At 36.6% G+C, this 120,283-nt stretch overlaps 13 protein-coding genes and 1 pseudogene across 14 annotated transcripts; 6 read left to right on the forward strand and 8 right to left on the reverse strand.

Annotated features, from left to right (window-relative positions):
- Positions 1-6,803: 6,803 nt before the first annotated feature.
- LOC133866687 (bidirectional sugar transporter SWEET1-like) lies at positions 6,804-11,284 on the forward strand. Of its 2 annotated transcripts, XM_062303298.1 has the most exons (6): positions 6,804-7,007; positions 7,126-7,162; positions 8,016-8,111; positions 10,303-10,582; positions 10,736-10,855; positions 10,969-11,284. In XM_062303298.1, exons 1-6 carry the CDS (start codon positions 6,971-6,973, stop codon positions 11,146-11,148), a joined length of 750 nt encoding a protein of 249 aa, XP_062159282.1. In that variant the 5' UTR covers positions 6,804-6,970; the 3' UTR covers positions 11,149-11,284. The 2 variants fall into 2 exon arrangements, with proteins under 2 accessions (XP_062159282.1, XP_062159283.1); XM_062303299.1 differs by lacking the exon at positions 8,016-8,111.
- A 410-nt stretch (positions 11,285-11,694) lies between these two features.
- Positions 11,695-14,313, reverse strand: LOC133867137 (pentatricopeptide repeat-containing protein At1g08070, chloroplastic-like). Its single transcript, XM_062303827.1, has one exon. It carries the CDS (start codon positions 14,300-14,302, stop codon positions 12,452-12,454), a length of 1,851 nt encoding a protein of 616 aa, XP_062159811.1. The 5' UTR covers positions 14,303-14,313; the 3' UTR covers positions 11,695-12,451.
- Positions 14,314-14,588: 275 nt separating this feature from the next.
- Positions 14,589-16,481, forward strand: LOC133866685 (pentatricopeptide repeat-containing protein At3g21470). Its single transcript, XM_062303296.1, has one exon. The coding sequence runs from the start codon at positions 14,638-14,640 to the stop codon at positions 16,261-16,263; it is 1,626 nt and encodes a 541-aa protein (XP_062159280.1). The 5' UTR covers positions 14,589-14,637; the 3' UTR covers positions 16,264-16,481.
- A 186-nt stretch (positions 16,482-16,667) lies between these two features.
- Positions 16,668-18,860, reverse strand: LOC133866686 (psbP domain-containing protein 4, chloroplastic). The gene is made up of 5 exons (XM_062303297.1): positions 18,336-18,860; positions 17,612-17,715; positions 17,373-17,484; positions 16,937-17,164; positions 16,668-16,856 (listed from the first exon to the last, which is right to left on the reverse strand). Exons 1-5 carry the CDS (start codon positions 18,655-18,657, stop codon positions 16,792-16,794), a joined length of 831 nt encoding a protein of 276 aa, XP_062159281.1. The 5' UTR covers positions 18,658-18,860; the 3' UTR covers positions 16,668-16,791.
- Positions 18,861-19,325: 465 nt separating this feature from the next.
- On the reverse strand, positions 19,326-24,703 carry LOC133865205 (probable beta-1,4-xylosyltransferase IRX10). Its single transcript, XM_062301569.1, has 8 exons — positions 24,259-24,703; positions 23,984-24,130; positions 23,834-23,898; positions 23,047-23,116; positions 21,086-21,304; positions 20,048-20,191; positions 19,838-19,973; positions 19,326-19,760 (listed from the first exon to the last, which is right to left on the reverse strand). The coding sequence occupies exons 1-8, from the start codon at positions 24,619-24,621 to the stop codon at positions 19,531-19,533; spliced, it is 1,374 nt and encodes a 457-aa protein (XP_062157553.1). The 5' UTR covers positions 24,622-24,703; the 3' UTR covers positions 19,326-19,530.
- A 3,041-nt stretch (positions 24,704-27,744) lies between these two features.
- Positions 27,745-29,380, reverse strand: LOC133867199 (peroxidase 43-like). The gene is made up of 4 exons (XM_062303910.1): positions 29,114-29,380; positions 28,842-29,024; positions 28,567-28,732; positions 27,745-28,468 (listed from the first exon to the last, which is right to left on the reverse strand). Exons 1-4 carry the CDS (start codon positions 29,342-29,344, stop codon positions 28,050-28,052), a joined length of 999 nt encoding a protein of 332 aa, XP_062159894.1. The 5' UTR covers positions 29,345-29,380; the 3' UTR covers positions 27,745-28,049.
- Positions 29,381-33,721: 4,341 nt separating this feature from the next.
- Positions 33,722-34,396, forward strand: LOC133866055 (uncharacterized). The gene has a single exon (XM_062302621.1). It carries the CDS (start codon positions 33,722-33,724, stop codon positions 34,394-34,396), a length of 675 nt encoding a protein of 224 aa, XP_062158605.1.
- Positions 34,397-35,176: 780 nt separating this feature from the next.
- LOC133867395 (peroxidase 43-like) lies at positions 35,177-36,654 on the reverse strand. Its single transcript, XM_062304137.1, has 4 exons — positions 36,457-36,654; positions 36,179-36,361; positions 35,876-36,041; positions 35,177-35,759 (listed from the first exon to the last, which is right to left on the reverse strand). Exons 1-4 carry the CDS (start codon positions 36,652-36,654, stop codon positions 35,341-35,343), a joined length of 966 nt encoding a protein of 321 aa, XP_062160121.1. The 3' UTR covers positions 35,177-35,340.
- Positions 36,655-47,170: 10,516 nt separating this feature from the next.
- On the forward strand, positions 47,171-57,086 carry LOC133865717 (putative transcription elongation factor SPT5 homolog 1). Its single transcript, XM_062302161.1, has 22 exons — positions 47,171-47,669; positions 50,250-50,488; positions 50,627-50,773; positions 50,903-51,061; positions 51,141-51,224; positions 51,373-51,443; positions 51,549-51,906; positions 52,036-52,191; positions 52,303-52,400; positions 52,530-52,578; positions 52,656-52,808; positions 52,886-53,029; positions 53,254-53,347; positions 53,454-53,612; positions 53,693-53,741; positions 53,819-53,913; positions 54,132-54,210; positions 54,646-54,700; positions 54,796-54,913; positions 55,017-55,160; positions 56,354-56,454; positions 56,757-57,086. The coding sequence occupies exons 1-22, from the start codon at positions 47,342-47,344 to the stop codon at positions 57,000-57,002; spliced, it is 3,126 nt and encodes a 1,041-aa protein (XP_062158145.1). The 5' UTR covers positions 47,171-47,341; the 3' UTR covers positions 57,003-57,086.
- A 7,264-nt stretch (positions 57,087-64,350) lies between these two features.
- Positions 64,351-71,477, forward strand: LOC133867245 (putative transcription elongation factor SPT5 homolog 1; annotated as a pseudogene).
- A 4,597-nt stretch (positions 71,478-76,074) lies between these two features.
- LOC133866869 (alcohol dehydrogenase-like) lies at positions 76,075-79,543 on the reverse strand. Its single transcript, XM_062303524.1, has 10 exons — positions 79,384-79,543; positions 79,085-79,221; positions 78,138-78,184; positions 77,701-78,026; positions 77,535-77,617; positions 77,361-77,436; positions 77,148-77,209; positions 76,963-77,058; positions 76,683-76,844; positions 76,075-76,418 (listed from the first exon to the last, which is right to left on the reverse strand). The coding sequence occupies exons 1-10, from the start codon at positions 79,418-79,420 to the stop codon at positions 76,299-76,301; spliced, it is 1,146 nt and encodes a 381-aa protein (XP_062159508.1). The 5' UTR covers positions 79,421-79,543; the 3' UTR covers positions 76,075-76,298.
- Positions 79,544-91,974: 12,431 nt separating this feature from the next.
- Positions 91,975-98,419, forward strand: LOC133867316 (auxin efflux carrier component 6). The gene is made up of 7 exons (XM_062304044.1): positions 91,975-92,454; positions 92,857-93,485; positions 95,043-95,244; positions 95,578-95,663; positions 95,983-96,140; positions 96,323-96,399; positions 97,745-98,419. The coding sequence occupies exons 1-7, from the start codon at positions 92,027-92,029 to the stop codon at positions 97,809-97,811; spliced, it is 1,647 nt and encodes a 548-aa protein (XP_062160028.1). The 5' UTR covers positions 91,975-92,026; the 3' UTR covers positions 97,812-98,419.
- A 9,315-nt stretch (positions 98,420-107,734) lies between these two features.
- LOC133866056 (uncharacterized) lies at positions 107,735-108,802 on the reverse strand. The gene has a single exon (XM_062302622.1). It carries the CDS (start codon positions 108,800-108,802, stop codon positions 107,735-107,737), a length of 1,068 nt encoding a protein of 355 aa, XP_062158606.1.
- A 15-nt stretch (positions 108,803-108,817) lies between these two features.
- Positions 108,818-109,597, reverse strand: LOC133866058 (uncharacterized). Its single transcript, XM_062302623.1, has one exon. The coding sequence runs from the start codon at positions 109,595-109,597 to the stop codon at positions 108,818-108,820; it is 780 nt and encodes a 259-aa protein (XP_062158607.1).
- Between the last annotated feature and the right edge of the window lie 10,686 nt (positions 109,598-120,283).

The raw sequence follows: 120,283 nt of genomic DNA on the forward strand, positions 1-120,283 counted from the left end.
ACACTGATTGAATGATTCAAGATAAATTTTTTTTTCAATATTTAATATTAAACAAAGCTAGTGTCAATACAATATCAGGTTCATCAAACCTAATTGAAGGCTTTGGAAGAGTGAATATCATATATATTGTCAAAAAAAAAAATATTAACGATGCTTCATATTCTTCTAAATTTAGAAGAAATTTAATTAGTTTTTAAGGATATTCGTCTGAGTGATTATCAGGTTGAAATCACTAATGAAGGCATTAACGAATATATTTATATTATTACTTAAATATTTTCAGGCTAGAAGCTCACATTGAAAAAACTGTTTGTTTTTTTCTTTCAGGTTGTTATACAATAATAAGAACAATTAAATCACATATTGTGATACACCAGAAGTGTTATAATCCAAAGATGTTTATGCTTTGGCATGATCGTCTTGGACATTGGGAACAATTATGATGAATCGAATAATTAAGAACTCTCATGGACAACCCTTAAAAAATCAAAAGATTCTTTTACCAAGTAATTATCTTTGTGCTGCATGTTTTCAAGTTAAACTTCTTATCAAACCATCCCCGTCTAAGGTAATTGTTGAATCTTCATCATTTTTACAAAAAAATTAAGGGGTTATATGTGGGCCGATTTAACCTCTATGTAGGCCATTTAGATATTTTATGGTTTTAATAAATATATCAACTAGATGATCACATGTTTACATGCTTTTTTACTCGTAGTATTGCATTTTCTAGACTTCTTGCCTAAATAATTAGATTACAAACACAATTTTCTAATTATCCAATTCAATTTATTCGGATGGATAATGCGAGTGAATTTTCATTTCAAACATTTTTATGACTATTGCATGTCAATTCGATATAATTAATGTTGAACATCATGTTGCTCATACTCATAATGGTTTAGCTTAATTGTTTATTAAACGACTTCTGTTAATTGCTCTACATTTATTTATGAAAACAAAATTTCTTGTTTCAGCTTGGAGACATGCAATATTACATGCATGATGCATCATTAGTTGAGATCAACCACCAAATATTTTTTATTTTCGTATTTTTTGTTATGCTATATATGTTCCAATTGCTCCACCTTAATGCACTAAGATGGGACCTCAACGTAGACTTTCGGTTTATGTTGGATTTGATTCTCCTTTTATTATTAGATATATTGAGCCCTTAACTGGTGATATTTTTAAAACATATTTTATAGATTGTCATTTTGACTAAGAGTAGTTTTCTTCATGTGGCATGTGTCATGTGCATGCAACATGCACCTGATCAACCTCATTTTATTAAGATGCTGCATGGATATTAAATTCGAGTTAATTCAGTCCCAGGAGTTATAGAGGACTTACCATGCATACTTTAACATATTAATATTGAACTCATGTGAACCCAATCAAAATCCTACACGTAAATAATGGTTTAATTTGGTGCCTGGTATTGTAGAAATTACTATATTACCGCTTTAAACTTTATACTCTTAGATAAGTTTTGGATGACGACTTACCCTAGATCAGTTTTCTCAGGCACATGGGCAATCTAAAATCTAGCATCACAAGCCTGCATTATGTTTTATTGCCTTCTATTTTAAAAGGTAATTTTTTTTTAGAAAATCTAAAAGATCTTAATCTACTTGTAAAAGATTTGCTCATCATTAAGTAATAACCCAAACATGCATATAACAATGCTTGCAAAGAACTTTGTTAGTGCTGCATCTTCCTTTCAAAGTACAATAAGTTGTTGAAACTAAAGTTATATTACAAACATTTTAAAGCGTTTTTCTTCTTCTTCTTCCATTTTTTTTTTTTTTTTTTTATCATTAAATGCATTGATTTTGAACAAAATTTCTGACTTCATTGGCTTGAAAAAACTGAGTACAAAGACTATGAATTTCAGAGTGCAAGACTCTGACAATACAATACATTGGATATTCTTAGGAACTGGGACGCCCCCCCACCCCAATTTCTTAGGAAAAAAAAATTATAAGGCTGGAAAAAAAATTCTGAAAATATATAAGGTAAAAACTAAAAATTAAGTTTATTGGCCCTACTCTTTGCCCCTGCCCATAATTAAAAACTTCTGACTGAATTCCTGCTTAAGAATACAATCTACCCAAACTCAATTCCAGACATTGTTTGACTGCTACCTTTGCAAGCCCATGTGCTGCATGCCTGCATTGTTGGCCTTCCTTTTCGTGTGACAGACTTTCCAACTGCTACAATTGGAAAGTACCCTTTTATATCCTCCACTATTTGTCCATAATGTTGCAACTGGGTTTAAAACTGTTTAAAGCCTTTACCGCTTGCAGGGAATCTCCCTCTAGAATGATACGTTGTAAGCTCCACTCTTGATTGAGATATGTTAGCTGCACAATAATTTTGCACAACAATACAAATGTGTTTAGCATTTTCAATATTTTTTTTTTTTAAAAAAAATGTTAACACATCAGCATTGTTATGTAAAAGTTGTGCAATTAACATATCTCATATCATACTCTCTACTCACGTACGGGTGGAGGGAGGGGTGCTAGAGTGCTGCTGGCGGGGGCCATGACTCCTCAAAAATCTGAAAATTCCTCCATTTTTCCTTCAAAAAATGAAAAATACCATTCATGGCCCTTTAAAAAAAAATTAAAAAAAAATAAAAATTGGTCTCCCAAAAATTCAGAAGAAAAAGAAAATTGCAATCCTCTAAGGGTCCATATGAGTTTGCGATTTTAAAATGTATGGTTTTCAAAAGTAATTTTTTAAAAACGCAGTTAAGGGTTTGGCAAATCGAAACTTGGCCTATAAAATCGCAAGTTAACCTTTTAAAATATTGCGTTTTTTAAAAAAAATACTCAATTGCCTGCGATTTGAATAAGCACTTTTTTGCGTTTTCAAATCGCAATTTTTTAAAAACGCAGTTTTCAAGCGATTTATTTTCTACGATTTAGTTTAAAATCACTTTTTTTTTTTTTTACGAAATTGCAATCTCAAACGCACCCTAAAAATATTAAAAAACACCTCGGGTGCTCTAAAAATATATATATACATATAAGGATATAACATAATATCTGTATTTTTTTTTTTTCTAAAATACAGAAGTTTTCTTCAAGTGTGTGATACTTCTCAAAAATTCCACCAACCTCACGCTTGTTTTTTTTTTTTTTTTTTTTTTTTTTTACCCAAATTTACACAAAGCCCTCAAGCAATTGAATTACAGCATAACAATGAAACCATTTTTCACCTCCGTAATTATCTCTTAATCCAATAAATTCAATAATCCCTCTCATTTAACGCTCACAGTACTGTCACCCAATACGTACCCACGCTCACAGTTTATCTATTATTTTTCTCAAGATTCAAGACAATGGATATTGCGCATTTCTTGTTCGGAAATGCGCAATATCCATTGTCTTGAATCTTGAGAAAAGACAGAGAACCCAGATGAGGAAAGCGTCTCAAGACTCAAAGAACTGGATAAGTCTTCCTTACTTTTGGGTAGACGTGTGTGGGTAAAGAGATAGAACAGAAGCAGATATGAAGGGGCAAGTTTCTTTGCAAGTTTCAAGTTTCTTTGCAAATGGCAATGGGGATGAGCGGTGAAACACCAGAGAAGCAAGTGGGTTTATATAGGAAAATAATCACAAAGTAACTACTTAGCCTTTTGGCTGTAAATCTTGATTCTTGAATTTGGTCTTATCGGTACGTAAGCTTGAGTAAAGAAATCCGTCAGCTTCTTATACCCCGTCTGTCTCGCTCTCTGTCTCTTTCTCTGAACCGTGTGCGGTGTGCCAACTGCCTCCTGACATGAACGTGGGTACGTATTGGGTGACACTGTGAGCGTTAAATGAGAGGGATTATTAGTCAAAATGATAATCTGCAAAACATGTTTTAAAAAGATCACCAGTTAAGGGCTTAATATATCTAATAATAAAAAGAGAATCAAATCCAACATAAACTGAATGTTTACGTTGAGATCCCATCTTAGTGCATTAAGGTGGAGCAATTGGAACATATATAGCATAACAAAAAATATGAAAATAAAAAATATTTGGTAGTTGATCTCAACTAATGATGCATCATGCATATAATATTGCATGTCTTCAAGTAAAAACAAGAAATTTTGTTTTCATAAATAAATGTAGAGCAATTAACAGAAGTCGTTTAATAAACAATTAAGCTAAACCATTATGAGTATGAGCAACATGACGTTCAACATTAATTATATCCAATTGACATGCAATGGTCATAAAAATGTTTGAAATGAAAATTCACTCACATTATCCATCTGAATAAATTGAATTGGATATTCAAAAAATTGTGTTCGTAATCTAATTATTTGGGCAAGAAGTCTAGAAATGCAATACTGCGAGTAAAAAAGCATATAAACATGTGATCATCTAGTTGATATATCTATTAAAACCATAAAATATCTAAATGGCCTACATGGAGGGTAAATCGGTCCACATATAACCCCTTAAATTCTTTGTAAAAATGATGAAGATTCAACAATTACCTTTGAAGGGGATGGTTTGATAATAAGTTTACATTGAAAACATGAAGCACAAGGATAATTACTTAGTAAAAGAATCTTCTGATTTTTTAAGGGATGTCCATAAGAATTCTTAATTATTCGATTCATCATAATTGTTCCCAATGTCCAAGACGAACATTCCAAAGCATAAACATCTTTGGATTATAACACTTCTGGTGCATCACAATATGTGATTTAATTGTTCTTATTATTGTATAACAACCCGAAAGAAAAAGCAGGCAATTTTTTCAATGTGAGCTTCTAACCTGAAAATATTTAAGTAATAATATAAAGATATTCGTCAATGCCTTCATTAGTGATTTTAACATGATAACCACTCAGACGAATATCCTTAAAAACTAATTAAATTTCTTCTAAATTTAGAAGAATATTAAGCATCGTTAATATTTTTTTTTTTTGACAATATATATGATATTCACTCTTCTAGAGTCTTCAATTAGGTTTGATGAACCTGATATTGTATTGACACTAGTTTTGTTTAATATTAAATATTGAAAAATTTTCTTATCTTGAATCATTCAATCAGTGTGATTCATGCCTCCATATATAAACAAAATATATATTAAATTTCATTACTCAAAAAGAAATGAACAAAATACAAATAAAGTTAACAATGTAAACATGATGTGATTAAGACATAATGAAAACATATTAATTGTTGTAGGCATATTAATCACCAATCAAAAGATTAATTTTTCTCATTAGAGTCTACAAATAAATTAGAAATATCAAGATAAGTGATACCTTCTCCATGAACCCGCTCCCCCTCCCCCCCCCCCCCCACCCCCCGGGGCCCATGTGAAGCAGATAATATGATCATTTCTATTTCACTTGAAATTGAAATGAATGATTTCATTATCTAGATAGAATATCACATCATCTAACAATATATATGTGAATATATTGTCACATCATTTAAATTTTATAAATAACGCGATATCATATACATAGTTAAATGTTATAAAACTTTATTTATACCATAGAATAATTCTCCTTAATTTCACTTGTTGGTGTGGAGTATGATATTAACCCATTATTATGAGGGAAATTAGGGATGTGTATGGTTGAGACGAGGGGTTATTTATGGGAATTAAAGAAAACCTCTTTAGAAAAACTGTTTGTGAAAGGATGCGTTCCATTGTTGTGATGAGGGGTTATTTATGGGTATGGGTGACAATTTGTACGTGTTAGTGTGTTGAGTTAAGGTCGGGTTAAGATATGTGTATAAAATTATATAAGTTAATTATAATTCGACACGTATTTTTAATTAAATTGGTCAAATCCTTTAATTCTAACTCTCTAATTTTGTATTGGGTTCATATCGAATTCGCGTGTAATGTCAAAATTGCATACAATTATGTTCTGTGTCAAAGCATAATATATAAGACTATATAAGTTAATAAAAAACCGACCAATTTAATCAAACGAGTCAAACTCTTTAACTCTAACCATTTAATTTCGTGTTGGGTTGGTATTGAATTCGCATGTTGTGGAAAAAATTATCAATCCTGTTTATGGGGATCAAATAATGCGTTTAATCATTAAAAATATATGTACATGCAGATTGCAGAGGACCGTGATTAGAACTAAGAGTGTCGAATTCATGCCATTATTCTTCCTGTCGCTGTTTGTGAACATATTGTTCTTGTGCGGCACTTCCTGGCTATCTTTGGTCTACTCGGTCGTGACCCTTTTGTTGCTGCCAGATGGTAGATTGTACACGAACAAAAAGTAGGATATTTCCGTGAATCTTTTATGGTTTTCTTGGTGATTTTAACGCTTTAATGCTCTAAGCACTGTCTGAATCTAAAATGCTCTTTTCCTAGTGAAAAGTGTAGAACAAAACCTTAGCAGAGTACTGTACTCAGTGATCACCGTGGGACGTTGTCATGGTGATCATAAAATTAGTACTAATTCTAATTCATAAAAACTAATCTTAAAATAATCCTAATCCTTATTAAATAAACCCAAATTAACAGTCTCCCTGATCAACTGCTACGTACCTTAATATCAGTGTCTCATGGTAAAGAAGCATCTGATCAGGGTGCTGATCGAGTCAAAAGGAAATCAAACCCACAGACAAAGAAATTAAACAAATCCCACTGATTAGAAAAAAAGGCAAATGTGCGCATTACACAAGGAAATTCGATCATTAGAGCAAGAGACAAATCACAAAAGGCAAACGTGCGCACTAACCTTATTATTTTGATACCATCTAGTGTTTCTTTCTCTGTATAAACCCACTCGCTTCTGTTGCACCGCTCATCCCATTGCCATTTGCAAAGAAACGCCTTCATATCTGCTTCTACTCTCTCTATCTCTTTGCCCACAAACATCTACCCAAAACTAAGGAAGACATATCCGATCCAGCGGCCGCTGTACTATATCTCTGTCTTGTTTCAACATTTTGTAGAAAATAGACTGAAGACAATGGATATTAACACGCATTTCTTCTTCGGAATCTTTGGTGGGTTTTCAGTTTCTTCCAAAATGGTTTCTTCTTTTGCCTTCATTTTATCTGTTGAAGTTCTTTCTCTTGGCTTTTGGACTAATGGTTCATCTGTTTCTTTATCTTTGGCTACAAGGAAACGTTACTGCTATGCTCCTCTTCTTGGCCCCAATGTATGTATAATGTATCGATATTTTCCACTTTTTGACTGTATATATCATTTCTCCCCCAGAAGGGTATTGATATGCAGTTATGCACATATCACTGGAGCCCCCAAGTTATTTATATTTAGTATATTGCTATGCGGCGTAGTTAGATGATGTAACAGTGAAAATCAACTTTTTGATTGATAAATATTTATAAAAAAGAAAAATTAAGGATTGATGTACGTTGTCACATCATTTCATTTAAATTGTATGACAGTCGTGTAACATTCTACTTAAAACATCTCTAGTAGGCTTTTCAAAATAGCTCATAATAGTTATATTAAGCTATTATAAGCCATTTTACTCTTCCGGCATATACTTTGAAATGGAGTATTTTTATTCATTTTGTTAATGTGAAAGTTCAATGTAGCGCACTTTAGTCATTTTTTTATTCCTTTTTCTCATCTCTCTCTCTCTCTCTCTCCCCCTCTCCCTCAACTTTCATAATAAAAAATACATTGAAAAATAATATTTAAAGAAAGTAAAGAATGTGATAGATAATTTGTTAGAATTTGTATTAAAAAATTAGTAGCTAATCTGTTTTCTTTTCTTTTTTTTAAAAAAAAATATATATATGTATGTATTTTGAGTATCTAAAATAATTAACCAATACTACTGTTGGAGATGCTCTCGTAAATAACATTACTCTAATATTTAACTAATGCTAAAAATTATATTTTTATCTTATATTTATTTCATAATATTGACGTGACACTATATTTTCAATTATCTACTCAATCTGACATACAATTTAGAACAATAAATTGTTTTTATTATTATTAAACGAATTGTGAAAAAATTGTGGCACTTATCATCGTAGGATTACTTTTAAGAGGATCGTAAGGCACAAGTCGACAGAAGAGTTTTCTGGCATTCCATACCTGATGTCCTTGCTCAGTTGCCTCCTTTTCGGATGGTAACCTTCTCCTTTCTTCAATATTAAACAAGAAGAAGAATAATGTTTGATGTTGCTAATTCAAATGGCTCGATCGGCTAAGAACACAAATAATTTTCATAATTTTCCAAACTAAAGGGAATATCTGGAAAACAAACATTTTAACCAAATTAATTAAACTCGGCTAGAAGCTCGTCCACCCACAAACAACACCTTATGTTCTCGACCATACCCGAACCTAACATTTTCTTAAGGGCCAACCATTGTTGACTTATGGTTATGCCAGTCACTCTTAATCACTTGCTCCTTTATTCATTTTACATGATTATCTTTCTGTCTGACGTTGTCATTGTTGTTACTGCTGAAATTAATATTATGCTTATTGTCGATTGTGTTCATATGCCCACGTTTCTTTGTGGGATCTTGGGTTTTAGTATTATATATGTAGGCATACAGTGCCCTAGCAGCCAAAAATCACAAATAGTTGAGATTTTCAAGCGCCACTCCCTCTAATGATCTTTTTAAATTTTTTTTTTTTTTTTAAATCAATCATTGAACCTACACGTGGATCCTCCAGATTAAATGGTTTATTTAAAAAAAAAAATGTACAAAATATGTAGAACCATCATGTTTCGACCATCTAACAGTTTCATATGGGCCGCAATGGGGATCCTTACCACTCCTGATCCCAAAATGAAGAAAAAGTGGATGATCCTATAAAAGAAAAATGGATGAACTCCCCAACAAAAGACCAAAAACAAATCGAAACAGTACCAAAATATATACAAAAAGTAAAAAATTAGACAAATAAATAATTCGGTCATTTCAAGAAGCTTAATCCACGTTAAGTTCATGCTATCCGAGGCTACTCTTATATATTGATGTTTGGAGGGTAGCAATTAGAGGGAAAGACATTTCTAGCCCCACATCTTTTGCTTTAGAAAAAAGAAATTTGTTGAGACAGTTTCCGGGTCAGTGACACGTCAGCTCTTGGTTGGTTTCTCCTTTGGCTACTCAACAACATGCAAAACAGTAAAGGGACACCAGGGGCTTTCGGCGGAACCTCTTCCGATGATTAAGTCAGTATTCAGTGTCTTTTTGGGGGGAGATTAAGAAGAAGAGGAAGAACATTTCAAAAGAGAGGGAGAGAGAGACCCATACTTACCTGACTGGGAGTTGTATTTATATACATCCATTGCTCAGCACCGCCTATATCTGTTATTCTTCATTCTTCGTTAAGGAAAGTTTTTCCACCTGCTATCATTACTCTGCACTCGCATGAGCGCCTCTGTGCCTGATGTCGTCATTCTTCTATGTGCGCCCGGACTCTCGGCTATAGCAGGGCTATCCGGGTTGTCTATTCATAGGGGCAGCATTTCGGCGCCCCTATTGTATATCCCTAGGGTCTTGCTATGAAGTAAGGGCGGCACCTCTAGTGTCCTGCTGTAATCTAATCATTTCTTGCTATGAAGTAGGGGCGGCACCTCTAGTGCATGTCCTGCTGTTGTCTAATCATGTAGGATAGGCGCCGATATTCTTCTGACAAGAATCATTTGTGTCGCCTTTCTCTTAAATGCTTAAGTCGAAATGGACCGGGGGATGTCTAACTTTGTCTACTAGTCTTGGGCCTTCCAAAGGATTTTGGCCTTTCTAATTTGGGCCTTAGTGTTTCTTTCTTGAGGGGCTATTCTCGGACGTAGATCTATCGAAGATAGGCCGACCTCGAGAAATGGGCCAGTATTTCACTATTTAATGTGGGCCAAACCTATTGGAAATATCAACAACAAAATTAAAATTGTATGTTGGTTAGTTAATACTTTTATATGTTGTGCACGAAACTTTATTTGGTCTTTTAGATTCTTCTGAATTTTTCCTCTCAAATTGTCTGCAAGGTAACAAATTATGAATTCTTATAATCTTTTGATTTTAAGTGGTAGAGAAATATAATAACAAATGTATGAACACAACAAGATCTTTCAAATTTCTCCTAATTTATACCGTACCAAAAAAAAAAGTTATGAAAATATCCCACTAAAGTTATTTTCTTTTTTCTTTTTGGAAATTTATACCCAAAAGAAGTTGTGTTCCCGCTAATTTTTTTCCCCTTTTGGAACTTCAATTCCTAACATAGTTTAGTTCAAATTGTATATAATAAATAATTTTTGTTGTCTAATTACTGAATTTTCACTTGAAAAAAATGTTACAATAACAGGTATGGCCTTCCATTTGTATCCCCTCACAATTTTTTATTATCAACAATCAGTCTCACCGGTGCAGCAATCGAGTTCATATACGTGGTGATCTTCATCCTATATGCCCCCAAGAAAGAGAAGGCTAAGATTTTGGGGATCCTGACAATTGTGCTCACTATGTTATCAGCCGTGGCCTTAGTGTCCCTCTTTGCCCTGCGTGGCAACACCAGGAAACTCTTCTGTGGCTTTCTTGCTACCATATTCTCCGTCATCATGTCTGCCTCCCCTCTGTCAATTATGGTAAGTTATTTCATGCTTTTGGACCATTGCTTTTTGTAAGGGCCATTTTCTAAGCAGGGTATATATTTAATTGAGAAAAATTGGATGTACCTCTATATATTGAGATGATAAATATCATATATCTAATTGGGTTCCAAATTAATGTACATGCAGATGATCGTGATTAGAACTAAGAGTGTGGAATTCATGCCATTTTTCCTGTCGCTGTCTGTGTTCTTGTGCGGCACTTCCTGGTTTATCTATGGTCTACTCGGTCGTGACCCTTTTGTTTCTGTAAGTGTATGAGATGAAATTGATGGCTAAAGTTCCAATATCTGTTCCAAAGCGCGCAAGTGGCTGGTGCATGTCCTAATTTGATGGGAATGTGTTGTGTTGTGCTGTTGCAGGTGTCCAATGGCTTCGGCTGCGGTCTGGGGGCCATGCAACTGATGTTGTACTTCATCTACCGGGTCCGTGACAACAGGAAACCAACTCCTGAAGAATCTGTGGAGATGGGCCTTCCTAAACCTCATCACCAAGAGAAGAAATCCACCGCAAATGGATCAGCTCTGCAAGGGCACGACTAAAATCTCCTGTTCATATCATTTTCAATAATTCTGTAATTCTTGAACCATTTGTATCAAATTCCCCTTCTGTAAGTTGTAACAACGCCATGTAAGATGGTAGATTGATTACGAACAAAAAGTGGGATATTTCAGTGAATCTTGTTGATTCTATTCTAGCGGAAGATACATACTTAAATGCTCCAAGCACGGTATGAATTTCAAGTTTACTATTTTAAAATGAGAGGGGCGCCCAAAGTGGGGACAAAGATCCTCTTCAATTCAGGATTTAAAATTGATGTATCTAACCATGTATAAAATACCACATTATTTAAATGTTTTAAAATAACGTGCAACATTGGCTTCATGTATACCATTAAGTATACCAACATTAAATCTTGATCACTTTCTATTTCATGTGTCACCAAATTGCATAGAATAAATTTATGGCCCAGTTGAAACAAGCCCACAAAAAAAAAACAAAACAAAACAAAACAAAACAAAAACAAAAACAAAAAAGCTCAAACAAAAACAAAAACCAGTCTCGAGAAGCATTAAATCAAGTAAGAGAAGCAGGCAAAAACATTACAAAGAGTTTTCACAAGTTAACTATAGACTGTCACTACAAGAGAGCTATTCAAAGAAAATAAGCCCAAACATTATTTCGTGAATAGAAAGATGTCCCATTGCGAGCGTTAGAGAGGCTGATCATTTAGGTATAAGCACAATTTTATACCTAGATTATAAATTACAATAACATTCGAATTTTTAATGTTTTGTTTCCCTTCGTATATCCACTCTACAGGTTTAATTGAAGGCTATGCATTTCCTGCTAGAGAATTAACCCGCCTCTCTGCTTCATTCTTGGTATTCATGAGTGGCCACCATGCAGCCACAACTTTAAGCTTCATCTTACTTGGAAGATACAGAAGTCAGTCACAATAGCCGTTTTTCTCCCTGGAGATAGTTATCCCCTTGTTAAATGTCCACCAGCTCCCCTTTAGCTATTCCAACCTCAATTTTACAAGTTCATGCCTGCCCACAGATTTCTCTTGCTTAATTCGGGCTTTTTCAATTCAACCTCCAAAATTTCTTGTACCTAAACCTCAAATACCTTCTGATTTTGTGGGCCATAAAAGATGGGTTTATCTTGGAAGAAATTAGGAACCAGATTTTGATGTGAAATTTGCTTTGATACGAAGGCAAAAAACTGAATTTTTACCCAGACATGTTGCCTGGTTTTAATTCTCAACTTCCTCATAGCGCATACCATCTAAACCATCCACAGGGGAGCGACTGTTCTTAGTGCAATGAACCATGCGATTTCTTATGAACCATCACATACTGCTTTCAAGTGTCCATTTAAACAATTTAAAACCCTATAGATTTCCTTTCTTTGCTCATGACTTGTATCCTTGGCTAGAAACTCATGGACCTTATCCCCAACTTGGATTGAGCTACAACCAGGAACTTTTTCCATGCCTTGCTGTCTCATTGCTACCCGAGAGATCAAAGCATCTTTCCACTGTCCAATTGATGCGCTCAAATTCGAAATTAGCATTAGATAGCTAGGATTTGAAGGTTCCAGCTCCATAATCTTTCTGGTTACAGACTCTAACATATCCCTGTTCCCATGAATCTTACAAGAACCTAGTAGAGTGGCCCAAATGACAGCATTTGGCTCCAAATGCATGCCTTCAATGAATCTTACTGCTTCTTCCAACTGCCCTGCTCGACCCAGAAGATCAACCATGCAACCATAATGCTCAATTCGGGGTACAATGTCAAACTCCTGAACCATCTGGTCAAATACCCTTCTACCTTCTTCCACCAACCCTCCATGAGTGCAAGCTGACAGAACAGCAATGAAAATGACATCATCTGGCTTAATTCTTTCTTCATGCATCCTATCGAAGAGAGCTAGTGCTTCTTTACACTGACCATTAACAGCTAGACCTGAAATCATTGTTGTCCATGTAATAACACATCTTTTAGCCATCTTATCAAAAACTGCTTTTGCGTTTCCCACATCTCCACATTTTGCAAAGACGTCTATCAGAGCATTGCCTAAAGAAATAGACAATTCAAACTGGTTTCTCTTAATATAAGAATCAATCCATTTCCCATGTTCAAGAGACCCCAAGTGAGAACAGGCAGACAGTATACTGACCAACGTTGTCTGATCAGGCCTGCACTTACCATCAATTAACATCTGATGAAACACATTAAGAGCTTGATCAAAATCATGATTATGTACATAACCAGCAATCATAGCATTCCAAGAGACAGTATTCTTAATTGGCATCTGATGAAAAATGTTCCTTGCAGATTCAAGATCACCAATCATAGTGTACCCAGATATCATAGCCGTCCAAGAAACTACAGTTCTTTCTGACATCTGATCAAAAATACACTGTGCAGATTCAACATCACCCAACCGTACATAGCCGGAAATCATCAAATTCCAAGAAACCTCATTTTTTTCAGGCATCCTATCAAATACCGAATGTGCCAATTCCATACTTCCAGCCTTAGAAAGCCCCGAAACAACAGAATTCCACGTCACAATGTTCCTCTCAGGCATCGAATCAAAAAATCGAATAGCAGATTCTATCTCCCCATGAGCCAAGTACGCACCAATCATTGAATTCCATGAAACAACATCTCTGTCAGGCATTTCCTCAAACACCCGACGAGCCAAATCCAAATTCCGACCACATTTTGCATAGAAATCCAAAAGGGTATTCTGAACAAACACACTTGAACCAAATCCTAGCTTCACAATATCTCCATGAACCACTCTACCATCTTCTAGAGCTTCAAACGGTTCGAAACACCTCAAAAGAAAGGTAAAGGTGAAACTATTCGGTGCAATTGTGAACGCCTTCATTTGATGGTAAACACGCAATGCGCCTTTATGGGCCTTTCGAATAAAGCATTTGATCATATTATTATAGGAAATCACATTTGGGTGCTGAGAATTTCGAAATATACGAACAGCGTAGTCAAGGGAAACAAGTTCCGAGGCAAGAGTAATAAGCTTAGGTAGTACCAAATCGCTGCCACGAAGGCCATTCATGAGAACCTGAAGGTGGGTTTGCTTCAGTTCTCTCATAGTTTTACAGTTTTGCAAGAGTCTCAGCATTCGCAGGTCCATTGCTTTCTGGTTATTGGCCATTCAAAAAGACCGTTATTCTAGTTACTTCATAGTGTTTAGATATTTAAATATTCGGTCTTAGCTCCTTTTTTTTTTCTTTTCTTTTTCTTTTTTTCTTTTTTCTTTTTTAATTCAATTGGATTTCATTGTCCACTAAAATCTTCAGATTTTAACAATAGTTCTAAACTTTTTAAAATCTTCACCATTATTTTTAAATTAAATAGTTCAATTTTATTATATCTGTATTTATTAGTTTTAAAAGATCAATTTTTTTTAATTAATTGTATTTCAGTCATTGTTAAACATTGATAAACAGTTGGAAATTGGAAGTGCAAAGCAAATGAGACTGAATTGAAATGACAATATCTTCGTCCCAAAATCCACAAGTAAATGCACACAACCCAGTCTACCCTCAATCAAAAACCCAAATAAGCAAACATCAAAATCTCTCAAATTTGTGTTACCTCATTAGGAATCACATCTCTCAAGGATCTCCAAAAGAAGCCCTTCTTCTCTACACCCAAGTTCGCCGTAAAGGACTTCACTGTTTGGCTGTAGTAGGCCCTTTAGTTTTCAAGGCTTGTGCTTCTCTTTCCTTCATTAATTTCGGAAAAGCAGTGCACGCTGAGTCGATTAAGGGCGGGGTGGATTGTGAGGTAATGATTGGGACCTCATTGGTTGATATGTATGCTAAGTGTGGCAATGTCGTTGATTCGCGTAAAGTGTTTGATTATATGCATGAGAGAAATGTTGTGACATGGAATGCGATGATCGGGGGGTACTTGAGAAATAAAGATACAAGATCCGCGTCCATTTTGTTTGAAAAGATGTCGGTTCGAAATGAGGTGACTTGGATTGAAATGATTGATGGGTATGCAAAGGGTGGAGATACCCTTACTGCCAGGCAATTGTTCAACGGGGTTCCTCCAGAGTTGAGGAATGTGGTCACTTGGACTGTGATGGTTGATGGGTACACCGACAATGGGGAGATGGAGGCTGCAAGGGAGTTTTTCGAAGAGATGCCACAGCGGAATTTCTTTGCTTGGTCATCGATGATTTCTGGGTACTGCAAGAAGGGTGATGTCAAGGAGGCCAAGGCCATTTTTGACCGAATTCCAGTCCGGAACTTGGTGAATTGGAATTCATTGATATCCGGGTATGCCCAGAATGGGTTTTGTGAGGAAGCTCTGGAAGCATTTCGTGAAATGCCAGCTGAAGGATTTGAGCCTGATGAAGTCTCTATTGTGAGTGTCCTATCTGCTTGTGCTCAGTTGGGGCTGTTGGATGCAGGTAAAGAAATCCACTGTATTATACATCGTAAGGGGATAAATGTCAATGTGTTCGTTTTAAATGGATTGGTCGACATGTATGCAAAATGTGGGGATTTAGCCGTTGCGAGGTTGGTATTTGAAAGGATTGCTGACAAGAGCACTACCTGTTGGAATGCTATGATCTCAGGTTATGCTAATCATGGACAATGCAAAGAGGCTCTTGAGTTTTTTGGCAGAATGGAAAATTCAAACAAAATGCCTGATGATATAACCTTTCTTTCTGTTCTCTCAGCATGTGCACATGGAGGGTATGTGGGTGAAGGTATAGAAATATTCTCCAAGATGGAGAAGTATGGCTTGCAAGCAAGCATCAAGCACTATGGGTGTCTAGTTGACCTTTTGGGGCGAGTGGGGAGACTGAAAGAGGCCTATGATTTGATCAAGAGAATGCCAATGAAACCCAATGACACGGTTTGGACAGCTATGCTGGGAGCTTGTCGGGTTCATCTGGACAAGGAGATGACAGAAGAGATCATGAAAGAGAGCACACGAAATTTGAACACGGTGAATGCTAACGACTCACTTTACGTTCTTGTGTCACATATTTATGCTGCTTCAGATAGCTGGGAGAAGGCTGAAAGGATGAGGACGTTCATGGTTAACCAAGGGTTACAAAAGATCCCAGGCTGCAGTTCCGTAATGTCTAGATAAAGCGTTGTGTCTACACTAGATTGTAACCCTATAAGTGAACTTGCACCCACAGGAATGGGGAAATGACCTGTTGAGCATGTTTGCTTCTAACTCGTAGGTCCTCCTGCCATCACTGGAAGAAGAAACTTTGGTCATTTACACGTGCTACTTTCGGTCTCATCGGGGAAATCTCCCCCCGCGAACCAAGTAGAGGTTTTCAGTAGCTGTCTATTAAGTTTAATGATCATCAAAAAGTTCAATTGCAAAGGAGGGGAACCTTGAAGATTCGGTCATATTCAGAACTGGAAGGGTGTCCTTCAAAACATACTTTTATACTCCAAAACACTGCCAGGTTTACTGCAAGAGAGATTTTTATGGAAATTCCATATGCACCAAAGATATACAATATCAAGTTGAACTCGGAGTTTCCGTCAAAACACTTAGCTCTTTGTTGATTTTGAACTTTTTCTTTTTCCTATATTGTTGTAAACTACACTGCAGAAACTTGAACAATGGTTTTATGCCATCTCATCTCATGAAATATTTCAATTATACAACACGAAAGGACTCGGCTATCCTTTTCAGATCGTTGTAGTGCCTTTTCCACTGAAGACCTACAAAAGTAAAAGAACATATGAATACTTTGCTTTAGGTTATTGTGAAGCATGTCAATGTAGGATCAAAATATCCATACCACTTGCAGTTACATTAAACAAGTAGAGGCGATTTCCAGCTGCAGTTGCTGTGATAAGAGCATGAGGTGGCTCTAATTCATACTGGTAATATGTTCTCCCCGAGTGTTCTGCTACATTCATACTTATAACCTTCCCTTCTACATTTTCTCCAATCACTTCTGGTCCAAATGCATTAATCACTTTTTCTGGAGGTCCAATTCGTTCAATTGTAGCTTGATCACCAAGATCTATACATATTTTACAAAAACATGACAAAGATGTGAATATCAAACTTCTTTTACCGAAAGAGAATAAGGAAAATTGTTTACAAAGAGCTAAGATCATGTGAAGATCGGCACAGCTAGTCAGAGTTCATAGAGCACACAAGCATCAAAGGGCACTCTTCCAACTTCAGAATGCCTACTAGAAAAACAAGAAAATTTTAAGTGAACTAACCATCTGCAAATCTAAGAACCGGTGCAACAATTACAAATAGGCGTCCTTCCTTAGAGCTACCGAATCTCAAATCAATTTCTGTGCCACCTAGATCTGCTATTGATACTGGAACCTGGTAGACAGATGCAATGACAAATTTAGAAAACTAAGAAAAAGTAAAAACAAGAAATGAGAGGGAGACTTGTTTGAATTACAACTTCAATATGCAGTTCAAACATGTTTGGGTTGTATATTATCACCTCTTGCCAGTCCTGAGGGACAGAAAATGCGTAGGGGATGATAGGACTCCATCCAACACCATGCCCTCCAGACTTCTCATCTGGCCTGCGGTATGTCCTCCAACCTGTCTGAGCATATGTTTTCCTAGTGAACTCGACCATACCAATAAACAAAACCAAAAAAGAAAAAAAGACAAAAGCATGTGAAATTTTGAGTGCCAGGAGAGGCATTCTATACAGCGTTCCCTACACGATTTTGGGCTCTATGCGAAAGCCACAGAAAATGAAATCTATGTGGGGAGTATGTGATTGCATGACCCAAGACAGAATAGAGGTTTAAGGTACCATATATTAATGTCTAATCGATCAGGTTCTACTGGGTAATTGTTTGGTTTTACTTTTCTTTTCTTTTCTTTTCTTTTTTTAAAAAAAAAAAAAAAAAAAAAAATCTTGTGCATTTTTCTGATAAGCATTGATAGCAATAATCTGTGGCTATATCAAGATACCCCCAGAAAATGGAAATACAAACTCATTATTATTATTATTACAGCTCTCTTCCATTTTTTTTTTGCCATGGATGTAAGATAACTATAAAGGAGCAATTATTTTCACTCCTCAGAAAATTTCCCACTACTGCATGTTGGTATCATTTACCATAATGCAGAAATTAGACAATTATTAAAAAGACAGGCAATTAGAAAGCAAGTGAAGGGAACAATATTATGAAAAATTACGAAAAACCAACCTTGTTCATCTGGTTCAGACAGACCAGGTATCCTCCCAGCTAGAAGACCTTGTTTGACCACAGCCAACCCCTCTCTAGGAGAACCCAAAACTGCTGACGAGATTAAAGAAACCCCAGAAACCAGAACTGATCTTCTCTTCATCAACCCAGAGCATTTCTCAATCTCTCCACCAACCAATCCATTCTCTCCTGAATCGGCAGTAACTTTTGCTCTAGAAATCCCACTTTCCAGTGAAGACTGAGCAAGCAAATGATTAGAAGGAATTATCTGCTGCTGGTATCTCCAAGAAAAGCTACAACTAGTAAATAAAGCTGTTCCCATATTCTTCAAACCTTAGTGGAAGACGGGTGAAACTTTGGTCTGGTTTTTGTCTCCGGAAAATTCAACTACTTGTAAAACTGGAACTAGGTGGGAAGACCTTGTACAAATTAGAGGTTCTCACGGTGTCTGGGGTTGGTTGTGTGGACGTGGTATCCAAACTATTCACAACCCGGATTCTCTTCTGAAAAGATCATCATTTTCAGCCTGACGCGTGGCAGATTTCTGGGAGATGTCCTTCTGGTGTTTTATGTCAGCTCTTGGACAATGGGACCCTCTGACGTCTATTGGAAGTATAGCGGTCTGAGCCTTTTCATTATTTTATTTGTTACTTTTTTATAAAAAAAAAAAAAAAAAAAAAAAAGACTACTTCCTTTTTTGCTCTTGAGAGGTGGGTTTTATTTTTATTTTTATTTTTTTCCTGAGCCTTGAGAGGTGGGTTTTACCAGATTACTGATGTGCTTCTGAGAGATTTTTCCCGTTTTATCAATTTGCGGGGTTTGGGAGATATTTTTGCTCTTTATTAAAAATGCCCAAACCCCGAAAACAACCCACAAATTAAAACTAGTCTAATATAGCCACAACATACTCTTGAGGAGCCTTGCCAGGCTTATGAGTAACCATGTGCGGGCACAAGAAGCAGCAGAGCAGACCAATGGTACAGTGAAAGAAACATTAAAGAATTGAACAGCATTAATCATTGAAGGAGAAAAGGGAAACGGGCCATACTATCAGAGGAGGAATTGCTCTAACCTGAGAAAATCATGGGCACTTGGAGAAAGGCATAAAACTAACGACTACAACAAATAAAATATGAGGTATAACTTTGTGAAAAGAAATGATACATGCAAGCAAAGGGATCATCTCCAACCATGATCAAGGCAAAAGCATGGGAGGTTTCCAGTTGGAGAATTCAATCAAGTTTCGATTTACAATAGATCCATTGTGCAGCCAGAACGTCTCGGCTGACTGGTGAAATTCCCTAACTTTCCTCTGAAGTTCCCACATAATTCCATGCAATGCTGAACATGACTCTACTTCAGGGGCATAAACCAATAGGCATCTCAGTTGTCTACCACGGGAAATCATCCTTTCTATATCTTCATCTGAAAAGAAAACCCAGAACTTTAGCTATTATATATTAAAGGGTAAGCAAAGCAAGATACAGAGTGTTGAATTTGACCTGGTATAGATTCTAGGTAGTCCAAAAGTTGGGGACCAATTTGAGTGGATGGCCATTTTATTGATATCTGGGTGTAGTCAATGACATTCTGGAAAGGCAATTCTACTTGATCCGATAATATCACTGGGACACACTCCTGTTTAGCGTAACAAACACATTATTTAAACTGACCCACTGTAAGTGTGTGTACAAACAGAGAGAGAGAGAGACCACAAAGTAGGACTCGTAAGATCGAAGAGACCAAGATGACTCCCCACGAGGAGCAAGGCAGAACTTGGCATTTCGAAGGTGTTCGAAATAGTCTATCCTTCCCAATTTGTCAGGGCCACTGAACTTCAGATCTGGAGATTCCAACTGTTTACAGAATCAATATGCATACTTTCTATATATCTTAAAAATATAATGCAAAAATTAAAAGTAGTCATAATTTAGCATTTCAAAGAAAACACTCCGCATGCCCGATACGACAGTTTTAAGGTTACATATCAAGCAAATGAATCCAATACCAGAGAGTAATTCTGCTCGACAAAGGAATGAATATATTAACAAGATGAGACAAAAAGAGAACAAAAAGGATATATTGCCCAACCAAAAAATATGTAAAGCTCATTATGCATTCTAAGCAATTAAATTACACATTGTAGTCGATGCCAATAACAAAAACTGGAAATCTTAAATCTAAACACTGACATATCCGAGGACCACTTATACTGCAGTAGGTATAACCTCTGTGCCTATATAAAATGTTCTTTTGCTTCTTTACTTTATCCTCTCTCTTTTTCTTTTTCTTTTTTTTTTTTTTTTTTTGGGGGGGGGGGGGGGGGGGGGGCTGTTGCTTAAGCCCCGAATCCTAGCAAAAGGTGGGATTTGACCCACTCCCATGCATCTTCTACAACCACAAGAGGCTAAATGAATAGAATATTTTGTCTTTTTTATAACACAATGTAGCGCCCACATAATACTAGCGGATCATATTAATTAATCAAATACTTATATAAGCCTTTTTGTGCTTCCAACTATTAAAGAGCAATGATTATTAGGAAATGCTACAAACAGGTTTTCCCCTGCCTTCTTTTGCAAAATCTTTTCATGAAGCAAATAACCAAAGATGCAGAACTCTATAACGTATGTCTAAGTGACTTCGTAATCCAGCTAAACTCCACAACCAAATCTAGATTACCAGCATAAAATTGAACGAACCAGGTGGCTTTATTTAGAGCGATCAAGAACTCAAAGATGATGACATACCTTGTCTGGAAATTGCTTGGAAAGCTCTATCAACTTAAGACGGCCAACCTTTCCTTGTGCACGACCTAAATAGTTTGCCAAATACTTCCTCTTTGATAGAGGCAAAGGCTGGACGAGGGTAGCCCCAGTTTTAGTCATTCTATCATCAACATTGCCAGGAATTATGATATCTTTCCACGTATTAAAAGAACTTGTGTCTTTCTTATCAGTCCGATCCCCCTGCACTAACGCATTAATAAACATTCTTCAAGTCAAACAAAAAGGTTTTACAAGGTTGTAATATAATAGAATTGGACCCAATACCCCATAAAGAGAACTCATTCCAAAAACCACCAAATCTGGTAGCAGAAATAAACATAGTACATATAAAATTTTTTAGGACATCTCAAGGAACATAATAATGATTTCCAAACATTATATAATGATGCAGGTCCAAATCCAGTAATAGGAAAACAAAAGGACCGTGTATCTAACAGCTAATGTCATTAATAAGAAATTTCAGAGGGTTGTTGCCACTGCAGATTAAGCAAATCATTAACTCTGCAGCCTACTTGAAATAAAATATATAAAAAAAAAAAAAAAAAAAAAAAAAAAAAAAAAAAACTTCTAAGGAATGAATGCTTCTGCCAGATGTAATACACACCATAACACGAGTGCTAACTTTTGATAAAATTATTGTCGCTTAGGACTGCCTGAAACCTCCCAAGGCATCCAAGAGGCAGGTTCATAATTTCTGGACATGGGCCAGCCAATGTCTTCCGTACCAGTGTACCACCTACTGACTAGTTAAAAGTGAAATTCCACTCAAAATTGAGTTCAAATTTGACACTTTAGGGTACTTTCAGAGAAAATGTTGACAATTATACCCATCATGGAAGCTTACCATACAACGGGAAAAAAAAAATAGAGAGGGAGAGAGAGAGAGAGAGAGAGAGAGAGAGAGAGAGAAAGATCATAAACATTTCATGCCAGGACTTCAATCTGCTGTTTTAAACAGCCTAATAGAGCAGAACTTTGACATTATATTACAAAACTAGCCACCAAAGTTACACTCCCTGATATGAGATTGATGAATGTTGCATATGCATATTAATTGAACTAAATTACTCCATAAGTTCCTCAAAAAACTCCATAGGCTCTTCTGCCATACTAATAGTATTGATACAATTATAAGGATGGCTCAAAAGCCAATCCCAGACTAGTTTAAAGGGCCTCCCAACCAGCTTGCCACCTCCAGCACTAACAGGGTTCTAGTACAAATCATCTATTCTAAATCCTAAGCTAATTCATGTCTGAAAAATTTAGAGAAAATATCCCAAGACATTTGCTGTAAGATAATTATGAAAATTATAATTCAGTTAAAATGCCATAAAAATTCTATAGAAGCCATTTAACAATAGCTACTATCACAGCACAAAGAATAGTTTCTTTTTCCCCTGGTGAAAATTATATAGTCTATCAGTTTAGTACAAACAGAAGTCCAGAGCAAACTCAAATTTGAAAAATATAGAGATAATAACCGAAAGACATTTGCTAACAAAAAAAAAATCCTGAAAGTTTAAATTTCAGTTATGGCAAAAAAGAAAAAGATCCATAACGTAACAAGATTTTAAGCATAAACTCTTATTGACACTAACATTGATTCTAGACCAAGAACATATGGAATAATTCTAGCACAAATTTTGATCTTACTATCCATCTTATACATTTCCCTTTTTCTGAGTTGTTTGTGATTTTAAGGATCATAACATATACATTTTGTGTGCTTCTATACAAGAGCACTAAATGCTTTGCAACCACATATTGTCATCGAAAAAGTTAGATTTGCAGGCATATGGGTTGATTTAAAAGCCCAAAACTAAATCAATACTAAAAGCTCAGTACTACTTAGGTATTTTTTAACTGTTCAAAAGTACTAAATGCATATGTTAAATGAATCTCATATGGAAGTAAGTGGGTACCTCAGGAGTCAAAATAATGGAACGATTAATGTATTTTGCCCAAGATCTAAATAAGTGAGCTCCAATACCACTGCGATTTAGTGAAAGCAAGCTCATTAACATTAGTGACAAAAAAAAATTACCGCATATGTAAAAATCAAATAGAGAAAAAGGAATCATAAGTCACTATGGAAAAATAAATAAGCAAAATATCATGCACTTATGCTAATAGAGTTCATTCAGTCAGAAGGCAAATTACAACAATAATCCACCTATTATGTGAGGTTTTTGCAGACAAGTCTTCCTCTACCAAAATCTACCATTTGCGCTGGTTCCATAAAATTTTCCACTCAGCAGACCCCAGAGATAAGAACCGGCAAAGGGGAAGAAAGCCTTTAGAATATAGCCCATGCAAGACTTATTTCAGATATCAAATTGAGAAGTACCTAATTTTCCAGCACTCAGTTCTTTTTCTCTCATACTTTGTATGTACTAAAAGCTAAAGTATATTTTCAATAGTACAAATGAAACATATGTGCAAGGTCAAAATTTTATCTCTTCCACATAATAATTGTTTTATAGATTCAGTTTCATTATCCACCCAGCTTTCTGGCTAAGAAAATGGAAACAAGAAACAAAACAAAGCAATTACAGAATAGAAAATGCAACAAACGGGTTGAAATAAATACTTCAATTGGTAATTCTATTGACTGTTTTTCCAGTCAACCATATTATCAATCAATATAGGCTTACAACGACATAACCTTTTTCACAAAGAAAGATAAAACTCGGAACCAAACAATCTTACCTCGGAAAAACAAATATGTGGTCACGGCCTCCAGAACGCCTGAAATACGGCATTTGACTTATGACCTGAAAACAGAACCGACCATAACATAGGTATGCTTATAGAAAATATAGAAGCAAGCAAACAATCAATGAAAATGTCAGATTCTACCTTAACATAGGTCTGGTTAATCTCTTCATCGTTAAGACCACCCATCATCCGAACACATTTGACGTACGCCGGCACAAAGAACAGGTCCGCTTCCTCTTTCTTTCTCGTCCGGTACCTCGACTTCAGAAGCAGCTTGTGTATTTTAACCTACATAATTAACATTTCCAAAAGAAATCACTCATCTGAGTTTCAATTCTTTGAATTTAATTTTCTCATTGTAAATGTCTCAGCAACTAAACCAAACCTAGAAGCCAATTAGCACCTCGACTAATTACCTGAGTGCCCCACTGGCCCTTCGAGCAAGCCTCGGCCGTGATCCGACCGTCCCGGCCGTACATAAGCAGCTTGAGACCGTCGATCTCGTCCTCATCGTAGACGTAGATTTTGAGCGAGAGGTGGGACCCGTAGCCTCGCTCGGGCCAGGAGAGGAACCCATCGGGGGTGAGGCCGACGTGGCTCTGCGGTGTCGAGATGGGATTGGCGGAGAGGTAAGGACAGGGGGGGGAGGAGCGGTCGAGGAGGCGGGTGAGGAAGAAGGTGGTTAAGACAAGGAGGAGGGATCCGATCTGGTGGGTGCGGGTGCAGAGAGGGGCCTGGTGGGACGCCAATGGTCTGCCTTTGTGGCCTATGCTTCCCATCTCTGTGGCGTCTCTTAACTTGGCGAGGAACTGTATGCGCTCTATGAAGATGATGAGTGGAGCTGAGTGACAACTGACAAGGAACGACGTCGTTTCGACAATTCAAAAAGGAATGAGGATTTTTCAGATTATTTAACAAAAGTTCTTAAAATATTAATTATTATTTTTAAATCTAAGCAGCCACCGACCGTTCGACGCGCCCCTAAATCAGTCTTTTTCCCACACGAAACAGGCAGTATTTGCCATTATATCAATTTGAATCAATTCCTTCGTTGAACCAAAAAATGTCTAATTTATTAACGATTTGTTTGTTTCGTCGTAAAATAATTTATGTGGTAAAATATTTTTGACAAAATCATTTTTAAAAGAAACAATTTTCTCGAAAATATTTTTCGGCGTTTGGTTCGCACGAAAAAATTACAAAATGAGAAAATACAACTGTAGTCGGAATCCAGCAACGTCCGGTCGCTGTTGCCGGATTCCCGCGAGCATGTTTGGCCGGATCCGGCCAAAATTGCTGGATTCAGACCGGACTCCTCTGGATCATGTCAGATCCGACCGGATCATGGTCATTTTGGCCAAATCTGGTCGGATCCATCCAGGTCCGGCCAGATGTTGCTAGATTCCGACAACCAATCATTGCCAGATTTCGGCAATCGAATATCAAACGTACTTGAAAGGACGAAGAGTTTAATTTCAGAAAGCGATTTGCGGTTTTTAAAACAGTAAATCGTTTTTCAAAAATTAAAGAAAGTTTTACGGGCAAATCGAAAATGATTTTCGTTGACCATTATTTTCGCTCCTACCAAATACCCTAAAATGCCGAAATTATTTTTCAGAAATCATTTTACGCCAAAACAAACATAAGTAAATTCGTTTTTTCCGTCAAATACTCTATCAGCCAGGTGTGTTTATATTCAAAAATAAAATATAGAAGTAGAATTATATTCTATATTTTTAGTGTTTTTTATTTGATCTAATTAATGTAATTATAATAAATGTTATATTATCAACAGGCCAAATCGGTGATTGAACCGGTTGGAGCGATAAACCTCACAGTGTCTTCAAATAATGGTAATGATTGTGATATAAAAAGGAGCACGCAAAACATACGAATTAAATTCAATTGGACCGATGAGAATGTAAAATGTCATATATTTTTTCTTTAATGTTTAGTCTTTTATCTTTATTTGGTACTTAAATGTATTCATTATTTTTTTTTTTTTTATTTATGATGCATTAAAAGCGTTAAATGCAAAACAAAGATAATTAGATGATTTTGGACAGTTTCAACATCACATCGTAATCTGAGCATAACTCTCTCTTCCGAGCTCCGATTGAGATGATTCAAGATGCTATGAAACACCAAGAAAATGATCTACAACTTTCATGTTTTGCGTTTTGAGAGACACTTCATCAAGGTCGAAATCGGGCTTGAATTTGAAGTTCTAATAAGCGGTCTATGTGTGGAAGTTTTCAAATCTTGTGCACGAAAGTTCAGCTGAAAATACCACATTCCTAGTTATATTACGACTTTATTTCATTTTTAATATTTTCCTTAATTAGTCAGATTTAGATATTGTTATTTTATGATAAGCTTTAGAATATCTTTAGAAGATAAGAGATAAGCTTTATAATATCTTTAGAAGATAAGGGATAATCTTTAGTATATTTTTATGAGATTTTGTAGGCTTCTAATATGGGATGAATGTGTATAAAGTGGGAGAGTCATCAGACTAGAAGATAATAATCCTCTTCTCTCTTCTCTAACTTCTCCTTTTAGTTTTAATTATGGCTCTGCACGGCTAAACTTTCATAATTGGTCGAAGGAAACAAAAGCCTCAGAATCAATAAAACTGTGAGATCTAATTTGTTTTTATTGTTTAATTTATGCTTTGAGTATCGGATATTCTTCTGTGTCTATTTTCATGATTGTCTCGTTTAATTACTAGGAGGCCTACTAGTTTATTATTCGTTGCAATTTACTGCTTGGTTAGATATCAAATCCGTAATTGTTTGATCCCTCTAATTTGCGAAGCAACTAAGATTTAATGATTTCATGTGTCAGAAATTATTAAATCTTAGGAAGAACGCCCGACGAAATTAAATGCAACCGCTTGTGCTTGTGTTGTTTCGCTTCATCGATCATTCTAATTTTTAAAGCTGCTACTAGATTAAATATTTAGCGCTTGTCTTGGGTTGTTTAGTAGTTAAGGTTAATTAGAGCACTTGTCTTCTAATTAACTGCGACTAAGGAGAGATAGGAAAATAGTTTCAACGGTGAATATTCAAAATATGAATTGATATATACTTGCATCGATGATCAGTTGTAAAATTCCGATGGTGAATGTTGACTTAGACCAATGTTTATTTTTTGATTTATACTTTAATTTGAATTGTTCTTTAGTTATTCTTCTTAAAATTATTTTTGTTATACTTAAACCCTCCATTCTTATTCACGTAGCATAAAATTAGGCAAAATATTCTCTATGAAATCGACCGTTACTTACACTACTACGTATATTTTTAAAAGTAAAAATTTTATTTTTGGTTGCCTATAACGTCGCACCATGAACCAACTACATTAGTGAAGTCATTAATTGTCAAAATAGCCGTGGCGGGGAAAACATGTTCCCGACCCGTACTTGAATCATTTTACTTCTCTTTTTTATCATTAATTCCTCCTTGGCTAGTTTTTAATTGTAGCAGCCTCTTAATCTTCCACCAGAAAGCAAAATGCAATTGACATGGTCACGGACACCCACGGGGCCAAATTAAAAATTTTGGGTGGGAATATATATATATATATATAAAGAATTTTTGGAAAGTAAAAGGTAAATAATTTATGGGTTTTTAAAAATTTTGTATGGATGAAGCCCATACTTATCAGAATAAGATTTTTTTTTTCATTTTAAGTGAAATAAACTTGAATCATTTTTATTGTTAACAATATTTAAAGGTATAGATAATGATAAACAGTAAATATGTACGTTGTCATATTATTTAAAAAATATCAATAATGAAACATTGTATTCACCGTTAGATATTATCATCTAATTGATTTCTTTTACTTGCCTAAGAGAAATGATAGTTCTTCAAAAAAAAAAAAAAAACGAGCACACCTCATAAAGAGTACTATTTTATAAAAAAACAATCATGATATAGGTAATGCTGAGAATTAGAATAATATATATACTGGGCTTTTCATTATACAACAAATGGCCTGTGCTTGGCTTTTCATGTTTAAGCATACAAGCCACCTTAATTACTATTATCCATTTTAACAGCCATACAGAACATCATTTTATATACTAGCTAGTAATTAAGAACATCGATCATTCAATTTAAGTCAGATTTTGGTAGAGCCAAGGTGAAAAACTAATGGGAAATATTGGCGTCAAGACAGGATAAAAAGGAGAGATTAAAACTTAATTAACAGTGCTGCAAACTCGCCTAATCTCTCCATTTGATCCTGTTTTCACCCCAATATTACCCATTTTCACCATTGCTTCAGCAAAGTCTGCCTTGAAAGATTGTCGAGATCTAACACTTGCGTGGTTAATGTAGGACTCGATGACTTTCTTGGTACTATTGTCGTCATTGAGCCTTGCATCAGACGCTATGACCGCAAACCCGTCCCTGATGTTCCGGAGAATTTGATCATCAAACTCGGATTTAGTGACAGGATCAAGAGGTATCCGGTCATTTAAGTTTCCAGGTGGACACATGGCTTTTAGTTTTCGTAGAAATCGAGGGTTGATGGCTGGGTCGGAGCTACTGTTTTTGCTGAAATTGTACAGTCGGTTCTGTAGAAAGAAACATGCAGTAGTTCCGATGGTATGCGCACCTGCTCGATCGTTTTGTTAGATTCAGAGTGTTATTTTATAAGTCAAAAAAAAAAAAATTTATCACTAAATTATGTGATGACAATTGTAATATATATACCAGAACCGAGAAGGACAAGATCTTCATGTGAAAGTCCCTTCTGCGTGAACTTAGATTTCAGAAGCTGAATTGAGTCATCAGCCTCAGGCATGTTGGCGGCAAGAGACATATTTGAAATCCTACCGTCTCTCCGGCCGGTTGGCACCTCATAAAATGGCACCTTTAGCTGCATATATATAGGAAATATTATTCAAATGTCATTAAAAAAATAGAAATTTATGAAACTGTGCATGCACCGAGTCTGATCAGGTTGAAAGAACAAAGAGTTATTTTACCGAGGATACCGCATCTCTGGCGGCCAAAGCCACGATATCTGCGCAAGAAACCACACCTTTGCAAACTCTTTCTAAGTTTTCTTTGGCTTTCGCTATCACTTCAAAACCCTCAAGGCCTACGTGACCAGGTGCATTTCTTTCAGCGTTAGCGCCATTGTCGATCAGAATTGACCCATCACAGCCCTGTTTTAGAAAGAAAAAATGAAAAAGAAGAAAAAAACTTGGGAGTTTTGCTGTACGTGCGCGCGTCTGAGAGAGAGAGAGAGAGGGACCTCAACAAAACAGTCATGGAAATGGAGCCTAAGCAAAATTGATGCATTCCGGGGATTAACGTGAATGGCATCTTGAACAACGGAGCGGACAATTGATTCAGCTTCTGGGCATGTCTGGGAGTAGAAGCCAACTTGAAGCTGCGCTTGCGACATACCTATAAGATGATAAGACATAATAAGAACCAAAACCAACGCCATCGTTCGAGCACTCAATTCCAAAGATCGATGCATGGGAGTGCCGTGATTCGTGACTCGTGAGCAATCAGAAAAGAAAGATCAGGAGGAGGAAGAAAAGTGAAGGGATGGAGGACTAAAATGTGATGATGCTGATTACATAGCTGTTTTCTATGCGCGTGTAATTTAGTTTCCTTACCTTTTTTTTTCTCACAGAAATAATGTTAAACGGAAAAATGTAAAAAAGAATGGAATAAACATCTTATCCATTTTATGTCGGAATTTAAAGCTATATATTTAATAGTATATATGATATTAATATTGGCACATCTTTTAAAAATTTAAATAATATAAAATTATATTATTTTAGCTATAAAATAAATAATATCTATTTTATTTGAAATCAAAATATTTAAAAAAAATATAATTTTTTTTTTTTTGGACACGTACACATAAAAGACCATATACACAAAATAGAGATGTTGCCATCAACACTTCCATACATAGGTCAGAGGATGAGATCAAAGCGTCACTGCTGCAGTGTCCTTCTCGGTCGCATCAGGATCCATGGTTTGGTTGGTGGAAAAGTTGAACAGAGCCCACGGGAGGGGAACCTCGACAAAATTCATTAGTCATACAGCTAGCCATTCTTGTCTTTATTATTTTTCTTGATCTGAAGTTGAACAGTACTTTAAGAGGATAGGCCTGCCAATTAATAGAAATAGTACTTGACCTTTTGGTTTATTGCAATCTATGAAAGGGTGAAATTAAAATTAAAAAATAAAAAAAAAAAAAAAACTTCTTGGGATGTAAAAAATAAATTTTAAAGGGTCTATATTTAAAAACCAAAAAACAAAAAGGCACCGATGAATCATTTGTAACTTAATAATAACTACTTTCATAACAAATTAATAATAATAATTCTACAAAAGGGTACTTAATTAGTGGCATAATTGCCTCCAAATATCGCAAAAGCTTAGTAGCTTCTTGAATGTTTATTTTTCAAATAATATAAGTTCCTTAACCTCCAATAAAGTACATGGGTTGGTGACAACTTTTCAACCATTCTTGACAAAGAGATTCTCTTGATATTGTGTGGCACATAACATTGAATGAGAAATCTTCATTTTATTCATTATATATATTTGAAAAAAACAAAAACGAGGCCTAGAAATAACACACAGTTCAAAATTTTCTAAACGAAATTAAAAGTGCTCACAACTCTCAATCCAATAGCATCTCCAATTCCAGGAAATCGACAAATATCTCTCACAGCCACATTTGTATAGGTCGGTTAGTATGGATAACCCTATACTCAAACCTTTAGTAGGCGTTGATCATCATGAGGTCAATTTGTACCACAAACTTATTTCAAGGTCTTATGCTATGTGAAATTGGAAAGAATAATTAATTAGGAGGCGTCTTGAAATTTTATTACTGTTTGTTTTTAATTTTCTTGTTTGAGATCAACTCATCCACATCCACCCCCTATGGTTTTTGGCTTTTTGGCTTTTGCTTTTTGTGCATATGGATTTCATAGCGGCTCCTATGTTTCCACTATTATATATTTCTTGAAGCAAAAGAAAAACCAAATTAGACTAATGGTCCCCAATTTCTTCATTGTGTATGCACGAGTAATTTGAGAATTGTGGCTAAAATCCTTAACATTCCTGCTGGTTATTAGCATTAACTAAGGGTGTGTTTGCTGATTTCTTTTTTTTCTTTTAATTTTTTTTTTTTTTTTTTATGAAAAGTACACATAATCTCTTTAAACTACTACATTATTGTCAATTAGGGGTATACAACCTGTTGTAGTAACAGTTATTAGCTCATAACCTCAACCGGCCACCGGTTGCTGTTTTTACCAACCGCCGGTTATCCGATTATTTTAACCCAGTTATTAACCGGATAACTGGTTTTTATATATTAGTAAATGTTTTCTTCTTTTTTTTTTTAATCCAATACTTAGTCACGAAGACTTTGATTTTTTTTTTATTTATTTATTTTTTTTTTTTTTTGCATTGAGTGCTTTGTTTTTCCCTTGTTTGATGGATTTTCCCGATGGATGAGCTAGAAATGGAATAGTCCCAGAAAATGAGATTCCAGCCCATTTGAAACAATTTTTTTTTTCTCGCACTGCCGCTCGTCGACGAGACCAATTTTTTTTGGGACTGTTCCATTTTTTATATCTCTCACACTAAGCCTATAGTATTTTTCTGAAGGCTGAAGCTAGTTAACAACAACAAAAAAAAAAAAAAAAAAAAACTTGTCTGAGTCTCTGTTTGCGATGGTTTCCCTATATATCAACGTGGTTTCAGTACATAGCCCACAAGCTCGAGTACTCCGTCTCTCTTAGCTAGCTGGAAGGTCCTTCACTTCGTTTTCCCTGTCTACTCGTTTCCCTAGCTCAGGCACCGTCAGAAGCAACCCCAGCGAGAGATTTAATAACCTATTCTTCACCATTAACATCAAGTCCAAGTATCCAAATTCACAAATTCACACTACCTGTACAAGTATCTATCCAAATTCACAAATTTACAAGTACCTGTACAAGTATCAAGCCCAATTATATATATTATTTTCATAATATATTTGTAATATATATATAATTATCATTATATATGTTAGGGAATAATCCTGATCCTGCCCAACGGGCCAGAATTTCGCCCCATTAGGACCGAAATGACAAATTACCGAAACCATCGTGCCCAGAATCGGTAATTTACCGATTTTGCGTACATATCAAGGACGATTAAAAACCGACCTTATGGTGACCGTGAAGAACATCCCACGATCCGTGTGATGTCTCACATCACCTGGGAATGAGGATGTGCTTATATGTATAAATGCATCATTTATGACACAATGCGTTTTAAAGCCGTAATAGTCATGAACCTATCAGAACTCCGCAGTTAAGCGTGCTTTTGCGAGAGCAATTTCAGGATGGGTAACCTCCTGGGAAGCGTGGTTTGGGGAGCCAAAAGCGGACAATATTGTGTCATTAGGGGTGGGTCGTTACAATCCGCGCAATAGCTATTATTACGGAAGATGCCTCCACGATCTAGAGCCGACTCCGCAATGATTGTGGAGCGCGAACCACGACCCTACGATTTCAAGTCGGTTAAAGACCGACTTTGCAACGATCATGGAGCATATACCTCAATCCCACGATCCGAGTAGTGGGCAAGCGCTACGGATCTGACACGTGGTCCAATGAAAAAATCAGACCACTCTCAACATTCCATATATAAATACCTCACAATTAGACAGGTAAAAGGGAGATTGCTTATGATATACTAGAGTGATATACACTTGAGATAATACTAATAAAGGCATCGGAGTGGGATTGTCAGGTCCTCCCCTGACGCAGCTTTTTCTTTTGCATGATAGTAGAGATAGGCTCTTTCGGTTCAGCAACTACCATACCAGAATCTATTCTAACAGATTGACGCCGTCTGTGGGAAACAACTAGCAAGTGTGCATCGTCTACTATGCAAAAATATATCTGAAATGGTACGAACAAGAGCCATGGCTTCAGGGGCAAATAACCCCCGCAACGAGGTGGGGGGTACGTCTCATCAAAATACTACTGAGATGGAGGTTCGAATAGCCTAAAAGTCTAGAGACATGGAGGCCCTAACTCAACAGAATCTCCATCTGCAGAGGCGATTGGCGGATGAACGAGTTCCTGAAGTACCTGGAGGGCATGAAGAAGGAGAAAGCAACACCCATGAGGAAGAAGACAAGGAGAGCAGAAGGGTCACAGAAATAACTCAACCTGAAAACCAATCTCGACGAGCTGAAGGAGTCGTGAACCCCCCTCCTAGTGAAGGTGTGATGAATCCTTGATATGAAGAAAGAAGGCTGAATGAAACCATCGCCACTCTTGATGAGAAGTACGAAGAAAAATATAACCAGCTGTAGCTTGAAATCCAGCAAAAGAGTAAGGGAAAAATTTCTCGAGTAGACAGCCTCTTGAACAGGTCTTCCCCATTCATTGAGCATATCATGGCAATCCAACTTCCGGAAAAGTTCAAAATTTCGACTATCCAAACTTATACCGGGATTGAAGATCCTACCAAGCACTTGGACAACTACAAGACACATATGGATCTGCAGGGGACTCCGCAAGAGTTGGCATGCTGAGCCCTCCCACTCACCTTGTCCAGCTCTACCCGGGACTGGTTCCGAAAACTCCCACCGTATTCCATCACAAGTTTTGAGGATCTCGGACGGAAATTCGTAACTCAATTCCTCGCTGGGTGCAAACGGAAGAAACCGTCCGGTCAAGTGATGGCGATGCGCCAAAAGGAAGACGAGTCTTTGAAGGATTATGTGGTCCGATTCAATCAAGCAAAGCTCACAGTTGATAATGCAACCGAGGAGATGGTTTATGCTGCTCTTTACTAATGATTACGGGTGGAAGGGCCCCTAATGTCCAAGATTGCTCTCAATCATCCTAAGAATTTGGCCGATCTCACGGACGTGATTGAGAAGTATGTAAACCAGGAGGAAATCCTCGCGGCTCTGAAGGAGTCCCAGAAACAGAATATCTCAGAGTCAAGCAATCCCGGGAAGAAAGAAAAGGCCCGGAAAGAAGAAAAGCGAACCAAAACAAAAAAAGCCACGAAACCTGCGAAGTATTACCAGTTCTCTATAGATGAGTGTACTCCCTTGAATTATCCCATTAACGAAGTATTGATGGAAATCAATAGGGATCCGCAGTACGAGAGGCCTTATCCCCTTCACAATAAGTATGTGAAAGAAGAAAACAGAAACAAATTCTGCGCGTTTCATGATGCTCGAGGCCATGTTAGCGAGGAATGCAGAAATCTCAGAATCCTGATTGAGAAGTTCATTAAAAACGGAAAATTACTCTGTTTCATAGCAGACAACCAGGGCCAACCTCGGCAGAATCAGGGGCCTCGAGAGCATCAAGACCGAGAGCCGAAACAGAGAGATCGCTCTCCTTCGAAGCACCAAGAAGATCGCCGAGACGGAAGAAGAGAGGAACCCCGTCTGGAGGAGCGCCGACGAGGTAGAAGTAGAAGCCAAAGCAGAGGTGCACGCGGTCATGAACCACGGAATGTACCGGTCATTTACGGTTAATGATTGCACCGCTTGTACACCCTTATTGTTAATATTCCTTCAAGCTACTAATTGTGTCAATGTCTCCCTTTAAACTATCAAATAATTATATATCCCCATAATGATAAAAATACCATTCATAAAATTATTAAAATAAAAACTACCAAAAATTTATACAAAAATAAAATAAAAAACAAAAATAAAAAACTGCGTTTTTTTTTTTTTTAAAAAAATATATATATAATTTTAAGTTTTTTTTTTAAGAAACTTTTTTTTAATTTAATAAAAAACTGGTTTTTCTTCTCTCTTTTTTTTTTTTTTTTTTAAAAAAAAAAAAAAATTGTTTTTATAATTTTCAGTTATTTTTTGTTTGTATTTTTTTAAAAGAAAAAAAAAATCTTTCTTTTTTTATTCTTTCCTGTTTTCAATTTTTTTTTTCGTTTTCCTTTATTTTTTATTTTCTTAAAAAAAATAACTTGTTTTGTTAAAAATTATTTTTTTAATTTTTATTTTTAGCTGTATTTTAAAAAAATATCAATAACAAAACATCTTATTCACCGTTAGATAATATTTTCATCTAATTGATTCTTTTACTTGCCTAAGAGAGATGATAGTTCTTCAAAAAAAAAACGAGCACACCTCGTAAAGAGTACTATTTTATAAAAAAACAATCATGATATACATAGGCAATGCTGAGAATTAGAATAATATATATATATATATATATACTGGGCTTTTCATTATACAACAATTGGCCTGTACTTGGCCTTTCATGTTTAAGCATACAAGCCACCATAATTACTTAATTATTCATTTTAACAGCCATACGGAACATCATTTTATATACTAGCTAGTAATTAAGAACATATATAGCATTCAATTTAAGCCAGATTTTGGTAGAGCCAAGGTGAAAAACTAATGGGTAATATTGGCATCAAGACAGGATAAAAAGGAGAGATTAAAACTTAATTAACAGTGCTGCAAGCTCGCCTAATCTCTCCATTTGATCCTGTTTTCACCCCAATATTACCCATTTTCACCATTGCTTCAGCAAAATCTGCCTTGAAAGATGGTCGAGATCTAACACTTGTGTTGTTAATGTAGGACTCAATGACTTGCTTAGTACTATTGTCGTCATTGAGCCTTGCATCAGACGCTATGACCGCAAACCCGTCCCTGATGTTCCGGAGAATTTGATCATCAAACTCGGATTTAGTGACAGGATCAAGAGGTATCCGGTCATTTAAGTTTCCAGGTGGACACATGGCTTCTAGTTTTCGTAGAAATCGAGGGTTGATGGCTGGGTCGGAGCTACTGTTTTTGCTGAAATTGTACAGTCGGTTCTGTAGAAAGAAACATGCAGTAGTTCCGATGGTATGTGCACCTGCTCGTTTTGTTCGATTCAGAGTGTTATTTTATAAGTCAAAAACAAAATTCTACAACGTAATATAGAACATTGGCAATCTTTTGCTTGTGATTATCACTAAATTATGTGCATACCAGAACTGAGAAGGACAAGATCTTCATGTGAAAGTCCCTTCTGCGTGAACTTAGATTTCAGAAGCTGAATTGAGTCATCAGCCTCAGGCATGTTGGCTGCAAGAGACATATCTGAAATCCGACCGTCTCTCCGGCCCGTTGGCACCTCATAAAATGGCACCTTTATCTGCATATATATAGAAAATATTACTCAAATGTCATTAAAAAATAGATATTTATGAAAATGTGCATGCACCGATCGAGTCTCAGGTTGAAAGACAAAAGAGTTATTTGATAATTAGTAACATTTTTAATGAAAGTTACCGAGGATACCGCATCTCTGGCCGCCAAAGCCACGATATCTGCGCAAGAAACCACACCCTTGCAAACGCTTTCTAAGTTTTCTTTGGCTTTCGCTATCACTTCAAAACCCTCAAGGCCTACGTGACCAGGTGCATGTCTTTCAGCGTTAGCGCCATTGTCGATCAGAATTGACCCATCACAGCCCTGTTTTAGAAAGAAAAAATGAAAAAGAAGAAAAAAACTTGGAAGTTTTGTTGTGTGCGCGTCTGTGGGAGAGAGAGAGAGAGAGAGAGAGGGACCTCAACAAAACAGTCATGGAAATGGAGCCTAAGCAAAATTGATGCATTCCGGGGATTAACGTGAATGGCATCTTGAACAACGGAGCGGACAGTTGATTCAGCTTCTGGGCATGTCTGGGAGTAGAAGCCAACTTGAAGCTGCGCTTGCGACATACCTATAAGATGATAAGACATAATAAGAACCAAAACCAACGCCATCGTTCGAGCACTCAATTCCAAAGATCGATGCATGGGAGTGCCGTGATTCGTGACTCGATCGTGAGCAATCAGAAAAGAAAGAAAGATCAGGAGGAGGAAGAAAAGTGAAGGGATGGAAGACTAAAATGCGATGATGCTGACTATATAGCTGTTTTCTATGCGCGTGCTGTTTATTTTCCTTAACTTTTTTTCTCACAGAAATAATGTTAAACGGAAAAGGAAAAAAAAAAGAATATGGTAATATGGTCCTCGGCAAAACTCATTAATCATACAGCCATTCTTGTTTTTATTCTTTTTCTTGGTCTGAAGTTGAACAATACTTTAAGAGGACAGGTCTGCCAATTAATAGAAATAGTACTCGACTACAGACTACTTGACCTTTTCCTTTTGGTTTATTGCAATCTATGAAAGGGTGAAATTAGAATTTTAGGTTTGGAGTGGGCAAAATAAAAAAGAAAAAAAAACTTCTTGGGACGTAAAAAATAAATTTTAAAAGGTCTATATTAAAAAAAAAAAAAAAAAAAAAAAAAAAAAAAAAAAAAAACAAAAAGGCACCAATGAATCCTTTGTAACTTAATAATAAACTACTTTCATATCAAAATAATAATAATAAGAAACAACTTTTAAAATGCATTTGTTAGTATATTTTCTATATTATGACTTATTTAGTTTTTCTTTTTCTTTTTGTAGGTTTATAATTTTTTATTTTTTATCTTTTTTTTTTTTTTAAAGGAAAAGATAAATCTTTCATTAATCAAAAGAAATGTCCATAACAAACCACCATATAAGACGTACACAAGACGTACACCACCAACTAGGTGTATACCCCACCTGAGCCACAAGACCCAGACCATTATAGACATAAATGTTACAAATAAGATATAGCCAAACAAAATAATGCATCTACGGTGACATAAACATTTCCTTGAACAGGGAATCGGTCACACATTCTAGGCTAAAATCAATGACTATGTTGATCATCAGTACAAAGCAAACTGCTAAAAAAATACATCAATAACCAACCCCACCGGATCTACACCGAGGAGACAACAACTCCATATAACCCTAGGGGTTGGGAGACGCTAACCTTCACCGGAAAATAATAAGACACAAACAAAGAATAAAGACAAATACAACAAACAACAATACAAAGATTCAAAATCTCCGACTAATCCAAATAGTTTAAGACCCCTATTTATCATCGGAAAAATCTCCCCCATTCGAAGAAACCGCTAATGGTTAATGACCACAAACATCTCGGCCAAACCCACATTCCATGATTATCGCCAACAGCTGACGGTCGAAGTCCAAACACAAGACCAAATTTCAATCCCATGAAAATCACCACTAGACCCACCAAAATCAGCCTTACCCACATCTCGTTCCCATCGCCCCGTCGATGGTTCCGCAACTGTGGACGTTGCAACAACCGATCCAGGTGGCCGGGAGATCTAAAGGAAGAACCCAAATCGTCGTCGAAAGGTGCCGCACCCAAGAACGTTGCAGCATTCGCCTCCAATGGGTGCCCTGATAGCGATCCATGACGAGATCTGGAACCAAAACCACCAAGCTGCCAAGATGGTTTGCAAGCATTCACCAACCATTCGATCTACACCGAAAAAATCTCAAACCAAGAAAAAACCACAACAAAACCCATAAAAACAACATCCCAATCCCATAAAAGAACGAGATTAAAAATAATCTTCTCCTCAAAGTAGACACCATCGACCAAGAGAAAAAAACACCCTTCTAAGGCTATCTCCAGCAGTTAAAATTCAAGTAACTACTCAAAAACTACAAATATTTACTTTAGCTACTCCAACAGTTAAAAACACTCCAACAATAGTCTTTATTCTACTCTTCATTTCATTAAAATATTGTTTTTAAATCATTTTCTTTTATTTATTTTATTTATTTCTCTTTCACTCTCCGGTCTCCATCTCACTCTCCGGTCTCCCCAACCCCAGGTCCCCAACCCCAACCCGTCGAGAACGCCATCCTCGCCCAGGAGGCGGAGCCCCTTCTGGAAGGCTCAGATCAAACCACCATCCTCACCGTGCAACCTAGAGAAGATGGAGATGGAGATTGAGAGAGAGAGTGACGGTGGGAGATCGAGAGAAATCGGGAGAATACCCGAGCCCAACCCCAGGTCCCCAACCCCAACTCGTCGAGAACTCCATCCTCGCCCAGGAGGCGGAGCCCCTTCTGGAAGGTCCGATCGCCGGTGGATGGACCTGGGTGGACGCCGGCGAAGCTGGGGGCGGGATTCTGGTGGCCAGAGAAACGTGTGATGAGGGAGAGAAAACATCGGTTGGTTGCGGTGATGATTTTGGTTGTTTTCGGTTGATTTTGGTTGTTTTAGAATATGCGTTTCAGTTGATTTCGGTTTGGGCAATGGCCGAGGCCGGAACGGAGGTCTCTGGCGGCCAATGATGGCGTCGAAGTGGTGGACTCGGTGGAGACCAACAGAGATGAGAAGTGAGGGAGAGGGAAGTGGGTGAACGAAGAAGGAGAGAGATGCGGGTGGAGGTGGAGTGATAGAGAGAGAGAGAGAGAGAGAGAAAATATTAATAAAAAAATCAGAAACAGATGAACAGTGAATAGCCAGTAGTGGCTATTCACTGTTGATGAAGTTAAGGAAAAAATTATAATGGCCATTCTGTTGGACGAAGGAAAAGTGGTAAAAATAGTCAAATTTGACTTTTTGGTTAAAATGAAGCTTCTGCTGGAGATGGCCTAAGCCTATAACAGAAAACGAAAGGCACCCTTCCCTCCCTCCTCCCCCACCACACATATCTTAGCCTGGAGGATACCTGAAATTAATTGAATTGGGCCTTGAAGGTATTCATGGAAGCTAACAGGTTTATGATTAATTCCCTTTCTTATATTTAGTTTAGATTTTCTTGTCCACCACTCTTTAATTCATCTACAAATATCACTTTTTATATATTTTATTAATTTGGCTCTACATGCATGATTAATATATGCATTCAAAGTGGTCTGCATATTTTGATTTTTATAACACACATGACATTGCATGCAAAATGTCAGTCAATACATTTTCTTTTTCTAGTGTCCTTTATTTCATATATGGCATGACATATTCTGCAAGCTCAAACGCTAACATTCATGATCTTTTTAATGGTTTTTCATCCTTTTAATTTTCTTGGATTTCAATTTCTAGATTGATCCATATTGTTGACATTTTTGCTTGCATTAATCTTTGTTGACTTTGAACTAAGCACCATGCAATGCATGCCCCGTTTTAAATGACCCACCCATCTTTAATTTTTATCACGTAGGGCTAACTTTGACAGCAAAAAAATAAAAATCCCTGATAAGCATGGGAGCAAGTCTTCTCGATCTCATTACTAGTCGTCTCTAGTACTGGACAAGAGTAGCTGGTACGTACGCTGTAATTTATTATTGTCTGAGTCTCGTTGCTAGTCTTCTCTAGTACTGGTCCTTTATACAAGACAAGCTAGAGTAGCTGGTACGTACGAAGCTTATCATCTTTAATTTGTTCAATAATGCCACTCTTTTTTCTTATCATATTTAATGAGAGAAGTAAGGATGCATATATAGCAAGTTATGATAAGAATTTTGGGACTTTGGGTTTTTGGAACGGGTAAAAATGGATAATTGATATGGTGACTGACTGGTGAGGTCATATTTATAAAAAGGTGTTGTGTATGGATTAACAAAAAAAAAAAATTAATTTGTTTAGTAAACCTTTGAGTAGCGTTTCTCAAAAAAGATAACCAATTAAGAATTGTTTCTACAAAATAAAAGTCTGGCGGCCACCATTGCAATGGTGATCTAGCAATGACCGCGGGTGCTATACATATCTGGTATAGCAATCGTGGAGCCGTTGAACAAATATGGCAGCCACCACGGGAGTGTTAGATGGATATGGTGGCCACCGCAAGGCTGATAGATGGATATGTCATCAACTAAAGGGTCGCCAGACAAATCGGTGACCAATGGGACAGTCATCGCTTTTTTAAATTTATTTATTTATTTATTTATTTTTTTATGTAACAAGGAAGATTCACACTTGAAAATATGGGCATGTGTTAGTTGTTTTTTTTGAGAAATGTTTTGTACTTTATTTCTTTAGTACTTCTTTGTGAAAGAATTTCATTTTTATATAAAAAGAAAAAATAGAAAATTTCACAATGCCTCCTCCAAATTTTTAATTGAGACAATATCTCCCCAAACTACTAAAACATTGTCGAAGTACCTCCCAGGACCAGCAAAAACACAAAAATGACTTACAATTTTTTCAATAAAACAAAAATACCCTTATAAATTTTTAAAAAATATTAAGAAAAAGAGAAAAAAAATTTAATTTCTTAAAAAAAGGAAAACTTTTTAATTTTAATTTTAATTTTTAAATTTGGCCACTCTTGGTTTTTATTACAACTGTCAATTTTTGGCACGACCTGCGAACCCGACATGAAATTAAAGGGTTAGAATTAAACTTAAAAAGGTTCGGATTATAAAAGGGTTGACCCGTTAGACCCGTTTAATAAAAAGATTATTACAAGGTCAACTTGTTTGACCCATAAGTACACCCGCATACTTAAACATTTTTTTTTCAACATTAAAAATTAAGGGTTAAATACGAAAAAGCTTCCCAAACTACCACTCGTTCTCTAGATGGCCCCCTGAACTACTGGTGCTTGCACTCCGGTCCTTCAAACTACCAATTGCTTATTTTTTTACTCCATCCGTCACTTTGTACCGTATATGTACCGTATATGTGGATGGAAATCGAGTTACTGCATACCCGAAAATACCCATCTCCTAAATAGAAATTCATTCTGGATCATTTTTTATTCTTGTTTAGTTGTTTTTCACTCCTTCGCAGCAGGTCGTCACCCCACACGCCGGCGACATTGCTCGACCTCGCCTTTCGGCAGCCCGTCGTCTCCCCACGCTCTGACGACTCCTTCCAACGCAGGGGCTCGGAGGAGGACACCACAAACTCCCGGAGGTTTCGGCGCCTAGAATCGCATTTAATACTTCAAGTTTTTCATTTTTATTTATGATAATTCAAGTTTGTTGTTTTCGTCTGTAGGTTCTGTACGAGGTACTCTCGTGGTTTGGCGTTTAATACTTGTTTTCCACCCAGTCATTACAGCTGCCGGCGGGGCACAAAACAGAGTGAGAGAGAGAGAGAGAGAGAGAGAGAGAGAGAGAGAGAGATCTGTTTTGGAGGTTTAGTCTTTGTGCTCTGTTTTGGAGGTTTAAAACTGGGCATGGTCTCTTCTATATCCTTGGCATCCTCCTTTGTATCTTCTTTACTCAACAGGCCATACTTCTTGGAGAAAATGGGTGGAGTTGTAAGATTCTTTATCATTCGATATACATGCATCAGCCTTGTACTCTGGCTAGGGGGCCATAATTTGATTGGCAATGCGCGGTGTTGGAAAGTCTGTGTTGCAGAGTCCATGCCAAAGTAGCCTGGAACATTGTAATTAACGTATAAACAAAACTAAAGTATAATAATAATGCAGTTGCTCAAATGCAACTACAGTTTATTTGTACAAAAACAATTTGAGAGGAAATGGTTTGCCATGCATGCATGGGAAGAGTCAGAAGGATGGTCCTAGGTATTTTTATTCCTCTAAATATTTATAGACTTATAGTTAATTACACTTTCATGTAACACGACGAACACGAGCACGCGCATGGTCCATGAAAATCTCGGTAGAGCCACCCGGAACTATAACCCAAAATGACTCCAATCTGTTTTTTTTTTTTTTTTTTTGTTGACTAACATCACGGTTTAAACCAAAAATTGTGTCCATCATTCTGAAGCACCTCAACTGCCTCCTAGTGCTCCACCTTCCGCATGTCCTGATCCAGCCGCCCCACTCAACACGTTTTCCATACGTGCTCCATTCTCCAGCCATAGATACTCTGTTCACCTGTTTTAGAACATAAAAACAGAGCTGAACACCCTTCCACTTGAGGCATTGCATGATCTAACTATTTTGTGATCTTATACCACTATGGTTTTAGAATCCACCTAACCAAATTAAAACAACACACTCTTATATTTTATTTATACACCCGATAAACATTTTAACTTTATATTTTATTTATACACCCGATAAACATTTTAACTTTGTTCATGACTCAAGTTCCCTGATAATGTATGCTAAAACATTTAATGAATTAAACTCAAAGATAAATCACAATGAATATCCATTTGAAATCAAATCATCCATTGTATGCGTTTGATAAACAAATCATAATGGATATCATTTTTCAATCAAATAAGTCGATGTATTCATCGGTTGAAACACATTAAATATCCAACTTTTCAATAAATAAACATTCATTCTAAAGACATAAATCAATTAAATGAATTAGACTTGAATAATATTTCCATAAACATCGGATTGTATAAATAGCATATCAAGAATGTGTGTGTTATTAATGGTTATGTTTCATTCTCAACCTTAGTCGAGGATTTTAGCCTTCCATGACTCGAAACAACTCACTAACTTGAATTAAAAACATATACATTAAAAGAAACTATGAATGAGTGCTTAATAAAGAAAAGCTTACAAATGATTAACTTGTAAAGAAATCATAAAAAAAAAATTAAGGATTGCTACACTAAAAGAGAACACACGTGAACAGGAGCTGGGCTCTAGTCACGTCCGGTTCTCTTTAAACAAACAAAAAAAAAAAAACAGAAAAATGCAAGGTCATGCTGGAAAGCACAGGAACAAGAAAGAAAAATCAACACCACCGGACTGCTTTATGTTTACAAAAATGGAAAGGAAAAAAAAAACAGAGAAAGAAAACACAACTGTAGAGAAAGAAAAAAAAAACTGCAGAGAAAGAAAAAAACAAGACCAGGAATGAATGCAGAGAAACACAACTGCAGAAAAAAAAAAAAAAAAAAACTGCTTAAAAAAAAATAGAACTTACATGAACAGGAACTGCAACTCACGTTGCAGCTCACGTCTCACACATTGATCACCACAGAAAACTAGGTCTCGGCTGTAAAAGAAGAGAAAGAACAGGAAGTAAAAGCCAGACTTCCAAAACTGCACTACGTACTAAAGTTTACAAAAGAAACGAAAGGAAAACAGAAGTGCTGAAGGAAGAAAAAAAAAGGCGTGAACTGGAGCTCCCCTCCAGTTACGATCTGATTTTTTTTTTTTTTTTTACAAAGGAACAGAGCTCTTAGTTGCAAACTAAGAAGAACAGCACAAGAACCTTGCTAAATAAATCTCAACAGAAACTTGTAAAGAAAAGAATTGAAATCCTAACAAAACCAACGTGACTGGAGCTGCTGTCCAGTCACGTTCTATACTCTGTTTTTCTCCAGAAAAATTCAACTCCCCCCACTACTCGTGTCTCCCCTTTTTATAAGGAAAAGATAGGTTTTAAACATGCTGAAAAGTGGCGCCTCTTGTCTTCAAATTTCTGCAATTTCTGCTGAATCCTGCAGGTCCAGCTTGTGTCTTCTATTTTTTTTTTTGTTTCCTTTTGCTTGCAAAGACTTTTGTGCATTGCTTTCCAAAATAAAATGAACTTGTTTCTTCCCATTTATGTTATCTTTTTGGGAAGAGCCGGCCAGTTCACATGTCTTCTTTTGGTCCTCCTTGCACAGTGTCTCATGCTGTTTTGGTGCCGTGAATTATGGAAAGAGTCACAAAAAAAAGAAATTTAAAAATCTGCTCTTCAAAAGGTGCCACATGACTTGTCTTAGTACTGCATCAAATGCTCCGCGCATGCCTCAATTTCTTTTCTCACTACAGGTCTTGCACATTCACGTGATGGAGAGAATTGCATGTTTGGTCAAGGATATTTGGTGCTACCCATGCATTTATCGACTTGCTGGCTGCTGCCAATATTTCTAAAGAAGCTCTCCACCTAGATTTTAATATCTCTAAAAAAAAAACCTTCACCTTTTTTCTTTTCTATATATATATATACACGTTTTTTCTCCAAATTTGAAAGTGGGCCAAATTGAGACAATTTTTTCACTTCTTTGCATTTTTTTCTTAAAAATCATCATTTTCTCTCAATGACCTACAAAACACCGAGACACTAAAAACTAAACAAAAATATTAGAAAATGACAAAACTAAAGGCTTAACAAATGCAAATTAAGGGGTTCAAATATGCAATATTTTGGACACATCAGAGTGGGCCATTTTCAAACGAGTTGGTAGTTTAGAGGACCAAAATGTAAGCCTTGGTAGTTCAGGGGGCCATCCAGAGAACGAGTGGTAGTTTGGGGGGCTAAATTGTATTTAACCCAGAAATTAAATATAAACAATCATGTTACCTCTCTCTTTCTCTCATTGCCTAAAGAGTAAAGACTAAACTAAAAAAATCTCATAAAAAACAAAACAAGTCTTTTTCTTTTATTGAGTTAGAACTTGAACAAAAAATGCAAAGACTAAAAAAATTAGTGGAGTTCTTTTTTGTTTCTTTCAAGTTTTCGAACTTAGAAGTTGAACCAAAACAAGTAAACAATTTTGGGTTTGTTTTGAATATTACTCTGAATAATATTATATTTTTTTAAAAAAATAAATCATATTTTATTCAACTTTTTTAAATTTTTTTCAAATTTTATCTCACAAAGTCAAACATCGTAATTCGCGCAGTGAATTCGAATAATATTTGGATTCAACACCTAAACAGACCATTAAAAAAACTCAATGTTTCATATTTCAACTGTGAAATAATATGATTATTCAAATAATATGATTTTTTTTTTAGTTTAAATTTAAATTGTGTTTTTATTTTAATAGACTTTATTATATAATGGGTCAAACGGGTCGTGTCATGTTGTGTCAACCGTTATTTAATAGGGTCGTGTAAGAGTTTAAGGGTTTGGCCTTTTTATCTAAACGGGTCTTGTTAGGGTTGACCTTTAACGGGTTGGGGAGTCAAACAGGTCGTATTAACTCGTTTTGACAGCTCTAGTTTTTATGTATTTATTTTATTTTAGTTTTTTTTTTTTTGGTAATTATTATTATTATTATTTTATTAAGGGTATTTTTTGTCATTGGAAAGAATATTGACAATTTTTAATACTTTAGGGAGAACATTGTCTAAATTGAGGGTTTGGATGAGACATTATAAATCGAGTAGTAGTTTGAGGTGATACGTGAACTTTACCCAAAATAAAAAATAAAAAAGGTTTTGTAGTTTGTTTTAAACAGTATGTTAATAATAGGGTATCCATACATCATAAAAATCCGTTGATACTTGAGAAAGTTTTCGGTATTCCAAAAAAACAAAACCAACTTTTAAAAATGTTGCCAAACAAATACTCAACCTTTTAAATTGATTGGCAACCAATGAAAGAGTCGGCCATCTAGTTTCCAGCCTATATATCATTAAGTAGCTAGGAATGAGTTATATAATTTTACAATACAAAAGGGTACTTAAGCTTAGTTGCTTCTTGAGTTGTACGTATAGACTCTCTTCTGATGGCAAAATGTTTATTTTTCAAATAATATAGGGATAGATATATTTTAGCCCCCCATACTACCACCCTTTCTCCGGATGGCCCTCCAAACTACTAATGCTGAGATTCTGGCCCCCCAAACTACCACTTTCTGATTTTTTAATCCCATCCGTCCATTTATGTCATCAGTTCTAAACAGAAATCCGAAAATACCCCTCCTACACTTTGAAATTCACACGGTTAAGAGAGTGGTATTTTTCGGGTTTTTGGCCCATTTCTATTAGAATTGACAGCATAAATAGACGGATGAGGCCAAAAAATCAGAAAGTGGTAGTTTGGGGGGCCAGAATCTAAGCATTGGTAGTTTGGGGGGCCATCCGAAAAAATGGTGATAGTTTAGGGAGCTAAAATATATTTAACCCAATAATATAAGTTCCTTAATCTCCAATAAAGTACATGGGTTTGGTGACAACTTTTCAAACATTCTTGACAAAGAGATTCTCTTGATATTGTGTAGCACATAACATTGAGTGAGAAATCTTCATTTTATTCATTATATATACTTGAAAAATACAAAAACGAGGCCTAGAAATAGCACACAGTTCAAAATTTTCTAAACCAAATTAGAAGTGCTCACAACTCTCTATCCAATAGCATCTCCAATTCTAGGAAGTCGACAAATATCTCCAATTCAATTTAAAAAAAGTGTGAGTGTGTATGGCATTTATTAATTTATTTTTTATAACGCTTTTCTTAAGCTACCTTTTCAGAGTGCAAAAGCATTGCCGCTTGTAGTGGCAAAGGCAAAATTCACAAAGAATTAATCGAACCGTCGGCGAAGGAGGCAAACACGAGGTAATGATCTTAAGATCAACGCAACGTCCTGCCGTTTTGGAGTCACAGGATTAAACGACAGCGTTAAAAGCCGACGTGATCGGCCTTCTTGTCTTTTTTGTCGCACTCGCACCATGTAAAATCTCAGAACGGCGGTTAAATCCGAATACCAGATTTTAAATACCAACACTACCCCGACAAAAACCAATATATACCCAACCCCAGTCTATATCATCGCGGTTCTCAAACACCCCCACCCTCCTACCCTGTCACCTGTGTCACAGATCAAAAAAACTCTCACTCTCCTTAACCCTTATTGAGCCTTATATTTCCTAGGGTTTCCACTCTCAGAACCCACACAGCGTGAGCGAGGGACAGAGGAAGAGCGACAGAGATCAGAGCGATGCCGCAACGTCGAGGAGACGACGACGACGACGACCTGGAGCCCGAGGAGGAGCAGGAGCAGCTCTTCGATGAAGAAGAGGAGGAGGAGGAGGAAGAGGAAGAGAGAGGAATGACAAGCCGGAAGCGGCGGCGATCGGACTTCATTGACGACTTGGCGGAGGAGGACGACGAGGAGGAAGAGGAGGATGACGACGACGAAGATTACGGTGGTGGTGGAGGTGGGGCGCGGAAGCACCGGCCTAAGAGGCGGCTTGGGTCCCAGTTCTTGGATATTGAGGCGCAGGTGGACAGTGATGACGAAGAGGAAGAGGAGGATGCTGAGGACGGTACGTTTCATTTCTGATTTCTCTTTTCTTTAATTGTTTGGCTTTAAATTTAGGATTTGGAATTGATAGGACAGGCGAAGTTTAACGATTGAAATTTACTTTCTGTGTCGATTTGGGCATCAAGTTTTGTTAGGATTTGGATTAGGTTTTCTTTGATTTGGGGATGAGGATGTTCCAGGTAAGTTGTAATTGATTGGGGGAACATAACGGTGGATGAGTTAATTAGCTTGAGGGAGCTGAATCTATGAGAGTTTCCGGAATAGGAGCGCGTGTATTGATGAAATATTGGGATTTGGGACTTGTCAGGTTGTGACTCGGAATTTTATTCTCTGTTGATGAGACTGGGATTAGATGAGAGGTGCTCTCAAATATCACTTTTATGTTTTTCTTTGAACATAGTTGTTGGAATTTAATTTCAAGATATATGGTAAAGCTCTAAGGAAGTGGTCTGCACAAGAAATGGCCGCCGTGAATTTGGCCATTGCAAGATACGGGAACCATCAAGACGGTTTGAAATGGCAGTTTTCAAGTTTGTAGCTCGGAATTATCTATAATTGATCATGTGGTTTTGAAAAATACTTGGTGGTCAACAATGGAGCCAGTCAATGACAATAGGTATTTAAAGTTTCCCAAAATTTGTCAAAACATAGAGCATTATTACTTTTTAAATGTTTGATATGCCAGTCGACTGACTATGGGTAATTATGTTGGAAAATTGCGATGACTTAATATCTGTTCGATGTCATTAAATTGTGTGATTAACCACTATTCTAATTTCAAATGTCTCCATAGTTGGTTTAGTTTCAGTTATGTGACATAAATATTGTTTATATATGTTGGATTTCAATCATGCCAACATAAAGAGTCCATAGAATATTGCATATGCCAGTTTTGGTTTAGTTTTAATTGAATATGTATGCACAAAAACACATGCATACATATTCTATTCATATGAAGATGCCTATCTTTTTTCTTTTTATTTTTTTATTTTTTTTATTGGTTTTAGTGGTCTTTCACACTGATGTTAAACAACTTCTAATTTTTTTTAAAAGAGCATATCTGCTGTGATTCCATAAGAGAAGGAAATAGTGTACTGCTTCTGTAATGTTATTGCTTTTACCACCCGTGCATATTGAACTTCAATGTTTTGGGTTCCAAGCAGTTGCTTCATTGGGGTTAGGTAAAACAATATCAAGGTGCTTCCACAATTATTATTTATTTATTTATTGTGAATAAGGTGCTTCCACAATTATAGGAAGTAACAAATGTTTTTTCAGTCCTTTTAATAAGGAACCAAAATTCATTAAAACGCAAAAGGGCGCACCCAAGTACACATGAAGTATACTAGAAAAATACCTAACCTGAAAAAGATAAAAGATTAAAAAAAAAGTAGTCATGAAAACTAGAAATATGAAAACAATCATAGGCAGCCATCCATTGGTTAGGGTATTGAAGAAGAAGGCCTTTAATTCCACCACCGTCCTCTCACTATCTTCAAAGCTTCGATCATTTCTGTCTCTCTAGATACACCACATCAAGCAAGGCGAAATCATCTTCCTTACAACTTTACTTTGAGGACTACCAAACTGTCCTCTCCAATAAGGGACGGAGTTATAGTTGTTTTTCCCTTCCTGAGTATGAATGCAGCCATGGAAAAGAGGGTGAAAGGTCTTTTTGTAATTTTCTGTTCTGACAATTTGGGGTTCTTAACATGTGGGGTTCATGTGCATCAGTCACGCTGGTCCCAAAGTTTGTAGGGTTCGTTGTTGCTTTGGTGGGTTGTCTCTCGGGCGTTTAGTTTTTTCTTGTAACTCGTTTTGGGCTCCTTTGTGGTTGTTTGGTTGTTCTTTCGTGGGTTTTGGGGTTTTTTTTGTTGGTTTTGTTGGTTGTTGCGGGTTAGCTTTGGGTGTTTTTAGCGTATACTTCCTATGCACCTAGGGGCGCCTTTACGCTTTTTTAATTAATCTTTTCTTACTTATAAAAAAAAAAGTTAGTAGATTTATCAGGTAGTTTTGATTAACGTGGTTCCTCAAACTTTTCGTGTCCTCTTTTGGGTTTACCCCATAGATTTAGATATATAAAGAAAACAAAACTCGTGTGGTGAGTTAGACCATAAGAATGTAGTTGCTGTAACTAAATAATAATAAATTATAATTGATTTTTGATCCATCCCTTATTTTTAATTTAAATACAATATTTTAAATAAAAATAAATAATAAGGCATGATGGGTTATAAGCAACTCATATCAGGGGTAAGAAGTGATTATTCACTGTGGGCGTGTTATGTGGGGGGGGGGGGGGGGGGGGGGGGGATAAAGTTATAGTGATAATGAAAAGAAGCAAACTTACGAGGGCCACATTGGGAATAAGTGTATTTTTTTGTAGGGTGGGGTGGGTGGGGGCAGCTATGTACTTAGTGCAAGATTAAATAAAATGTAGGATTTAGTATAGACCAGTGAATGGGATACATAACAAGAGGCCGAACTATACATGCTTGCCTGCTTGAGAGGCAATGGCCCCCAAAACTTCCTATTATTTTATTTGCACCACTGGTAAATGAATAACAAGTTGAACATGCAGATTTTATTGTTGATGGTGGAGCGGATCTGCCTGATGACGACGGTGGTAGAAGGATTCATCGTCGCCCACTGCTGCCGCGTGAGGAGGAACAAGAAGATGTTGAAGCTTTGGAGAGGAGGATCCAGGCTAGATATGCAAGGTCTGCTCACACAGAATATGATGAGGAGACCACAGATGTGGAGCAGCAAGCTCTTTTGCCATCTGTTAGGGATCCAAAGTTGTGGATGGTCAAATGCGCGGTATGGTTATGTTTTTTCCATAAGTACATGGTTTTTGGTTTTTAGATTTTTTTTTTTTTTTTTAATTACTTTCCTATTTGTTCCCCTATTCTTTGGGGGAGAAAATGCTTATTAAATTCCTGTATTTATATACATTAGATTGGTCGTGAGCGAGAAGCGGTCGTCTGCCTAATGCAGAAGTATATTGATAAAGGACCTGAGTTACAAATCAGGTCGGCTGTTGCACTTGATCATCTTAAAAACTACATATACGTTGAAGCAGACAAAGAAGCCCATGTGAAGGAGGTAATTTATGTTTGCTGTATGGATAATTTGTTTTAACATGTGAGACTGAATAGAATTATGCTTTAATTGATTTAACAAATTTATTTAATGATTGAGATTTAAATTGATATTTCTTTGCTTATACTTCAGGCTTGCAAAGGACTACGCAGTATATTCTCACAGAAAGTAATGCTTGTCCCTATTAGAGAAATGACTGATGTTCTTTCAGTTGAAAGCAAAGCAATTGACCTTTCTAGGGACACTTGGGTCAGAATGAAGATTGGGACATATAAAGGGGACCTTGCTAAGGTATGGATTATAACTTTTTACCCAATGATATATTTTTCCCTGGATCTTTTGTCTGACCTTCAAGCTTTCTTTTCCATAGGTGGTGGACGTAGACAATGTCAGGCAGAGGGTCACAGTGAAGTTAATTCCAAGAATTGACTTACAGGCTCTTGCTAACAAATTGGTAATTCATCTCTTTCTTAGATTGTTTTGTCATTTGATCAGTACAAATGTCAACCTTTGATTAATTGATTAGTTAATTATTTTTAGAGGGACTGCATTAGGTTGTTGATGTATCCTGGTAATAAATGGGTAATTTATTTATGATACAGGAGGGTAGAGAGGTTGTGAAGAAGAAAGCATTTGTTCCTCCTCCACGTTTTATGAATGTTGATGAAGCTAGGTAATGATTTCATTGTTTCTGTTTCCATGTAGTCTGTACATAATTTATGTTATGGTATAACATCTCGTTCAACTGGTCTCATTACGACATGCTTTATATTCTCAGAGAACTGCATATTCGTGTAGAGCGCAGACGCGATCCAATGACTGGTGATTACTTTGAGAATATTGGTGGGATGTTGTTTAAAGATGGTTTCTTGTACAAAACAGTATCAATGAAATCAATTAGCTCTCAGAATATAAAACCTACTTTTGATGAACTTGAAAAATTTCGGCAACCTGGTGAGAATGGAGATAGCGATATAGCCAGTTTGTCTACGTTATTTGCGAATAGAAAGAAAGGGCATTTTTTGAAGGGCGATGCAGTAATTGTTGTGAAGGGAGACCTCAAAAACTTGAAGGGGTGGGTTGAGAAAGTTGAGGAAGAGAATGTTCACATCAGACCAGAAATGAAGGACCTTCCTGTAAGAATTAACTCAATTGCAATTATTTTTTTCCTGATTTGCCCGTTCAGAGAAGTTGTACAGAATGTGCCTGCTAATATATGTTCATTATCAATCTCTTTACCTTGTAATGGATGGTATTTTGTGCAGGCAACTCTTGCTGTAAATGAAAAAGAGCTTTGCAAGTACTTTGAGCCTGGGAATCATGTGAAGGTTGTGTCTGGCACACAGGAAGGTGCAACTGGTATGGTTGTTAAGGTTGAGCAGCATGTGCTCATAATGTTATCTGACACGACCAAAGAACATGTAAGTGATACTCTTTCGAGGTACCATGAGGGCAACATTGTACTTCTTCATGATTAGCCTTTTAGTTGGACCTGTCATGCAAATATAATAGAACTATCCATTTGTGTTCAGATACGTGTATTTGCTGATGATGTCGTGGAGAGCTCTGAGGTAACTTCTGGTGTTACCAGAATTGGAGACTATGAGCTTCATGATCTTGTGCTGCTGGAGTAAGACATTTTCATCTGTTCAGGAATCACTTAAATATTTTCTTTTCATTTAATTGATCTTGTTACACATGAGTAGATGTCCTCATCTGATCAGGAATCACTTAAGCTTGTTTATTAATTTTGGTGCAGTAATTTGAGTTTTGGTGTAATTATTCGAGTAGAAAGTGAAGCATTTCAGGTGAGTAATCTTGCTAGAATGTTCAAATGTTCAACCCGCACTTTTAGGATGCTCATGTTTATGACTTTGTTGCTTAGGTTCTTAAGGGAGTTCCTGACAGACCTGAGATTGCTCTCGTTAAGTTGAGAGAAATCAAATGCAAGATTGACAAGAAAAACAGTGTGCAAGATCGGTATAAGAACACTGTGTCAGCAAAAGATGTTGTGAGGATCATTGAGGGTCCTTGCAAGGTGAGATCATGTTATAGCTTTGATTAATGTTGTTAGTAGGGCTTGCAATACTTATCTAATTACTCCTGTCATGTTAGGGAAAACAAGGCCCTGTAGAACATATATACAGAGGAGTCTTGTTCATCTATGATCGCCATCACCTTGAGCATGCCGGCTTTATTTGTGCTAAAGCCCATTGTTGCATTATTGTGGGAGGGTCGCGTGCCAATGGTGATAGAAATGTGAGTAGTTTGTCTTCTTATTTGTAGATTTATTGTTTAAGAAAAGATTTAGTAATTTTTATTATGGTCTCTTCTATTTTCTTCCTCTCACTTTTTTGGTTAGTTATATAACTTATATCTCTTTTTCTTTTTTAATAATATATCTCCTTTTCTTTCTGCACTCGTTTTTTTTTCGTTGACTTATCAATAAAGCATTCTTGTTGTTGCTCTTATATCATTTTTAGGGTGATTCATACTCAAGACTCGCCAATCTTAAAACTCCACCTCGTATTCCGCAGTCCCCAAAGAGATTTTCTCGAGGAGGGCCTCCAACTGATTGTATGTTTCTAATGTTAAAGGCTCTCTTTTGCATGGTCATTGGGCTTTCTAAAAATTGTTCTTGAACTACATATAGTTTTGTTATAAACCTCTTACTTCTATTCAGTTGGTGGAAGGCATAGAGGAGGAAGAGGGCATGATGGTTTAGTTGGTACCACAGTTAAAATCCGCCTCGGTCCCTACAAAGGTTATCGTGGACGTGTTATTGAAGTTAAAGGCTCATCAGTTCGTGTTGAGCTAGAGTCACAGATGAAGGTTGTTACAGGCAAGTCTGATCTGGGAAAATCTTTTGCATTGTTGGCTACTCTATTTCCTTTTGGGTTATAACTGCTGTTGTATGTGCAGTTGAGCGCAATTCTATTTCTGATAACGTGGTTGTTTCTACCCCTTACCGGTAAATATCAGTTTTGCTTTTAACTGCTCCAGTTGTTTCATAATTCATAAATTTAAACTATATTTATGTTTTACCAGTGATGCGCCTCGGTATGGTATTGGGAGTGAGACTCCCATGCATCCTTCTCGAACTCCGCTGCATCCATATATGACGCCTATGAGAGATCCCAGAGGTATGTTCTTTTCAATCTTGTGGACCGTGTTATTACTTCTTCTAGAAACATGGACAACTTAGCAAGTCAGCTGTGCTTTAACAAATTAAATGCATTTTGCTATTTGAATTTTCTTTCCCCTTTCTGGCCGAGGACATATGAACTCTTTCTTTTTTTCTTTTTCTTTTTTTTTTCTAAAATTTTTTTTAACAATTCATTTTTTGTGCCCATGTCTGCAGCAACACCCATTCACGATGGCATGAGGACGCCTATGCGTAATGCAGCATGGAATCCTTATACACCAATGAGTCCACCAAGGTTTGTCATAAAGTTACTTCTTTGAATTGGAGTGTTGAGAGGGCATCAGCATCCAATAAGAATCTTGAAGAATAGTCTTGGGTTTTTAGGATTGTAATTTGAATCTAGTTCTTTTTCCTCATTTTTTTTTTTTTTTGAATGAGCTTGTATTAGAATTGACTAGTGAGCTTTAGGATTATATGGTTTAAATATCCAAAAGTACTTAAGAAATTATGTAAATTTAAATCTCCCTATTTATAAGCGGCTCTCAATTATTTGTTGCTCCCTCCCTCCCTCCCTCTCTCTCTCTCCCTCTTTTTCTTTCATATTTCTTTGGCTGGAAGCTGACTTTCTTCTTTGACTGTATAAGAATGATTTTATCTAGTTAGATTAGGACGTTCAAGAGAACATTATGAGTGATGACTGATCTTTGAAATTGTGATGTTGACAAATTAGGGATAATTGGGAAGATGGAAACCCTGCCTCTTGGGGAACCAGCCCACAGTATCAGGTCAAGAAATTCAGTCCGACTGTTGAGGAAGTGTTTTTTTCTTTTCATTCTTTTTTATTGAAAGTAAATATGTTAGTCTTTTTTCTTTCCTCCAGGCAGGAAGTCCTCCTTCCCGTGCTTATGAAGCTCCAACTCCTGGTTCTGCTTGGGCAAATACTCCCGGTGGCAATTATAGTGAGGCTGGAACGCCAAGGGATATTAGTTCTGCCTATGGTACTCTTTTGTGTCATTTAAACACAGGCACATGTGCAGAAATATTTGTTTTTGATTTGCTGTAATCTTGCTTAGTGTAACTCAATTTATGTCCCTATTGCAGCCAATGCTCCTAGCCCTTACTTGCCTTCAACTCCCGGTGGACAGCCTATGACACCAAATTCTGTTTCCTATCTTCCTGGCACTCCTGGAGGGCAGCCAATGACGCCAGGAACTGGTGGCTTGGATGCTATGTCTCCTGTTATAGGTTGATGATTCCCTTTGCTAGCTTTCATATTGATGGTTGGATTTTTTATTTTTTTTTGCCAAGTAACAAAAGGAAGGAGGGGTTTAGTAGCACCCTCTACTGGAAACTATCCTTTAGAAAGGCATGAAGCATTAATACCGTCCATTTCTAACATTTTTGTTTCCTGAATATTTCACAGCACATTAATCACCAAAAGTTCACATTTGTGCTTTTTAGAAAGAAAAAAAAATTCCGGAATGAAATCAGGGATTTTTTTCCCCTAATTTATAGGAATATATTTTCTGAGATCTTGAAAAGTTCTTAAAACAAACAATCACAATTTAGGGCTCATTTAGAAATATATATATAAATTTTTTTTCGAAAAAATTGTTTTCTAGATTAAAGCAAAAATTGGTTTTCTTTGAAAATGTGTTTGATAAAAAATATTTTCAGAACAGAAAAATAGAAAATTTGTGTTTGTTTAGATATTTTTTATTTATTTATTTCTTCATATATATAAATTACTGTTAATACCTGAAAAATTTCTCTGAAATAAGTGGTTGCATTGTTACATCAGCAAAGGTAAAGAAACACCTTTGCATCCCCAATGACGGATTTTAAGTGGTTAAGTCAAGCCACGATAAGGACTTTACATAGTGTAAGTTGAAAGTTCAAAACCTCACTTGTGTAGTGATATCCCAGGAGGAGAAATGAACAAAAAACCCAATGCATGCTGTTGGTAGGATTCCAAGTTCAGACCGGAGACCGTGCGACACCATGCACTTGAACTAGTTTCCAGCATTTTTTTTTTGGGTTTAAATTTTTGCGTGTTCCCTGTTCTCTGTTCTCAGTAACATCAAAATTGTTGTTTTTATTGCTGTGCTAGTTTGTTGTTCTCAAAAACTGTTTTGGAATAATTTTTTACTCTCAAGAACTGTTTAAAATGATGTTGTCAAACATATTTTTTGCTGGTGAAATGGTTTTTTGTTAAGAATAAAAACGGTTGTCAAGGACAGTTACCAAACAGGACCAAAAGTTCTGCCAGAATAATTTTCTTAGAGAAAAACACTGCCGAAGTACTAGGAGTTGGCTGCAAGATTGATCTTTTCTTTCTTGGCCATTGAACTCCAACATGTCTGAAGTAGAATTAGCCTAACAGTTTTTAGTTTTATTTTGGTGAATGTCCATGTAACGTTTCATTGGACTTTTTGCAGGTGGGGACAGTGAAGGACCTTATTTTGTGCCAGACATATTGGTTAATGTGCGCAGATCTGGAGAGGAATCTGTTGTCGGAATTATTCGTGAGGTGCTTCCGGTATGTCTTCTTAGATACAAGTAATTCTTTCTCCAATGAGAGTTGGCAATCTTGGGGTTACAGGATTAAAACAACTTTTTGGTATGATTCAAGAAAAGAAAAGAAAAAATCTAGAGATATGAGAGGCTCACCTTGAATGTTTTTAATAAACTCTCCTAGGATGTTTGTTATAATCTCTTTATCTAAATATTGTTAGTTTTTAACATGTTAACTGAATTGCCATCCCAAGGGATTTTATTATTTTCTGCTTTTGATTTTGGTGATTAATAGTATGTTAATGATGTTGGTGTTACATCTTCCAGGATGGCTCCTGTCGGGTTGTTCTTGGGTCAAGTGGCAATGGTGACACAATAACAGCCCTTCCGAATGAGATGGAGATAGTGGGACCAAGGAAAAATGACAAGATCAAGATCATGGCAGGTGTGCTACGTGGTGCGACTGGCAAGTTGATTGGTGTGGATGGCAGTGATGGAATTGTAAAGGTAGATGACACTCTTGATGTTAAGATTTTGGAGCTGGTTCATTTGGCAAAACTAGGACAATCATGATTGACATGGTAAATGAGGAAAAGATGTATTATTTGTCATGGTTAGTTATGGAAAAAGCTTTAGAGGGACTCATTAATCTGAAAATCTCTCTGTGCTTGGAATATGTTTATATGGTGGGATGTGGCCTAGATTTTTTTTTTTTTTTTTTTTTTTTTTATTTAGGGTCTATTCGGATTTGTGATTTCAATAACTGCGATTTAAAAATAGTCTTTATAAAATGTGATTTGAAAACTTGATTTTTAAAAATACAGTTAAGCATTGGTAAAATTACACTTGCCTTTAAAATCACATTTTGGCTTTTTAAATTGGGCATTTTCAAAAAAGTACTCGTGTTTGCCATTTGAAAATGTAGAAAATTAGCACTTTTAAAATTTAATTTCAAACTATTTATTTTTTTGTGATTTGGTTTAAAATCGTACTTTTTATTTACAAAATTGTAATGCCAAACAAATCCTTAGGGTGAGGATTGGAGTATAGTGAATATGAATATGTTAAGATGGTGAATATGAATAAGTTAGAGCACAACATCAACTTCCTTTAAAACTCTTTCTCAATTTAGAAAACTAAACAACTTTTTGTTTCACTATTTTTTTTTTCTTTATTTAAATGCACTCCGCAATAATTTCTTTTATTCTTTTCCTAAATCATTTAAATTAAATGTTATAGGAAAGTGAGAGAAAATATAAATCATTTAAATATTGTTTCAAATAATAATTGTTATAAGAATGAGGGAGGAAAGAGAAAGATTTTTATATTAAAATAATGTTAAGGGAACTATTTTTAATACCCTAGATCTAGGGTACAACTTTTTGGTTCCCTCAGTATTTTCTTAATTTAGAGAACAACAAATAATTCTGATTCAAGTGATTTTTTAAGAGTTTTGTTACATCTAGGGAATGAAATGAGACTTAAGAAAGCTGTTACTAGTGCTTTCTTAATGAGATTTAAGGACATATCACACTTTGGAGAGAAAGCAGAACGAGCAAAATGAGACAGAAATTTCACTCCACTTACACAAAAGAAGGGTAATTAATATGATTAGATGATAGATTTTTGGTACAACTAATTATTTGGTACGGTAGTTGAATCGATTTGATTCGCTATAATGTAACGTAGTCTAAACAATTTGAAGTTAGCTTAATATTATTTAGAAAACCCAAACAAATTCATTTGGGTAGTGCTCATCAAACGCATAAGGTGAGAGGTGGAATTGGAAAAGATTAGAGTTTTCCGGGTACCATTATAGTCCAAGACATCAGTTTATGTGGAAACTTTACAGTATTAAGTTTGGTGAAAGAAACCTAAAGGATGTGGGATTTGTTTCTTCCATGTCAGGCTTCATAAGGATAATTGAATCGGTGAGATGGAGATATAGGTGAAAATATGATGAGATATAGTACAAAAACAAATGAACTCCATAACAAAAGGAAGAGAATTAGTGCCTTGTAAAATCCTTCCAGATGGTCATCCCACATACTCTTAGGGATATTTGCACAGTTTACATGCATGAACTGGCAGCCACCAAGATCAAAAAGAGATGCAAAAATGCGATTATTAGCCTGCTTGACTTTTTGAACAGAGAATTTTGGGGACAACATGATCGGGCTTCACTTATTAAGAGGTTCAACACGAAAGCTTTCCTATTCGTCCACCATGCGGATGATGCATCGAAGGCCTTCTCCTTTCAGCATTACTTGATATGAAAAATAGAGTAACGCTACGTACTCATCTCTTATAATGGACTAATGTTGTGGCAGTGTTCATTAACACAGTAATATAATAGTGAGATTGAAGATTACCTTGTTCATGTATTTCTCCACGACCGAGGGAAGGTCAGAGAGAGGCTTTTAGTTACCAAAAAAGGTACCCTTGAGAGTCCTCCCATTCAAAAAGTTTACGGGGTGAGTTTTAAAGACAGCATCTTGTAGCGGCGAGCCCCCAACCCTGCCGGAAAAACTTTGACTCAACATGAAAATGACCAATTGTTTATGCTCCATTTGGTTGCCCAAAAGGATGCAACAGAAAGAGAATAAAAACTTAGGAAACATCATGAACACATTCAAATGCAGAAATCATGGCATCAATATTTCCTGTGCATTCCACGCTTCTGTCCACTCCCCCGTCTGTCATCTCTACTATTACCTAATCACCAATTCACAAGCCAATCGCTCAATTGAAAACTTCAAATACAAACGCAGAAATGGTGAGACAAAGTTCTTGGACTCGACAAACCTCTTGAATTGGTTTCTTGTGGTCTTTTGGGTTCACCAACTCAGTCACACCAAACTTGTGTGCTGTATACAAAAGCAAATGAACTTCTCAGCAAGATCGTATACAAATGTTTCTTCATATAATCCGCCAAGGTTTCTTCATATAATCCAAATGTTTAATTAACAGGCAATGAATGCAATGCAATATTAGGAGAACCTATTCATAGACACAAACCCATTTCCCAAACACAAACAATTCCTGGAGTTTTGGGATTTGTTCCAACCTGACTCAGAAAAAGTATAATGAAGCTTTGCTGCAGGATGGTAAGTTTTATATTTGTGTTGTGTCTAAATATGGTATTATCTGAGTTGTAATGTTTAATGTTGAGTTAAGGGTTAAGTCCGTATAAAAGTCGGTCCAAGACATGAAAAATTCAAGTTATGAATGCTGTCCAGCAAAGACTAGTTAGAGTAAATCTACTGCATCTTCTGATTCTGACATTATATGAAGGAAATCTTGGTGGAGTTGGAAGCTGATTTAACTGATCGACTATAACTTTATATTTCACAAAAATCTTGGTGAACTTGTGCACGAAGCCTCCATAAAAAAAAAAATAAAAATAAAAAAAAAAAAAAAAAAAAACCCGAGAGGTTCAATGGTAGTTCAATTGCAGTTCAATCTATCAAATTTGTGACACTATTTTTTTTTTTTCTTTAGCCTACAAACTAGGTTTTGCCCTACCTATATAAACCTATTTAGGTACGATTTTCAGAGAGGGGCTACTATTCAGAAAACCTTGGAGAGAAAATTAAACACTTCGAGGCTACTTTGTAACACCACTCTTGCTCTTTTTGTTATAATTTTATCACAAGAAACCTTCAGCTACCACGGTTTTGGGTTGCAGCAAACAATGCTTGTTCGTAAAGAAGATTCTTGAAAAAGAATGCCAATGGTTTTGGAGCCAGTTCAATAGCAGGTGAATGGGTCATTTGCTAGAGTTACAAGCTGAGTTTAGTATTTCAAAGGTTTTCTAAGTTGACAAGTTTGTAACATAAGTCTTCTATATATATATATATATATATATATAGTAGATATCTTTGGGTTTATTGGACCCCATAGTGATTTTTCTTTTATGTTTGCTCTGATTTTGGCATTGGTATTTGTGGTTTTTGGCTTTAAATTTTATAATTGTACTAATCTAACTTCTGAGGTAAATTAAAGTTTGGGATTAAAACGAACTTTTTCAATGGAGATACCATTAATACATCTGTCGGGGAAATATCTAACCCAAATAGTGAATGGCCCTTCAACAAGGATAAGCCTGCATAAAACCTGATGGGCCAAGCCTGATAAGGTTGTTTAACGAAGAACGGATCCCACATGGACACTAAGTGCAGTTCTCATGAATGGCTTCCTGTTCGGAAGGCCAACTGGCCAAGACGAACCAACCACTGCTCGGCATAAACTCATAAGCTGCCCATCAAGTTGCATTTTTTTTTTTTTTTTTTGTAATCAGTGGGCTTAGATGGATATATGTGGCAGACAAAGTGTTCATCCACTTGTAGCTATCAATTTGGTGCGCGCTTATTTGATGTGTATTTATGTCCATCGGGTATTTCTCGTTTGGTGCACTTATCTGCCAATCAAGAATAGGCTTTTGTTTGAGTTTTGAGTGGTAAAATTCCCAATTTTTAGGGATTTGATTTTTCATTTGTTTTATATATTTAGCAAAACCTCAAGGTAGTAGTTGAATAATAGACGTATGAACCAGCTCCTCAATGAAAACTCTGCTTCAAGCTTTTTTTTCTTTTCTTTTCTTCTTTTTTTTTTTTTTTTTTTTTGGTAAAAAGGACTTTCATTCCACAAGATCAGGGTTACAAAGATTAATGGATTGGGCAGTGTGGCAAATGATCAATAGCACCACGTATTCACCATAGAATATTAGTAATAAAACAAGTTGTATGCATGAGCCGAAAGGCTAGTATATATATAGTTCATGAAAATTTGGACAATATGGTAGGAAGTTACAAAGCCAAGAATAGTTCCAAAAAATCTCGGGTTAAGGACCCTCCTAAACGCATCAATAACATCCTTAAGTTCAAATATTGGGTTAGGACCCTGGTCACCACCACAGCCACAACGACCAAAACAAAAGTACACATCAAATAAATGCGCACCAAAATGATAGCTACAAGTGGATGAACACTTTGTCTGCCACATATATCCATCTAAGCCCACTGATTACAAAAAAAATAAAAATGCAACTTGATTGGCAGCTTATTTTTAAGTTTGGGGGGGGGGGCTGGGTTTTGAACTTGCTTACTCGAAAGGCTCAGTTTTTAGGGGTTTTGGTAATTTACACCACCAAAAGTAAAAAGAAGAAATGGAAACATGCTAGGCTGACCACGACCACCCACCAAAGAAAAAGAAAAAGAAAGCGAAGAAATTGAATATCTAAGCAAACAAATATAAATACCAAGTAAGAAAAGGATCATAACTTCATAAAGGAAACAGGTTCTAAATGCTATGCACATTTCTAATAATCTTTCGGTGTTAAGGCAGCAATTCATTCTATCGGATGACAACAATGCTTTCATGTAAGAGATAAGACATTTTGTGAAGCAGAAAAAACATAAAAATTGAGCTGCAGAGTGGACTTCAATGATAAAAATCAGAACTTAAAAAAAAAGAAAAAAAAGACAGAAACAAACAAACAACATAAGGCTCTATTTGTTTCAAAGCAAAATGGTTTTGAAAAACATTTTCAACATTTTCAAACCCACCCATTTTCGGCAGCTCTTTTCTCCCCTCAACCCTTCTCTCATCAGCTCCTCTAGCTCTCTCTCTCTCTCTCTCTCTCTCTCTCCAGCTCCCAATCTACAAAATCACCACTCTATAACCAGATGGATTTTGGATTGCAGTAAATTTTCACACCCATTATGAAGATAATCCGGTGCCAAACACCAAATATCCATACCCATAGAATAGAAAAAAATAAAATTCATACCCATAAAAATGCTTAACAGAACCCATGTATAGATCATTGGAGAGAGAGAGAGAGAGATACAAAGAATACCGGTGGAGGGTGGCCGACCACCGAACAGAAAGAGAACGTCGCCGATGCTTCTGAACTCTGAAAGCTGGCACTGATCAGGCTTATTGGCGAGCGCGAGGGAACTCGCCAGTGGCTTTAACGGCGAGTGGGACGGCCGGCGAGCGACAGAGATTGGGGCTGGAGGAGATGAGCAGCTTAGAGCACCACCAGCAGTTACCCTATATTGGTTCCATTCCCTATATTTAGGGAAAATTTCATAAAAAAACATCAAAAAACCTCCCACAGCAGATGCCTATATTTAGATGAGGGGGTTGAGAATGAATAGTAATTCCCTATATATACATATCTACTATTCATTCCCTATGTATTATTTTAATATAAAAAAAGTACATTTAATTAATATAGTGAAAAGAGAAAAAGTAGGAAATAAAGAAAAAGAATAAAATAAGACTAAAAAAATAATAGGTAAGGGAATTTATTGTGAGCTTTTTTTTATAGGGAATCAAAAAATTGTTTTGTTCCCTAAATATAGGAAAAAATAGTTGAAAATCTGATGGGAGTGCTCTTAGAGCATTCACAACAGACCAAGATAAAGTAGGAGAGAGATAATATATTTTATGAATAAACAATTGAATGGGAAGTAAATAGTGCTTTCCAATGCATTGGGAATCACTATTCACTTCCTCGGGAAATGAAAATTTTAGGGAAGCTGCTGTGGAAGGATTTTTGTAACTTTTTTGAAATTTTTCCTAAAAAACTTAGGAAATAGATCCCCTTTAGGGAAGCTACTGTGAATACTCTAGCAGTGAAAAAGGTAGTAGGATTTGGGAGTTTTTAGGAATTTTGAAACTCTTCACGCGGATCGCTGAGGTGGCTATTGTTGAGTTGTAGATTTAAATTGAAGACTGAGATTGTTGCTATTGCTGCCATATCAATTTTTAAGAAGGATCCAGCTTGCATGCGGTAGTGGAAAACGGTACCGTTTTCCACTTAAAAAAAATTTACTTTAAAAACTTAATAATAAAAATTTTATTAAAACTCAAAAATTATATAAAAACTAATAATTAAAAAAACAAAAAATATTAAAAGGGGACAGGGGTGGCCGGCCACCACATTTTTGGCCAAGGGGGTGGACGAACCACCCCAATGTTCTTTGGGGGTGGTCCGGCCACCCCACCTCACTCCATACTCTGAATCTCTAAAAGCTTAGACAAATTGGAACTAGTTAGGGTTAGGGTTTTGAATAAAAATGAAAGCTTCTCTATAGTTCCACGAGGACCGGAAGCCACTTCTCAGAGCCAAAGTCCCACTCAGCATTTTAGGCTTGACGTTCCAGTTCGGGATCGTTGCTTGCAAGTCCAAGGAGCTCACCCTCAATCTCGGCAATCTCGGCACTTTCTTCGAATTCGGGTCGTCCCTTAAGATTGCTTACCGCCCAAACAACATGTGGAACCCGTTCTCACTCGTGGTCAAGACCGGGACGAGGCCGTATGGCTCGCCCATCTTGAGCTCCATGCTGATGAGCGCTGAGTTCAATCTGATTGGCCAAGGAAACCCTAGCTGTAAGCCTCAATTTGGGAATTTATCCATTAAGAAATCGCAGTCCTCGATCTTCGATAAGACGTCGGTTGTGCCTCTGGACGATGCGTCGATCGGGGTGGTGGAGAGCCCGGGGTTGAATGGTGCATTACACGACAAGAAAATTACAGCCTTGTTACCGGATTGGCCGGCCAGACCACCCCTAAAGAACATTGGGGTGGTTCGTCTACCCCAGATCGGCCACCCTTGGCTAAAAATGGAGTGACCGGCCACCTCCTTGGCCAAGGCTGGCCATCCCTGTCCCGTTTTAATATTTTTTGTTTTTTAATTATTATTTTTTATATAATTTTTGAGTTTTAAGAAATTTATTATTATTAAGTTTTCAAAGTAAATTTTTTAAAGTTAAAAACGGTACCGTTTAGTGGAAAACGGAACTAACAGCATGCAGGCGGTAGTTTAAACTACCGCATGCAAGCCGGATCCTTTTAAGAATATCCGCGGATCCTGCTCCGACAAAAACCTATATATACCCCCCCGAACCCCATTCTATACCATCGCGGTTCTCGAAGTGTTTTTTGAAACTTTCACAGATCAAAAATTACTCACTCTCCTTAACACAGCGTAGCGTGAGCGAGAGACTGGGAAAGAGCGATGCCGCAACGTTACGACGACGACGATGACCTGGAGCCCGAGCAGCTCTTCGATGAAGAAGAGTTGGAGGAGGAAGAGGAAGAGAGAGGAATGGAGGAGGAAGAGGAAGAGAGAGGAATGACAGGCCGGAAGCGGCGGCGATCGGACTTCATTGACGACTTGGCGGAGGAGGAAGAGGAGGATAGCGATGACGAAGATTACGGTGGTGGAGGCGGGGGGCGGAAGCACAGTCCTAAGAGGTGGCTCGGGTCCCAGTTTTTGGATATTGAGGCGCAGGTGGACAGTGATGAGGAAGAGGAAGAGGAGGATGCTGAGGACCGTACGTTTCATTTCTGATTTCTCTTTTCTCTAATTGTTTGGCTTTAAATCGAGGATTTAGAATTGATAGGACAGGCGAAGTTTAACGATTGAAATTTACTTTCTGTGTCGAGTTGGGCATCAAATTTTGTTAGAATTTGGATTAGGTTTTCTTTGATTTGGGGATGAGGATGTTCCAGGTAAATTGTAATTGATTGGGGGAACATGACGGTGGATGAGTTAATTGACTTGAGGGAGCTGAATCTAGGAGAGTTTCTGGAATGGAAGTGCGTGTATTGATGAAATATTGGGATTTGGGACTTGTCAGGTTATGACTCGGAATTTTATTCTCTGTGGATGAGATTGGGATTAGATGAGAGGTGCTCTCAAATATCACTTTCATGTTTTTCTTTGAACATAGTTGTTGGAATTTAATTTCAAGATATATGGTAAAGCTCGAAGGAAGTGGTCTGCACAAGAAATGGCCACCGTGAATGTGGCCATTGCAAGATACGGGAACCATCAAGACAGTTTGAAATGGCAGTTTTCAAGTTTGTAGCACGTAATTATCTATAATTGATCATGTGGTTTTGAATACTTGGTGGTCAACAATGGAGCCAGTCAATGACAATAGGTATTTAAAGTTTCCCAAAATTTGTCAAAACATAGAGTATTATTACTTTTTAAATGTTTGATATGCCAATTGACTGACTACGGGTAATTATGTTGGAAAATTGCGGTGACTTAATATCTGTACGTTGTCATTAAATTGTGTGATTAACCACTATTCTAATTTCAAATGTCTCCATAGTTGGTTTAGTTTCAGTTATGTGACATGAATATTGTTTGCATATGCTGATTCATCAAAAAAAAAAAAAAATTGTTTGCATATGCTGGATTTCAATCATGCCAACATAATGAGTGCATAGACTATTGCATATTGCATATGCTGGTTTTGGTTTAGTTTTAATTGAATATGTATGCACAAAAAAACATGCATACATATTCTATTCATATGAAGATGCCTATCTTTTTTTTTTTTTGGTTTTAGTGGTCTTTTCTCACCGATGTTAAACAACTTCTAATTTTTATTTTATTTTTTTAAAAAAGAGCATATCTGCTGTGATTCCATAAGAGAAGGAAATAGTGTACTGCTTATCTGTACTGCTTATCTGTAAGGAAACATTGAACTTCAATGTTTTGGGTCCCAAGCAGTTGCATCATTGGGGTTAGGTAAAACAATATCAAGTTGCTTCCACATTTATTATTTATTTATTTTTTTATGAATAAGGTGCTTCCACAATTATAGGAAGTAACCATTTATTTTTTAGTTTTTAGCTTTTTAATAATGAATCACAATTCATTAAAACGCAAAAGGGCGCACCAAAGTACACATGAAGTATACAAGAGAAATACCTAACCAGAAAAAGATAAAATATACAAGATAAAAAAAAAGGAAGTATTGAAAACTAGAAATATGAAATAATCATAGGCAGCCATCCATTGGTATAGAGTGTTGAAGAAGGCCTTTAATTCCACTACCGTCCTCTCACTATCTTCAAAACTTCAATCATCTCTATCTCTCTAGATACCCCACATCAAGCAGGGCGAAATCATCTTCCATACAACTTTACTTTGAGGACTTCCAAACTGTCCTCTCCAATTAGGGATAGAGTTATAGTTGTTTTTCCCTTCCTGCATGTGAATGCAGCCTTGGAAAAGAGGGTGAAAGGTCTTTATGTAATTTTCTGTTTTGACAATTTGGGGTTCTTAACATGTGGGGTTCATGTGCATCAGTCAAGCTGGTCCCAGAGTTTTTTACTTTTAAATTGCAAGATATTTCTAGTAGTCCTAGGTATTTTCTCTTGGTCTTTAAGTTAGTAGACTTATCAGGTAGTTTTGATTAACGTGGTTCCTCGAACTTTTAGTGTCATCTTTTAGGTTTACCCCATGGATTTAGATTCATAAAGAAAACCATACTCATGTAGTGAATTAGACCATAAGAATGTAGTTGCTGTAACAAAATAATAGTAAATTATAATTGATTTTAGATCCATCCCTTATTTTTAATTTAATTACAATATTTTAAATAATTAAAAAAAAAAAGCATGATGGATTATAAGCATATCAGGGGTAAGAAGTGATTATTCACTGTGGACGTGTTATGTACAGGGTTGGAACTATAATCTTTATTTTTTGGGGGGGTGGCGGCGGGATAAACTGATAGTAATAATGAAAAGAAGCAAACTTAGGAGGGCTATATTGGGAATAAGTGTATTTTTTTGTAGGTAGGGGTGGGTGGGGGCAGCTATATTAAATAAAATGCAGGATTTAGTATAGACAAGTGAATGGGATAAATAACAAGAGGCTGAACTATACTTGCTTGGGAAGCAATGGCCCCCTGAAACTTCCTATTTTTTTATTTGCACCACTAGTAAATGAATAACAAGTTGAACATGCAGATTTTATTGTTGATGGTGGAGCGGATCTGCCTGATGACGACCGTGGTAGAAGTATTCATCGTCGACCGTTGCTGCTGCGTGAGGAGGAACAAGAAGATGTTGAAGCTTTGGAGAGGAGGATCTAGGCTAGATATGCAAGGTCTGCTCACACAGAATATGATGAGGAGACAACAGATGTGGAGCAGCAAGCTCTTTTGCCGTCTGTTAGGGATCCAAAGTTGTGGATGGTCAAATGTGCGGTATGGTTATGTTTGTTCCATGAGTACATGGTTTTTGTTTTTTAGAATTTTTTATTTTTTTTACTTTCCTGTTTGTTCCCCTATTCTTTGGGGGAGAAAATGCTTATTAAATTCCTGTATTTATGTACATTAGATTGGTCGTGAGCGAGAAGCGGTCGTCTGCCTGATGCAGAAGTATATTGATAAAGGACCTGAGTTACAAATCAGGTCGGCTGTTGCACTTGATCATCTTAAAAACTACATATACTTTGAAGCAGACAAAGAAGTCCATGTGAAGGAGGTAATTTATGTTCGATGTATGGATAATTTGTGTTAACATGTGAGACTGAATAGAATTATGCTTTAATTGATTTAACATATTTATTTAATGATTCAGATTTAAAGTGATATTTCTTTGCTTATACTTCAGGCTTGCAAAGGACTACGCAGCATATTCTCACAGAAAGTAATGCTTGTGCGTATTAGAGAAATGACTGATGTTCTCTCAGTTGAAAGCAAAGCAATTGACCTTTCTAGGGACACTTGGGTCAGAATGAAGATTGGGACATATAAAGGGGACCTTGCAAAGGTATGGATTATAACTTTTTACCCAATGATATATTTTTCCCTGGATCTTTTGTCTGACCTTCAAGCTTTCTTTTCCATAGGTGGTGGACGTAGACAATGTCAGGCAGAGGGTCACAGTGAAGTTAATTCCAAGAATTGACTTACAGGCTCTTGCTAACAAATTGTTAATTCATCTCTTTCTTAGATTGTTTTGTCATTTGATCAGTACAAATGTCAACCTTCGATTAATTGATTAGTTAATTATTTTTAGAGGGACTGCATTAGGTTGTTGATGTATCCTGGTAATAAATAGGTAATTTATTTATGATACAGGAGGGTAGAGAGGTTGTGAAGAAGAAAGCATTTGTTCCTTCACGTTTTATGAATGTTGATGAAGCTAGGTAATGATTTCATTGTTTCTGTTTCCATGTAGTCTGTACATAATTTATGTTATGGTATAACATCTCGCTCAACTGGTCTCATTACGACATGCTTTATGTTCCCAGAGAACTGCATATTCGTGTAGAGCGCAGACGAGATCCAATGACTGGTGATTACTTTGAGAATATTGGTGGGATGTTGTTTAAAGATGGTTTCTTGTACAAAACAGTATCAATGAAATCAAGTAGCTCTCAGAATATAAAACCTACTTTTGATGAACTTGAAAAATTTCGGCAACCTGGTGAGAATGGAGATAGCGATATAGCCAGTTTGTCTACGTTATTTGTGAATAGAAAGAAAGGGCATTTTTTGAAGGGCGATGCAGTAATTGTTGTGAAGGGAGACCTCAAAAACTTGAAGGGGTGGGTTGAGAAAGTTGAGGAAGAGAATGTTCACATCAGACGAGAAATGAAGGACCTTCCTGTAAGAATTAACTCAATTGCAATTTTTTTTTTTTTTTTTTTTTTTTTTTTTTTTTTTTTTCTGATTTGCCCGTTCAGAGAAGTTGTACAGAATGTGCCTGCTAATATATGTTCATTATCAATCTCTTTACCTTGTAATGGATGGTATTTTGTGCAGGCAACTCTTGCTGTAAATGAAAAAGAGCTTTGCAAGTACTTTGAGCCTGGGAATCATGTGAAGGTTGTGTCTGGTACACAGGAAGGTGCAACTGGTATGGTTGTTAAGGTTGAGCAGCATGTGCTCATAATGTTATCTGATACGACCAAAGAACATGTAAGTGATACTCTATCGAGGTACCATGAGGGCAACATTGTGGACTTCTTCATGATTAGCCTTTTAGTTGGATCTGTCATGCAAATATAATAGAACTATCCATTTGTGTTCAGATACGTGTATTTGCTGATGATGTTGTGGAGAGCTCTGAGGTAACTTCTGGTGTTACCAGAATTGGAGACTATGAGCTTCATGATCTTGTGCTGCTGGAGTAAGACATTTTCATCTGTTCAGAAATCACTTAAATATTTTCTTTTCATTTAATTGATCTTGTTACACCCAAGTAGATGTCCTCGTCTGTTCAGGAATCACTTAAGCTTGTTTATTAATTTTGGTGCAGTAATTTGAGTTTTGGTGTAATTATTCGAGTAGAAAGTGAAGCATTTCAGGTGAGTAATCTTGCTAGAATGTTCATATGTTCAACCCGCACTTTAAGATGCTCATGTTTATGACTTTGTTACTTAGGTTCTTAAGGGAGTTCCTGATAGACCTGAGATTGCTCTCGTTCAGTTGAGAGAAATCAAATGCAGGATTGACAAGAAAATCAGTGTGCAAGATCGGTATAAGAACAGTGTGTCAGCAAAAGATGTTGTGAGGATCATTGAGGGTCCCAGCAAGGTGAGACCATATTATAGCTTCGATTAATGTTGTTGGTAGGGATTGCAATACTTATCTAATTACTCCTGTCATGTTAGGGAAAACAAGGCACTGTAGGACATATATACAGAGGAGTCTTGTTCATCTATGATCGCCATCACCTTGAGCATGCAGGCTTTATTTGTGCTAAAGCCCATTGTTGCATTATTGTGGGAGGGTCGCGTGCCAATGGTGATAGAAATGTGAGTAGTTTGTTTTCTTATTTGTAGATTTATTGTTTAAGAATAGATTTAGTAATTTTTATTACGTTCTCTTCTATTTTCTTCCTCACTTTTTTGGTTAGTTATATCTCTTTTTCTTTCAGCACTTGTGTTTTTTTCTTTGACTTATCAATATAGCATCCTCTTTGTTTCTCTTATATCATTTTTAGGTTGATTCGTACTCAAGACTCGCGAATCTTAAAACTCCACCTCGTATTCCGCAGTCCCCAAAGAGATTTTCTCGAGGAGGGCCTCCAATTGACTGTTTGTTTCTAATGATAAAGGCTCTCTTTTTCATTGTCATTGGGCTTTCTAAAAATTATTCTGGAACTACATATAGTTTTGTTATAAACCTCCTACTTCTATTCAGTTGGCAGAAGGCATAGAGGTGGAAGAGGGCATGATGGTTTAGTTGGTACTACGGTTAAAATCCGCCTCGGTCCCTACAAAGGTTATCATGGACGTGTTATTGAAGTTAAAGGCTCATCCGTTCATGTTGAGCTAGAGCCACAGATGAAGGTTGTTACAGGCAAGTCTGATCTTGAAATATCTTTTGCATTGTTGGCTATTCTATTTCCTTGTGGGTTATATAACTGCTGTTATATGTGCAGTTGAGCGCAATTCTATTTCTGATAACGTGGTTGCTTCTACCCCTTATCGGTAAATATCAGTTTTTTGCTTTTAACTGTTTCAGTTGTTTCATAATTCACAAATTTAAACTATATGTATGTTTTACCAGTGATGCGCCTCGGTATGGTATTGGGAGTGAGACTCCCATGCATCCTTCTTGAGAGATCCCGGAGGTATGTTCTTTTCAGTCTTGTGGACCGTGGTTTTGCTTCTTCTAGAAACATGGACAACTTTGCTTTAACAAATTAAATGCAGTTTGCTAGTCGGGTGTACGTTGGTTGCTATGGAGCCAATCCAATCCCTTCCATTCGACAAATTTTAGTCCACAAAAGTCGTGAAGGGGAAGGCCTTGATTCTCCATACTCTTTTTCTTTTTCTTTTTTCTTTTCTTTTTCTTTTCTTTTTCTTTTTTTTTTCTTTTTTTTTTTTTTTTTTTTTTTTTTTTTTTTTTTTTTTATAGATTGATTCTCCATACTCTGATCATGTGGATTGCATTCTTATGTTCCACCTTTCGTTGCGGGTTCAACACCACAACGGAGGGCTTGCCCTTGAAGTGCTACTTCTGCTTCACAAATCGAATGCCTGCTGTTGGTGAAAAGCACGCACCACGTACCATGGCATCTTAGACCGCAGGAATTCAAACTTCTTTTGTAGGTCATCAGTCCATTGATCCACAATTGGGATCCAAACAATCTTTATACTGATCATTCATCCTTATTGAATCATAAATTGGCCTGAGAATTGAAATGTAATGATCGGATATGTCTAGCCTAGAAATGTAACGCCCCGCTTTACAATAAGCGTATGTGAAATTTTTTCGATTTTCACGTGACCTTACGATATCATCAGAGTTAAGAAATTGATAGCGGAAACATATTTTTCTTCAACAATTGAAAATTAACACTTTAGAGCTGTTTGAATTACCTTAATATATAAAAATACGAACCATGTGTTCTAATATAATAAATGCATTAAAAGCAATAACTTGTATGTCACATACGGCACTTAATAATAATAACCATTGTTTTTTCCAACATATCAACATCATATAAAGTCTCAAACCACACTGTAGTAATATTATCATAACATTCCTAGTAGTTTCGTCCTTCTAGCCATCCTGCAAAAATTTGCATGTGATTATGGTCACCACAATCCCATACTGTAGTTAAGTGAATCAACAGCCTCCATTAACATAATGAAATACTAGTTTATTTAAAAGTACACTATACACAATATAATGACAGTAGTATATATGCATGACCTTATTTGTTCATTTGTGCCTCGAGACTTGAACCTCAGTCTTTTCCTTTGGACTTAAACCTTTGGTCTTACTCCTGATTAGTGCCAAAAGAATCAGACCTTGGTCTTATCATTATTGGTGAATTATTGAACAGTGCCTGGGGACTCTAACCACATTTGGTCTTATTAAAACCTATGGTTTGAATCAGTGCTGCCTCTGGACTACAACCTTCGGTCTTTTGCCATTGGACTTTAACCTTCGGTCTTCAAAGATTAGTTAATCCCTTGGGACTTTAATCCGCAGTCTTTGATCCATTAGTGCCTTAGGACGTTAACCCTTGGTCTTATTTATTAATAAATTCATATCTCATAACAATAATGTATGCAATGATAATTTATCAGCACATTCATCATTCATGACAATAAAATATGCATAGTTCCAAACAAAACACATTCTACACAACTCGTATACAATTAAATAAAACAAACATTATAACATCATTAAAGACCACCACGTATCATCCCCAGTGAGTAAAAAATACTCAGTTCTTTTTGCAATCTCTTAAATCATTATCTGCAACAATTAGATACACGTACATATAATACTATTATTATCATCACTCATAGAAGTTACTCCTAAACATGAATCTTAATTATTAAGGTTAAATACCTATTTAGTACTTGAGTTTTTAAGTTTTTATTTTTTGATACATGAGTTTTCATTAATTTGATAGATGGTACCTGGGTTTTAAGAAAAAACCATCCTGGTACCTCTGTTAACTTTTCTATCTAAAATTTAATGGTTTGCCATGTGTCAACCTTTATAGGTTGACACGTGGCACAATATAAAAAAAATTAAAAACTAAAAATAATAAATTAAAAAATATATATATTAAAAATTTGAAAAAAAATATAAAAAAAAAAAAAAAAAAAAAGAAGAGAAAGGGGGGTAGCTTACCCTTGGCCACCATGGGGGTGGCTGACCACCCCCATTTTCCCTTGACTGGTCTGGGGTGGTCAAGGGGGTGGCTAAACCTGCCTTAAGGGCCATAGGGGTGGATCGGCCACCCCCAAGGGCCAAAACCCTAAACAAAAATAATGGGCTTTGGCCCTTGGCCACCCCCAAAGGTTTTGGCCTTTGGGGGTGGTCGAACCACCCACATGGGCCATGGGGGTGGTTCGGCCACCCCAAATGGCCAAAACCCATTATTATTATTATTATTTATTTTATTTTTTTCAGCCATGGAGTGGCCGATTCACCCCCAGATTAAGCCACTCTCTTTGCAAAAATGGGGGTGGGTAACCACCCCATGGTGGCCAAGGGAGCCACCCCTCTTCTTTTTTTCTTTCTTCATTTTTTAAATTTATTTTTAAAAAAAAGTTATGTTTTTTAATTTTTAATTGATATTTTTTAATTTTTAATTTTTTTTTTTATATTGTGCCACGTGTCAAGAGGTTAACATGTGGCACATGATAAGCCGTTAAATTTTGGACGAAAAAGTTAACAGAGGCATCAAGTTGGCTTTTTCCCAAAATTCAAGTACCATTTATGAAATAAATGAAAACTCATGTACCAAAAAAGAAAAACTTAAAAACTTACGTACCAAATAGATATTTAACCCTGATTATTAACATATAAATAATTATTATCTTATTCATAACAACATTCACATTTATTAGTTTAAGGAACTCAATATTTTAATCAAAGAACCATTTTCCCATAAAACCTTTAACACAAGGAAAAATTACAATTTAACCCCTCAAACTACCAGTCGTTTTACGGATAGCCCCTCGAACTATCAAAGCTTGGACTCTGGCCCCCCAAACTACCAAAAAGTTTCAAAAGGGCCCAATTTGATGAAAAATGCCTATAATACCCCTACCACGTGTCATTTTTCAATTAAAAAAATAATAAAAACTAAAAAAAAAAAAAAAAAAAAATTAAATTGAAAATTGAAAATTTTATTTTACTTTTTTTCTTATCTTTTCTCGAAATGAAAATATGAAATCATTTTTTTTAAAAAAAAAAATAATAGATTTGATCATTTTAAAAAATCACTCTTTTTGTAAGTTGTTTTTTTTTTTTTTTAATATATATATATATATAATTATTAACATAATTTTTGTCATATCAGTGAGTCAACAAATCACCTTCTAAAACAAATTTTATTTAATAAATATTGCATACCGAATCTATGACAAATTTTAATAAAATCTGTATCCAAAATTTGCGATCCAAATTAAGTTTTCATTCGATTTAACCAAGGATTTTATAAAATAGAAAATATATATATCATAAACATGGGGCACTACTTTTTTTGGAATTTACCAACAGATAAATTCATATTGATTTATAACCTTATCAATCCAACAACATACAACAAAGAACTATAAAGGTAGACGGCCAAGATCTGTCCAAAAAATATATATATTTTTTTTTTAGTTTTTTTTTAAAAAATTTTTAAATTTTTATTATTTAATTGAAAAATGACACGTGGCTGAAGTATTATAAGGCATTTTTCGTCAAATTGGACCTTTTTAAAACGAGAAATGATCCTTACACTCATTTCTCACAACAGCCCCACAACAAACTGACGTGGCTGATAATATTTTATTACTTTTTTTGTTTTGTTTTGTTTTCTTTTTGTAAAAAAATAATAAAATACTACCAGTCACTTTAGCTTGTTGTGGGGCTGTTGTGAGAAATGAGTGTAGGGATCATTTCTCTTTTAAAACTTTTTGGTAGTTTGGGAGGCCAGAGTCCAAGCATTATTAGTAGTTTGGAGACTATCCATGGCTGATAATTTGAGAGGTTAAATTATAATTTTCCCTTTAAACAATATTCAAACCTTTTTTTTCCTTAATATATATATATATATTCAAACCTTTTTATCTTAAAAAGGGTTACCTTAAAACACTATTAAGTCTGTTTAGTTTCCTTTATTTCGTACCTTTAAAAAAAAAAAAAAAAAAAAAAAAAAAAAAAAAAAAAAGGAAAAGCCCCTTTAGCCCTTAACACATGGCCGAACAGTACACATCCCACGAGAATTGGCTTGTTTGTTAAGCTCCTGTACATTACATAATAGTGCCGGTCACTGTAACATTTTTTTTTTTTACATTTTACATTTTCCAATAACAATTAACATCAAAACATTCTTACTTTTTTCACTTTTTATATCACATCAATAATTTTTTATTATTATTCAAATAAAAAAATTTATTACAATACAAAATTTTTCACTTTTTTATACAAATTCTTTTTATTTTATATTACCTCATTACTTTTTACTAATTTTAAAACTAACAACCCATTACTCTGTTCTATTCTGTTCTTTGTCAAACAGGAGACAATCTAACTTAACAAACAACCCAATATTACTTAACCACAATTACAGAAATCATGTTCCATCAGTTAAAGGCTTTTATCACAAGATTAATCAAAACACCTTTTAATTTTAGAAACATAATAACCGAAATCAGTACACTACCAAAGTCACACATACAATCAGCCAAACCATCAACAAACCCAAAAACATACCCAGAATTTTATTCAAAAATCAACAACCAAAATACCTATAAAAACTCACAAAACAGATGGTATTTTGAGCCTTAAACCTCATGGGACAGACAATGGGCAATTCGGATTAGCGTGTTGGGTTCGAGTCAACCCGATTGACCCGCCAACTCGAACCCGACATGATTATTAATTGGATTGATACCCGTTACCCGAACGCGACATGACAAGGTTACCCGACCCGACCAAACAACCGGATCATGTTAACCCAACCCGAAGTTTTTAAAGACTATGACACTATTACTATTCTTTTTTTTTAAAAAAAAAAAAAAAGAGAAAAAAAATAGTAAGTAAACGGGTTGAACCCGTCAACCTGCGAGTTAGCGGGTGACCCAATTACTAAACGGGTTGATGGGTCAAACCCACGGGTTGACCCTCCAACCCGTTTATAATCGTATCAGTAAAACGGATCAACTCACCAACTCGTTTAGCCTAAACCCTAACCCTATAATTTCATATCATGTTTGTGTTGGGTTTGAGAGTCCAACCCAAATAATTTCATATCATGTTTGTGTTGGGATTGAATCGATCGTTGAGATGGAGATATAGGTGAAAATGTGATGAGATAATGTACAAAAACAAATGAACTCTATATATAACAAAAACAAACAGATGAACTCTAGATATGGGAAAAGATGGTCATCCCACCATACTCTATAGGGATATTTGCACAGTTTACATCCATGAACTGGCAGCCACCAAGATAAAAAAAAAAAAGAGATGCAACAATGCGATTAGCCTGCTTGACTTTTTGAACAGAGAATTTTGGGGACAACAAGATCGGGCTTCACTTATTAAGGGGCACAACATGAAAGCTTCCCTATTCGTCCACCATGCGAATGACGCATCGAAGGCCTTCTCCTCTCAGCATGTACTCAAAGGCCTTGTTTATATCCGAAAAAGGAACTTTATGGGTGATGAACTTCTCCACCTCAAGTTCCTGCGCAATAATTGGGTCATCAAATTGATAATTAATAAATTAATTAGACGGGATATCAAAAAACAAAAATGAAAAGCCACTCAAAAGCCGGGATGTAAAGAATAACATTACTAGATATGAAAATTAGATCTCCTATCCCACTCTCATAAGTCATACCAATGGACTGATGTGGTGGCTGTGTCCATTAACACAGTAATATAAGAGTGAGATAGAAGATGAATATTTAGAATTACTTAAAAAGTAAGTATTGAGATTGAAGATTACCTTGTTCATGTATTGCTCCACGACCGAGGGAAGGTCAGAGCGAGGCTTGTAGTTACCAAAAAAGGTACCCTTGAGAGTCCTCCCATTCAAAAAGTTCACGGGGTTAGTCTTAAAGACAGCATCTTGTCTAGGCACACCCACAATAACGGCGAGCCCCCAACCCTGCCGGAAAAACTTTTGACTCAACATGAAAAGGACCAATTGTTTATGCTCCATTTGGTTGCCCAAAAGGATGCAACAGAAAGAGAATAAAAACCAAGGAAACATCAAGGATGCATACATCATGAACACATTCAAATGCAGAAATCATGGCATCAACATTCCCTGTGCATTCCACGCTTCTGTCCACTCCTCCGTCTGTCATCTCTGCTATTACCTAATTACCAATCCACAAGCCAATCGCTCAATGAAAACTTCAAATACAAATGCAGAAATGGTGAGCCAAAGTTCTTGGACTTGACAAACCTCCTGAATTGGTTTCTTGTGGTCTTTTGGGTTCACCAACTCAGTTACACCAAACTTGTGTGCTGCATATATGTATACAAGCAAAGTGAATTAATTGGAAGGAAAGGTTTGTTAAAACAGAGAATTTTCTCAGTTGTGATTACCTCTGCTGAGAAACAACATATATAGATATTATTTACAGCCGTTTGGTTTCTATTTAAGCAGTGAGCTTACCTAGTTCAAATCTATTTGGATGTAAATCAACACCAATAATTCTTGAAGCCCCAGAAATCCTGGCCCCCTCAGCAGCCTAATCACAACGAAGAACCATAGTGTTAAATGTTAAAATTTAGGCAAAAGAATTAGTAAAAAGATTCAAGAGAGGGAGGGGGAGGAGGGTATGCTCACAGCAAGGCCGACGGCTCCCAATCCAAAGATAGCCACCGTCGAGCCTTTTTTCGGTTTTGCAACATTCAGAGTGGCACCAAGGCCTAGAAGAACAAATACTCAAAAATCGAATTATTTATTAACAGAAAATATACAAGTCTGGGGAATTGTCTCATGGTTCTTTTACCTGTGGAGATTCCACAACTGAGAATACAAACTTTGTCAAGAGGAGCCAGGGGATTGATCTTGACAACACAGCCTATGTGAACCACTGTGTACTCACTGAAGCTAGAAGTCCCAAGAAAATGGTAAATGGGCTTTCCATTGATAGAAAATCTAGATTTTCCATCACTCAGCATCACCCCCCTGTCAGTATTTATCCTCAGGAGCTCACACAGGTTGCTCTCTTCTGATTTACAGTGCGCACATTTTTTGCATTCCCCAGTGAACACTGGGAGGACATGATCGCCTGGCTTCAAATCCTTCACGCCCTCACCAACACTCTCCACGATCCTTGTTATTCATTAAAAGAGAAGAAAAAGATATATATGATTTCGTTGAAAATCCTAACAACAAAAAACAAGTATATGAAATTATAATCCCACTTAGAAGATATTTACATACCCTCCTGCCTCATGCCCAAAGATTCTAGGAAACAGAGGGTTCTGTCCCTGCAGGATACAAATTCATATTGGATTTAATGTTCTATACATCAATATGAATCAATTAGAAACCCTAAAAATGAAATGCTTCTAAGGTGTATTACAATATCGATTTCCCTAAGAAATTATTTTTCCCAACCAGAAATGGTATACAAAGGGTTACAACAAATATTTCTCCACAATAACCTGAAAACCTTCCGATTTTCTATTATAGCAAAAGATAAAAACTCGAAATTGAAAGTGTTATTTATGTATGTTCACTACCAGTCACTTTGTTTCATTATTAACCGTTAATCCAACAGTCATAAACTGCTATTTTAACATACACTTAATTCTGACTATCAGATCAGATAATTATCAATAATTCTTTAATAATAATCATTAGTTCATAATTATTTAATTTCAACCGTTAGATCGAAGCTGATTTGACTTTACAATTTACTTTAGTGATGATCCAATAAATCTAATCACCGGATCAACCTAAGAATCATCCTATGACCACATCCGATGCGAAACATCATATTAAAGTATATACCCAAATGCATACATCCAAACATTATTTTGAAGGCTTAAAGTTGGCATTTATATATAAGGCCCAACACACGTTCTCTTTTTTTCATGCGAGACTTTTTAAAACACATTCCATTTAAAACAATCCCAAATCACAAAATAAATATATACATATTAACTTTGAAAATTCTTTAACACCCTCCACACCGGTCGCCCATGAAAGTGTTTGCAATCAAGGGAGGTAAAATCTTAGATCTGATCAATGTTTTATGAAGTACAAGTAACTTATCCCTCGAGTCAACCTAACCCAACCCTTGAGCCAAGCTCATTGTTTCTCACTATTTTAAGGTGGGTGTTGCTGCTGTTTATAATTAATTAAAGCAATGATAAATGTGTTACCTTGGCTTCCCAAAAGAAAACATCGGTATGGCAAAGAGCAGTATAGAGAATTTTCAGACGAACTTCATCTACTTGTGGTGGTGCCACCTCCACTTCTTCAATCACAAGCGGCTTCTCTGCTTCCCATGCAACAGCAGCTACACAAAGATAAAAGCTCCCTCACTAATTTGTGAAAATAATTTATCAAACTTCACAACCAAAAGAAAAACAATTCTCAGAACTATCCTAACAGACAGATCAGATGGAGCATTCTGTACGTCTATAAAATTAAATGGAAAATATATCCCAGTGATGTTCACCTTTACAACGTATGACCTGACCAGCAGTGCTTGACATCCTTCCCTTCTATTCTAATTCACCGACAATCCAAAATGTAGATAAAGAATCTAAAATATCAAAAACTGTTTGAGCTTTCTTCTTTGTGGAGGTATATATACTCTGAACCAAGTAAGGAGAGTGAAGCCATGAAGCTTTATTAATAGTAACTATGGTTCTGTTCCTTGTCGTAGTTGACATTTCAAACAAGTTTGTCCTCCCCCAGATAAAATGTTGGAAAAAATTTACTTCTCACTCTTAATCTTTTATCTTTTTTCCATTTTTTTTTTATTTTTTTCACTTTCACAATCGTACCTTTAAATTTTTAAAAGTGTCAATTTAGTACTGTGTTATTCCTTCAATTTTTTTCAATTTCAATTTCAACACTTTGTTAGATTTTCGGTGAAACCTTGCATAAAATCTCAAAATACCACTATTTTTAATATATATATATATATTTCAAAGATTTAGGCGTATATATTTTTGCAAATTCCATTGAATCCTAACCAAAATCTAAATCTTTGCAATTTTTTTTCTTAAAAAATATAGGTATTTAATTTGAAATCTTTGACACATCTTTGTAAAAATCCTAACGGATGGTTGAAATTGATAAAAAAATAAAAATTAAAAATTAAAAAACGAATATGTTAAATTGACTATTTTTAAAGTTTAGGAGTAACATTATAAAAATGATTAAAAATAGTAGTGGTACGAAAAGTTTTTTTTTTCTAAATATCACTGTTTGTTTATATTTCTTTTAGGATTGAGACGGATGCTGAAGTTCCATTGATCATGTCAAGATAATGTTTCCCATGCTTAAGCATTTATCTAGTGGGGCTGGCCCCCAAAACGTAGATATTTCCCCTCCTTTGTCTTTTCTTTTCTTTCCTTTCTTCTTTTTTTTTTAAAAAAAAAAAAGAAAAAGAAAAAGAAAAAGAAAGTTATCTTTTTCTTTCCTCGCTCGATCAATAAATAGATTTGTAGGTACGAAATTGCAACTTGTTTGAAAGATTTGTCTGGGGTACTGTTTTTTTTTTTTTTTTTAAAATGCTAATTAGTATTGTCATGCAGGCATGACATTTGAGAGAAAGAAAGCTAATTATTAAGATCTTTTAACTGAAATTACTGGGTTCATATTCGTCGTAATTTTGTAGGAGTCAGAGCCATGTGTCACTAGCTCATGTTCATGCGTAGTGCAGGCATAAATATAAAATTATATAAGTCTATTTTAATTCGATTCATTTAATTAAACAAGTCAGGCTCCTCAACCATAGCCAACTATTTTTGTTTTGAATTCGTATCGAATTCACGGATCGTATAAAAAATTGTTTTCTTTAACCAGAAAAAGGAAAAAGTTATAGTATAACTTATAAATTACTGTAAGAGACATGTTACATGTACAGTTTTTTTTACATCTCTAATGCATACATCCGTTTTCTAAATCAACCATTTGATCTCATGATTGATTTATAAAACAGATGTACAAGAGACATAAAAAAAATCATTTTTCTTATTATAGTGTTACGGAAATACTCATTTTATTTTTAGGATGGAAAAAAACTTTAGCCAATTTAATGGGGCTTGGGCATGAAAATTAACCAGTTGGCTTGAGAGTTGAGACCTATCACTATTAAACGCACAGCTCTCCAACCTACTAAAATGTTCCCTTCCCTTCCTTTCTTCTTTGATTTGAATGTGGTTTGTCAGCATCGATTGGTTAAAAATCCTTTGCCCAATCCATCCAAGCTATTCTTTTCTGTCTTATTTTATTTGTTTTTTTTAAGAGAAGGATATATGATTCGATTGGACCATTTGGAGGCTGCATCGGATAATAATAGATTTGTTTACTAGTAAATAGCAATATAAGTTATATAACATTTGAATTTCAAAAGTGAGAATAATAATTTTTATATAAAAATTAAAATAAATTATTTTTTATTTAATATTTAAATATTAAAAAAGTCCTTATTTAAAATTATCATATCTTAGGCCCGAAATATCTACAGCTGAGCCGGCCCTAATAACAGTTGGCTTAATCTGACTCATCTTTCTCTTAATTAAAATAGGTTGAATCAAATCCCTACATAGATAATGATCAATTATCATTCCTCTAGTATCATCGAATGAAGTATCCGATCAATCTTTATGATCATGCCAATAGGAGAAATTATGATACTGACATTTCAAAGAAAAAGAATCAATCTTCACTAAAATTTCATCAAAAAATTTAACTTGAAGGATAATAATCTATTTTAGGACACCCATCAAACATTTGGTATGCATCAACATCATACCTTGGAATATAATCACAATTTATGTTCCTCATGTCAACTACATTGAGTTTATCATTAAGGTAGTCATCATAAGATTAGATAAATAATAATGATAATAATAAAAGATAGTCATCATAAACTATGATGTATCCTCTTTAATGGAATTGCCATTGTTGATATATTCATCCTCTTTAATATTTCTCCAATCAAAAATTCTGCTTACATCCACATTAACAGTATCAAGATTGTTTTCAGGCTATAGATCTTTTTCAGTTAGTTTTTGTTAGTTTATTTGGGTATTACCAAATTCACGTGTCAAAACATGAGTATTTGGGTTGAAATTAGTAAACGGTTAAGTTTTGTTCAAGATAAGATATTATACGAAGTGTCCAAAACTTCGCTAGACTCATGCTCGACTTTTGCACACTTAAAACTGAGAGTTCGCTCAACCTCTCACTCGACTCCTATTCGAGCGACCAGTGCACTAATATGAAGTTAAAACCCGAGAGTTTGCTCGAGCGAGTTTGCGGCAATATGTTATTTTTTTCAATGCACGACTTTCCATATTTCTCCTAGGCTTAGCTTTGCTTTTCATGTTTTTCTTTGAGAGTAGAGGTAGTTGTTCTTTGACCATTAAGATAGTCCTATATATACTCCCTAAGCCTAAAAAAAGAAATAAAAGTTATGGTTGGATCTTTGATGGGCTGGGCTATTATTACCTCTCTTTTATGTTCAAAACTCAGATACATCGATCTCAGTGTAGAGATTTCCTTACCCCCTTGGCCCACACCGTGTAGCTTGTGCTACTTAAGTCCTAAGGGTCGAACACGTGTGGTAAGAAAAGAAGATACGTAACTACCAATAAAAAAAAAAAAAAAGTAAATAAATTATGAAAAAATTACATGTATTTCCTTCGAATTACTATTCAATTGTTAATATCCTTCTTAAACTATTAAAAAATGTCAATATCCTCCAATAACAAAAATACCCTTTATAAAATTATATATATAATAAAAAATAAAAACCGGTTTTTCATTTTTTTTAAAAAAAATTATTATTTTTTTCTATTTTTTATATAAATTTCAATTTTTTTAATTATTTTTTAAGATTTTTTCTTCTTTTTTTTGTCAAAAAAATATTTAAGGTCATTTTTATATTTTTATCGATCTTGGGACGACATTGCTATTTTTTAATAGTTTATAAGGAGCATTGACACAATTGATAATTTGAGGAAGACATCAATAGTTGTGTGATAATTTAAAGGAGGTATGTGTATTTTTCTAAAAAATTATTGATTTTTTTTTATAATTCTCAAAAATTATTGAATTGGTCCAACGATTTAGGTATTATCAAATTGTTTTTAAGTCTTCAATTTTATCTTTTAGCTTTTTTTTATTTTTATCATTATTAAATAGATTCTTCTGTCCGTATTTTGCTAGATTTTTTAATAAATAAATAAAACGTATGCATAAAATGAGACCCTTCGTAATTTGGGCAGAAATATTGAGGAAAATTTTTATGAAAAGGCAAATTTTTATATGGGATTCCGGATCACTCATAATTATTGTCCAATTACTAACATTTTAACAGTAAATTATTGCTGATTCCAAGCCAGAGGGAGGGGGTTTGGAGACGCCTATGAGTTTGGTGATATATTTTTTAAAATTGTAGATTTTATTCATGATTGATATATTATTTGTGAATTAACTTTTAAAAGAAAAAAAAATAAAATTGGTAAGTGTAGAACTTCTCTTCGAACGTATGATGATGATTATGGAATTATGGGTAAACTACATAGGATTGTATTGATGAATGAAATCAAGAACCGAATGTATAAGTGATTACACAGGCTTTCGAGGAGCTGGGACCTCCGATGGACTTCCTAAAGAAAACACTAATCATTTTTCATTAACTCACTTACAATTTAAGCTTCTCTTTTATAGGCTCTAAACAGTTATTGGATTCCTTTAGTTACTCTAACGTAAAACCTATTACAATTGGGCCCAATTATTATTTAGTTACACCACTAAACCAGTTGTTATTATGCCCCTAATGACAAACTTTAATACCTTTAGCAGCACTAAAAAAAAGAAAGAAAGCGATTGTAATGCCAACCACGACCATGTCTAGGCAAGAACCAACCACTTTAAAAAAAAAAAAGGTATAATTATATTTTTAGGTAATTTTTATGATGTGTTTAACTAATGCTCCGTTTGTTTCGGCGTAAAATGATTTTCTGAAAAATGATTTCGGCATTTTTTGGTGTTTGGTAGTAGCAACAATAATAGTCAACGAAAATCATTTTCGGTTTGATCGTAAAAGTTTCTTTAATTTTCGGAAAACGATTTACGATTTTTAAAACCATAAATCGTTTTTCGAAATTAAGCTCTTTGTCCTTACACGCATGTTTCATATCCGATCGTCAGAATTTAGCAATTGTCAGTCGTCAGGATCCAGTCGGCGCCGGAGTCCGACAACATCTGGTCGCCGGAAACATGCCGGCGCCGGAATCCGGTCACCGGCAGACCCAAATTCCGACAGGAATTTTGCTGGATTCCGGCCAAGCCAGCCGGGATCCGGCCGGATCTGGACGGATCCAGCTATTGATCCAGCCGGATTTGGCCAAAACGGCCAGGATCCGGAAGATTCCGGCCGGAATCCGGCAACGTCCGGTCAACGGTGACCAGACGTTGCCGGATTACGGCGACATTTACTAAACTCTGATTTTTGCATTTCGTAATTTTTTCGGGCGAACCAAACATCGAAAAATATTTTCGAGAAAATCATTTTTTCTGAAAATGATTTCGTCGAAATCATTTTACGACGGAAATCATTTTACGTCGAAACAAACGGAGCATAAAACCAATAACTAAGGCCTTGATTTACAACAAATGCCCGAATCACATTTCTAAAATTCATCAAATTGGAAACAAGGATCTCAATATATATATATATAATTAATTTTTTTTTTTTTAAAAAAAAACAAATCATTAAGAAAATGGATAATTGCACCATTGATCTCTGAACTTGGCCTAAATTATAAATCATTTTATTTAGTTTAAAAAGTTCATGAAGGGTCCTTATAGTTATCTATAATTACAAAACAGTTTCTGAACACGTTTTTTATCTGCCAAGTTAACAGATTCCGTTAGTCAGTCACGTCACACCCAATAGAAAGTCGACATGTGTCCATTACAATAAAACAAAATATTTGTTTTTTTTTTTAAAAAAAAAAAAAAAAAAAAGACAAAAAAAAAAAAAAAAAAAAAAAATAGTAGCCACCCCCAAAGGCATTTAGGGGTGGCCTAGCGCCTGGGGATGGCGCACGCCTATCCCCGACACCTGGGAGTGGCCACGTACGTGGAAAGCACGTACCTTTTTTTAATTGTAAGGGCTAAGTTGGAAGAACAAATGCATTTTAATAAAATTTGTTTTAACTTTGTCCTTACAAATAAAAATAATGTCTTTTTCGCATGCAAATGAACATATAACATGGATCCAACCCAGTTTAAAATAAATATTTGTCCAATTAAAACTTGTACTCCATACGTCTTATAATAAATAATAAATTTTCCCTTTTGGCTGTCTAATAATAGATAAAAATTTAAAAGCAAAAGTACATATTTCTTCAAATTTCTCTTAATATTATCAAAAGTGGTGCTATCTCAAAATAAATAAAATTAAGAAAAGTTTAAAAATATCACTATAATTTTATCACTTATTAATTAATAATTGTATTATTTTATATCAAATTATCTATTTCAAAACAGAAGTAATATGTTACAATAAGAAAGATTGATAAATGATATATATATATATATATATATATATATATATATATATATATATATATATATATATATATATATATATATATATATATATATATATATATATATATATATATATATATATTTTAAAAAAAACGTTTCTGGTGCATAAATTACATTTCCCTTAGCTCATATCTGGTGTTGTTGGAATGCTTTCAGAATTTATATCACAATAATGGTCATTCGAATTAAGAGTAGAAGGAGAAAGTAAGCAACTACGGTAGTTGTTCGGTCCAATTTTTTTTAACGGAATTTGGACCTTTATTGAATTTAATTTACTACTAAAAAGTAAATTGAATATTCCAACATGGCTTGGGTGTGCAAAGCATAGTTAAGTGTTATTTAAACTGTCACGTGATTATCTACGTTTTAGTGTTGATGTAATAAGTATCGCAAGATCTATCAGACTGTCACATCAATTTGTAGAACATTCCTAGTAGACTCCCCGGATTTTATTAGCTAAAATAGATTAAAAAAAAAAATCATGTTTTACTATTTTAGCTATTTATTTTTTTAAAACACTACAGTATCCTTACCATTTTAACTATCAACTTTCATTATTCCATTTAAATATTATTTTTTAATTTTTTTTTTATTCTTTCTCTAACAAATTTATATTTTTAGCTGTTTATCTTTTTCTTGATGATTATATATTTTAAAAAATGTCATACGCTTTCAATATAACTAAACGGTAAGATAAGAAATAAAAAATGGAGATAAATTTTTATTATTTTTTTATTCTTTTGGTGAATACTGTTTACTTACGAAACAAAAATACCCTTTTACTCAGGCTATTGAATATGATTTTTAATGATTTATCTCATCAAAATATATAAAAAATTATTTTGATGCGTTTATCAAAAATGCTCTGAAGTTGTAATAAAAGTTACTGTTCCTCTGACTGCGGTCAAAATATATCCTAAATATTTTGGCAAAAAATAAAAATAAAAATGACGAAATAAGTCTGTAAAATCTTTCTGTAGCAAAAAATGAGGGGAAAATAGAAGAAAAATATTATAGGGTGGAATGGGGGTGGCCGGGTGGGGTACTTGCGAACAGTGACCCAAAGCAAAAGCTGCAGAGTCCACAGGAGAGTCAAAGGACAGAAGAAGTGGTAAAAGATTGTGGTGGGGTCCAGCCCAGTAGTTACAGATAGAGAGAGAGAGAGATTGATTAGGCCGGCCGTTGCAGACGGGGCATGCGCTGCCACCCAATCAAGAGAGTCGGGGGACCCACCCACGCCAGATGTCATTTCGTTATCAAATCCAACACGGAGGAAATAGGACAAAACATTTTGTTGGATACTCGCAGACACAGGCTTTACTATGGTCCCTACTCTCCCCTCTCTTGTCCCATCTGCTTTGCCACTTCGCCGCTTATGATAGGTCTCTCTCGCTCGCCAGTTGGAATTGCTTTTTTTATTCTTTTCTTTTCTTTCTGGAGAAATGCTTTTTGTGTAAACACTTTTTTTATTTTTTTGTTAAATTCACTAATTAAAATATCAATTTTTTATTTTAAGTAATCATTTTTTTTTAAATCATCATCTACACCAGCACAACCACCGCACTGCAAACTGCAAAGCCTCTCTCAACCGTCACCGAAATATCAGCTCCAACCGAAAAAAAACAACAATATCAAAGACTGGTGAACACGAAGAACGGCACCCACTTCGTCGCCGACTCTTCAAGCGGTGAATGAAGACTAAGAAGAGCACCCAACGGACCTTGGGGAGATGGACCGCCGAGATCGATCAGAGACCTTGCTGGATTATCCCAGGGTGATCGGCGATCGCCTTGACTACTTGCTTTGGCAGGCCTATGTTTATGCAAACAAAATATTTACAAAGTTATGGAAATAATTAATCCTAACGATGATTTTGTTTGGGTTCATGATTATCACTTAATTAATGGTTCTCCCAACATTTTCTCTGCACCCCATTTCCATCATCAGATATATACTAAACTTTGTCGATTCGGTATAAAATTTGAGATGAGATGGAGCTGTGAGCGGCGGAGAGGTGTAGAGGATGCATGGCGGCAAGTTGTGTGGCGGCAAACGAAAGCGAGAGTACGTATGTTCTTCGCCCTTCGGTAAAGAAAGAGAGACACAGAGATAGATGAAAAAAAGTTATGCTTTGATGAACAATATTTAGGGCGGTAAGTTTTTATACAACTTGCGAATTTGGCATCAACCCAATACGAATTTAAAAAGTTATGGTTAAAGAGTTTGATCTATTTAATTAAATGAGTCGAATTATGATTAATATCTGAATTCGAAACGCGATATAATAGCATGTAATTTTTGACATGATCCGCGATCTCGATACAAATTTAACGCAAAATTAAAAGGTTGGGATTAAGGGGTTCAACCCGTTTTAATTAAATGAGTTGAATTAAGATTAACTTATATAATTTTATACCTATGTTTCGACACGATCCGAACCTAATACATGGACACTAACGGCTACCCCTACAATATCTACCAACGTATGGAGAGATACGACAAACATAAATGCATTTTGTGTTTCCTTTGCATAATTTGATGGGGTGAATTTTTAGAGGGATTGTTAATTATTTTAGCTAGATTACAAAATAAATAAGCCATTGGATGCTCTAAGAATTGGCAAGTCAAGCATGTTTCCTTCTTCCTTTTATTTGGATATTCACAATTGAAAGGAGAGAATAGGAAGCTTGAAGGATGAGGATTTTCCTTATTAGATTGTATAAATTTCTATAAAATTGGACAGCCTCAATAGGAGGTGGCGTAGCTCACCTGTTTTGGATAACTAAAATGTGAAACCCACTCGTATCTTTCATCGCCAAAGCTGCCTAAATTAATAATAAAGAATCTCAATCCAAATTTAAAACAGCATATATACCATTGTACTTTCTTACTTATCTACTAATCGTTGTGCACTTTTAACATTCTTATTAATAATCTCAATGCATAGACATAGCAACTGATATAAAAAAAAAAAAAAAAACTAGGGATTAAAAGTTTCCTACTTACAATATCATAAATGATTGGAGGAATGTCTTCCACCTAAACAATATCTATGACATGAGTAACTGTTTTTTTAACAAGCCGATGTACAGTGAATTAGCATCCAACTTCACATAAACCACCCGAGATGATCGAAAAGATTACAAACATGTTAAAAGTATTTTTTATTTTAATCTTTTTTTTTTAATTTATTAGTATAAATAAAGTTTTATAATTTAAATAACTAAAATAACATTAAACCGTTAATTTTTTTAATATTACGAGTAAAAGCACTCACATTGAGTTATGTAAAACCCACTTTTGCTTAGAATATATAACAAAACTCTTAAAATCGTCCTCCATTAGCTTATTTAAAGCAAAACTAAAATAGAGTTTCTTTACATTCGTGAACAATAGAGTTGCACTATTCACGAATGTATCATTATTTAATTTATACCTTTCTCTGCGAATCTCTCTCTCATACTCTTCTTCTTTTTTTCTTTTCATTTCCTTGTTGATTGTTTTATGGGTCTTTCTTTTGATAATAGTTCATGTTTGGTTTTGGGTTGATTTTGTGTGGGATTTTTCCAGCACCGGAATGGAAGAGGTGTGGTGAGAGCGTGGGTTTTTTGGTGAGATATTTTCGGTGATTTTTGGGTCTAGGTAGAGGGAGATAAGTTCGATTTTGGGTTGGTTTCTTGAGTTTTGGATCTTAAGCAAATCTTCGGTTGATTTTAGATGGAAATTGTAATGGGTTCTGCATATTTGGGTTGGATGGAAGATTTTGACTTGATTGGTGTATTTTGCAGTTTGGTTCTGCAAAAGAGTTGTCTGCAGATGAATTTGCTGCACTTATTCCAAGGGTCTATATTTCAATCTAGGAGCAGTAGTATTCTTCTGCTTCTTGGTCTGTTTCAAAGAAGAGCAGGGAGTGAAGAAGTGGAATCGCTTGTTGGGTTTGAAGCTGAAGAGGAATGAGGAACAAGGAGAGGAAGGAGAAAAGCTGAAGAGGCATGGGATGGTGGTGGCCCGAACTTGTCAATAAAAAAATAATAAAGAAAGAATATAGAGTTAAAAATAAATAATCGGATAGATGATGTCTTTTAAAATCCGTTAGTTAAACTAACGAAAGTGAGTTTTCGTTAGCTATTCTAAATAAAATTTTACATAATCAGATGGGAATGCTATAAGCTATTAAATAACGTTTTGAGTTTGGCTATTACTTTGACGAACTATTGCTTTATTAAAAGTAGTTAACATTCAGCAAATTAAGAAGTTTTTCTCTTATTCCAAATCCATCCCACTTGATTAAAACTGACCCTACGAGAGAGAGAGAGAGAGAGAGAGGAGCATGTAGAACTGGGCCTCCCACTCTGTTGTGTGTTTCTAGTAAAGAGCATCCAAGTAAGGTACGGTCTCCTTCCATTTCTCCTTCTTTCTTTTCTCCAAATTGTCCGCCCAATCATGTTGTAATCTGACATCAGCAAGAAGAACTGGGTTTTGAACCTAGCTACGGCAAGTTCAGGCCAGAAAAAGGTCGGGCGGGGGGGAGTTGGCCAGGGGAGGTGCTCCCCATCTATAGAACATGTACGTTGAGGGGCCATAATTTTTAATCTTTTTAACCAAATTAAGAACAGCTTCATCAACGGATCTTTTGAAAATTACAAGATCTATCCAAAGACAAATACAGTTTAAGGTATATTAGAGATAATGGCGGCGGAGAATCTACTGCTATGTTTCCCCCCCCAAAAAAAAAAACAATTGGTTGTGTGATCACATGACTCACATCTAATCACCTTAAGCTTTAACTTAATAAAACAATAGATCATATCAGATTGTGATACATAATTTAAAAATCTAATTTCTGGAGAAAAATTTGGAAAACCAAACATTTCTCATGACTGAGTCAAGGTTGCCATGGCGATGCAATTGGTCCCTAATTCTATTAAAATAATTGGGATAACTTCACTTATTGTATGATGTTTAGACGGCCAAGGCCAGGCAATGGGTCTGGCGAAAAACTACACTTCATTAAAAGGTCTTCACGGCCAGATCTTTCATATATAGATGATTTCTGACATTGATAACAACAACTGATCAGGTTCATATTTGTGTGTAAAAACATACCCCCGAGGTATGTTTAAAGTAAGCAAACTTTAAGGAAAGCAAGAACAATTTTAATGAGCACCGAAAAGGTTGGTAAACCTTTGTTCCTGATCACTTTTACGGTGTATATATCTAGGTTTACTTTTTTCTGAAGCTTTAAACAATAACCTTTTGGCAAAAAGGCAAAAAAAAAAAAAGAAAAAAAAAAGGAAGATAAGAATTTTTTTTGAAAAAAGAACATAAAAAGGTTGGAGCAAAAGCCCATTGCAATTGTTGCATAGAAGTAAACAAGGCATGGGGGCCATTGGGCGATCATTAATATTGGATTTGAAGTTTTCTTTCTAGATTCTCAATGATCTCACTTCCCATAAGGAAAGAAGTCATAATCTCTGAACTAAACTCCATAGTGTTATTAGGTTCTCCCTTTACTTGGCTCCTCACACACAAACCCTTTTCTTTCGAATGGTTACTTTGGAAATGGGCCGGTGGCGTGTCACTTTCGTTACTTTGTGTCTCCCTCTTTACTGTTTCTCTCAAGTAAACAAGAAAACGTGCAAATTTTTTTTATTTTTTATTTCTCCAAATATTATCTTGGAACACACACACACACACACATATATATATATATCTTACTGCTCATGATGTGACGTCACTCCCCCACCTTATATTATGATCTCTACTAATTAAGGTGATACCTTTTTTGTAGGTTACAAAGATGAGAACTGAGAAGGCTAGGGTTGTAACTGCATGCAAGCCTTTAGATTATAATACGATTTTTAATTTTTAGCAGCATTAATTATTTACTCTTGATCGATAATCAATATATAATATGCATGGCACTTTTTTCCTGCAAACACAAGATGCATGTTTAGTTTGATCGTCTGTAATCCAATTCTTTGATTCAGAGTATTGAACCAGTCGTGATCATCTTAAGGAATGATTGAGTATTATTATACATGCAACAAAGATGAAGGGAGAAAAAAAAAATTAATCATCATGGCTAACCCTCAACGGTAATCCGTAATTAATAACCTAATGATCAGTGAGGCACCAAGCACAACGTTCAACTGTTGCCGTTCTCACAGTCAGAGAGAGCAAACCATAATAATAATATACTTGGAAATGCCAAATCCCATCACTCCAACTACCGAGAGGGACATACACATAGAATGGATCTTCTTATTTGCCACGTGGAAATTAATTTATAACTTTCTTTTTTTCTTTTTTTTAACTTGTCACAAAATTATCATCAAGCTTACCAACCGTGATTTCCGCTATTAAAGTGCCTGCAAAGAGAAAATACAATGCGTTGGAGGGCATTTCCGTCCATAACCTGCTATATAAACACATACTTCCCTTCCTCGTTGCTTTCATATAACTCTCCATAAACTCAAAACTCTGTGTGTGGGGGAGAGAGAGAGAGAGAGAGAGAAGAGATGATAACCGGAAATGATTTCTACAAGGTCATGTGTGCAATGGTTCCTCTATATTTTGCAATGCTGGTAGCATATAGCTCGGTGAAATGGTGGAAGATATTCACACCGGAGCAGTGCTCCGGTATCAACCGGTTCGTTGCTGTGTTCGCGGTTCCGGTGCTGTCGTTCCACTTCATATCTCAGAACAATCCCTACCAGATGGACACAAAGTTCATACTGGCCGACACATTTTCTAAGGTTCTAGTCCTTGTTTCGCTGTCGGTGTGGGCTATCTTCTTTCGAGGTGGGTTGGATTGGCTGATCACTCTTTTCTCGGTTGCCACGTTGCCCAACACGCTTGTCATGGGCATTCCTTTGCTTCAAGCCATGTACGGGGATTTCACTCAGAGCCTCATGGTGCAACTGGTTGTGCTTCAATGCATCATTTGGTATTGCAAACTTGTTTTCTCTTTTTCTTATTTCAAATTTTGAATAATGTAAATAAGTAAATAACCTTTCTTGGTTAGCCGGCCATCTTAATTCTTGTGAAAGCTTAATCAATGGGTCTTTTTCCTTTTGCTGCCCTCTCTCTCTCTCTCTCTCTCTCTCTCTCTCTCACTGATCAGCTTTATGATAGTTACTTATCTATACACCTTTTGTAGAAAGGAAGCTGAAAAGTTCGAAAAACACAGAAATGAGCGTCGTCAGTCCCACCTATACGTAAAAAGAAGATTCTAGCTCTAACTTTATTCGTTTATCAATGAAAGACTTCTCTTAGTAGTCCAGATAAAATTCTGTTCTTGAAACGTAATCTTAATCATCAAGAGGTCTCATTTTAACTAAACCCGCAGGTACACACTCTTGCTCTTCCTGTTCGAATACAGAGCAGCCACCCTCCTAATCCAAGCGCAGTTTCCAGGCTCCGCCGCCGCCGCCATATCCAAGTTCGAGCTCGACGACGACGTGATCTCCCTCGACGGCCGTGACCCTCTCCGCACCGAGTCCGAGATGGACCCCAATGGCCGGACCATCCGCGTGCGCATACGGCGGTCCACGTCATCGGCCGCTGACAATCACTCCACTCTCTCCCCTTCCATAACCATCACCCCGAGAGCCTCCAACCTCTCCAACGCCGAAATCTTCTCCGTCAACACCCCTCCACCGCTACTCCCACATGACATCGCATTCGGCCACGCGGACCTCGCCCTCGGCTACCGCTCGGCGAGCCCTCGGCAATCTGGGTACGCGTCGTCGGACGCCTACTCGCTCCAACCTACCCCACGCGCCTCGAACTTCAACGAGCTGGAGACGACCACTGCCACCACGGCGGCGAACACGCCCGTATGGTCGAGGTCCCCTGTTGCCGGGAGGGTTTTTCGGCAAGCGTCTCCGGCTTTCTCAGGCGTGAAGATGGTGTGGGAGTCGCCGGGGAAGTGTGCGCAGGGAGAGAGACAAGGGTGCAAGGATGTCATGGTTGCAGGTACGTACGTTACGTGGGGTGTGTGTGTCACTGTTTGTTTTATGCATCGTCGTTTTCTCCGTATTGGAGGGAAGAAACACTGTGTCGTTTTTAAATACGTGAGAAATATCAGGCAGACATGCACATACCTTTGTCAGGTGGCTGTACTGCACATTTTGTCTCCGCTGGCCTTGAATGTTGTCTGTATAAATCTGAGTCTGACAGAGCAAGCTGCTCTGAGGCTGATCCCGGTAAATTGACTACCACTCTTGGACGATTATGGAGCGAAAACACATTTTTTAGTTGTATCTAGAATAGGGAAATTCATGAGTTGGCCTCGTCACTTTCTTACCTACTGTTTATGAAAGGACGGCTTATCTTTTTGTTCTTTTCTCGGTTAGGAGAAACGAAACAATATTAAAATTAAATGTAGTTTAATAAAATATTCTTATCAAGAGTGAAAATTATTTTCGTGTTTTTAAGACACATTTGGATTGTTTGATGAGGTTTTTGTTTTGAGAAGAGATAACAAAATGCAATGCTCTGTTTGATAATATGTTTTGAGATGCATGTGTTTTTGTTCGAAAAACTGTTTAATATGTTTTGAGAGGTTGGAAACTATTTTTATGTTTTTATTTTTTATTTTTTATTTTTTATTTTTGTGTGTTTAGGTTGATTGTTGATATTATTGTTTTGAGAAGAAAAGAAATTTAACAAACATGGCTCAAGCTAGAAAACCTTAACCTTTTTGTTGGGATCGATAAACAAGAAAGACAGCTTAATATTGTTGCATGATTTGTAAAAGATATATATATATATATATATATATATATATATATATATATATATATATATATATATATATATATATATATATATATATATATGCCATCTCAAACTAGATATGTTTGGATAAGAATACAGTTTTGAAACTATATAGCTAACTAATTACCTTTAATTAGTTCAATGATTAACTTTAATTAGCAAATATGCCTGTTCGTAATGCTCAAGAGTAAAACTATGGGCTAAATGAAGATGCATTCCTCAAAGTAACGGTTAGGATCGATTTCAAGGATTTTAGTGTAATAAATAAATCTCAAACATTTCTCCTATTTAAATTTTCTTTTTTATTTTTTTTCTTATTCCGTAAGTGCCCAAGACATGATGAGACGGAATGAAACAAGTGGCCCTGTCCACGCTTCACTTATAGTAAAATAATATATATATATATATACACATTAAAAAAACAACCAAAGTGGTCAAAAGTAATGTTTATTTTTGTTTTTCATCAAACATTTGGCTTAGTCAGAATCTTAATTGATAGGCGCCATCATTTGCTTCAGGCACGTGTGTAATGATAGAGGAGGGCCCACATGATTGCCTATAAAGAATCCATTAGGGTAACACCAACCCAAATTTTTCCTTCTCTAATTATGTTGTCTGTTTGTCTCAAATAAAAAGGATAGCAATCGATTTTTATGGTTAATAATTTCAGGAAAAATAAAAAATTAAAATAACAAGGATTTGTATACTTCATTATTATTAAGAGTGCATTAATATATTTTATATATCTTTCAGGGAAAGAAATTAGCTTCAGAGACAGCACCAAAATTCAGATGCCGGACGAAGCGGATACCAAAGGCGCACCGACCGGTCAAGAAATGCCACATGCCTTTGTCGTCCTGAGGCTCATACTCATTGTCGTCGGACGGAAGCTTTCTCGCAACCCAAACACATATTCGAGTGTATTAGGGCTTTTGTGGTCTCTAATTTCGTTCAAGTGAGTTTTTTAATTGTGCCTCGAGCCTGATTTCAAGTGAAATAGAGATAAATATTAAAATTTCATAGCATTTACCGGCCGGTGTATTCGATGCTATGAAAAAAAAAGAAAAGCCCTATATTCACTATATATACTCTTTTACTTTTTATTAATACTCTTAAATCACATACCGATACATATTAGCAAATTATAAAAGAGTTGTATAGGTTACATTTTCTTGTCCGATCTTTGATTGTGAAATTATATATATATATGAATTATTATTTGTTGAGTCAATATTTATACTTGTAATTTATGTTAATCATAATTAACAAGGTTTCATGGATGTCGCAGATGGAATGTAGGGATGCCCAGTTTGGTGAAATACTCGATAAAAATAATCTCAGATGCTGGTCTTGGGATGGCCATGTTTAGTTTAGGTATATTATTATCTCCCAACCAACACACACACACATACATATTTATGATATACATGTACATTACATAATGACAAATTAATGCACATGCAAGACGTACATTTTCATAAATCATATATGCACATGCTGACGTGCATGTATAGTAAACGTAGCAGTAAGACATTTATTATTAACATGTACATTGCTCTGATCTCTCACGTGCATGGATGTTCATGTTAGCTAGACCAAGAATGGCACTTTCGAAGTTGACAACTTGACATGTATTTTGCCGGAAAAGTATGTAAATGGTACTTTGACGAGGACCGATTGGTAAATATTGCAGGGTTGTTCATGGCCCTCCAGCCACGGATTATTGCTTGTGGGACAAAAAGGGCAACAGTGGGGATGGTCATCCGGTTCCTTTGTGGACCCATAATAATGTCAGCCGCATCGCTTGCCGTTGGATTAAGAGGTGAACAACTACATGCTGCCATTGTACAGGTACTATATATATATATATATATCATCGATCTTCTGCACAATTAATTAATGTACATCCATATTTATCATCTACGTACATTCTTTTTTCTTTTTAATTTTATTTGTTTTATCTACACAGTTTAATTTACTAAAGTGTACGTTGGGGTATGTAATCATACTATTAATTACTGAATTAATCACAGGCAGCTCTTCCACAAGGGATTGTACCATTTGTCTTTGCAAGGGAATATGGGTTGCACCCGGACATTTTGAGTACTGGGTAAGTTAGATTTAACTCTTATTTTGAAGGATTTTCATGGCTAGCTATCATTAATAAATCATAATTAACCACAATAATAACAGGAATTATGTTAAATACTATAGCCTTAATTATTTTACTAGCTAGGTTGATGTAGCAATGCTGTCAGCTCTTAATATATTTATATATTTTTTAACGAGATGTTGGATGTAATCTTACTCTAATAACAATGAGAAATACATATATTGCGACAAGAATATATAACAATAATAATAATTTTGTAATTGTACAAAAAACCAAATAATATTGAATTAAATACAGTACATTCACGAGTTTTATTTTATTTTTTTTGTTCTAAGTAATGTGGGGCTTAGACTAGGCATCTCTAGGTAGACTGCAATTAATTATTATCCTGAAATTGTAGACTTAAATTAGGGGATGCCTTTCTTCGATGATCACTGACATCTTAGCTAGCCTTCGTAAAGTAATTACCCCACACTTAGTACTGTCAATAAATCTCATTGGAGAGAGCATTTTTACCCCACTTATGTCAATCATGTCGCCTCTGCTTTGAGAATTTCCGTTGTAATTTCACATTCACACCAAACCTGGACTTTAATTTCTTTGTTAAATTTTTGTTTTTTTTTTTTTTTAAAAAAAAAAAAAAGCATTAACAAACAATTGCTTTTTTCCTTAAAAATTATACTCCAAAACTCATTAACTAATAAAACTCTACTTTTGCTTATTTATTTTTTATATTTTTTCATGAGCACATACCAAGAAACATACTGATCCTTTTAACCTTCCAACGCAACATATATAATGCAGCTCTAGGAGATCACTTATATAGGAAGGGGATTTGGCTTTGGTTATTTTTTTGTAGTTTTTTTTACCCGTTCAGATTTAATTTTAATTTTTTAATGAGAATGAGAGTAAAATTAAAAAAATTTAAATCGTTGAAAAACCTACAAAAAAAAAAAAATGTCATGCTATGCCCTCATTAGAAAAAAAAAAAAAAAAAAAAAAAAAAAAAACGTGAATTAATGACTGTGACGGCACAATTATTTGGACATGGTTATGTGATTTTTGAATGAGAAGTTATATGCCTTTTTTCTTGGGCTTTCAATTTAGTTACCCAATCTGGCCATTCAAAGTATTGATTAAATAGATAGAATTTAAAAATATATTAGTTAAATAATTAAATTTATCGTATCTTATAAACTTTTTTGTGGTGGTAACTCCAATGTGAGTCCAATTAACAGTAATTATTACAAGTTATATGCCTCTCATTCAAATGGTTGGGAATTGTTTGTTAATTATAACGAAGAGATAGATGAATTATAACACTTCACTTCTCCTTTTGCAGGGTTATATTTGGAATGTTAGTTTCATTACCAGTAACCCTCCTCTACTACATATTTCTAGGCCTGTGAAGAAAAAAGAAAAAAGGAAGGAAAAAAAAAAAAAAAAAAAAAGAGGATTAAGAAGCTAGTTGGTGCGTTTTCAATAAAGCAGGTGGAGCATCCAAAGTATTATGCCCCTAGCTACTAGCATGGAGTTCAACGACAAGTATTATGTCCCTACGATGTCGTCCTAGCCGACCATTTATGTCGACGGTCGGCCTCATTATGTTGGATGATCAGGCCAACATATATATGACACGTCATCAACTTATTGATCGATCATAGGCTAGCTTTCCGTTATTGTAAACGCTATGAAAAAATGTTGACTTGCTTAGGGTGGGATCTTATCAAAAGCCAAAAAGTTAGGGTCAGATTAGAACGTGACAGGATGATATTAATTAGGGTTTTCATGCTCCGGGACAGGATGATATTAATTAGGGTTTTCATGCTCCGGGGTTACTATCCTAGTACATGTTTTAGTGGTAGCCGAAAGGGAAAGGGAAAGGGAGTATCATGGCCTATGATTAAGGTAGGAGCCTTATTTTCTTGTTGGGGGTGGGTAAAGTTGTGGCAACCAAGTATGTTTGACTAAAGAGAAAAAGGAAAATTAATGTCATTTCAGCTTCTGTTTTTGTCTACCAACATCTTCAGCCATCATTACAAATTTGCAAAATTATTGATATTCTTCGTATTCATTTTATATCGGCTTATATATTGACGTGTTTTAAGTAATTTTTTTTTTAAATACTAACATATAAGCCACTTAAAACACTTCATATCAATTAACGTTAAATGAGTGAAAAATAACGTTACTCAAATTGTAATACGATTCTTGCTTTTCTTTGATCATTACAAATTGTCAAATTGTATCAGAGTTTGTCATGTGGTACTGAAGTTACATGACGTGGTCTTTACCATGACGTCAGGGGTCAAAATGAAGAGATTGTAACTCTCCAGTTTCATATTGAGAAAATATATAACCCACATAAAGTTGATAGTTTATAAAAAAACTCATCGATTTTAAGTCTCAAAATTCGGTTTTTTAAGTAATTATAAAAGAAAAAAATAATAATAAAAAAGTTATAAATTGACTGACCTTTAATTTTAAGGTGATAGTGCAACGTGGCAACTTTTTTGGCTTGAATACGTCCAAAAAGTACGGAGGCATTTGGATTGCATGGGCATAAAGGCTTATGACACAAAAACATCTTTTTTCCAAATCCGAAAAACTTTTGTTGCTGCATAAGTCTTTAGCATAATAATATTTGTTTGTTTTGCTGAAAAGTATCTTTACTTACTTTGAAAAGAGACCATTTGTCAATCACTCACGCCTCCAAATTGGACTTAATTATGTTCTGATTAATTAGATGCCCAGGAGCAATGAATATACATGAAGAACATTTGATCTAGAGGACACCAATCAGAAACCCTACATACATAGTTTTGTTTCTTTCTTGCAACAGCATTATTCTGAGCCAGCAGGGCTCTGCCGTTGCAAATGCCATGAATCGATACTCAGCTTCTGTTTGCTTGACTTTGACATATATAACTGGCTGTTTCTAATTAGCAGTACGTACTCCAAATTGAAGCAGGTTTGCCCAGTAAGATTAAAAGAAAATAGGAGTTATTTTGGAGTACTGTGTTCTCTCAGCAATTAATCGTGATATATAGACAAAGATAAAAAAAATTATTAACACATCTGTTGAGACAGTTTTCGGTAGGTGACGTGTCGATCAGATATTTGTCTTGGTTGCTCCTGGTCCACCTGAAAAACAAGGCTGCGTCGGGGGGTTTCCAACAACCCCGCTCCGATGCTTAAGTGAGTGTATGGTTCTGAGAATAAATGCGCAGAATAATGCCAAAAAGATTGATTAGCATGTACCTTAGCATCTGAAGAGGTTATAGTATTTATAGAGGTTGAGGAGCAGTTATTGTCCCCCTGCATCCACGGGAATCGGCAGTTACATGGAGACGTGGCTTCGGTTACGCGGATATCTCGGGTTCACAGAATTAAGATCGGAGGCACGATCCTTTATGGATGGTGTGCTAAACTGCTGGTGAGGTCACGACCCATGATCCTATTTGGGGTCGTGCGTCACATCCTTAACTCCCGGGTAGTCTTAAGATGTCTGCGGATGATGGAGTTATGGTGCAACCGGGCCGGTTCGGTTGAATCGGATCGAGCCCGAACGGCGGGACTGGGCCTCCGATGGGTTAATTTGTGGATTGTTGGGCCTTGGTCGGGTGTATGTGATGGGCCAGATTCTCGGGTTGGGCCTAGCACCCGAGAAGGTTGAAATTCTTCCCAACAGTTACCCCCAATTCTCTTAAATAAATTTTATACTTGAGAGAATTTAGGAATAATTGATTGATCTTTACCCTGATGTATTTTGAATTTTGGGTCGAGCGTATGATGCCGAGAGCTATTAATGGCCCTTCTCTGCATATACTTCCGTTTTGAGTCGGTGGTCCATCTAGGAGGCATTGTTTTGTCGGTTGCTTTGCTTTGTCCCTACCTTGTCCACCCGAGGGCCTTCGAACGCCATCTTTTAAGGAATTCCTGCTCTTTTTCCTTTCATTTTGAAATTTCAAATTCAAATTTCAAATTTTCAAAGTTTCGAATTTCCTCGGAATCCGCGAGCCGCGTGTCGAGTATGATTTGGACGCCGGTTCGTCTTTCAAGGCGTGTCTTATCTGCTAGGCGTGCCACCGGGGCTCTACGGTTGCCGGTTTTGGAAGGATGAATTCGAACGAGACCGTTCAGCTTTCGGTGGACTGTAATCAGTCAACCCCGTGGTCCTTTCGATTTGTCGACGTGAGTCAGCAGCACATTAAATTTGATTTGACATCGGTTCGCCTTTTGAGGGGCGCTGTGGTTGTCAGATGTGTGACCGGTGACGGTTCGACTGCCGGTTTGAAGGGATTAGATTCGTTCACGTCTCTCTGTCTCCCGGTTGTTCATGACCGGCTAATCCCGGTCGCACTCGAGCATAAATACCCTCTCCCATCCGCATTTCTCATTCTTGTCTTGAACTTTTCCTCCTCTTTTTTTTTTTTTTTTTTTTTGAACTTGTATATCTCTCTTTTGGAAGTTTATCCAAACCTCATCTTTCCGCACCATGTCCGACACGAGGGAACTCCCAGCGGTTGTCGTCTCGGAGTCTGAAGAAGAGGAATTACTATTCGAGGACGAGGTGGTACTCGAGCAAGTCGAATGTCAAATGCCTCTTGTGCCTCTCGACCACCGAGGAGTTTCAAAGATCTGTACCGGGGATGAATTTCGCCTCCGGAACAATTATGATATTCCTCCCACGGTTCTGTTACATTTTCAAAATCCTGTTACCCGGGAGATTCGTGGGGGCGATCTCGTTATTTACGAGAAAATGCTTTTAGCCGGGCTGCGATTTCCTTTTCCGGACATTGCCCGGGAACTGGTACTATTTGTTGGGGTGTCCCCGAGCCAGCTTACACCAAACGCGTGGAGATACCTCCTCGCCTCTTTCATTCTGTGGCGAACAGTGTTGGGGGCTCGAATGACAATTCCGGAGTTCTTCAACATCTACCGGACGGCATATAAAAGAGAGGGGGTTGTTGAGTTTACTGTTAGGAACAACCCCATCTTCATTTACCTTTCTCAAAGTTATTCCAACAACCGGGGTTGGAGGTTGGGTTTTTTTCGAGTCTCGGGAGATTGGGAGTCGACAGCATCCTTACCGCCCGACCAAAGGATATCAAGAGTCTGGAGACCTATCCAGGTTGATTTGCGGGAAGCTCCGGCCTTGAATGCGACCGGCAAGAGAAGGGTGGCCGCAATGTTGTTGTTCTCTCAGACTCCAGGGAACGATATGAAGATAGACTATGACAACATAGTCACCGACGAGAATATGCGGAAGGTTTTCGGGTATCAGATTCCTACCGAGAAGGTTTGGTATGATCGGAAAGGAAAACAAAAGCCGAAGAAATCCGGGGGTGAAGCGGCCGGCACTCCACAACCGAAGGCGACGAAGGTGGCTCCCGGGTCTAAGAGGGTCATCAAACCAAAGAAGACCGGTAAGGATACCCACCTTCCGAGAAAGGTAAGTAAGTCGACCCAAGTTCCGAGGACAGTGATTGTACCTCGGGATAACCTTACCCCAACCCTTTCTGCCCCGGAGACCGATCTTGGGAGTGACTTGACTAGAGCTCCCGGAAATACGATCCTGAATGCCTCTTTATCGGCCGTTATTAATCCCGTTGAAGTTAGAAATCCAATGGAAGCGTCTGGTGGGGAGACTCTGGTTGTTCAGCCCGATGATTTTCCGATTGGGGTCGTTGATGCGTCCGATGTAATAGAAATCGGAGACGAACCCGAGGAGTTGGAGCAAGAGGCTTCCAAGGTTTGGGGTGTGACCAAGCGCAAAGGGAAAGAAGTGGCGTCCGGGTCGCCGAAGAGGACTCGATTTGCCCCGGATCCTTTGGAATACGCGCTCTCGCGAGCCACTGAAGCCGAGCTTCTCTTTGGTCGGCCGCGCTTTGTACTGCCCACCTTGCCAGTTACACGGGAGGAACCGGTTGAAGAATCCGAGACTCCAGGTCGGTCTCCGGCTGAAAAGATAGAGGCTCGCTTGGAGTCTGATGCTGGTTTGGCATCCGAGGATCACTTACTGGCGGAGCATGAAACATCCTTAAAACCCCAGGATGGACCGGGATCCGGGGATCATGTGGTGATGGAATTGGAGGGTCATCTGAAGACCGGTGTGGTAGACTCGTCTGCGCTGGCTGGAAAGGGTTCGGATCGGGTTAAGGTTGTGGAGTCCTCTGGACCCGAGACTTGCGAGGACCAACCGGAGACTCGAAATCTTTCCCTGGGATTTATGGAAGCCGAAACTTCCCAACAGGGAGCGTTAATCGGTTCTTTAAGGGAAGGCCTGTTGGCCTGCCCCTTAGAGACTTTAATGGGCCTGATTCCGGAAGGGTCTTCTTCGATGTCCGGGACCGGGTACCCCGGAGGACTTGCGGAGGCGATGCTTCATGCCCAGTTGCAGGTAAGCCCTGTGACTTCAAAAATATCTTTCTATACTTTGTACGTTTTTTCTAACTTTTTTTTTATAGGGCGTTATGAGGTCGGTTGCCTTGTGGCGAGACCACCGGGGTATCACTGAAAGTCGAGCTGCTCTAGAGGCTAAGGTAGCTGAGCTTCAGTCCCGGGTTCAGGAGCTGGAATTCGAGGTGTCCCGAACCGAGGACTTGGAGTCCGAGATGGAGACCTTGAAACAGGATATTCAGATCAGAGATCAGACCATCAAGGCTCGGGACATGGATCTGGCTCAGGCTCGGAAGCTGGCGGATACATCTCATGCTCAAGCACTTGAAAGTGAGAAGACCCTTGACAGAGTACTGAGCAATCTAACCGAGGCTAACGAAGCCAAAACGGCACTGTCTACCCGGGTGGCAGAGATGGAGCGGGAGAAGGACTCGCTGGTGGCCGACAAGCAATCTCTGTCCGAGAAACAGAAAGAAATTCAGGCTCGGTGTAAGAAGCTTCGGAAGAAGGGTCATTACTATAAGTCCAAGTCCCGGCGTTTTAAGAAGCAACTCGCTCTGGTTCCTTGGCTCCGAGGCCTTAGTTGGGGCCGAGGATCCAACTGGGGTTTCGAGAGCTTGAGGACCATGCTTCTTCACCTAGAAGTTTTCAAGGTTGATCCCGAGACTGTGACTCCCAACCTTCTTGGGATGCCCGAGACAGCAACCAATGAACTGCAGACTCTGGGAGTGGAGTTTTTCCCGGACGTGGAGGACTAGACCAAGGATGCTCCGAACCCTTATCGAGATGACTTAACTTCGGGGCCCTCTGTCTCGGAATGTACTCCCGGTAGGGAAGAAACCAAGAAGCCTAGGGCTGGTGATGATGGGGACTCGACCGGGAGCCTGCTTTTGTAAATATATATATATATATATATATATATATATATATATATATATATATATATATATATATATATATATATATATATATATATGAACCGGTGGTACTTTGAACTGAGTACTAAACGTATGTAACCAAGTTGATATATGAATAGAATTAGTTTTTATACTTTGGTATTTGGATGTGTTCGCATAAACTTTTGTTTTGCTTGTGCTGCCGAGTTGTATTTGATCTGGTCTGGTTTGATTTGAACCGAGACATTCCTTAATAACTTTAGACAAATTTGGTGATTTGTCCGAGTCACTATTGAGGATATGACCAATGCGTGCTCCGGGTCGGTTATGTTTCGAACCGAGGGAGCAACGCTTTGATTTGATCTGGTCTGGTTTGATTTGAACCGAGACATTCCTTAATGACTAGACAAATTTGGTGATTTGTCCGAGTCACTTTTGAAGATATGACCGGTGCGTGCTCCGAGTCGGTTGTATTTCCAACCGAGGGTGCAACGCTTTGATTTGATATGGTCTGGTTTGATTTGAACCAAGACATTCCTTAATGACTAGACAAATTTGGTGATTTGTCCGAGTCACTTTTGAATTGAACTGAGAATAACCATAAAAATGTATTTGTCAGTGCCAACTTTGGAACAACAGAAAACATAGTATAAGCAATTCACATAAAATATTTCTTCAAATGCTCGGCGTTCCAGGTTCTCAGTAATTCTTTGCCGGTCGTATCAATCAAATGGTATGCCCCTTTGTCCCATTTTGCTCTGAGCTTTCCCTCGATTGGATCTTTGGTGATCGAGCTTACTTTTCTCAAAACCCAATCTCCGAGTTGGAACTTTCGTGGGCTTACTTCTTTGTTGAAGTAACGGGCAGCTCGATCTTGGTATGCAGTCCATGTTACCTGCGCTTCATCTCTTCTTTCTTGTAGCAAATCCAAATTGAGCTTGATTCCTTCGTTGTTGAGTCCCGGATTGTAGTGTGATACTCAGAGGCTGGGTGATCTGACTTCGGCAGGGATAATTGCCTCTGAACCGTAAGTTAAAGAGAAAGGAGTAGCCCCGGTGGGAGTACGTGTTGTGGTACGGCAGGCCCAAAGTACCTCAGGGACATATTCGGTCCAAGCTCATTTCTTTCTGCCGAGCTTCTTCTTTAATGTTTTGAGAAGAGTCTTGTTCGTAGCTTCCACTTGTCCATTCGCCGGTGGATGTATTGGGGTTGAGTAATAATTTCTGATACTGAGTTCGGCACACCATTTTCGAAACGGTCCACAGTCGAACTGTTTTTCGTTGTCGGTAACGAAAGCGTATGGGCTACCAAATCGACATATGACTGAATTCTAGAGAAATTTTACTACGTTGGCGGTAGTGATAGTGGCGAATGCCTCGGCTTCAGCCCACTTGGTGAAGTAGTCTACCGCGACAAGAAGGAATTTCCGCCTACCTTTTCCCGGTGGCATAGGCCCGACTATGTCGACCCCTCATTTTGCGAATGGCCACGACGAAGTGATAGGGCTTAATTTTTCAGGGGGTTGCTTCATCACCCGGGCAAACAGCTGACATTTATCGCATTTTCAAACGAGTTTGACCGAATCCTTATTCATTGTTGGCCAGTAGTACCCGGCTCTCATTGCTTTGTGTGCCAACATCCGAGAGCCAGAATGGTTCCCGCAGACCCCTTCATGTATTTCTTTTAGTACGTATTCCGCCTCGGAATTTGTAAGGCACTTGAGAAGTGGCTCGGTATATCCTCTTCGATAAAGTGATCCTCAAATAAGCACGTACCGGGCTGAATGCATTTTTACCTTACGAGCTCGCAGCTTCTCTTCGGGTAGGGAACCGTTGCGGAGGTACTGAATGACGTCAGTGGCCCACTCGGGTTCGTCTGATCTTTCTTCAATCTCCATCATGTCGAGTTTTGGAAGGATTGAAGGCTCGGTCTGTATCACCACCCCCCGTGTGGATGTTTTTACGACGGGCCCGGTACCGGAACCCATTTTGGAAAGAGCATCAGCTCGGGCATTCTCTTCCCGAGGAACTTTTGTTACGACGATTCTGTCAAAGTTAGATTGACATTTACGCACCTTATCGAGATATTGAATCATCTTTTCGCCTTGTGCCTCGGCAAATCCCTGCACATGGCTGACTACCACCTGAGAGTCGCTTCTGATCTCTAAGTTCCTTACTCCCATTTCCCGAGCTATTGAAAGCCCGGTCAAAAGTGCTTCATACTCGGCTTCATTATTGGTGGTCACAAAATCCAGTTTGATCGCATATTGAAAAGTTTCTCCATCCGGGCTTGCCAACGTGACACCGACTCCACTCTTCTGGTTGGCCGAGGAACCGTCTACATATGCTACCCATGTTTCCTTCTCGGGCAGTTCTTCGCTTTCGGGCGTATTGCTGAACTCTAGTAGGAAATTGACTAAGGCTTGACCCTTGATAGAAGTACGAGGGTGGAATTCTATGTCAAACTGCCCCAGCTCTACCGACCAATTTACCAACCTGCCGGAAAGATCTGGTTTTTGTAATATCTTCTTCAGCGGATGTTCGGTTAACACCCGTATAGCATGTGCCTGGAAATATGGCCTTAGTCTTCGTGCCGAGATTATTAAGGCGAAGGCCAATTTTTCGATCCGAGGATACCTCTCCTCGGCTCCATGGAGTGCTTTGCTGGTGAAATAAATCGGTTTTTGAATGCCTGAGTCTTCTCGGACCCAAGCTGAACTGACTGCCGAGGGTGATACTGCGAGGTAGAGATACAAGATTTCTCCTTCCTCAGGGCTGCTCAATAGCGGCGGGTTAGTCAGATACTCTTTTAACTTCTTGAAGGCTTCCTCGCACTCACCACTCCACTCGAAGGCTTTTCTCAAAATCATGAAGAATGGGAGACATTTGTCGGTGGACCAGGAGATGAACCGATTAAGGGCTGCTATTCTCCCGGTCAGCTGTTGCAGTTGTTTGGTGGTCCGGGGAGATTGCATACCGAGGACAGCATTTACCTTCTCGGGATTCGCCTCGATTCCTCTTTGCGAAACCATGAATCCCATGAATTTTTCTGAGGAAACGTCGAAAGCACATTTGGCCGGGTTGAGCTTCATCTTGTGACTCCTTAGTGTCTCGAAAGTTTCCCCCAGGTCAGCTATATGGCCGGCGGCTCGTGTGCTCTTGACAAGCATGTCGTCAACATAGACTTCCACGTTTCGTCCGATCTAATTTCGAAACATTTTGTTGACGAGCCTCTGGTACGTAGCCCCTACGTTCTTTAGACCGAACGGCATCATTTTGTAGCAGTATAGACCTCTGTCGGTAATGAACGACGTTTTTTCTTGGTCAGCTTCATCCATGTGAATTTGGTTGTACCCTGAGAAGGCGTCCATGAATGTTAAAAGTTCATGACCAGATGTAGAGTCTACAAGGAGATCGATCCGGGGTAATGGGAAACTATCATTGGGACATGCTCTGTTGAGATCGGTGAAATCAACACACATTCTCCACTTCCCGGTGGCTTTCTTGACTAAAACCACGTTGGCCAACCACTCTGGGTAGTTTACTTCTCGGATAAACCCGGCCCGCAGGAGTTTGTGTACTTCCTCGGCTACGGCCTGGTTTCGGTCCGGTGCGAAAGTCCTTCTTCGTTGTTTAACCGGTCGATGGCTTGGATCAACCATTAGCTTGTGGGCTATTAAGGATGGGGGTATTCCCGGCATGTCCTTGTGGCTCCATGCGAACACATCTTTGTTTTTTCTGAGGAATGCCACCAGGGCTTCCTTTATTTCAGAGCGAAGCTGCGCGCCTACACGGGCCTTCTTCTTCGAGTCACCAAGCTCGAAATCTTCCAATTCCTCAACCGGCTCCCCCATCGGTGATTGCTATTTTTCTTCGTCCTTTTTCTTCTCTCCGAGTCTCGTGGCTTCCGGGAGCTTTTTCAAGCTTGTATTATAACATTCTCGGGCCATCCTCTGGTCTCCTTTTTCGACACCGACTCCTTCTTTGGTGGGGAATTTCATTCTCAGGTGAGGGGTTGAGGTCACAGCCTTAAATTCATTGAGCTGTTCTCCCGAGGATGGCGTTGTAGGCCGATGATTGGTCGATTATTAAGAACCGAACCATCACCGTCCTCTGCCTCGGGTACATTCCCGCTGTGACCGGAAGCTCAATGGACCCGAGTGGGAGCGCTTGTTCTCCTGTGAATCCCACAAGCAAATGTCTCGCCGAGATCACCTTACTTCGATCAATCTTCATTTGCTCGAAGGCTGACCTGTAAAGGATGTCAGCCGAGCTTCCTGTGTCAACCAAGATGCGGTGTATTTTGTGGTTGGCTATGGCCAGACTTAGTACCAGAGCGTCGGTATGTGGGAGAGATACCTCTGCGTAATCGGCATCCGAGAATGCGACCACCTGAGCGTTTTGTTTCTGGGATTTTAGAGGTTTGTGTACCGAGTAAACCTCGAAGTCCCTCATCTGCCTCGCGTATGCTTTCCGCGCCGAGCTAGACTCTCCGCCTCCTCCGAAACCCCCTGAAATCGTCTGTATCTCTGGAAGGTTTTCCTGCCGTGCTGGTCTGGCTCGGCTCTTACTTCTTTCTCGTGCGGCCCGAGGGTCTGGCCTGCGTTCCAGTTCCCTTCCCCTTTCCTGATTTCTTCCTCGGTCATCCCGGGGATTGTTTTGATTCTGATGGGGGCGATTGCGAACTCTTTGATTTGCGAGGAAACGGACAAGTTTTCCGTTTTCTATGAAGCGTTCAATCAGAAGTCTCAAGGATATGCAGGCTTCTGTGCGATGCCCGGTAGTATCTTGAAACGCACAATACTGGTTGGCGTATTGTGAATGCAGATTTGCGAGCACCGGTCTGGGTTTTCGGTACATCGGGTCTCGCTTTATCTCCAGGAGAACATCCATAATGGGTGCATTGAGGGGTGTCCAGTTGTGACCCCTTAGGGACTCCTGATCCCGCTTTGGCCTAGCCTCTTCTTCTGGAACACGCTTCTGTTCTTCCTTCCGAAGGTTCTTCTTTTTTGGATTCCCGGAAGTGGATGGACGAGTTTGCTCGGGTCCCAATAGAGCTCGGAGTGTCTCCTCCTGGTTGATGTACTTCTCGGCTTTACTCATAAAGCCATTTAGATTCTAAGGGGGCTTCCTAGCTATATCAGCCATTAGGGCTCCATCTTTTCGGATTCCCTGAAAGAGAGCTCCGTAGATGAAATCATCAGTTGCTGCTTCGGCTTCAAGTCTGGCCTGGTTGAACCTCATGAAGAAATCTCTGAGAGATTCCTCGGGTCCCTGGTGCAATGACATCAAGGATTCGGACGGCTTTCTTCTGACCCTTCCGGCCATGAACTGCGTCAGGAACATCCTACCGAGGTCCTCGAAATGACGAATGGAATTTGGCGGGAGGCTCCTGAACCAGTCACGGGCATTTCCCGAGAGGGTCAGAGGGAATGCTCGGCAGGCCACCATCTCGGGTGTTCGATGGAGGTCCATGTGGGCTCTGAAATTATCTAGGTGCTCCACGGGATCTTCAAGGCCCGTATAAAATGGGATTTCTAGGACTTTGAACTTCTCGGAAAGGCAAATATTTGCCACCTCCTCGGTGAATGGAGAGGTGGTCTTCAGCAAAAGGTTTTCCACCAGGGAAGCTTTCCCCTTATCGTTCCGTTGAATAGCTGCGGTTAGAACATTGCATCTTTGTTCCAACCGGGCGATCATGCCTTGTACCGCCCTTGCCGCCTCGGTTTGAGCAGGGGGAGGGTTTCCTAGGACTTCTTGGTTGTTCGGCTCCCTAGAGCCTTCGACCCGGCTGCCTTCCTCTCGGTTTCCCGGGTCAGTGACAGTTCGATGAAGTTCTGGAACCCGGGCTTGGAGAATAGCATTCATAGTGGCCAAATCCTCGATGCTCTTGGCCATCTATTCCATTCTTTCATTCAAGCGAGTGAGTTGGGGATCGTTGGAGTTTCCTTCCTCCCGGGCATTTCGGTCATCCCGGGGCACTCTGTTGGCTTCTGATCTAGTATTCACCATAACGGGATTTTTTTTTTTTAGTAGAAAAACGATACAAGTGATTCTCACAAACGGCGCCAAACTGTTGAGACAGTTTCCGGTAATTGACGTGTCGATCAAATATTTGCCTTGGTTGCTCCTGGTCCACCTGAAAAACAAGGCTGCGTCGGGGGGTTCCGACAACCCCGCTCCGATGCTTAAGTGAGTGTATGGTTCTGAGAATAAATGCGCAGAATAATGCCAAAAAGATTGATTAGCATGTACCTTAGCATCTGAAGAAGTTCTAGTATTTATAGAGGTTGAGGAGCAGTTATTGTCCCCCTGCATCCACGGGAATCGGCAATTACATGGAGACGTGGCTTCGGTTACGCGGATATCTCGGGTTCACAGAATTAAGATCGGAGGCACGATCCTTTATGGATGGTGTGCTAAACTGCTGGTGAGGTCACGACCCATGATCCTATTTGGGGTCATGCGTCACATCCTTAACTCCCGGGTAGTCTTAGGATGTCTGCGGATGATGGAGTTATGGTGCACCCGGGCCGGTTCGGTTGAATCGGATCGGGCCCGAACGGCGGGACTGGGCCTCCAATGGGTTAATTTGTGGATTGTTGGGCCTTGGTCGGGTGTATGTGATGAGCCAGATTCTCGGGTTGGGCCTAGCACCCGAGAAGGTTGAAATTCTTCCCAACAACCTCTAACAATGAGCTTGTGTTCCATTAATCATATATAACTCGATGGGCTGGGCTAAATATATTTGCTAATTTTTAGCCTCAAAACTCAAATAGAAACAAAACCGTGAGTGCAGAGGTTATATAGCCACCTGCGCATATTCCTAATATCCACGTACACAGGGCCATAAAGAGTGGTGGTTTTTGGGTTTGGTAGTTTTAATCATGAAAAATGTTAAAGGTATCGAATCTTTTATTAAGAGAGGTGTATTAAGGTGATGCAAAAACTTATTTATTAGTACCCGTAACATTTTTTTTTTATTAATTTTTTTATTCACTCCAATGAATAAACTCAACATCAGTGCTACAAGGGTATTCTCGGGATCCTTACCCAGATCTAGAATGATGATAAAAAGAATAATGAAGAATCACTGATCTTTGAAAGTAGATATGTCAGAAGACTTTATGATTATATCACTACAAAAAATTTGCACATTAGCGGCCAACAAATTTGGCCGCTAATAATGTTATTTTGGCCGCTAATAGTCCAACACTAAAGACTATTAGCGGCCACTTTTTTGACTCGCCGCTAATAATTGTTTTATAGCGGCGAACTTAGTAGCCGCTAAAAATAATTTTATTCGCCGTAATTTTTTTGTTAATTGAGTCTAAAGTCACCGCTAATACTAGATTATTAGCGGCGACACGTATGTGGCCATGAATAATTAAAATACTCTAGTATTATTGTGTGGCCGCTAATAGTTAATATACTCTAATATTATTAGCGGCCACACATATGTGGCCGCTAATAGTATTAAAAAATTAAAAAAAAAATTCAGATCCATTCATCCTCACTGCATTAATTAAATCTCTATATACAACTAATACTCTTAAAAAATGAAGAAAAAAAATATAAATATATATATACTAGTTGGATGGCACGTGCTTGATTCCCGTTGTTATGTATCACTATAATTGTTAACATTATAATTTTAATATCATACATATATTGTAGAATAGATTTAATATCTAGATTATTGAATAAATATACATTGAATTTTCTTAACAAATAAAGTAAAATTGTAAAATTATAAAATTGAGTAAATGTGATATACCAAAAGAAAACGAAAGAGAGTTAATTTAGATCGCACACATAAGTTACTTCAAACCAAAACGTACACACAATTGTAATTCTATCAAATGTTTCTTCATTATAATGCATCATGAACCTTAAAAAGCATACATGAATGAATTATCACCATAATAGCATATCTATTTTTATATTTCCTTTTCAATGGTCCTAATAACCTATACATAAACACTACCAAATCAGTCTTATAAACAACAATTCCATAGCTCCATAGCTAATGTATCTCTTTTTAATTTAACATGTTGGGGTATATTTGTGACAACCACTAAAAGAGTAAGCATTGCCTCTTAATGCTCTTATTACCAATTAAGGACTTCATTTTTTTTAGGGGAGCATGAATGACGATTTCAAAGACCATATTCTTCTCTCAAAACCACCACCAACCTGCATGTGCATCAACTCTGGTGGAGACCCACGGGTGTACTCCCTTGTAGCTTGCGAACCAAACGTCATGCTAGTATTATCTGTTATTCAAACCAAAACAAAAAATCAATTTGCTAAAATAGTTACAATTCTTGGGGGGGGAAAAAAAGAAGAAGATATTTCCGTCAGTATTTGTTTCCTTTTTTTCTCCCTAGACTAAAGAACGATGCCCTTATCTTAAATTCCACAAAGCTCTGCTATCAAATATTGAAACTATCATCATTCATCAATAATGAAACTATTATCAATTAGACATATACAATAGTTTCCAATCAACTACATGCAAAAAAAAAAAAGAGAGAAAAAAGAGAAATGAAGTTAAATTAAAGAAACAAACTGGGTCAGAAAAAGAGAAAAAGAGAAGAAAAAAAAAATGAAGTTTACCATCTTATGGGTTGATTTGTTTTCGGCAAAAAAATAGTCAGATTTCAATGATGTAACTGATTAGAACCATATAATTGATGAAATTAAATTAAAGAAACAAACTGGGTCAAAAGCTAGGGGAGGACATTATTAGTCAGCACCAAGCTGGAAATCATTTTGTAATTGCAACGAGGTAACCCTTCTCAGGAATAAGAATATCTAGTAGCTAAGAGATTATTACACTAAAATTACTCCATAATGATTTGTGCACTGCCATACAAGTTTTCCAATTGGGCATTATACGAAAGTAGAAATAATAAGAAAAAAAAAATCAAAAAGAAAGCTATTGGAAATTACGTAGTAGAGGTAATTTTCATCATGCCCAAAAACATCAAAAGAATTTTCATAATTAAAGCCAATGAAAATAATAAGCTAAGGGCAGCATATGCATAGTTTTCCTCACACAAACATCAAAACATGCACTGCCACACAAATTTCAACTGGGTATAATAGAAAAACCAAAAAAGAAAAATTTACCTATCGGAAATGACATGGTAGAGGTTGCCTTCTTTCAAATTAGCCTCTGATCTGTTCATATCAGATTGAATCTTCTGAAGGATTTCGGGGATTACTGAATTTTGGGAAGTTGATTATACAAGAATTTGCAAGAATGTAAATATACGAAGTTGATTATATACGAATTTGTAAGAATGAATCTCTAACATACTATGTATTATGCTATGTTTATATCACATCAATTACTTTTTACTGCTACTAAAAAAAAATAAAAAATCAACAATCTTTAGCAATTACACCCAATATCTTTCACATTTTTTGGATTTATGAGCATGGTGTTTAGTTCAACTACTCTAAAACATAGCCTCAAGTAAGAAATAAATACCTTAGCCTCCTTAAACGAGGTTTCCCTCACTACACAAAATCAATCACACCATCTGATCAATATAATTTCACATAAATTCTTTCAATCACCCAAAAAAAAAAAAAGGTAATTACAAATGAGAAAAATGGAAATTTCCATAACCAATCACTACACCCTTGCTAATCCAATAGCTTAGAAATTGAAAATTCTTGATTTCTGTTAGATTTTCCTACATTTTCTCAGCAGCCAAATAGACCGTCTAACCAAAAATAAACAATTAAAATTTTAAAAGAAAAAATTCCTGCCGATCAAACAGCACAGTAATTCGGATCAATTTCTAAGCGAAAGCATAAGAGTACCATCAACGACAAGAACCACCAACAAAATCACATTATACACGTATATGCCTTAGAAGTAGGTCTCTCCAAATAGAAAAACATAAGAACAAAAGCAATGATTATTATTCTGAAACCCAAAGTATAGAAGAAGAAATAACTGAAAATGAACCTTGTATGGAGAAATTTTCTGAAGAACAGCTACATCTCTTGACTGATTGGAGAGATACAAACCAGCCACATCATCCCTGTCTTTATATATGTAAACCAATATATAATGTTGTAGTATCCTCTGTACAAGTATTGACAAATAAACCCTTTGGTTTGCAATTCGTTTTATGGTATTAGATTTTAATAGGCACACGCCAACATCCTATTGTTTTTCAATCCTCTTCCGTAATGGCAGCCTCATCCTCGACTTAAATCACATGAGCATCTAAGGCAGGTCCCAAGAATCCAAATTACAATAAAACCAACTTAAACAAAACAAGAAAAATAAACCCATAAAACTATGTTCAATTCCTGACACCAGTCCAATTCAAGTAGAATAACCAGATATACCCAATACTCCAAAACCCAACAAAAAACAACTAAAACCAAAGAAAACAAGCACAACAATCTCATAAAAAGCAACTTTAATTGAAGAGCTTGATGCGAAGGGTTTTACTGCCAAAATTAGATGCCCAATACTCCAAATTACAACAAAACCAACTAATTGAAAACATGCTCGAAGCGTTATCGTCAAATCCAAATGAGCTGCTTTAGGATCCATAATTCATTGGTTTATGTCAGCAAATGGGACTCAAACTAAACTATAATTTCTAATAGCAATATTGGCAATCCATAGCGTGACTCAGTGAGTCAGAACAGATATTAATGAAAATAGATCCAAATTCCTGATTCAGGAATTTCATCAAACATTACGTACACAGACTAAAACTCCACCCTGATTCACTAATAATAGATTCTCGCAGAAAAGCGTAAAAACACTTCTAAATAAACATAACCCTGATAAGCAAAGATTGATATAATGGCATAAGAAATAAAACCCAGAAGTCCAATTTGAGTATTAAAAAAAAAAAAAAAAGGTCAACCAAAAAAGACAACATGGGCATGAAAAAACATTGAGCTAAAATCAGATCTAAAACCCAATGAAAAGCCACATCCAAACATCAACAATCGTTACACAACCACGCACATTGTATATCCAAATCGAAAACATGCACAGAACGATACAGTGAGGTGGGAAGAGGACCTTGAGGAAAGCCCAGCGGTCGGGGCCAAAGAGGTCCTTGATCTGAGGGTACTGAGAGAGAATCTGGCGGCGCCTGCTGGCGTGGGGCTCGTCTGTGTAGGACCAGAAGAAGTCTGTGGCCATTACTCCTTCCGCTGCTTCTTCCCATCTGCCCATTCTTTTCTTTTCCTTCGTTGTCTGTGGGAGATGATTGACTTGTTTCAAACTTGATTGATTCAGATTTCAGAACCTGAATGAGCTGTGAGCCTGACTGTGTGTCCCTAAATTAGAGCGACAAGAAGAAAGGGAGAAAGTGAGAAGAGGGGCGGTAGATTAAAAAAAAAATTGTGCGAAAATTTCACCTCCCGCTTATTATTTGGACAAAAAAACGATACCGTTTTATATCAGCGGCGACTTGTGTCGCCACTAATAATCATGAATAAAAAATAAATAAAAATTAGTCTAATCAAAAAAATTTTAAAAAAATTAATTTAAAAAAATTAATTTTTAATTAAAACCTATACAAAAAAAGGGTTAAATATTATTTAACCTTATAAACTAACAACTATTTTTTATGAAACACCACGAACTGACATGTGCCATGATTTGGCCCTTCAAACTGGCAATCTATTGATTTAACCTCATCCATCAGTCTTGACCGTTATGTTTAATATAAAATTAAAATTGAACAAAATGTTCCGAAAATACCTTTACTTTGACAGTTGAAAAATCAAAATTACCCTTTTATTTATTAATTAGTATAAAAAGACAAAGGGTAATTTTGGTTTTTAAATGGTCAAACTAATGATATTTTTAAGAACATTTTGGTCAAATTTGAAATGTTGCCACTGATAAGTAGTCAATAGCGGCGACATTTTGGGTCGCCGCTATTGACCCGAAAAATAAAAAATATTAACAAACTAGTTCGATCCATCATCCGATCGATCGTGATTGATCAATATGACCGATAGATCATCCGATCGATCGTGATTGATCAATAGGATCGATAGATCATCCGATCGATCGCGATCAATCCATAGAATCGATAGATCATCCGATCGATCATGATAGATCAATAGGATCGATAGATCATCTAATCAATCATAATAGATCAATATGATTGATAAATCATCCAATCAATCATGGTAGATCATCCGATCGATCATGATCGATCAATAGGATTGATAGATCATCCGATCAATCATGGTAGATCATCCGATCGACATGATAGATCATCTGATCGATCATGATATATCAATAGGATCTATCAATCCTATAGATTGATTGGATGATCTATCGATCCTATTGGCCAATCAAAATCGATTGAATGATCTATCCATCCTATTGATCGATCACGATCTATCGGATGATTTATCAATCCTACTGATTGATCAAGGTCGATCTAATGATCTATTGGTCCTATTGATCGATCACGATCGATCAATAGGATTGATAGATAATTCGATTGATAGATCATCTGATCGATCTTGATAGACTTATAGGATTGATAGATCATCCGATCAATCTTGATAGACCTATAGGATTGATAGATCATCAAATCGATCGTGATAGATCAATAGATCGATAGATCATTCGATCGATCGTGATCGATCAATAGAATTGATATATCATCCGATCAATCCGATCGATCGTGATCGATCAATAGGACCGATAGATCATCCGATCGATCGTGATCAATCAATAGGATCGATAGATCATTCGATCGATCTTGATAGACCAATAAGATCGATAGATCATCCAATCGATTGTGATCGATTAATAGGACCGATAGATCATCCGATCGATCCTGATCAATCAATAGGACCAATAGATCATTTGATCGATCGTGATCGATCAATATGATCGATAGATCATTTGATCGATCTTAGTAGACCAAAAGGATTGATAGATCATTTGATCGATCGTGATAGAGTTCGACTGATCAGACTTCACACAATAAAGGTTTGATCGATTAATATGATTGATAAACCATCTGATCGACCATAGTGCATTAATTATGAAAACAATTTTTTTTTTAAAAAAAAAAAAAACTAAAAAAACTAAAAAAACAAAAAAGAAAACCTAGTTCTCTATTAATTTTTTTTTTTTAAAAAAAAGGAAAAAGAACGATTTTTTTTTTTGTTTTGTTGAAAGAAAAACCAAAAATTAACTTCTTTTTTTGAAAAAAAAAAAAACCAATTTTTTGAAAAAAAAAATTATTTTTTACAAAAAAAAAAAAATTAAAGAAAAACAAAAAAAAACTGAAAAATTTTGAAAACATAAAAAAAAAAAAGAACGAAAAAAGAAAAAAAGTAAAAATATTATTAGCGGCCACTTTTTTGGCCGCTAATAGCTTTCTGGAAAACAATTTTATTTTTTAAAAAAAAACAAACGAAAAAAGAAAAACTAGTTTTCTATTAATTTTTTTTAAAAAAAAGAAAGGAAAAAGAACGATTTTTTTTTTTTTTTTTTGTTGATAGAAAAACCAAAAATTAACTTTTCTTTTTATTATTTTTAAAAAAACCAATTTTTTTTTTAAAAAAATATTTTGTACAAACAAATTTTAAAAAAAATTTTAAGAAAATCAAAAAAAAAATTAAGAATGAAAAATATATATTTAAAATAAAAACAAAAACAAAATTTTGAAAACATAAAAAAAGGCGCAAAAAGAAAAAATAAAAATATTATTAGCGGCCACATAAATGGCAGCTAATAATCCATTATTAGCGGCCATATAAAAAAGTGGCCGCTAATAATTGATTATTAGCGGCCACTTTTTTATATGGCTGCTAATAGCTTCCTGGAAAACAATTTTTTTTTTCAAAAAAAAACCAAACGAAAAAATAAAAAAAGAAAAATTAGTTTTCTATTATTATTATTTTTTTTAAAAAAAAAAAGGAAAAAGAACGATTTTTTTTTTTTGTTGATAGAAAAACCAAAAATTAACTTTTTTTTATTATTATTATTTTAAAAAATAACCATTTTTTTTTTAAAAAAATTTTACAAACAAATTAAAAAAATTAAAGAAAAACAAAAAAAAAAAGAATGAAAAATATATATTTAAAAAAAAAAACAAAAAAAAAAAAACTGAAAATTTTGAAAACATTAAAAAAAAAAAAACGAAAAAAGAAAAAAGTAAAAATATTATTAGCGGCCATATAAAAAAGTGGCCGCTAATAGTTTTATTATTAAGCGGCGACAAATAGCTTTCCGAAATTTTCCGCAATTCCCCGCCAAGTTATTAGCGGCAACCCAAATTTCGACGCTAATATTAATATTTTTGTGTATTAGCGTCAATTTTTAGCGGCCACAATTTGGTGGCCGTTAATAGTTTACAAATAGCGGCAACTATTAGCGGTCAATTGTGTTTGGCCGTTAATAATATGATCATTAGAGGCCACTGTACGTTGGCCGCTAATGATCAAATTTCTTGTAGTGATGAAGATTCATCATGATAGACTTAATAATGACAAAGACTTTTGAAGAAGCGCATTATGACGTGAAGACTTCGTAAAGATGCATTCTGACAAATGATAGATGATGACAAAAAAACATTTATGAAGATATAAAGACTTTATGAATTATCAGCTACTCGCCGACGCAAAAAACAAAATAGAATTATTGCTACTTAGAAGATTGAAGAATTATTGCTGCATTCGCCGACGCAAAAGACAAAATAGAATTATTGCTACTCAGAAGATTGAAGAATTATTGCTGCTTTTACTGTTCAGAAGTCATGATCAAATATTGAATTATTGCTACCTTTACTGTTCAAACGAATATGCGAAATATTTACTACTGTTTATATTTGTAGTTTTCCTTTTCTTTTAGCCTATAAAAGGCATGTAAGTTATGTTAGAAGGCAGAAGCCATTAGAGACTAGAAATTAGAGAGAAGCCATTTCAGAGGAAACTTAGAAGCCATCTTAAGTGCCTATCTCGCCTATCAGCCTTTCTATCATTTGTATCCAGTATTACTATTCCCTTCCCTTTCCTTAAATCTTGTATCTTGTGTCCAACCACGCATCAAGGCTTGTATCATATTTCTTTTCATCAATAATATCAAGTAAGAATGTTTATTACATCGTCTTTCTTTTCACTTAATGATTCTCATTTGTATTATGTTTTTGAATTATTTTAAATCGTTCTCTTAAATTATCTTTCATTACTTTCTTTATCTTCATCTCTATCTTTCATAATACTCAGTATCTTCATTATTATACTGTACTGCATCATTAGTATCACCTGGATCAGTTTATATATATATATATATATAGTCCATATTAATAACATATCAAAAGTCTCAAGATTAAATTCACCAAATTTGAGCTTCAAGGATCATATGACAATAGATTCAAACTTGAAAGAACCATAACTCCACTACGTGACACATTAGGTCGCAACTAGATTATTTTATGGCGGCATTCCTATTAATCCTCCCTTCTTACCTTCGATTTCTATTGTTAGTGGGAAAGATCCTCCTCCTTCGTTTTGTAAGAGACCCATATTGTTTTTTAGTTTTCTTTATGTTTTGTTGCTTGTTCCTTGGTTTATGTACATATATAAATAAATAAAGAAAATAAAATAAAAGAAAAATAACCATAATTGACTTCAATTAAAAAAAAAAAAAAAAAAAATCAGATTGGCTCTTCAATTTTAGGCAGCAATTCTTTTGGTTTCGAGAGCTGAAGGGTACTGGTGGATATGAAGACCAGTTTGAGTCTTTGTAGTTCCTAAAACAATCCACATATTACCAATTTACAAAGAGGCCATTATTTCTGGCCTGGGCCAAGTTTTGTTTATTTATTTTTGAAGCTCAAGTGCTAGGCCCGGTCCTGATCGATCTCATGAATCTGATGAATATATAACCTAGCTAGAAACATCTTCCGCCAAATTGATGAACAGATTCAAACTCCTGGCTTACTCGTTCAATACTTTACGTTACGTACGTATATTACATGAACACATGCATAGTCTTCTCACAGAGAAAATAGCAAGTAGAACATATATATATATATATATATATATATAGTAATTAATATCCCTATGAATTGGAGCCAATCGGAAAGTGATTAAAGCCCTTTTGCACCATTAATTTCTCTAATGCCCAAAACAGCTGTTTAGGGAGGTTATATATCCCAGCCATACCAATCCCATCCATCACGTACACTTGCCTGCCTCAAGGTTTTGGGGCACTTGGTACGGATCTGCCAAGACTTGCTAAGCCGCACGTACGGTTTTAGCCATTAGATTTTAATTATTATTATTATTATTTTATATATATATATAAAACCAGTTACTCGATTATTAATTTTTGTCAATTCCGATAATCGATAAATGCAACTGGCCTAAGCCATTATCCCGTTGCGCGTTTAATGTTATTAACAGTTACTAATCGCCTCACTTGTACACCCCTAGTTTTAAGAGCCAAATAAGTTTTTTTGGTCCAGGCTATAGTTTTGGGAACCAAATGACCATTTACACCTGACTAGTTAAAATTATCTAAATGTAAATTTGGGTGAATTAAATAAAATAGTG

The sequence above is a fragment of the Alnus glutinosa genome, chromosome 4 (assembly GCF_958979055.1).
Source record: "Alnus glutinosa chromosome 4, dhAlnGlut1.1, whole genome shotgun sequence".
Classification (NCBI taxonomy): domain Eukaryota; kingdom Viridiplantae; phylum Streptophyta; class Magnoliopsida; order Fagales; family Betulaceae; genus Alnus; species Alnus glutinosa.

What these genes read in the sequence shown, in the direction of transcription:
- LOC133866687 (XM_062303298.1), top strand. Translation starts at nt 6,971, where the DNA reads ATGGATATTAACACGCATTTCTTCTTCGGAATCTTTG. An exon ending in TTTCTTCTTCGGAATCTTTG is followed by an intron (nt 7,008 to 7,125) that starts GTGGGTTTTCAG and finishes TTTGGCTACAAG; the next exon opens with GAAACGTTACTGCTATGCTC. An exon ending in CCTCCCCTCTGTCAATTATG is followed by an intron (nt 10,583 to 10,735) that starts GTAAGTTATTTC and finishes ATGTACATGCAG; the next exon opens with ATGATCGTGATTAGAACTAA.
- LOC133867137 (XM_062303827.1), bottom strand. Translation starts at nt 14,302, where the DNA reads ATGGCCAATAACCAGAAAGCAATGGACCTGCGAATGCTGAGACTCTTG.
- LOC133866685 (XM_062303296.1), top strand. Translation starts at nt 14,638, where the DNA reads ATGACAATATCTTCGTCCCAAAATCCACAAGTAAATGCACACAACCCA.
- LOC133866686 (XM_062303297.1), bottom strand. Translation starts at nt 18,657, where the DNA reads ATGGGAACAGCTTTATTTACTAGTTGTAGCTTTTCTTGGAGATACCAG. An exon ending in GGTTCTTAGATTTGCAGATG is followed by an intron (nt 17,165 to 17,372) that starts GTTAGTTCACTT and finishes AAATATGTATAG; the next exon opens with ATCTTGGTGATCAAGCTACA. An exon ending in GTTTAATGTAACTGCAAGTG is followed by an intron (nt 16,857 to 16,936) that starts GTATGGATATTT and finishes TTACTTTTGTAG; the next exon opens with GTCTTCAGTGGAAAAGGCAC.
- LOC133865205 (XM_062301569.1), bottom strand. Translation starts at nt 24,621, where the DNA reads ATGGGAAGCATAGGCCACAAAGGCAGACCATTGGCGTCCCACCAGGCC. An exon ending in AGGGCCAGTGGGGCACTCAG is followed by an intron (nt 24,131 to 24,258) that starts GTAATTAGTCGA and finishes TTAATTATGTAG; the next exon opens with GTTAAAATACACAAGCTGCT. An exon ending in TTAACCAGACCTATGTTAAG is followed by an intron (nt 23,899 to 23,983) that starts GTAGAATCTGAC and finishes TTCTGTTTTCAG; the next exon opens with GTCATAAGTCAAATGCCGTA.
- LOC133867199 (XM_062303910.1), bottom strand. Translation starts at nt 29,344, where the DNA reads ATGCATCGATCTTTGGAATTGAGTGCTCGAACGATGGCGTTGGTTTTG. An exon ending in TCCATGACTGTTTTGTTGAG is followed by an intron (nt 29,025 to 29,113) that starts GTCCCTCTCTCT and finishes TTTCTAAAACAG; the next exon opens with GGCTGTGATGGGTCAATTCT. An exon ending in TCTTGTCCTTCTCGGTTCTG is followed by an intron (nt 28,469 to 28,566) that starts GTATATATATTA and finishes ACGATCGAGCAG; the next exon opens with GTGCGCATACCATCGGAACT.
- LOC133866055 (XM_062302621.1), top strand. Translation starts at nt 33,722, where the DNA reads ATGTCCAAGATTGCTCTCAATCATCCTAAGAATTTGGCCGATCTCACG.
- LOC133867395 (XM_062304137.1), bottom strand. Translation starts at nt 36,654, where the DNA reads ATGGCGTTGGTTTTGGTTCTTATTATGTCTTATCATCTTATAGGTATG. An exon ending in TCCATGACTGTTTTGTTGAG is followed by an intron (nt 36,362 to 36,456) that starts GTCCCTCTCTCT and finishes TTTCTAAAACAG; the next exon opens with GGCTGTGATGGGTCAATTCT. An exon ending in TCTTGTCCTTCTCAGTTCTG is followed by an intron (nt 35,760 to 35,875) that starts GTATGCACATAA and finishes CAAAACGAGCAG; the next exon opens with GTGCACATACCATCGGAACT.
- LOC133865717 (XM_062302161.1), top strand. Translation starts at nt 47,342, where the DNA reads ATGCCGCAACGTCGAGGAGACGACGACGACGACGACCTGGAGCCCGAG. An exon ending in CAGAAATGAAGGACCTTCCT is followed by an intron (nt 51,907 to 52,035) that starts GTAAGAATTAAC and finishes TATTTTGTGCAG; the next exon opens with GCAACTCTTGCTGTAAATGA. An exon ending in GAACCAGCCCACAGTATCAG is followed by an intron (nt 54,701 to 54,795) that starts GTCAAGAAATTC and finishes TCTTTCCTCCAG; the next exon opens with GCAGGAAGTCCTCCTTCCCG.
- LOC133866869 (XM_062303524.1), bottom strand. Translation starts at nt 79,420, where the DNA reads ATGTCAAGCACTGCTGGTCAGGTCATACGTTGTAAAG. An exon ending in CAGTTGTGGAATCTCCACAG is followed by an intron (nt 77,618 to 77,700) that starts GTAAAAGAACCA and finishes TTGTTCTTCTAG; the next exon opens with GCCTTGGTGCCACTCTGAAT. An exon ending in TCCAAATAGATTTGAACTAG is followed by an intron (nt 77,210 to 77,360) that starts GTAAGCTCACTG and finishes ACATATATGCAG; the next exon opens with CACACAAGTTTGGTGTAACT.
- LOC133867316 (XM_062304044.1), top strand. Translation starts at nt 92,027, where the DNA reads ATGATAACCGGAAATGATTTCTACAAGGTCATGTGTGCAATGGTTCCT. An exon ending in CAAGGATGTCATGGTTGCAG is followed by an intron (nt 93,486 to 95,042) that starts GTACGTACGTTA and finishes TATATCTTTCAG; the next exon opens with GGAAAGAAATTAGCTTCAGA. An exon ending in GATGGCCATGTTTAGTTTAG is followed by an intron (nt 95,664 to 95,982) that starts GTATATTATTAT and finishes TAAATATTGCAG; the next exon opens with GGTTGTTCATGGCCCTCCAG.
- LOC133866056 (XM_062302622.1), bottom strand. Translation starts at nt 108,802, where the DNA reads ATGAGTAAAGCCGAGAAGTACATCAACCAGGAGGAGACACTCCGAGCT.
- LOC133866058 (XM_062302623.1), bottom strand. Translation starts at nt 109,597, where the DNA reads ATGGCCAAGAGCATCGAGGATTTGGCCACTATGAATGCTATTCTCCAA.